At 36.4% G+C, this 112,737-nt stretch overlaps 2 protein-coding genes across 4 annotated transcripts; one reads left to right on the top strand and one right to left on the bottom strand.

The window, feature by feature from the left end:
- The first annotated feature begins 36,043 nt into the window (after positions 1-36,043).
- On the top strand, positions 36,044-52,331 carry EIF3M (eukaryotic translation initiation factor 3 subunit M). 3 transcript variants are annotated; one of them, XM_086748563.1, is made up of 11 exons: positions 36,044-36,173; positions 37,676-37,808; positions 39,181-39,319; positions 39,686-39,809; positions 40,360-40,454; positions 45,669-45,752; positions 47,109-47,208; positions 47,633-47,714; positions 50,866-51,009; positions 51,568-51,628; positions 52,055-52,331. In XM_086748563.1, the coding sequence occupies exons 1-11, from the start codon at positions 36,132-36,134 to the stop codon at positions 52,173-52,175; spliced, it is 1,125 nt and encodes a 374-aa protein (XP_086604689.1). In that variant the 5' UTR covers positions 36,044-36,131; the 3' UTR covers positions 52,176-52,331. The 3 variants fall into 3 exon arrangements, with proteins under 3 accessions (XP_086604689.1, XP_086604690.1, XP_086604691.1); XM_086748564.1 differs by lacking the exon at positions 45,669-45,752; XM_086748565.1 differs by lacking the exon at positions 50,866-51,009.
- A 114-nt stretch (positions 52,332-52,445) lies between these two features.
- On the bottom strand, positions 52,446-111,553 carry CCDC73 (coiled-coil domain containing 73). Its single transcript, XM_086748562.1, has 18 exons — positions 111,422-111,553; positions 99,146-99,217; positions 95,554-95,625; positions 94,730-94,765; positions 92,889-92,963; positions 90,781-90,819; positions 83,730-83,865; positions 80,837-80,916; positions 75,597-75,725; positions 75,180-75,239; positions 72,481-72,585; positions 67,936-68,046; positions 66,107-66,238; positions 63,722-63,757; positions 61,995-62,163; positions 59,334-60,818; positions 56,528-56,661; positions 52,446-53,328 (listed from the first exon to the last, which is right to left on the bottom strand). Exons 1-18 carry the CDS (start codon positions 111,551-111,553, stop codon positions 53,119-53,121), a joined length of 3,213 nt encoding a protein of 1,070 aa, XP_086604688.1. The 3' UTR covers positions 52,446-53,118.
- Between the last annotated feature and the right edge of the window lie 1,184 nt (positions 111,554-112,737).

Here is a 112,737-nt window from a genome sequence, read left to right as displayed (position 1 = left end):
TTGCTCAGTTAGAGAACCAAGCCTGCGAGCTCCCTCAAGCACCACTTCCCTCAGCACTTGTGAATGGGGAAGGCAGGCCGCCCAGGCCTTTGGATCAGCTGCTTTACGTGGAGGAAGACAAAAGAACTTTCAACTCCGAGTACCAAATTCTGCATTAACAGGAGCTGGCATGGAGCATATGAATAAAAAAAAGTCAGAGTGTGTGCTTTGCACGTGGATTAAGAGCTGAAAGACCTGCTTCCTCACAGTGTGGTCCCAGTAAGATTTAAAGCAGCATGGAAGGAGTTAAAGCTAACCTTCTCTTTGCTAATCCTCTTCAGGGCATCGAAAGCCGCCTCTATGCTTTGTAAAGAATGCCTAAGCCAAGTGCTGTTGAGCAAATATTATTGCAAATTCCCATAAAATTCATTCTTCACTCAGAAGCAGAGGAATCACTATCTATATTCTATTTAGCATATGTACCAAAGATGATGAAGTCTTTTTTTTAAGTATGAAAGTTCATTTTTATGTAAATAAAGCAGGTGTTCACCTACAAAGCATTTTTTCAGTAGAAACTGGACGATGAAAGTGACCATAAAAAAACTGCTGTTATAAGGATTTTTGAGGAGCCAAGAGAATGCAGGGGGAAAAAAGGAACATTTAAAGCTGCAGAGAATGAAAAAAGTGTGGTCACATTTTTCACCACCTAGCACTTTACAGCACTGTGTTCCGTGTGGTGGGACATCTTTCATGAAGCCTTCCACCATCCCTCTCTGTTCCAGTGACTGTTAGTCTTGTTTTTCAAACATTTATATGTTTGTCTATATATAACATCATCATCACCAAACAGCAGAATTATAAATAACAGTAAAAGCACGCACCGGGGCATAAGTTCACTGTTCACTTGTCCACTTCCTAACCTGCCAGTCTCACATCTCCTTATCAAAAGCCCAAGTGAAGAGTCTGGTTCTGGCATGCCTCTGTCAGAAACGTTGGGAACAGTCTGAGAACTCACTGCAGCTAAGGCAAAGCTCAGGTTTCTGAATTGAGAAGCCACACCTATGGTACTGAGTCTTAGAACAATGCCTTAATAAGACACTTTAAACAAATGGGTTTAGGGGATCCAAATGATCTCCAAAATCATTGTCATATGAGGAACAGGCCATTAGCAAGTTCTTGGCAACACTAATTTTGATTCTGTTTTGTTTTTTTTTTTGAGTGGGAATAATACAGTTCTCTTTGTAAGCAGAAAAAAAAATCATTTAGGTGCTGTACAGTTAAATATAGATATTTCCAAGACAGTTTGGAGCTGAAGACTGTGTCTGCATTAATAATAATCTGCCAAAAGTCTTAATCTTGCAAGATTTTTGTACATTCCAAATTAATTTGTAGCAATTACAGAAGAGGCCAGTCATTGATTAATTTATATTTAAATATAAGAGTGAGCCTTTATAAGAACGGATTGTATTTTGGCAACGAAATCTTACCTCTCACAATCTGAAGTATTATCTTAAATGATAAATCATCAGAATGAAAGTATTGGCAAAGTAAGTATTTGGGGGGCTTGTAGTTTGCTTGCAGTTTTATTTTTAAATGTTTTTGGGAGTGAACTTCATTTTTAAAATTCCATTACATTTACGCCAAAAAACATTTGCCTTTCATATGGTGTAAATGTTTTATAATAATTAAAAAAAAAGAGCACCAAGTGGGACAAAAGAAGCATTGGTATGAACATGTAAAATTACCAGAATGGGGGAAAGTAAAAATTGTTGCATGCCACTGCATGTACCATTTCTTAAACCCAGTAAATACGCCTTTTTGAAGTGCCCATCTGATATACTGAGATGTGCTGTTTCACTTTGATATGAGGATTGATAATGACAACTGTATATAATAAAACTACTTTTAAAGAAGCTTAACATTATTTAAGAATTAGTAGTGTAATCCTCCGCAGCAGTTCTGCAGGCTGAGCCACAAAGCCTCTTGTAGGGACATTCAGCCCTATGGTCCCACCGCTGTCACGTAACTAGAATTTTGGTTTTACTTCCCATTCGCTCCATCTCCTCTCCAGCTCCATGACCTTCTCCAATGGCAAACTATGTCACGTAACTGTACACGGGCCAGTGGTGGTGGCAGCCATACTTTGGTCATGCAATAGGTGTTGAGGAAAGAGGGCAACAAGAGTAGTTGTCCAGCACTAGAACAATCCATGCATTTGGCAGTCTCATCCACGTCCCAGGCACGCAGAGCACAGGGAACAAACAACATCAGTTATTTTTATAGATCATTTCCAGAGTGAAAAAGCTTGAGAATCAGCAACCTCCTCTTGTATCTTTGCAAAGAACTTAGTACACACCTTCTTATGATACATTGCACACTTCAATTTGAATATAGACCTAATTTCGGTGGGGACGGGAGTGTTGGTTTTGTTTTTTTTTTTTGGCGGGGGGGGGTAAATATTTTAACAAACAGGCAACCTATAGATAGGAAAGAGCTTTTCTTTTACTTCTGAGTTTTGTTCCTTATGGCTTTGCTTTTTTTTTTTGCCTAAAATTCAAGCTTCTTTACATTAAGAGTAAATGGCTGAAGGGACTTAAAATGATGAGGATAGATTTACTCTTTTCTGTTTTGGTTTCAAGAACTCCTGAGGAAAAAAACCCTACACAGTGGGGATGAAGTGACCTGGCTTTTGTGGCAGGATGCTCCCTCTCACAAACCATGCGAGGACAGAACTGCTTTGTACCTGTACGTGCTCTTTTCCGTACACCTGCCCCACCAGCTCTTTGTCAAACTCCTGACTTTTAGGAAACAGAGAAATGCAGTCTCGCTGTGTATGGGAATCATTGCATAAAGTAATCCAGCCTCTCAAAATTTACAGTGGAGCTACAGTCAGCAACATGCTGGACATCCACTGGCTGTAGAAAGTCTGGGTTTTGACCCAAGAAGCTCATCATAGACAGCAATTTAAAATACACAACTGCCAATGCAACATGGTGTCTTTTTTTTTGGCAGAGAAGATAAAAATAGCAAAGAAACAACAGCTCTGTTCTTTTTACGAAAGCCTGGCAGTTTTCCAGTAGAGACTTAAGTACTTTTTGTACTTTGGGGGGAAAAAATGACGGGATGTGGTCCAAGACTGGTCATACGAACCTGAGAAATATGGAATGAGAGGCTGGGCTGAAGCAGCCAAAGTGGTACCACCAGCTGCAGCCCCATTCATTAACTCTCTGCGGTATGTAGCTGTAAGAATGACCCTGATACTTGCTGAATACAAGCAGATAACTTTTACAGAGCAGCTATGCTTTTCTTACTGAGGTGTATTTATCCAAGAAGTACCTTGCACATTTCCCCCCATCTCACAGGGCAGTAAATTAGTTCTAATTGCAAAAGCATGTAGTAAAAGCTGTGCTCAGCCTTCTGCAGCATTTGAAGATTTAGTTTACAGTTTTAGGTTTTCTCTGGATGTCTGAAGCTGGGGGGAGAGGAACATGAGAGAAAATTCAGGCTTTATAGATCTATAAAATTACCTTACTTCAGATAAATAAGTGTTTCTTTGCAACTCAAATGATATAACTGAAAACTACAGTTCTGTGGCTGACAGCGCAGCGCACTAGAATACAGATTTCTTTCTTTGTTTGCAATTCTTCTTTTAATTTGGAAAGAATGACAATTTTATCTGCTTAAAGGGGAAAATATGACAGCTCCAATAAACTATTTTAACATGCCCTAACTCTAGTTTTATGAAGCATTTCAAAAGAAGTACTTAAAGCAGATACAGAGCAAAATTCTACCACTCCTTTGACAACACCGACTTGTGCACACAGTAGCAACCGCCTGAACACGAGCTGGGAAAGCCACTCAGTGCAATCCTAAAGCAGAAAAAGGCCCAGGATTTTGGGTCCTTATTCTGTGCCAGGTATCATCAGCTGGATGTAGCCTTTAGTGATCATGTGGCATTCAGTCATGCTCTAAATCCTCTTTCAAATTATTAAGTTTCTTCATCCCTTTGATCTCCCATACCTTGCTGATCCCCTGCCCCTGCTACAAGTGAGCCTCCACACTAACATCAGTCAGGGAACATCAGCAGCCCACATCAGCTACTCACTCCTTTCAGAGCCAGATTTTTCTGCTAGTTGAAAACTTGACAAACAGCCTGAGGATTTAATCTTGAATCAAAGCGATTGTGCTGGTCCAGTAAAACAATGTTTATATCAGACTCCGCAGAATACAGCTTGCATGCCCTGTGCAGATGGTGGACACTTAACACAGATTTCGTTTAGCAATGAGCTGCCTGTTTCTGTTGAGGGATCTTACATACAGAGGAAATACTGTTTCCTCGTTTCTCAGTAAGTGCCAGAAAGGAACCATTTCCTCTGACTAAAATCCAGCACACACACACATAACAACAGATATGTAGTCTTGCAAATGAAACAAACAAATAAACAAAAAGTAGTCACCTAACTCAAGGCCAAACAAAAGAAGACAAGACAGGAGAAGGGTTTGGACTGTCTGGTTCTTCCGGGAATGCAGCTGTGCATTCCAGCAGGCAGCAAGAATGTGGGTTTTTCCATTTACGCTGATCACAAGCTTTGCTACATCCTGGGCAAAAACATTCACCCTCCATGTACATGGCTCAACTAGATACCGTTTCACAAAATAACACCACTTTGTACGAAAGAATGGACATTAAACAAAGAGTCTTTAAAAGTCTTCTAATGACAGCCAGCACCATAGGACAGAAAAATTAAACAGGTCGCTGTTTGCTTTTCTGGCTGTGCAAGCCTGAATATACTGGGCATAGCTGACAGGCAACTTGATCCTGTCTCAGGACCTCTTCAACTCCTACCACAGCCAGGTGCAACAGAATCCGTTAATTTTGTCAAATGATAGAAATTATCACATGCAGTTGTGTTTCTTGTAGTTCTTTATACCTATTTAATATGATCAGCAATGACCAAACAAAAAGCCTCCTCGAGTCCTTATGTTACTGTATGTTTTCCTGTCTCTCCAAAGAGTCACAAAGAGTTGGCTTTTCTCATGCTCCCACCTTTGGCCAAAACCCGCTTGTGCTGACGCCAGTGTGAACAAAGGGATGCCAGGGAACTTCTGAGGAAAACTCCCCCTCAGCTGCTACCCACTGTGATTGCTAGAGATACAACTAATCCTATAGCTAATAACTAAACAAGTCCAAAAGATTCTTGAAACTCATTCTGACTGCCAAAAAGCACAAAGCTTAAAAAGCACCTCTATCTTCCTCAAGTATGCTGCACTAAAAACAGATCCTCCCATTACCGCCTGAGACAGCATTGTAGAAAAAGAAGCCAAAAACCAAAAAAAGAACTTTTGTAGTAGCCAGCTTGTAACAACATGACAAAAATGACCAGTGAGATAAGAAGATACACAAGGCGACGCGCTGTCATCCCTTCCTCTATCTGACCTTCAAAATGTGTGGTTTGCGGATTTCAAAAGTAAGTCGACCGTTATGAAAACGCCCAATCCATTACCTATCTCCAATGGCATTCAGCACAACTCTGGCCAGCTTCATGTCTTTGCCATATTTTCTAAGAACGTTCTCATGTGGAAACAGGCAGAAATTGTGACAAATGTGGTGACGGGACTGTCACTTATGGATATTTGCTGAAAGCTCTACCTGCACTCGGAGCAAGCACTGAGCTGCCGCACCAGCAGACGGCTCCGAGCTCCCTTCAGCAGGACACATTTTCAAGTCAGAGCTCTGTCACCTCTCGAAGGAAAGGGTGTTTCATCTTTTCTGATGTCTACAAAAGTCTCTCAGGACTTGGTCTGGCTCCCATTAATTTCAAGGGGAGTTGGAAAAAAGCACTAGAAGAGCTTCAAAAAATAACAAACAATGAGAAAGAATAGGATATAAAAATAAAATTTATTGCCTCCAAATCTGCCCCATTCTCTTTTTTACCTTTCAATAATGGCTACATGTGTCTTCTGCACATTTAAGTATCAGAAAAACATATAAACCATTTTTATTGCATGCAGCAAAAATTTATCTATGCATTTCAGCTTAGATCTGCAAGAATCCACTTAAATTTTAGAGCTGGAGCGAGAAAACAAAGACAGTCAGTTTTATTCAGCAATTACTCCAGCTGTCAGCACAAGTCACTTTTACTGCTAAAGAAAAAGTGTGAAGCATCAAATGGATCTCACAAAAACAATACAAATTTATGTGAAAAGACCACACCTTCTGTTCTGTAGTCCCTCGGCACTGTTAGGCACATGTAATAGCAAATTATCAAGCAGAATTAAAGGGAACAGAAATGCTACCCATTCAATGGAGAAATCTAATTATTTCCTTAGCATTGAGGAGAACAAAATTTAGTACTGAGTTTCAAAAACATTTACAGATCTTGTGCAACTCTCCCATGCTTTGCTGTACAGAGTGAAATCCTACTGTTAGTGTCATCAACAGTAGTTTTGGTGTCAGCTTCAGTGAAAGCCAGAACCGTACCCTCATTTTATTACCTAAGCCCACAAGCCCAAAATTTATCCCTTTGTGATTTGTTATCGACAATAAAGAGGGGTGTTCAGCACTTGCTGTAAGGCAGGGAGTTTTCCACCTAACTACTGGTAATGCTAAATACTAGTCAAACTGTGATCTCTCTCAGTCATGAAGGTATGCATATTTCTGGAAATGCCACACTTCATATAACCCATCAGTATGAAGATGGTAACACTAACTTAATCCTGGCAACCCTAAAAGTCTCATTTTCTTGAAAATAAAACACAAAGATAAAATCTAAAGTCAAAGCCTAAAGTGGATGGCAAAAGGTTTTACTAAAAACTCTCCTCTGGATTCTGCTGCAGGTTACACCGATGTAAACACTGTGTATTTCTACGGCTGGTCTCGGCTTCCTCAGCATTGACACCTGAGATGGAACAAATCCTAGAACTATAATATGAAATTTATCTACAAAAATGCAGATTATGTGTATCATGTATAAAAGTGGCAAATTATAGAACAAACAAAAAAAAAAAAAGCAAACCTCTAACTAAATTATGTGTCATCCAAAGCCAGGATGAATACTTACAACTCATCTCCCATAGAAGCCATTGTACGTGAAATGGGGTAACGTATAAACAAAGTGCTTTATCTGGGGTATGACTGGAAGCTCCAAGATTGTAACGTCCTTTAAGATAACATTCCAAACCCATCCTTTTAAGTTTTCAGCCAAGAATTTGTTTTTACAATTTCTTTGGTCTTGGCAAAAGGAAACTATACTTCAGGCTAAGTTCTCCCTCTCATTCAATGCCGCTACCACTCCCCCATTTTTTGCCAAAAAAACCGACACGAGTGTTTGAAAACCAAAACTACAGGGAACTGGCTATAGCTGCTTGTTGTCACTGTTTCTTTCTTTATCATATTTACCATGAGGTATCTTAAGAAAGCTCATTAAAAACACGAATACTGGTACTGTTTTACCTACCACTGGTTCTCACCCCGCAGCTCTCGCTCGGGTCTCCCAGACACCACCAGCTGATCTGAGAGAAGCTAACACTTGTGCAGAAAAGGCCTGGTTCCCACCCTAGGGTGATGGACACAGCTGGGACCCCCTCTGCACAGACAAGCAGGCTCAGGATTTAGGACTGGTATAACTCCACTGCTGAAGCACTTCTTGAAAACACAGCACTGACTTGCCCACATGCGTAACAGATTTAACTTACTTTTCTACTCCTGGACTGTTCTGTCACGCAGAGCAGTGCTTGACACAATTTTAGGAATCCTAAGGGCTTAAATCACTACCATCTCCCCAAACTGTCTATAGGCCACTAGGAACACCTCCAGTTCCCAGTGAATCCCCTCACTTCCAACATGCACTATGTGATGAGGTCATTTATTGAGCATGACCATTAATAAAACCACAGAAGGGAGATTTTAGGGAGTGTCCGCTCCCTTCTCTACCAGCTGCAGGGATTTTCTAATCGCGTTATACTGCCACAGCACTACACCGAGAGTCAGCTGCGTCTCTCAGGGGAAGGAAAAGCTGCTGCAGGGTAAATATAAAGCTAACGTTGAGGAGCTTTGAAAAGTCTCAGTCTAAAATAATTACAGATAAAATGACTCTTAATCGCACTTTGTAAAAGGAAAAAGATGTTGCAACAATATTGCCTTTTCTTTTTTTTCCCCGATAGCCACACCTACATATGACAGTAAACTAAATACTGTATATCACCACAGAGGCTAAGTCCTCATTTCACTTTGTTGAGCAATACCCGAGTAAAGCTACCTCACTGTAAAAAAACATCTTCTTGGTTAGTTTTGCATGATTTAATCACTCACAGTTCACAAAACTGGATCTCTTTTACAGAAGCACTGCAAGCTGTACAGAAATGATGTCTAAAAAAGCCAGCAGATAACTGAATGATACAAAAGTTTTGCAGCAAAGTTTTGGTGCGGGAGATAAGCACAGAGTGTGCGTGCAAGTGTGTGTGATTGTTTGTGTAAGCCTCATGCTGTAGCTCGTAGTCCCCTGATTGATGAAGTCTAGTTCGTGCTCTGCTGAGAGTCGGCATTTATTTTTTCAGAAAGAATTGCTGTATTTTGTCTCCTGTCTTTGGGATACTCAGGGGGAAAACCCTTCAGTGCAGTATGAACAATTACTTTTTCATCTTCACCCCTGAAAACCATCCGGAGTCTTAACAGAGGAACAAAGGCCTTCCTTAAATAAAAAATCCCCCTCAAATAAGGAAAAGGAAAGGAACCTGCTATCCACCTGAGACTGAGAGTTAAATAGAATTTTACCTTTATTCCCTCAACAAATGAAAACCCAGACAAAGGGAGAGCTTGTCACAGAGTACTTACTCTAAGAGACTGGGGTAGCAAGGAGAAACAGAGACAGGTTCATGACTGACTGGGTTCCTCCTCTGCTGCTGTTAATTCAGAGAAGTGTTCAAATCTGTAGCCTTTGCTGAGTTTTCCACCACCAGATTTACAGCTTATGCAGATGCTGGTTTAGAGGCTGGGCTCTAAACTGTTCATGTTGCCATCCCAGTGTAGGTACGTTTTAAATGTTCCCTTCCCCTGTCAAAATACTGAATTCTGGTCTCTTACTCAGTCTCCGAATCCAAAGGCCTTGCTCTGGGCTTAACTAATTTCACCTGGTATCAGCAGTGATAGCGCAAACTCAGGAATTTAAGCACTTGCAATTCAAAAACTTTAATCTCTTTTAAAACAGTGAACTAAATGATGATGTGCCTGTTAAATTTTACACACCATAATAATAATAATAAATCCCTGCCTTACAAGAGCCATCCAGTCTAAGCTGAAATTTCCATGGCAAAAATCATGCAAGGCTTTTCATGAGGATGTGGAAATTTAATGCTTACAAACAATGATTATTGATGGTATCTGCACAATGTTTAATCCTGTTAGACATTTTGGATTTGAAAATACTAAGGAAAAACAACTATACTGTAGGTATATACCAACGATTGAACAAAGACTGAAGTGTGGAAATAAAAATAATCTCCAAGGTGAAGGGCTAGAATCAAAGAATGAAATGTTTTTCTTCTGGAACTACTAATTAGCACAGCCAAGGTCAGACAATTTCCTGAAAATAAATACACAAGGTTTTTTCTGCTCTTTTCCTCTTTTGTTTTTTGACCGGTATTTGCTAAAAACTCATAGTACTCAGCACGCAAGTGTTTGGTCTACAGCTCAGCGCTAAAGTGGCAAAGACACAGCATTCTGTGACATTCACAGGACACCCTGGGCCAATGACTTTTTTATGGTTTACAGTCATTTATAAATGGATTTTTAAAAACAAACCTGTTTCTTTATTTTGGAAAGCTGAACTAATGGCCTGGCTTCAGGTAAGCTTCGACTACACGATCAGCTATAAAATAACAGTACAGGCTTATTGGGCAGGTGAATACAATAGTAAAAAAATCACCAAATTAATCTGAGAAAATGTCTACTGAGTGGTTGTTTTTATTTACAGAACATTTCAACTCATATCCCAGTAATATTCTGGTCTTCACAGAATCGCAGGGTGGCAGAGGTTGGAAGGGACCTCTGGAAGTCATCTAGTCCACCCCCCTGCTCACGCAGGTTGACCTAGAGCTGGTTACTCAGGACTGATCATCTTCCCAAACCCAGGCTGACACACCTTTAAAGCAATCACAGTCCCCTGAGAGAGATTTTTGTGGGGTTGTTTTTTTTTTCATTCCCAGACACGTGGGAATTATAGAAGGATGGTCTCTATGCTGATTTCTTTGTATCTGCTTTGCACAGCTCTTCGGAAGTACTGAGTAGATGTATCAGCAGAGCTTTCATTTTTATCAGTGATCTCTGACAGATATTCCTTCTGGATTATATCAGATTTCGGGCTATTTATTTGCCACCAAATACTATTTCACACTGGTAGCACACAGGGAGAGAAAAGAAACAATGGATGTAGACAGACCTGAAGGGATTTCTAACTTGTCTTCAAAGCCGTATATTTTAACAACTTCTTACTCCAACCTGCTACTTAAAAATCTTTGAAATTCAGAGCACACATCCCCATTGGCTAAAGGTTTAAAATATTTTGTAAACATTAAAAAATCAACATGTTTGTGCAAAACGTTTCTATTGACTGTAATTCTATCTCCTAACATCTGTTATTCAATAAATGTATGTTAGAACAACTCCTTTACTACCTCCTCAACATTTATACAGGAGAATATAAAGCTTTTTAAGCAAGGTATACAGAGTCAATTTAATCTTGCAAATAATCTTTGCTGTGTACAAGAGATTCTCCAGCATCTTTATCTCTTGAACTTAAAAGAGTTATCAAAGTTAAAAGGCAGGATTACAGTTATCAGACCAGAGGAGAAGAGGAGGCTCCAGGGAGACCTTATAGCTGTCTTCCAGTACCTCAAGGGGGCCTACAAGAAAGATGGGGAGAGGCTGTTCAGTAGGGCCTGTTGTGATAGGAGTAACGGTTTTAAAATAGAGGGGGCTAGATTTAGATTAGATATTAGGAAAAAATTTTTTACAATGCAAGCTGTAGAACACTGGAACAGGTTGCCCAGAGTGGTGGTGGAAGCCCCATCCCTGGAAACGTTCAAGGCCAGGTTGGATGAGGCTCTGAGCAGCCTGATCTGGTTGGAGATGTCCCTGCTCCTTGCAGGGGGGTTGGACTAGATGACCTTTGAAGGTCCCTTCCAACTCTAACCATTCTATGATTCTATGATTCTATTATTCTATTTCAGTTTTAAGAGACGGACTATTGATCAACACAGAGAGAAAGCTGACCTGAGTAAGTATCACGTGAAAGATTTCCAGTCCAACCAGTAATAAACCAAAGTGTTATTTCAGTGAAGAGGTTCTTTTGAACATTTAATCACACTGCCCATTACACAGAAATTATATAAAAGCTATATGCAGAAAGTTGATTTTTGAGAAACGTGTACAACTTTCTCTTCATATCACAGGAAGCGATCAGAATTTATTTTAGCTACCATGACAAAACATTAACAAACTAGCCATCTCAAATACACTATTCAGGGCTTGGAAAAGGGAGTTTGAAACAAAACTAAACAGAAAGATTCAGACAGGAATATATTAGTAAAGGGTTTACAGTATTTTCACTTGGATCCAAGTCAAAGTAATCTGTAAGCGATAAATCATTTGTATATGCGTGTAATTCTTTTATATGGAAGTTAGTGCTGCTTCTGATATTTCATTTGTTTGCTGTTTTACTTGTTCTAAGCTTACCTGATTATTTTGACTGCTAAATGGTTTTACCCTTCAAGCTTAGCATAACTGTTTGTATGCAATCAGACATAGTGTAAGAACGTGCATCCTGATGCCATTGCCTATGGTAATATCAACCAATTCGCACTCGTACTTGATGCTAATCAATTTTAGGCTTTCAAAACGCAGGGAAGAGGCGCAATCCTCTGACCTGTCACAGATGCCCTGCCAGCCCAAAACCTGGCCTACATACAGCTCTCCAACACTGTTCATTTCTCACCAAGAGCATCACCTATCCTGTATTTTCTTACAGCTGTCCCTGGAAGGATGTGTGAAGAGGGGAAAAGGAGCAGAGCAAGTTGGCAAAGGAAACACGGGCACAGAGAAGCAATTTAAACTGAAGCAACACTTTTACCCACTGTGGCAGGCACAAATGCCTCTACCGTGCAGCTCAGAAGATGTAAGCCCACAAATGCACTTAGGTTAGCAGTTGCTTCTTGGGAGTTTTGAAAGCTCTGAGCAGTGGGTCTATCATCTCCTTGGTGGAATCACAGGTTTTATGCATCACCAACAAGCACCTTCTAGCAAAACTGCAATACTCCCTCCTGGTCCGAAAAAAAACCCCAATTAGTTAAAAAAAATTCACTCTATGGTTAATAGGTATCAGTAACCTGGGCTGCTCCTTTTCCTTTTCATCCTATGTACAGAATTTTCACCTTGGTAGGAGGAATATTCTGATCTCCTGAGGCTCAGAGGAGATCATAACTACACCTCCTGTGGAAACTATATGGGTTCTCATTTTGTTAGTGTGTTCTAAAGTAAAAGCTGTTTTGACAGAACATATCTGCAATTAATAGATCGAAAGCAACCAGAGGAAGTGCCAATTATAAGAAACTGTAATAGGGTACCTAACAAAAAAAAAAAGCATTTTCAAATCAGTCTGATCATGTTCTGAAGTCACTTGAAGAGTGAGTATTGTAAAGAAAGGACTTTGTATCATCACAGCAAGGGCTGACTGCATTTATGACAATTTTGAAAATCTCTCCACGGATAAACAGCTCCACTTGTTTTTAAAGTTGTGTTCACTCACGTCTTTGTGGAACTGGCCCAACATTTCCTAAGTATATTTTAAGTTATTTTTGTTATTTATATTTCACAGGAGTTTTCTTTCAGGGTACATCTTTTTTTTTTCCACAGAAACCGCACTAATTGCTTGTGTAGTCCTAGCATTTTCTAGGGAGAATAAAGGGAACTGTTATCTGCCGTGCCATGTTCCTGTGCCTCTGCTGGGGGTACTGCACACGGTGTGCTGCAGGCCAAATAACTTACTAAATTAAGCCCCTAATCTCTCTGTTTTAAGTAGTATTGTTTAGTAAATATTAACATGATAACTCATCTGCAGTGATCATGTATGGCTTCTTCTGCTGTACTCCACTGTTTGTAAATAAAATCTGAAAGGCCGTCTAAACAGTTTATAGTCTGGAGCTGTGCAAATGTTGAGAAAAACACTTCAAAATGTGCTTTAAGAGAATCTACACCCTTTATTTTTTAGCCCAAATACACTGAGGGAGGGGTGTGTGTGTGCAATATGTTGCATTCCCAAATATCTAATTTGAGCCATAATCACACACTCATTTGAATAACACATACAGAAGCTGATCCTTTGAAGCTAACCAAGGTAAGTCCTGGACAGATAAAGATAATCTGTCGAAGAATAACTTGGATTTTAAAAGATGTTGAAGTCATATGTATGAATGGCTTCCTGGTTTTCAATTAGAAGACAACTTTTCAAGTTGTTTGAGGAGCTTTCTAAGGGAATAGGCCAAATCCTTACACATAATGTAGTAACTGCTACTGTGATCAATTCAGAAACACCACAGACATCATCTTGTGAACTCAGGAGTTGTCACAAGAGATAAAAATACTGCATCTAAAAGCCAATTCTGTGTAATGTATAACTCTGCACCCTAAAGTCTCAAACACTTTTCTTTAGATATTGTTTTATGTCTTTGTCACCAACACCACATATGAAGATATGGCTTACATTTGCATTTTCTAATTTAACGTGAATTATTCTTAAATGTGAGTAGTCTTATTGACTTCCATATTAAGACAAATCATAAGAAAAAGTCCCTTTAAGATAAAACCATGACTCTGAACGTAGCACTACCAACCTAACTTCATGGCCAAAGTAATCTTTGCCGTTTGTAGATCAGCCACTACAGATTAAAATAACCTTTCTGAAAATAATTCATTAAAGGTCTAACTTACATAGACTGTACTTTTCCTTTACACACAAAGCATGCTCATTTTTAATCTAACCAAATTCATAGGGAGGGATAAAAATTTTACTTCTTTTTTACTTCTTTTTTTTAATCTGTAGTAAACCAAACACAGATGTCTCCAAAAGCATGAGGTTCTTGATGAGAAATCACAGTTTTCGTATTTGGAGAAATCTAAATATAAGTAGAGGCATCCCTTTCTGAACGTGCTCGCAGATTTACAGCTTTAAAATCATGTACTTTGACTTGGGTTTCCCTCTCTCCCACCCTGCACCCTGACAAATCATCCTTGCCTTCTGTGACTGATAATCCCAGTTGGCTGCAATGACACCTACTGGATGTCAGAACTGATGAACCGCAGACCCCGCTGCTGCTGAGTTTAGCTCGCATCACTGCCAATGTAATGTTCAATACCACAGTCCTCTCTCAGGCAGAACTCCCGCCCACTGCATCTCTCTTCCTGACTATTTGGATCTCAGTTACCCCTATGAAGCAATTTCCTGCCTCTTTCAGGCTCATTTCTCAACTCCCAGGTAACAAATTTTCAACCTGATTACAGCTGAGCTAGTTTAGTTGAGACTCTTTTAAAGCACTTGCATAATCTCAGCTGCTCCGCTGCAGCTGTTGTTGTACAAAAGTTATTTATAAACTGTAGACAAAATCCTTAGATATTTACAAAAGCTACTACGCAAAATAGCAAGATATACTGCATCATGCTATGGTGATTGTTTTCACTAGGACCTTTCTGTTTGTTCAGTCCTCACTGTGAGAAACTCACAGCTGCATTTTGGATTTGACTGGGAAAAAATTTAAAACTTTGAAGTTCTGATCACAAATTCAACATCGCTAAGTTAATGTCATCATTAATTTAATTAATAAATACTGTATCTCCTTAAATGGAAACTGACTACATGACTAGCAACATTAGGAATTTTTAAAATAGGCTTAGGGGAAAGGCTTGCATTACAGTTGTGTACAATCAACCACCTTTGCTTGCCCATTTGGCATCATGCAAACAGGAAAAGGAGGACACAGAAAGTGTCCAGAATACAGTATTTGCAAGACTATTAGCCAGCCTTCTCCACTGTGGCAAGCAGACACAGCCAAATTAGGTGGAATTAAATTGGCAATGGGATCAAGATTAGATTAATCTTTGCTCAGATTACATTTGTTTTCACAGATATTGCACTAGGGAAAAAGGTGGGGCCCAGTGTGATATCATCGAGGACCAGTGGAGGCCTAATGGAATTTGAGGCTCTAGAATGGAATTTTTTTTGAATTACCTGAAGTCACTAGGTTTGGAAAGACTCTTGAGCCATATGTGGCGGTCAGGGACTCCTCGGCTGAGGAAATCTTAGAAGAAAACACTGACATGAACCTGAGCCTCTCTTGTGAATTCTTGCTTTCAATGGTAAAATAAATGAACATGGATCCAAATTAGAAATACATTACCTAAGTTTATTAGGAGCTTAATCGTCTGGTAAAAGACAGAGAATCTTGGATGAACTTCTCTGCAACTCCAGTTCTAGCATTCAGCGGAGGAAATAAAAACATAACACACTAATGAAACACTAAGTTAGAATCACCCACCCACCAGCTGAGTAAAATACCCATTTTTAAAGTTCTTGAACAAAGAAACACAGAAAAAGAAATGTACCCTGGTTAGAAAAGGTGTGCTCTGACCATGAATATAAACTGTGAAGTCTGCCTAGAATCAAGTGAGATTCTTAACATTTAAAAGAAGAGGAATTCAGCAGCTGGAATTATCTATATAAATAACAGATATTTATTATAGGCCACCCGAGCATGATGTCCTGTCACAACTGAGAAAAACAGAAAAAAAATTTCTCAGACAAGAAAAGAAGCTAGAACTACATCCATTTACAGTCTGTGAAAGAAAACCATACAGAACACTGTCAACTGATATTTTCAAAAAGGTTAAGACATAAATAAATATAGAGATATATACACTACAAACATCCTTATCAGGAACACGTTACAGAGATATTTCAACTATCTCCATATTCCATCAAGCGTAATAAAACAATGACATTGAGGAACCTGACTCACATACTATATAGACTCTACTGGGGGAGAACAAACTCTAGACTCAACACTACCTGTGACCTTTAATGTCAAATTTTTTTCAAAACCACCTGCCATCCAGGATATTTGAAAATATTTGTAGAGTTCCTCTCACATCGCTTATCAAAGAGTTTTCAACATCTAAACTCCAGAAAAGTAGCCCCAGCCCATGATCTGACCTGAAAATGCAAAAGCATATTGCAAAATAAACAAACCACAACCAGAACAAGAGAAGGTATGCATGAGAGGAAGACTAGTTTTCTAACTTCATTCCTTGGCATTTTAATCAAATCAGCAACGTCAAGCTGACACCTCTGTAAACAAGCTCTTGGAAGAGCATTAGAGACATATCAACAAGTAATGATTAATCAACTTTTTTTTTTGTTTGGTCTGAAATCAACACAGAACAACTAACACACTCGAGTGCTTGGAATGACAGAATGAGAAGCTCCAGCCTGCGCCAGCCTCCTCCTTCCTCTGCGTTTGTGAAAGTCTTACGTGCAAAGCAGTGATTTGGACTGATTACCTGCAAAAAGCCAACCCCATGGACAGTACCTGAACCGCCCCAGCGGTATGGCAGCTTGCAGCACAATACAGTTGGTGGCTTACCTCTGCATTCATGCTCAGAGGCAGTTCTTCACAGTAGTAGACAAGGTTTAGCCTTAAGTTCAATCTTTCAGACACTAAAGGACCAAATTTGTTATTCTCTCTCTTAACGACCCCATGAGGAACTGCCAATTTGTTTACAGCGTTTGCATCCACCATGTCCTTTGAGCGATCTAGTCTGAGACCTCTCTTCAGCTTGACAAACAGCCTGAACCCAGACCTAGTTTAAGAGATCAAAGTTGGACTGAGTTCCCCACTTACCTCCTTTTGCTCTAAGGCTTTCCATCCCTGGCTCATAACTAGTCCCCTGGCTGTAAACTTCTCGCTGATCAGAGAGGAGAAAGGAAGCTGTTTCAACCATCCGTGCTGGTCCTAAGAGACAAGACCCTTCTGGAAGTGGAAGGAAACAGTTTCATTTCTCACCGGATGCAAAACTCCTTGTCTCTTTCAAGAAATTCTTCTTTCTATCTTTCTTGGCCTCAATCGATCCCCTTAGAGCCGGCCAGTGCTTAACACAGCACTTAATACGTATGTGATGTACCAAAAGTCCTGGAGGCATTGGGCAGTAAAAGTAGTACTCAAGCAGTTGAAATTATCTCCATAAATACACTAGAAGCCAAGCAAGGGGATCCATTGCAAACAGTATTTACTATAAACTCAGCAAAGCTGACACAAGTCAAGTGAAAACAGAAAATGAGATATGGTGACAATAGTCTCTAAGTTTTGTTTATATCAACCTATTAATTCAGAAAAGTCTTAAGAGGCTTCTCAGACAAATGCAGACTGGAATGCTACAGCCAGTCACACCACAATAAAAGAATGATCCTGATGTGGAAATCACAAAGTGGCAATGCCTCGATTCAGAGTCACCAATCATCACACAATCTTTCTGGTTAAAAAACGTACCGGGGCATGGATTCGAAGTAGTCATTGTCATTACCTAATCTGAACTCCCCCATAGAACAGATCATTAAATTACACCAACCTATTCCTGAACTAGTCTCAAATATTCCGGACATCAAGCACAAAAAAAAAAAGTGTTAGCATGCAGTAACTGTCTACAGTGGATTCCCATTTTTGGTGAACAATAGCAAGACTCAACAGCACAGTTCTCAGCCCAAGGAAAACTCATGGCAATTAACAAATATTCGAGAAAGCTTTATCATCTCTCTAGCATTTTATAGATATGGAAACTAAAACTCAAAGGCATCAAAGTTAGTTAGGCACAGAGAAATTAATCTGTAACTAAAAGCAAGCATTTCTGTATACACAGAAACAAAAGTCTGCAAAGTAGTGTTTAAATGAGATCTGAGTGCTACGCAGGCTTGCTGCCTGGGCCTTCATTTTATCCAAGTCACTATAGAGTCAACACAAAATAAAGAATTTCTGAGTCCCAGCACCCTTATTTCTTTTACAGAAGGAAGCTGCTACTTATTTTTATTTACATTAATTTGGCTTGTATTCTTGCAGGGGGTCAGCACAGCAGTGGGAAAGCAAATGGTATACTTTTTTCAGAGAAGAAACTAACAAAGTTACAGAAAGCAAATGTTCTGTTCCATAGAAGGCTCCATATGCCTGTCTAACCCAGCCATATTTCTGAGGTTAAATGATGCAAAGATAAAAAGCTGACTTTGTGAAACAAAGGTAAATAGCAACCCAGATGCTCTCATTCATATTCTGAAGTTATTGCCATCAGCTCTGTGACCAACACATTTCACAGCTTGTGAGTTTGCAACAATCATAAATTAAGGCAGTAAGAGAGGACCAAGTATAGTTCTATAAACCTCTGAAAGTGTTTGCTTTATTTATATTTCAGTTGGGGACCCTACCAGTGCTCTAAAGTTTATAAAGTATTGGAATCTAGTAGAATCCAGTTCTCAAATAATTCATTTTACATTCTGATTATAATTATGTATTTGTGCTGCTTCACAAGTTCACACACAACGTAAAGAACTACGATTTATTCTTTACCCTTCTTCCAAACAGAACTATGGCCACCAGGTGCAAAAAACTGTGCAAGCTTAACATAAAATAAGATCATGTCTCCAAGGAAGTGGAATAACCCCTCCTTTTCAGAGACTTTGTTTAGCTCTCTTGGCCATCATGACAGCAAAGTAATAAAAAACAAATCTGGAAAAAAAAATTCCTAAAGTCACTGAATTTCGTTCTGAAGGCATAACCAACTATATGTAATACCAAAGCACCAAATTCATAAACAGATTCCTTTCTAAAGGACCTTGTTCTTCTAGGTGAGGCATACTGATGAGACATGGGACGGAGAACTTTGTACTGTTGCTCCATAAACATTATTCCCTAACACCTATTTTGTGTACTAAGTAATATGCTACACCCTTGACTTTCCAGAATCCAGCATTTGCACTTATCCTATGTTCACTTCATAGAACTTTTCTTCTAGGAAAGGTTATATTTAATGATGTTAAACTACGTTGAAAATATTTGTGACATCTGTCAAATTCATTAAAAAAAAATTCATTAGGGTCAGTGTAACTGCAATAAATACAAAATTAATAGCAAGGGGTTTCTTTTAGGGTTACATTAAAATAACATTTGGGATCTGTCTGAATCTGACAAAATCCAGGGAACTGGCTACAGCCACAATTTGTCCTTAATTTCGTTGTGCCTAGATGAGAAAGGCGCTAAACAATCCATATTTTTTATTCACAGTGCTTCATGTGCTGGAGTAGAGGAAGTGGTCTCTGAATTAAACTTCGGATTCTCAGTCAGGCAGTTCAGCTTCGTTTGGCTTACAGTTCTCCTTGGACAAGTTTCTAACTATTTTGATCCCTTTTTGTAAATTCTGGAAAACTACATTTACTTCTTCCCACAGCTGTTGTGAGGCAGAGTTGTCATCCATTAATGCTGTAAAATTCTCTGAACCTCCTGCACGGAAGGTGATACAGCATGGCAAAATGCTGTTGTTCCCTGTACCGCCAGCAGTGCCTACTGCTGAACAGCATGCTGAAACAAAGCTTTAAGTTTAAACCCCACTTTCCTGAGTTCCTGCCTTCTTTCCCTTTCTGCATTCCCTATTTTCCCTTTATGACACTATGGCTTAGAAGTACACCTTCTCTTGGTTCAGAGGAGAGGACACAGCAAAATTTAGACCTCTGTGCTGCAACAGTTAAGATCACTGGAGAAGGACATTTTCCCTTCAATGGATTTCTGTATGTTCTGTTCAAAATATAAAAAGCCAGAGATAAATAAAATTACATTAAATCTGGGATAGTTTTGAAATTTGCCAAGTCAATTACTTAATCTAAAAAAGGTCTAATGCACAGTTTTAATTTGGAATGTATGTGTCAAGTCCTGAGCATAGCTCAGTATTTTGAAAACAATGTACCAGTGACTTCCAGGACATATGACTGAATCCTATGTCTTTTAATTAAACTGATACCAGACAGACAGGTAAAATCCTTTTTTTCCAAATTTGCATCTGAATCTTTTACCAGTCATACAGAAGAAGGCACTCTCACAAGGCTTTTAAGTACATCTTAACATTGCATTTCTGCTACTTAGATCCAAGTGACAAGAAAGATGAATCATGCCTCAGAATTTATTCAGCATTGCTAATTAAACTCATTCCTCGAGGCCTGGGAAGCACTAAACCACTGGAGTATAACAGTGAAAATTAGTGATTTGAATAGAAGAATCATGAACTTTGGAAAAGAAAACATTACCCATCGGTGGAGCTCACAAAATAGCCCCTTACAGAAACTAAATAAGATTAATGAAGGTGAAGTAAAGAAAAACAAGAGCTTTTAAAAGTCCTCATGTCTTATTTTCTAAAGAGCACAATATAAAATAGACTCAGTGTCACTAAAAACCATTAACATGCACATATACATAAAAAAAAAAACAGGGAAGCAAATTTTATAGACCTCACCTTACTATATTGTACAGAAAAAAAAAGATTTATCCACCAAAAATGATTTAAAATATTTCAAAGGAAATAAACCTTCAAGCATTTCCAAGTATTTGGGTCTACATTCTGTCCCTTCAAATTTTGTCATATTTTGCTTAAAACTGTTAACCTAGATGTTTCAGTGCTATCAGTAATGTTTATGTTCAGTGAAAGAACCACATATTCTTCCCAAGTTCCTGCTGAAGAGCCTGGAGACTGGCACATCCAGAACACAGCCTTTGAGGGCTCTGCTCCTCCAGTTTTTAACAAATGAAGCACAGATAGAACAATAAAAATAGCATCACCTGTCAGGATCATGTGGAGGCATGAGTGGCTATTGCATCTGGAAATCCACGCTAAAGACAGCAAAGAGGAAGCCTTCAAAATCAGAAGTCATTGCTGAAATGTTGGATTTAATTCAATTTATTCTCCTGGTAGGAATATCACAGGGGTGACAAGATGCCGCCTGATGCCATCAGGTGTATCTCACCTACACACAAGACCAGGACTCTTGATAACAGCAGCTAAGCTTGGACCTTGGTAGGACCAAGGAAGTGCAAAGCAACGGCTGCCACAGATGCCTCTCTCAGATTGCCATGAATCCCAGTCTGCTGTGTGCCATTCAAAATCTGGCATGTGCCTCTGGCACTTGTGGCCTGACTTTCCAGGGCAACGACCTTCTAGGGCAACATCAGAATTCCAAAATACTCAACTCCTCCTGTAAGCTGGCCATGGGAGACTGTGATTACTTAGTGCAGTGCCGTGCCGTGACTCCTGGTGTCACTCCCAAATCATGCCAGCACATTCACGCAAATGTAAATCCCACAGATGTTAGAAGATAGCTGTGAGGAAATCTGAAACATCACTGCTGAGTATGGAATGGAACCACTAGAATTGTAACAGTGGGCTTAGAGGTGCCCTCTGCTTCACCAAACAATGAATACATAAATGCATACATAAATGACTGCAGCACATATATATCTAATATAAACCACATTCCAGTACTTTATAACTCGCCTGTAAACATCTGCTTCAATGAAGATGGGATAAAAAAACCCAGTCTTCTATTGTGCTCTTTTTCAAAAAAGAGAGCGAAAAGAACTACGTGATTTTTTAGAGTAATAAACAAACATCCTAGGCGACTTCATCCAGTTGGCTGGATTATTCTAGTTTTTATAGTGCTACATTGGGGCTACAGTGGTTTGAGACACAGTCCTAGCAAGCACTTGCAGCTTGCCTAGCAGTTCCAAGGGCAGAGGCACAAGAGCAAGCACAGCGTTCGTAACCTGCCCCCAGAGCAAAATGCAACTTTGACAGCAGCAGGAGCAATCTGCTGTTGGCCAAGGGTTGTAGCTGGTTGTAAGTGTCACTCTCTCGGACAATCTCATCTAATTTGTGATTCAGCCATGCTCTGATAAATTTTATGATGCATCTCACAGGAGTTTCTCAGATCTGGAGTCCTCAGTAACAGCAGAGCCTCCCTCCAGTTGCCAGTGTTGGACTCCAGCTGTTCTGCATATATGGGCATCTAGTCTTTTCACTAAAGCATATAAGAATCTATACACTCAGGAGCCTATTCCTTAGAAACAACTTGTCTCTAAGAACAGAAGAAAAGTCTCTTTAAAAAAAAGAACAAACAAGCTATCTAGCTTACCAATAGGGCTCAGCTTTTAGACATAAAACCACACTGATACATGAAACCACAATACAAACCCCATCACCTTAATGACAAGAATATTGCAGCAATAAAAGTGCATCAGCTCTTGAAATCCTGCATTGTTTGGTGATCTGCTCCAGTGAGGTTCTGCAGAGATCCATTACCTCTAGAGGCTATGGTCTGGACCTAGCAGCAAAACACAGAAATGTGATCTCTGTCAGGCTTCACACGACACTTACAAAACTAACACACACTCCAACATAATTGACTACTTTTGGTCAAAACCATCAGATGACTGAACATGCACAGCTGTATAATTACTCTTTAAGCAGATAGTTTTCTTGGCGACTTGGAGAAGTGGGAGAATCAAATGTAAAACTCCATTAATACACACCAGGCAACTGACAGAAAATCCAGCCAAATGCTAACAGGAGTTAAAACAATAAAACCCAGCTATTTCCATGAAATCCCTCTTTGAGTGCAGAATTCTTAGTTGGTAAGAACATGCCTCCCTATGGTACTTACACTCAAAGCTACTGTCTAACACAAATTACCTCTGACCAGTGGTTTTCCAGTGAAAAGTGCTCACTTTAGCACTAGGTTAATAACATGAAAGGAAAAAATCAACTGGAACTAAGCTTCTGAAACTGTCCAGTAGCACTCCTCAGTATCTAGCCTTGCTACAAACAATATCAAGCTCAGCTGCAGTAACAAGTAAGTGAAGCTCTTCTTGAAGATGAAGGGTCAAAGCCACAGATAATTATTCTAGTATTGCTTACTTCTCAGCAGAGTGAGAAATTTCTATTTCCTCACTTTGTGACATTGCATTTGTTGTACACTGGACAACTGACTGAAGAGGCATCTATACTATTTATGCTCACTAAAGATGCCAGAACTTTAATTTAAAGGCCAACTTGGGCTTCTTTTTAAATATGGGTATTTAACATTCAAATGTCAGATCTGAAACTTCTGTTAAGCAACACATGTATAAAACTTGCCACATGGCAAAATGCTAGTGCTATTTCTTCCTATTTTTCTGCACTGCATCCTGTCCCATCGTAATTTTTCAGATGAAAAGTGGTTTTATAATATGTTAATTTTCAGTATTGCATACAATAATCAGCAAACAAATCTGCTTAAATCAGAGAAACATAACATTCACAAATAGTGTGAGACATGATTTTAGGAATGCTTGTGAGACTGTGTCAGTATTGTATCACCCAGCACTAATAACCAACCTGCACATTTTTTGTGGCACGCTGAATGTTAGTCAACCTGCCCCTTCACTCAGCCGAAGGTAAGGCAGACATTCTTAGGTGGACAATTAACACAAGTGAAATGCGTTGACCTTAGCATCAATTTCTCTTCATCAACTATGTTTCTATGACTGGATCACATGCAGACATCTATACTAAACAGACAAGATTAATCTTATCCTTAGTATATGAACACAAAGTGTTTCTTTCTCTAGGATTCAAGTTCATACTTCCATTCATTGAGATTCATTGTGTAGCCTTTTAAAAGCTTGGCTAAAAGGCTATTATAGTCCTTAATTATATTAGCTGTAGGATGTGCTTTTTAGAAGTGTTTTACAAAAATAGAGCTAGTTTCTTTATTTTGAGGTTTCCGGGAGCTTTGTTATTTGGAATTCTTCACAGGTGATTCCCAAAATGAAATACTGTAAAATCCAGCAGAGCTGTAAAACCTTACAGGGTTGTAATTTCTGATGAGTTCCCACTCTTGCAAACATGCAGCAGGAAGGAGTACTGAGAAGGGATTACAGAGACTTTAATTAAAAAAAATAATAATATAAAATATTGTCTGATTAGAGGCAACACATTCAAATAGTTATCTAAAACTACCGCTTTTTCAGTAAGTATAGACCTTGCTGTGATAACGTTTGGAGACAGAAGCTTGCACTCACCAGTAAAAGTGAAAGAACAAATTTTTTGACAATGTCGAGGCCATGTGGTTCCCTGAAAAGAAAGGACAACTAGATATTTAAACTTAAAACCAACAAAAGAATAACATACCTATGCCTAAGTTATGGAAGAAAGACATAGCTCTTAAAAAAATGAGATTTACCACAAAAGTTGACTCTACAGAAAAGAAAGAAAAAAGTTATAATTATATATTATTTATTTGAAATACATAGCTCATATATAATTACATACTGTAATATTTTTTTTTAAAAAGTGAAATTACAAAAGATAGCAGTGGATTTAAATGGTTAAGAAGTTTTTGAACTGCTCTCTTTCCTAAGAAAAGATGTTCTCAGGTTGCAGCTACCCTGAAGAAACAGCTTTCCAGCATTTGAGTACTTTTAAATACAGCATTTCTAACCCAGCAGCACATTAGCATGTCCTTGAGGACAGGGCAAGACAAATACGTATCATGTATCACTGTGCTCTTAGAACTAAATAGCAAAGGAGAATAACAGTGGCAGTGTAACTCCTAGTGAGAAGGATTCTTCAGAAATGGAAAGGTGCGCTGTTTTGGACATACCGCTGCTCTCCGCTGAGTTTTACGCTATAGTAGCATGCTGCACTTCTGGTACCTTAGAGAGGGATATATCCTTCAAAACTTTTCTTCAAGACAATTTACGGGACCTTTTTGCACAAAGAGGGTCAGAGCTACAGACAAATTATTAGATGTATGAAAAGATTTCTTGATGAGGAGAGACAGTCACGATGAGGACCATACAGCTTAGAGAATTATTGAGTAAGAGGGTACTCAGCAGATGCATATTAAAGAAAGAAAGATACAGAGAAAACAGGCACACTGTATTTAGTCTGTATTATAACTGACTTCCAATGAAACTAAAGTGTAACAGCACATAATTAACTAGTGGAACTCCTGGCTTTACTAAGGTTGGAAAAGAAATTTAAAACATTGTAGAGCCAAGCTTCCCACTCATTTTGGAACAGATATTTCTCAATAGTCCTCACAGAACGTCTTTCACTCTTTAATAAAATTATAATTGAAAGCACTATGAAAATGGTGTGATTCCATGGATCAGCTACAGATCTCTTACCATTATGATTTGGTAAGCAATGACAGATTATAAAAACATTCAATGTTTTATTAGAGAAGGAAATTATGTCCACATTTCATGGCATGTCAAACAGTGGCTGAGAAAAGACAAGGAAGAACCTTTCCACTCCTTTTCCCCTGCCCTCCCTGGACAACTTGTTCTGACAGCCTGTCCTGGAGTTCCATCCATCACCCTCCAAATCATCCCCCAACAGCCACGTTCAGATGCAGCATACCAAACTACATGACACATTATGACACACTCCTATGTGACCACACTAATGCACTTGCAAAACTGCATGCATTTACAGAACATATTAATAAAGTTTTCTTTAGAGATTTCCCCTTCAAATTTAAGATTACACACACTGTTTATAGTGTAGATGGTCACCAGAATGGAATTTAGCTATCTTAGCCATTTGAAAAATATTGCCATATCTTGGACATTTAACAAGGTTTCCACAGATTTTATATGGGTCAAAGGGAGGGAAAGTGCTTCTAAGATACTTTTAAGATAACGCTTCTATTCCACTTAGAATGGAAACTGCCTTTTTGACACCTAAAGCCATCGAGTTCTTGATCTGCTTTTCTTCAGGTAGAGAATCCATTAAGTGATGAACAACTTCTCAAACAGGGTTATGCGCTCTTTACACTTTATGCACACAGCCTCAGATTCTTCCAGTTACTTTGAACGTTTTTGATGTGTGGATCAGTGATGGGCCCTTGACTGCAAGAACCACAAAGCGTAGAGTGCTGAAAGGTAAAGGCAAAGCACGTTCAACTCTCATGACTCAGTTTGTGGGTTTGGGGGCATTATTCTGGCACTTGAGGGAGCTGTCACAGAATGCTATGGATTTTTTTTCAGGATGCTTTGAGAAGCACATGGAACAAAAGCCCTCAAATTTCATGTAAGTACTGTTCTTCTGAGATTCATTAAAAAAATTAAAATCCAGAACTTCCTATCTTGCCTGCTTGAATGGCAACACTTTCTCTAAGGTCATCACCAGATGAATAGAAAGTTTTGTTTACCTTTCAGTCTACTCAGACAAGATAGATTTTGTTTTGGGAAGATGTTTGGGTTGTAATGTAAAGTGCCCATTGAAAGATGTTTATGTTTGCTCTGTATGTAAGGTTTTCCAGAGTCTTTGGTGGTGTCATAAGGTGTATTTCATAGCATGCTCATACAAGAGTAGGCTGTTTAAATTACTATGCAAGACCCCGTAAAAAGCAATGCTAGCCATCGTGCAGCAAGGCTTGAGTTCTGACAACGCTAACTCCACATTAAACACCAACTCTGTGTGAGACTTGGCAAATGGTTCTCCCCAAAAATTACAACTAAAGTCCATTATTTTCATGCCTTTTTTTTTTCCCTAAAAGGGAAAAGAGACGCTTGATAGAAATAAATACATATAGCATATATTTCTTTAACTAGAAGTCTAACTTCTCAGTTACAAAGGAAGAATGGAACAATTTTAACTTTGTATTTTCATCATTGAATCAAAGATAGCTAAAGATAATTCCTAAATAAACTGAAAAAAAGAGTTAATTTCCTAAAAAACAGCGTAGAAGTATTTTGTCAAAATGAACCCCATAGTAAAAGGAGCAAAAAGTTCCTCTTGAAAGGCCAGGTATCAAGATTTTACTCAGAAGTTCAGATTTACTTCCCCATACATTCTTCATCTTATGAGACTGATCCTGAATAAACCGTATGAATTTGTCTGTGCCTCTTTTCACTGGAGATCTAGAAAGGCCAAGCTCATTTGCTTTGTGTAGGCACAAAGGGAGACCACACCATTTACCAGAACAGAAATCACTTTTCCTCATTACAGTGCAACATGCTGGTTGTTGTATTGGTTGCCATTACTAGATGAGAAATAAAGTAATTTCTTGTATTATTCCTGCTCCAAACCACTGTACTGTAGTTATACAATACCTGAAGCACGAATATACAGTATTATTTTTAAGTATCTAGGTGGCTCAGTTGGTTGAAGAGCTTGGTGACTCCTGAAGGAAGTGTTGCAATGGTAAGGAAAGACCAGAAGGATAACAAAAAAATCTGTAGTTAAGATGATGTTTTGTAGAGTGTGTGAAAAATCACATAAAAGTAATTTAAAAAAAAACATTTAAAAACTTTGAAATATAACCAAATAATTCAGATGCAGTTTTAGTTTAAATGTGAACTTGCACATGATACATGTGATTTTACTTTTTTATATTTACATAAACCCCAGCAAATCTGTAGATAATGTACAGAAATGATAACTATCACTGGATAAAAACCACTATAGATTAATAAAAATATCTGAAAAAATCCTGAACTACCCAAGAAAGGGTACAGAGTTCTGACAGATCCCTTAGTACAGATGGTGGGAGTAAAACATATCCAAATGATAATCACATCCTTACCAAAATTGAAAACGTATGTGAAAGTCATGGTGGTCTTGCAAAAATATAAACTCATAAACGATTTCTTGATTTGGTGTCATCATTCATTTCTTTCATTTGAGAAATCAGTTTTAGTAGGACATACAAAGATTGATGGCTTTTTCATAAAAGGATATTTTATGAAATAGTGAAATGTAGCATATTTCTACCTGATAAATGCAGAGACCTGTAAACTTTGAACCCACATTGGCCTTTGTTGCTCATGACCCTGTTTAAGTGATTTATTTTCTTTTAACAACTGCAGTCTGCAGGATGTAGAATATACTGTGTAGATCTTTAATTTTGTTGAAAATTGAACAGTTTAAACAGAATGGCTGACATCAGAAGACCTATTACTGAAAAGGCATGTTATTTTCATTTCATTATCCCTTTTAGGAGCAATATTTATGGTTGGAGAAAATACGTAATTTATAAAAGCAGCCTGGTAGAGCAATGGAGGAGCTGGCACCCTTGGCCCTGCATCGGGGTGTCCAATGGTCTGCATCAAAGCTAGAGACTCTAGAAATCTGGCATCTGTGAAGGCATAAAATCAGGAAACCTGTCTGTTGTCTAGAAGAACACCTTAAGGGAACTGAACACTCCTCACACTTGTGAAACATTTGAATTTCAAAGATTTAGCAAATTCCAAGGAAATAATACTCTTCTGGGACTTTTCTGTTGGGCTCTCAATACAATGGTAGCTTTACCTTTGACTTAAATTAATTCAGTTTCTTTTTTGCCCTCCCTTCATGGCTTTTTATTTATATTTTGTCAATGTGCAGCAAAGTCAAATAGCATCATAAGCACACTTCCTACTCACTGGTATGAATTTCACCATGGAAAATAAGCAGGTTGGTCCTCTTCCACGTGTAGGGAGAAACCATCTTAAATTCAAAGCATTTTCCATACAGAGAGTCCAACTTAGTTTCACAATGGTGGAGACTCATGTCAGGTAACTTCCCCAGTAGCACGCCATGCTACTGCTCTAATAATCTTCATTAGATGACTGGCCTACAAAATCTCTAGCAGGCTTTAATATGTATCACTGCATTATCATATAGTGTCCAAGGCTCCATCTTATAAAATTAAATGGATATGATTAGAGAAATGAATAACGCTTCTTTCATTCTGTTTTGAAGTAAGTTGCTCATTTATGAAATGAGCTTCTTAGGCTAAGCAAATTCCACATTTGTGAAATATCTCATGAATATATGGTGCTGGAATAAAAATAATAAATGTTTAAAGCTCCTCTACTTTTCTTTACTCTTCATTATTAGAAATAAATCTTATGAAGCAGATAAAGTATTACAATTAATCCCTCCTGAATGGAGACAGTATGTACTACTCTTTTCAATACAAGAGAAACTGGCTTTGACTAGAGTGGCAACAACTGGCAAACTGATTTTATAGTTTTGATTTATTGAATATTGGGAAATAGACTTTTTTAATAACAACTCCATTTAAGTATTCATTAAAATGGAATTAGTACAAGCAGGGCCAGATTCTGATATCCATATTCTTGTCAGGGAGCATTTTATTACACAAAAGTCTCACTGACATCAGTGGGATTACTTGTAAAAGACCGTTCAGCATGAGTGAGAACACAGAGCTAGATCCTAACAGGGCACAGAGGACTACAGAGGTTTAGGTACTCCCGCCCAACCCCAAAAGTGCCCCACATCCCCTTCAGCAATGTCTGGAGCGGTATGCAGAGGCACCTCATCTACACTGGTGTGCATCAACTCCTGGATCTCAGCAACACAAATATGCGACTCACCTTGTCCCTAACCCAGGTATATGGGACGTGAAATATCTATCTTCATCCTCACAGAGGAAATAATTCCCAGAGGTTGATTACTTTGCTTTAGACCTTATGCTAAAGATATTTATCTTCATAGTTTAGTTCTTTCAGTTCGAGCAAGTTTGACCCGAAGAATGCACAGCACATGTTGCCGTAAAAGAGCACTACAAAGATGGATTTTGATTTATACCAAAAACCACTCAGAAGGAAAAAAAGTAGGGGGATATAGTAATGGACCTTATTAAAGGATCAAGGCTGCATACTCTATTTCTCTAAATTACACAGCAGAAGAGAAGACCATCTTTCAGTTTTGTTTTGTACACTCCCGGTTTAAATATACATAAAAACAAATCCCAGTAAACTCTTGTGATTGTGCAGGGTAAAGAGAACTGGCTTAGTTATAAATACTGTTGAGAGTTAGAAAAAGCATATTGATTTTTCCATACATAATAAAAAATGTCTCAAACTCTGAATTCTAGCACCTGCAGTATCTTTCTTTATTCAGTAATCTCTATAACGAGCAGGGGAGGAGACTGAGAAATTTGACCTTTACATATCAAGCAATGATGTATGAGCAAATGGTGAATATCTTAATTTATCTTTCATTCAAAACTGTTTGGCAACTGATTTTGGAAAATCATCTTTAGTATATAAGCTGTACTTTTATATTTTCATTACATACACAGGTCATATGTGGAACGTACTTCTGCCTCTTGATCGGGTGAACACAGTTAGAATCCAGCCCTGAGAGCAAATACTTCACAGTCTATTCAGTGTACATGCAGCCCTTCTTCCTCTAAAAGGCTGCTGTGTCTGCAGCATTTCTTAGCAGAAAACTCATTTGCCAACAGCAAAGCAAACGTGGTCAAAGCCAATTTGTTTAACGCCTCTTTAAAATCTCAATAAAAGGTCTACTTTCATTTGTAAGTATAATTAGTAAACAGACTACTTACTATTGTTCAACTTTGGTTTAAAAACTAGTCCACACTAAAGGTTTCTACTGTATAGTTCTCAAAGGTCAGACTTGAAAGCTTAAACTTCAGGTTCTACTGAGATAAAGGCACTGTGCTTTGCAAAGTTATGCTATTATCCCTGGTTATAATCTTCACTGACTTCAGAAATAATTGCTTTCCTTAAACAAAAAGGAAGTCTGATTCTAATTTGCTATCTAGATCTACATTCTTATATTCTTTTTATAGATTTTTGAACAAGTTATCACTGGAATCTTCCTTCACTCAAACATAAGTGAAAGTTTTATCTTACTTCAGATATCGCAAAAATAATTTATGACTAAGGAAACAAAACCTTTTGTCTCACAGTATATTTCTTTGCGACAGCTGTGGTATTTCACTGAAAGCACAAAAGCTGTGATGGTCTGGACTGCAATCAACCATTTTTAATAGGAAATTTTTACAGACTTTTAATAAGATCTCCTACCATAATTTATGGGGAGAGGTTTTGAAGTGAAGAGGCATTGTTTGGCAAAGTGTTCTTCCTCTAATCTCAGGAAATTTAAATAATCGAGTGCTCATTTCCTCTAAACTTAGGATTTCTCCTAAAAAAATGGTTAAGGAAAACACCTGCTACAATAGCAGGAAAATAAGTGTATCTAGAGTCCAAACAAAATATATTTCTAAAGGCTTTCCAAAGGCAAAATGCTCCACGTCAGAACCCAATATTACTATTAATAATGCAATATTGAATTTTGCTTCTTAAACTCAAAATATTTAAAAAATATTGCAAATGAAGACAGCATGCTGATCAGGATAACTGCAGGTATTTTTTTTTAAAACCGATACAGTTGAGGGAATTGAAATAAGTGGGCAAATGGGGAGAACTTACAGCTTATAAGAAAACCAGATAAGCACCCTGAAGTTACTATATCTACTGAAGTTATCCAGAGTTCCTCTCACTACAGAACTTGGCTGGAAGAACATGGACAACAGGCTTCCCCCTGACATCTCTGATATGTCTTGCAAGAAAAGGCTCTAAGGGTATTTTAGCACTTTCCCTTTAGTCTCAGCCAGAACTAGGGAAAAAACAGAAACATAAGCAGGAAGCACATTTCTATATATCAAAGCTCCAGAATACAAAGCAGATTTTGTTTGGCTCATTAGTATTTTTAATTAAGTTCTGAATTATTTTTCACCCTTTCCAAGTAACTAATTGTCCATAATTCTGACTTAAAGTAATAGCTGACCTAACCGTGTTCGCCCAGTCTAGGTTGGTTAGAATATCTCTCTCAAAGGAGAAAAAAACAAAGAGAGGAAAAACCTTTAAAGGAAAGACTCGCGAACAGCTCAGGTACAGTCCCCCTACCCGGGACTCGTCCAGGTCACTGTGTGCCAAAGACCTCAAGAGGGCACTCAGCACAAAAAGTACTGCATGACAGGAATGAAAAGGGTCTACAACTGTCATCAGCCAGTTTTCACAGAACGCAGTTATCCTTTCCAGAAACTTAGCTCAGCTTTCATCTCATCAATACCGATACAGAACTGTAAAAAAAAAAAGAAGAAAAATAAATTCTGAAGAGGGAAAAATATGCCATCGTAGAGTGGACTTTTTTTTCTGTATTGAAGAAGGTCCTTTTCATCAATGTTCTTAACAAAAGAGGATCAGTTTCTAGAGTCAATGATAACCTTTTTATTTTCAAAAGCCATCTGTTGATTTCAAAGAGCTACTGCCTCCATAAAGACTGCTTTTCAAGATGTGTCACCTGAAGAACTTTGGTTTTTTCAGCCACTATGCTCAAAGCATGCAGGGTAGGATATAACTTCTTTAGACTCCATCTCTCTCCCTTTCTCTCTGGTTTGCCTATAGAAACAAAACAAAACAGTTCATAGTGGGTGCCAGCCAAAATTAATCTTTTCCCTTCAGTAGCCAAGACTTACTTGGATGTTTCTCCATGTGTATACATGTACGCAGGCAGAGGCAGACATACGCGCAGTAGCCAGCTCTGAAACTGTAATGACCTCCTTTGGGTTCCTGCTCCCACCCAACTCTGCAGACCTGCCTGCTCCTGGCTGAGGCTCCCCAGCCCTGGGGCACCAATCCTGGTGGCCTCCTCAGGGACCCCTGGGTCGCTAGGCAGAGCTTTAACCCCATCCATGCCCCGTTTCTGAACCGGCTTCACAAACTGCAGGCAGGACTATAAACAATTGCCTCGTTTCCACAGAGATGTCATTATTCCAGTAAAACTGAAACTCTTTCTTCCACTGCACCCTCTTTACATGGGTAGTTTCACAAAACATATCCTGCCCACTTTATATTCAAAGTGGACTTCCTGATGCACAAGTTCAAATCCCAGCTATCATCTATATCTTAATTCTCCTGGGAGAAGTATCATGCAAAATACCATATGTGGCTATTTCAGCAGAGCTCTTCAGAGTCATGTCCTGTCTACCCACTGTGATTAAGAGTTATTTTATTTTTGTGTATTTAGACTAATAGATGGTAAACCCCCACCTGGGTGCACTACCTAAAGAACAGACACTGAGGCTGGGAGTCAATTCCCTATGTGACTTGGGCCATTTCTGTACCCTGGAGTATGTGAGACATCCACAGAGGAATCTCAGACACAGCATGGGATCTATAGGAGACCCATGGCAGCTTGTAGCCATGCCCGATATCCCAGAACACAAATCGGCACTAGGCACATGCTTCAGCACCATAAATGTCTCCTAAAGATCTGTGCAAATCAAATGTATGATGTATCTCTATGCCCTCAGTGTGCTAGATGCCAAGTTACCTTTATTCTCACAGGACTGTACTATGCAGGTACTACATGAAAGTCATCTGCACTTTAAAAATGCTTTAAAAATCAGATCCCATTCCAGATTAGGCACACAAAGGAGAGACCTGTCTCTATACCTATCTGTAACTTCCAGGATGCTGACCTATGAAATACTAAATACTTGTAAGACTATCAATCGTACCCTATTAAAAAAAAAAAAAAAACAACAAAAAACCCCCAACTTTTAGTAAAGATAAGCCATCAGTTAAAGTAGGGATATGATTTCAAAAACACTGCCCAAACTAGAACAAATGAATGAGCCAGGATTTGGATGACAGAAAAATTAAGAGTTGAACCGTTATTCAAAAGTAATACAAGCATGTAGGTGCTCAAAACTAATTTGAGTCATGAACTTCATTAAAGGCAGTGTGGGCCTGCAGCAGGTTCCTTGTGCTCAGTGCTGTGGAAACTCAGAAGCAGGTACTACCCCTGCTCTGGCTATTAGACTCAGTAACTAAGTCTAGTTATTATTTGGTCAGGTTTGTGGGTGAAATAAAATAAAAAAAAAAAAAAGAAAGAAATGGGGTTTGTGTATAGCAGTCTTACTAACTTAGGGAATTAGGTAAGTTTTTAAAAGACACATCTCTGCAAACAATGGAGGGTATAATGATAATAAGGTGATGTTATGAATAATCCAACCTTTATTGATAAAAGGTTGAAACTGCTAGTGCTTTCAGTATCTTCTACATATTCTATACAAAGTCAATATTACAAACATCTCCCAAAATGTTTGATGATCCAAACCAAGACCAGGTTGTGGACAGAATCACACTCTGTGTGCTGGTTGCGATACAAATGTGTAAGGCTCAGAGTACAGAGCCAAGTGATGCAAAGGCTGTCCTGCAAGCTGTGTATTTCCCCCAAACCTCAGACTGTGACTTTGATTTCTGCAAATTGCCCAGTAATTCCACAGCAGAATTAATTTTTTTTTCAGCTTTTGCAGAAGGAGAGGAACTCCCACTTCCCAGCCAGTGAAGCTGAATTTATCAAGATTCGTTTTACTGAGGAATGAAAAATTTTCATAGGGAATTTCCAGGACAAGAAAAAGAACATCTGATATTTTTTTAAGCACTGAAACTGTCTAGAGTGGTATCCTTTAGTTTATACATCCCTTGATTTCATTATCAATTGCCAGTTTTCCTAGTCACCTTCCAACATATTGGCAAACCTCTTTGAAAACTCCGTGAGTCTCCACAGTTTGTGTAAACTATTTCTAAATACAAACCACTGCGAAAATAAAATACCGCTGTCAAGGCCACTTTTAATTTGTGTTTTCGTATTTATTGCTAAAATCTCATTTGTAAAATTGGGGCTAAATGAGTGTTTCACTGAAGCAGAGCAATGGCTCTTTTTGCTAAACAGTGTCAACACTAGGCAGGCACTCAGTGGTATGATCAATAAATCAATACAGCTTTTCTCATACTGCAGATTATTTATTTAAACTCTTGAAGCATGAAACACTACCTCCAGACCTGGTGAACAATATCTCATTTAGTTATTTTACATCAGGGACAAGACTTTACAAAACACTGCACCATCAAGATGATTCACACGTTTTAACGTAAACAACACAAACCACGGCGCCGAAGTATCAGCCTCAACTTTCTCATTAGCAGAGTGATCATCTCAGCTCTCTTTTCCTGGCACTACAAAACTTCATTACTGGTTGTCAGACTATATTCTCCAAAGGAGTATTTCTCTTGAATTACCAAATGACTTTTAGAGTAATAAAAAGCTGTTAATTACTTTCTAGCCAGGACTGTTACATAGCAATAAGAGGTCATCCACAAAGCCTGCTCTCAAAACTCTCAAGCTCTTTTATTAATAAGTCTTTAAAAAATATTTAACTCAAATAATTGTGAACCTGTCTAAGCGTTTTCTAAGTTTCTATACCCAGTGAACACTTATCATAAGCCACAGGAAAATAAAAGTTTGCTTGTGGTTTTCTTTTTCCCTCTGATTCTTTTCCTTGGCTTTCATTTTAGCCTTTGAAACACCAGAAAAGCCAAGCTATGTTCCTGTTGGTGTGCCAGAGCTGTTGAATTTGAAATTTCTTACTCTTCAGCTGAAAAAACGTGCAATACATTGGTAACACCAAGTCATTGTTTACTTTCAACCGCAGTATGAGCTAAGGTGGTATTAAAACAAACAAAGCAGCAGGTTACTAGCACCTGGTTAGGAACTTCCGTCTTTCCCCTGACCAGGTTTCACTTCCAAATACCTAAACTAAGCGTATTATTTAAATCCTTAGAGGAAAAAAGGCTAGGTAAGAGCTTACACTCGGCGGGGGGGGGGGGGGGAGTAGGAAATACTCCTTTTAGGCTGAGAAAGAGCAAAATCTCCTTCTTTCCACACGTAACAGTCCTGACAGACAGCTGTCACACACAGACAGCGCACCCGACTGCCAGCTACTCCCACCTCCCTGGCCCAGCCGAGCGCTGAGGCGACCGGGCCGGGCCGGCCTCCTGCCGCCCGCCCGACTGTGAGGCGGAATCCGGCTCCGGGCCGCCGCCGAGCCGCCCTGCCTCGCAGCACAACTCGGCCGGCGACGCCCCGGGGGAAGCCCCTCGGGGAGCGGGGCGACAGCAGGCCTGGGGCCGGCTGAGGTGCGGTTCGCGCCCTCCCGAGGGGCCGCAGACGCTGCCGGCCGCGCCCCCCAGCGCCAACCGCCGCAACCGGCACCGCCCAGCCGCGCGTGCGGCGGGACCTCGCGCTCCGCCCCGCCCCGCCCCTCTCCAGCGGTAGGGAAGCGGAAGCGGGCGGCGCGCGGCACCGGAAGCTGCTCTGCCTTTCCGGTGCGGGTGGCGTGCTCGGTGCGGCCGCCGTAGCCTGCGCCGCCATGAGCGTCCCGGCGTTTATCGACATCACGGAGGAGGATCAGGTCAGCGGCCGGGGCTCGGCGGGGAGCGGGTCGCGCGGGTGTCGGCGGCAGAGCGACGGGGCTGGGCCAGGGCCGGGGAAGCAGAGCCGGGCTGCGCGGGGGGGCGGCGGGGCTGGCGGGGACAGCCCGTCCCTGTCCCCCGTCCCTGTCCCCCGTCCCTGTCCCCCGTCCCTGTCCCCCGTCCCTGTCCCCCGTCCCTGTCCCCCGTCCCTGTCCCCCGTCCCTGTCCCCCGTCCCTGTCCCCCGTCCCTGTCCCCCCCACCTTGGCGGGGCCGCGCGTACCTGTCGTGCTGAGGGCTGCCCTGCTCGCTGCGGTGGCTCCCGTAAACCCCTCGGGGCTGTTTCCTAGGGAGATTTAACAGGAGAATTAAATAAACTGTAAATTGAAAGGTAAGCCTGTGTTTGCAGTTTCCTCTACAAAGATCTTCACCTCCTTAGTGCTTTGGTTTTGTCTCTCATAAGTACTTTTTTTTTTTTATGAGAGGAAAACTCGTTCAGATACAGGCTGGCGCATTACTTATGCATCTTGGTTTCACAGAATTTTCTATACGACAGGCACAGGAACTGTGAATTTTGTCTTTGAGCTACTTCTTTGTTTTGTCTGTGGATTTTGCCATTTGCTGTTGCCAGTGTGGTTTTAAGTGGTGTATATACACACAGAACTCTACAAGAAATATGTACACCACTGCCAGCCTTCAGTCCACTTTTCACGTGCCATAACGTCTAGTAAATCCCCATCAAGTAGTGGGTCTGAAACATCTTCATTACAGTAAAGAGTCCTAGAGCATTTACCTGTGGTACCGTAATGTTTGACACTGAACTTGGTGTAAATCACACCTGGTGTCACTGTAGCATCCCAGTCAGAGCTCCCCTGTGCCCAAAGCTGTGTGCCTTGTCCGAGTTGTTTCTGAAGAGTTGTGGTTCTGGTGCTGAAACTGTGGGTTGCAATGTTAATGCATAGGCCTCTCTTCTTAGCGTACGTTTGAATCCTAATCAGGTAAGGCAGGTCGTAGCATTATGGGAGCTCTCTTTAACTTGTGTGAAGACTCTAGGCTCTACCTTCTCTAAAGTGGTTTCGTTTATACCCTTTTCTGGTAAAGAAGCAACTAAATGGTTTTATTGTTTTGCCGGAAATTTGCAGAGAGAGTAAAAAGTAATAAAAACTTATAAGAAGAAAGCATCTTACTAGGCCTGCTGTCCTCTAACCAGTTAAAAGTTACATGCTCTTACTGCAAGAAAGCTCAACATTTGTGTGATCTGTTCAGTTACTGGCAAACCAGCCACAGCACATCCAGTATCTTATGGTATTCAGGTTGTACATTAAAGTGGAAGAGATGGAGTGTTGTAGGATACAGGCTGGTAGGAAAAGTGAGAGGAAGTGTGAGCGAGTGGTGGAGGCAGAGGAGTGATTGCAGAACAAAAATCTGTAAGACATTCAATTACTTTGACTTTGCTGTTCACAAAACAACTCTCTTGTTTTGTGTGTGTTTTCTTTTTTTAAGGCTGCAGAACTTCGAGCTTACCTGAAATCCAAGGGAGCAGAAATCTCTGAAGAAAATGCTGAAGGTGGACTTCATGTGGACTTGGCACAGATTATTGAAGTTTGTGATGTTTGTCTGAAAGAAGATGACAAAGGTTTGCATCTTGAAGTCTTGTTGGTTTTGCTAAACGTATCGCCATCAATGCTCTCGAACAGTTGGCAGAATTTAGTGGTATGTTGCATGACTTGCATGTCAACATGTGTGTCTTTATAAAACTGGAAGTGCTTATTTCCATCGTTGCCATGTGAAATTTGCATGTACTCTACCCCTCCCTTCTCCAAACATCCAGTGCCCTTTGAAGAAATCAGAAATCGAGCTAGACTCTGCTTCTTAGAAGGCAGTAATGATTTGTATGTAAAATAGATTTTCTCCCTGAAAAAAAAAAAAAAAAAGACTTACTGTCAATGGCTGTGATGGTACAGATCAAGAAAAATGAAGACTCGACATTTGTAAGTAAAAATCTTAAGGCTTAAACGTTAATTGACTATTATTGTCTGAAAATACTAGGGTTCTCAGTAGTCAGTAACTTTTTGAGTTAGGGCTGTAGATTCTTGGAAGTTGCGCTGATATATTTTAGTGACATTGATAATGCGGCAGTAGCCTTAAGCTATCTCTCTGTGCCTGCTGTGCTCTGTACCAGTATACAAATTCCATTTAGAACTTCTGTGTGTAAAAAATCAATTGCTGATATGAATAATATGTGTTGTTCGAAAGAATGCCTGGTTCATCTAGGAAGGAGTATTTAAGATTATTTTTCATGTTGCCTTTTACTGTAGGCAAATTAGTATGAAATACTGGAGAAGCTTATTGCTCTGCTGTTTAGATGTCATTTCGGGGAATAAATAATATTTTCCATATGTAATGAATTTTGTTCTTACCCTTTGTGTAACTGATATTTGGGCTCACTGTGAAAAGAAAACACAAAACCTGTCTGGTCCTGTTTGGGAAGGATGGAACACCATGCTTAAAACAGGAGCTGAGGCGGCTTTTGAATGTACTTTGTTCTTGCAGGCATTTTCCCTCTGATCTGTCTATCCCTTGTGCTCCTGGTGAAATGTTTTATTGTACTTGAGCACTAGGTGTTGGTATTCTTACTTTAGAACCATGGGGCAATTTTCTGGATGTGCAGGAGGAAGCCACTGTATTTTTAAGTCCAAAATCTCTGACTCCTCTTATGTATGAAGAGAGAGTTCAGAGGAAGTGTGATATCAAATACCAAATTCTGTTTTGACCTTAGAGTGTTAATTCTTGCGTTCCATGGAGATGTGTTGGTGAAAGACCACATGAGCCAAATCTCCGGTACATTCTGAAGAATTGCCAGATCAGTTATCTTGGCATTTTCTCTCTTCCACAGTTCTTGCTGGTGCAAAATAATTGTTCATAGTAGAAGTAACTCTCTGGCACTAAATAGCTACTGATGATTGCTGCTTGCATATTTTAACAGCTGCATGTTTTGTTTTGTGCAGATGTTGAGAGTGTGATGAACAGTGTAGTCTCTTTGCTTCTTATCCTGGAACCTGACAAACAAGAAGCACTGATTGAAAGCCTGTGTGAGAAGTTAGTAAAATTTCGGGAAGGAGAGCGCCCATCTCTTAGATTGCAGCTGTAAGTATTGTACAGAGGAAGGTGAGACAATCGTATTTTGCAGTTGTGTGTCTTTAAATCAAAGTGTGGGGTGTCTGTCAAGATATGTCTCTCTGTTGTAGGAGGTACTCTTTTTTTACCTTCATTTTACCTATCATAAGATAGAAGTACCAATATACTTTCTTTGCTTGGGTATTACAAAAGTAAAATGCATAGTTTTCAGCTTCTTTGCTGGAAACGGTTACAAAACTGGAAGCCATTACAGTTAATTGTGGATGCAAGGTGCCACATGTGTACTAGGACGCATCTTAATAGAAACATTTATGTGCACTCCAGTAATGTTTTTTGAAACCTCTTTAACTCAGTTGTTTGTTGTTTGTGGTTTAGGCTGAGCAATCTCTTCCATGGTATGGATAAGAACACTCCTGTGAGGTACACAGTGTACTGCAGCCTTCTTAAGGTGGCCTCTTCATGTGGTGCCATCCAGTACATTCCAACCGAACTAGATCAGGTAATTAATGTGGTGCTTCAAGTTACGGCCTTTGTATTAACTATGTTGCATCTCACTAAGTACTAGTCAGAGTTGATAAAGACTGTCTCTCTTATAAATTGCCAGAGCCTAGTGAAATAAGAAGCACAGAGTAAGGAATTTCTTATCTTTTAAAGGTCTGCGTACAGAATCTAAGTCAAGTTGCCGTTTATTTTCCATTTCTGATGCTGAACGTAGTTAGATGTGTCTGATTCCTCTGATAGTAATGAAAGTGAGCAGCTTTGATAAGGAGTTGAGGTATCAAGTTCTTGTCCCTTGCTCTGGAATCAGAGTGTATTAGAATCAATCACTCGTCCTTATTCGGGAAGTAATATGGAGAGCACAGACTTTTGGCTTCTCATGGGAAGACTTCCGGGTTCTGCATGGGGAGCCTGAGAGTCAGAGGACCCAAAGGAGAAATCTCTGTGCAAGATCTTTTCAATCTTTTTCTGCTTGAGAGAAAATGAGAAATATTTTCAATTTTATTTTAGTCTTTTCCCCAGTGCTTCTTTTTCACTTACGTTCTACATAGGTCCGAAAATGGATTTCTGACTGGAATCTTGGCACAGAGAAAAAGCATACTCTTCTGAGACTGCTGTATGATGTCCTAGTAGACTGCAAAAAAAGGTACAAAAGACAAGTAATAGATACTAAATAACTGTATTTTAAGTTGATGTATTTTAAGTGATCTGTAGGGAAAGTATTTCTCACAGCACTTTTAAAATTAATCTGTACTGATAATTCAATCCAAATATACCCAAGGTTTTTTTCTTTTTATGTTTTTAAGCACTCTTACATTAAACCAGTGTTTCCAGGAATATTAAAGTTAGTAGTGAATTAGCTGCAAACCAGACTCACTAAATAACACTGTTCCTTTCTATAAATATTAATCTTTGAGCATTGTAGCATTATGCCAAGTTTATTATTTAATTGCACTTTTGACATTTTAGTGCATGGTAGTGCTATCTCTTACTTAATGATGTTGGGAGGCTTATCAATCACAGCTAACAGAATCAGTCTTTTTATGTAAACATAAATTTTAGGACAGAGCTTTCTACTAGTCATGGAAATTAATGTCCACAGAATACCTGCTTGGCCATTTTAAATTATTATCCTGGATCGTAAGAAGCATCTTTGATGTAACAAACTTGGCAGACCAGTGTCTTCTGGCATGTAAAGTAATCCTGTGTGTATCGTGCCTGTAAATTAATATAAGTCTAAACTGAGAGCTGTCATCAGTTTATCTTACAGATGTGATACGGTGTATTGACTGCGTTGGCCGGGGCTGTAGAGGTGGGCGGGTATCCAGAAGTAGTTTTAGCATGTAGCTCCACAACAGTTTTGGCCTGTCTAAACTGTCCCTGCTGTAGTTTGGGGGGTGTGTATGGGTTGTTTGCCCCTGCCCTTCCCTCTCAGTCTGTTTTCTAAGTGTTTTTTAAATTTTAATCGTGAGGCAGCATCAGGACCTCTACAGTGCTGACTTACACTGGCAGCAAAACTGCACTTGCATTTTCTATATTTGCATAACCTCGTATTTCTGCAGAAGGAAGCAATTCTGTCCTGTACCCCCTATTCCTGTTCTGTCCCCTCCAGCTACCAGCACCTGTGTGTGTTTGTGCTGGTGTAGGCATTTGTGCAACTGCATGGTGGATTGGACTGGGGAGGTGCCCTTGCCAGGCCATAAAAAAAAAAAAAAAGGCAGGTATGGAGCTTTCATAGAAGAACGAGAGTTTCTTCTGGCAGGAGAGTTACCTTATTCTGGCCTGGTGAAATTGTAGACTGGAAATGCTGCATCAGCATATGAGGATTGTTTTTAACTAACCTCAGTTTAGGGATGATTAATCCTCATGGACTAGTTACACTGTGAGCTACAACATGATCGGGAATTCCTACTTCTGTTACTAACATTAAAATGCTTTTTTGTTGATAGTACTGTATAACAGATTTCAGATGGTCAAAATTATTTTAGAAATGTTAACTGGAGATCTTATACATGGCTCAGTGTTTACTTTGTTTCAGAAATATTACACTGATCTTCTGTAATGCTCTTATTCTTTTAAACACTTCTCAACCTATTGATTTATTGAGACATTTTAACTAGCTTAATTCCCATACTTAATAGCTAACTTTTTTAGCTAGTCTTCGTGTCAAATCTGTGTATTAAGCTTCTAATTTTTGTTTCCAGTGCTACCAGTAACCTTGCTACCAAATGGTTTTTGCTTACTAATAATAGGTTATATCTTTAAGTTAGGCATTAAAAACTTTCACAAACCCTGTAATATATTACTCCTGCACTCAGTGTCCTTACCATCTACTGCAGCAAGCTTTGCACTGAACGGAGCAATTTTTCAGAGCACTTACACTTCTCTCCAGAAAAGAAAACAAGAAGTGACCCTAGCACCTTTGACCTGGTTCACTCTCCTGGATCAGTGGGCAGTATTTGCAATGGTATGGGAAACTCACAGCAGCATTCCAGCTTCAGCACTCAGGAATGTTGCTCTGTCTAGCAGTATGGAAAGATAAGTGGGAACTGAAAAATAAGTAATAAAAATTACACTTCATTTGAATTATAATCAAGGGAAAAGAATACCTTTTTGAAAACAATTGAGATTTTTTTTTTGTTGTTTTTCATTTCATGTTTTAACTTCATTGCATGTGGCAGAAGAGGTGGTTTTCCATAGCTAATAGACCTTTTCCCAATGAATAGCTGTTGAACAGATTGGTAGCTTGTGAAAAGTGTATCCTGCAGATGTTCTGTGTGGTGTTCTTTTTCCTGCAGTGATAAGTGAAAGCTTGTTTTACCAAATCTTTTCCAGTCACTTTCTGGTTGGAGTTTCCTCTTTCTGGTGATCAAAATCATCTTGATCTCCTTAAAGAAGGAAATTGTTATCTTTCCCATGATCAACCGAAAAAAATTGGTGGTGGTGGCTGGAAAACAGATGGCTGATGTGGCTTGTGTCTGAGGTCTGTGGTAGCTGAGCTTTGCAGGAGATAGTTACTTTCTCTGCTAATTATGCTCCTTGCCATAAAGGCTCTGCAATAGAATTTTGTGCCTCAGCTGCTTTAGTTTTCAGCTTTTTCCTAGCTGTGTTGGTATGAAACTGTAAGGTAACACAACCTTTTTTTATTTTCCAGTTACAGATGGAGTTTTACAGGCATGCATACAGCCAGAGAGCTGAGCTCTGCTGTGAGGCCCTGAATATCATGCCAGGCGCCAGCTCACAGCTGGTCTTTGCCATTGACCTGGCAGGATTCAGAGTGGGATTAGTCTTGCCCAAGTTTACATTCAAACAAGTCTGGTTATTAATACCTGTAGCAGAAAGCTCAGTGTGTCAGGCAGCTGCAAAATAATTGTTTCGTTTAATTTGAATTCCATTTAATATCATGTAATGTAGAGGGACTTGATTCCAACGTCTTACTAAGTCTCTGAATACTCTGTATTTTTTTTCTTCCTTTTATCTACTGTCACTCTTCAGTTCTCACTGGCTTTTTGTCAAGTTATGCATCTAGACTGGCAAGTGGAGCCAAGAGTACTTGTGCAAGCTGTCTTGCTAGACAAAATGTTCACATTTGCATCTTAGGTGAGATATACATATTTAGCAATGCACTCTGGTGAAATAGTGATCTGTTTTAAACATCCTAATTTACGGTAGTAATGTGACACTGAATAGAATGAATAAGATTAAAAGGCCTGATGTCTTTGCTGAGGCTCACAAGAATTTAGCACAGAAAGTTTGAGAGTAATTGTCTTGTAGCGTTCTGATGTTTCCTAGAAACACGAGTAAAAGATGATTGCAAATACAATTTGATATTAGTTAAAGGCATAATTTTCAAATTTTGCCCTAAGGGAAGGAGGAGGAGAGGAAAAGTTCCAGAAATCTGAAACACAGTTCTGAAGTGTGTAAGAACAACTTCTGAAAGCTTGTATTAAATAAGGAATCTTATATTGTTAGGCTGAATAGCACACGAGCTGAACCTCCTTGTCTGAATGTCTAGATAGTATCAGTCCTGTATTGAACTGTTTCTTTGTCTTCACTAGAGCATCTAGTGTTGATAAGATTTCACCAGTGCAAAAATCATTGTCTGTCATAGACTGATTTACATGCAAATGTTTCTCTCATATATAAAGCTGTCTGATTTTATTTCACTGATACAGAGCTATCCGTTCCTCTGCACACCACTACCAGTTGCCACAACAAAACTTAAGCTGACCTCTTTAATGCTGGAGTCTTAAAACAAGCATTTCATTCAAGTTTACATCCCTGAACATAGTTCTGGAATAATGGCTGGGACCTATAGAAATTCCTCTGCCTTGGGCACAAACTGACTGCACTTGGTGTACATCCAGATTATATATGATGTTGCTTGCTTCCCATTATGTCTTAATATTTGTACTGCACATCTGTGAGATCCAGTAAATTCTCTAGGAGCACAAAAGCTCTGAGAAGTTGTCAAATAGTAGTATTGTGAGATTTAAAATAAATACCCATGTAAAGATAGTGTCGTCGTACTATAAAAACCATTCTGACCTGTGCTGCTATATGGGTTAAACTGGTGTCACAGCACAGTATGTACTGGGAGTGTTGTGTTGTTCCTTCCCTTTAAAGCAAATTGAAACTTTATTCTTGCGTAGTTTTTTTCTTTTAAGTAGAATTTTGTAGGCTTGTTAGACCACACAGGGAAATTTATTGTATCCGGAAATGAGCTACTTTGAAGGAAGAGCTTAACTTTACACTATAACTCGCTGTACTCTGGAGAGTAATATCCAACCTTCCTCCTGTCCAGTGAGAAAGTACCGCTCAGTAAAGTAGTTGCCAATCTGTGTATGTGCATGGGAGACTTCTGCAAAGCACATGCTCCCATTACTGCGTTTTGGTTGTATCTGCAGCTACACCCTATCTTATTCAAAGGAGGTAGTACGATGGCATCAGCAAAATCTGTTCTCTTTACAAAAGAACTGTCACAGCTTTCTATTTTAATAGTTAACAAGAATTGCATGAGAAATAGGAAATAGCTTTTTGTGTGTATACACAGAGCATATTAAATATATTTCTTTTTTGCTGAAAATTTTGTAAAAAGCATCAGCAGTTGCTGGCCTCACTAGTGGTAAAAACTTACGTGAAAATAAATCAAAATCTGTTAAAATGAGACAGTAATGGTCTCAGAGCTGGTTTGCAGTAACGCTGATCAGCTGTTGTTTACAAAATATTCTGGGTCGACAAGGCTGTAGGTTTACTCAGTTTTCTTAGAATGAATTGTTTTTCTAAAAGCTATCAGTCAAAGCAATGTTGGAAGCTGCTTGCTTCACAGCAGCCTAAGCCAATCTACTTGCTGGCTGCTTAACTTCATCAGTAAAAGGAGCAGATCTCTTTCTGAATACTTGAAGAGAGAATCCATGAAAGAAGAAAAGGCAGCTTTTATACAGTAATTTTCCTGACCATAAATATTCTTTAAGATATGCCATTTTACATTTGAAATAAACTTTGCAGCGCTACTTATTCTGCAATGATTAAATCCAGATGTGCATAAGAGGAGCATTCTAGTGAACCATATAAAGCTGTTCCTAGCTCAGAAAGCTTTTTCCATAACCAGCAGGTAATTTATCAGTTTAAGAGAATGAAATGAAGGGTGAAGATAAACATTTTGTAGAACAAGAATTGAAAGAATACATCTAGTTAATTTGTTCTCTCCACTAGAATTAAAAAGAATCATCTACAACTTTTTCAAGTGTAATTTAATTTGACCTATAACATAATAATGGAATTATTTAAATATTTTGAGTGTTTTGTTTTTGAACTATTTTTTCAGCAGTCCTGAGGTAACTTTATTTTTCTTCTGTAGTGACACTGCAGCAAAAGTAATGGTAGAACTACTGGGAAGTTACACAGAGGACAATGCTTCCCAGGCTAGAGTTGATGCTCACAGGTAATACTTCCTGATTTTCTTAAAAGTAGCTTTTTCTTCATTGTTAAATTATGTTGATTGCCTTACTTTTAAGAGTATTGAATGGCCTAGCAGGCAAGGGCCCTGCTGCAGTCTTTTTTTTGTAGCATCACTGACTTGATCAAGAGTTTATCTGTGTAGTCTACAGTAGGTTTGGTTGTTTCTAGGCAGTCACATTCACTCCACTGTGCAAGTGCAGAGGTGTGTTTCTGGTCACTGCTGAGAGACAGAGATCAGCCTTGGATAAGGACCTTGTTTACATCAATTTGAGTTGGCATCCTTTATTTCAGATTTTTTACGTACTGATTGTTTGATTCTGTAATCTTAAGTGTTCTTTTCAAATAGCACTTCCTGTTGAGAAGAAATTATTGCTCTTTTCTGTGAGCAAGTACGAAGGATGTGAACTGCACAGAAATAAACCTACTTGTTGGGCAAGCTGGGAGTAAATTGATTCTTAACAGTGTATTTTCCCCACTGGCTAAAATGAGTAAAAGCTTGTATTCTGACATTCTAAATATCATGACTCTTCTTAGCAATTAGATTTGTAATAGGTAGTGTAGTTCAGCTGGGTGTGTACAACCAAGAGTTCTCAAGGGAGCTGTGCAGGAAAATCTTGAGCGTGCAGGAAAATCAGGATGACTAATTTTGAAAATTAAAGCGTCTATGCATAAATGAAAACTTCATTGACTACCCTGGAGCAGTCTGAGGCCTTTTAGTTCCGAAAGAACATGTTTACTTAGGGTTTATCATATTGCTGCCCCTGTGCAGACCTCAGGTTCTTCTGGGTGTATGCTATGTGGCAGGGTCACGGTCTAGGCCATCAGAGCGAGTGTAGCTCTACGTCTTCTAATGTGCCGCTGAACAAAAGCTTTCATCTAGAGTTCTAGAAACACTTCAGGTCTGTTTATAGTCTGAAGCTGTAACTGATAAATCATAGGCTTTGCAGTGTTTGGTATTGGGATTTTCTCTGTTTTGTGTCACGTATTCAAGTATAATTAATCTTCCTAAACAACTTACTTCTATGAAATTTTAGGACGACAGTGAAAATACCTCCAGAAATGAAGGCTGGGCTGGAAATAAATGCATAGTTGGAAACAGTAGGGTGATCTGTAGTCTTACTACCTGGCAAATTTCATTTGTGATACTGGGCAAATAATGCTTTCTGTTCCTTGTTTTTTCCATCTGTAAAATGAAGATTAAAATTGGAATGTGACATGTCTTACATAAGAATAGTTGAAAACCCCTGGGTGTTTCCTAGAAAGCAAAGAACCACAAAATGAGTTATGCTTATAAAAATGTGTATTGCTGTCAAAATAAGCATTTTCCTTTTCTAATTAGATGTATTGTACGAGCGTTGAAGGATCCAAATACCTTTCTCTTTGATCATCTTCTTGCCTTAAAACCAGTCAAATTTTTGGAAGGAGAACTTATTCATGACGTAAGTAACTTTGTTTTTAGCAAGACGGTTTGATATCTGTAGAGAGCCTTGCTTCATAGTGTCTTTTGAAATGCATTACAATAGTTATCTATGTCAGTAATACTGAGCTGCAGCGTACTATTTCTTTTAATGTTTTTAGCATTAAAAAATTATTATGTGTGAAATGTTTCACTTTAGAAGTTCCAGAAACTCAGAGTTACAAATTCTGCCCTCACATGAGTTCTGTAGCCAAAGCTGCCTTTCGAGTCTGAGAAAAGGCAGTAAGCTCAGCACAGACTGATTGCCCTCAGCTATGACAGAGACAGAATTTTAGTTCTTAACAGTTTCTTTACCAATAGTTTAAATATATGTATCTGTCCAGTCTGGAGGAAGGGAAACATACATAATATTAAAACTGTTCTTATATTTGTTTTCTGTCTTTCAGCTTTTGACAATTTTTGTAAGTGCTAAACTAGTATCCTATGTCAAGTTTTATCAGAACAACAAAGACTTCATTGACTCCCTTGGTAAGTTTTCAGATCATTACGCTTCTGACTATTTGCGTGGCTTAAGATACGGAAGCCGCAAAGTGCTTTAGTTTGAACCCATATATTGAAACCATTGAAATTTGATAGGAATTTTTAAAAATGGATTGAGTTTGTAGACTCTAACCTCTACTAAATCGTAAATTGACCATCTAACCGTGGTTTGTTCTACTAGGACAAGCTGTTTTATGGGTTTGGAAGAGAACTGTGTTTTTCCTCCGCTTCTTTTCTCTTAAACCTTTTGAGAGGGGAGTTTTAATGCATTGATACTCTAGGCTAGGCCAGAGATCACAACTTCATTGAATTAGGCAGCAGCTTGTATAAATACCTTACCTTTTTTTTTTTTTTTTTACGATTAATAACTTTAGAACAGCAAAGACTTCTGAACAGCAAGAAAAAACATGCAGATTGTGCGTGTGTGTCTGCGTGTGCTGATGCATTAGACCTAGCAAGCCACAGTCTGTCCCAGTTAATTTGTTTCATCACATGAAGCAATGTGATGGAATGTTAATGTCAGCACCCTCTTTATTTACACACTCTGGAAAAAAGGAGTAGTAATTAACACTTTGACACTCCCCCGTTGATGTGTAATTGACTGTTTCAAAGGAGCACTGGTTCATAAGCTATTGCATGCATTAAAATTACGTTTTTTATATTCCAGCTTTTTAGGACAGGGGTCAGTGACAATGCAGAAATTGCTCAATGATGCAGATTTTTTTTATTACTGCATTAAGGTTCTGACATATTGGTAATGAATAAATGTTTCCATAAAAATCAGACTTTATTTTTTTTTTTTATAACTTTGATTTTGAAATGACACTTGAACATGGGCTGAATGCATTTGAGGAAAGGCATAGTTTTGCTAAAATAGAGTTTAGTGCAGCCTTTTAACACATGCATTATTTTGTTTAATGGAGTGTGGTATAATTCTGAGAATAATTACCCTCAGAGCTTTAAAATGCTGGTACTTTGGGTATTAAAATGATGGAGATATCAATGCGATTTTTTGTGGATAAAATTAGCAGCAAGTTTTTGGTAGTTTGTAAATGTATATATAGGATAAGCATACCTTTTGTCATACATATTTGAACATTAGTTTTACAGACATCTTACACTTTTCTTTCTTAGGGGAAGTAGGTTTTGTATTGTAATTATGTATTGAAATGGCTTATCTGTTAGTTATTTGTCCACAGAAGTATTTGCTGAAAATGCTTTTATGCTAACAGTTGAGTCAATTTATTGAAGATTAATTACACAAACCCAAATTTTGTATTAGTTTTATAATACACAACAGCAATGATTTCTTTTGCTTTGCCTCCCTGTATCTGTGTTTACTTCTGTGAATACGCAGTGTGTGCATTTTCAGTATATCTAGGATTCACATAATCTTAGTAAAACCCTTCAGTATCTGTGTAACTGTTTTGAAAGACAGCCTTACTTCCAGTTATCTTGACTTCTCACCTGCTTTATGGAGTACTCAGAAGATTCTGAATGTCTTTGAGCAGTGGCCAGGGTAGAGATTCTGAGGCAGTGCAGATGGGAATGCTAGGAACTTGCTCTAAGTGTTTCAGCTATGCCTTTGGAAAACAAGGGCAGTTTGGTATAGAAAACAATATAGTTATTAGAAGAGGCATTCAAAAATTCTTCAGAACACCTATGATCTGTTCCCCAAAATAAATAGATTTTTAAACCATGCTTTAAAGAATATATATTTTTTAAAATAACCTGCGAAGATATTGGGCTTTAAAATAAAGGATATTAATAATAGGATTTCAGTGACAGTACAGTAAAATAAAGGATATTGATAATAGGATTTCAGTGACAGTACAGCACCAGCTTTAGTTCTAACCTTTCCTGGATCAGGACCAATTCAAACTAGTCTATGGAAGCTGTGCAGTGAAGGCTCCTACAGGTGGCATCAGTTTGTTACAATTTGTTGTTTTATTAATGCTGACAACTTAGGCCAACAGTAGCATTATGTGTGTCAACTGAATCGCCCTAACATGTCCACATTTAATCTGATATTATCAGCAGTCTTTTTTTCGGAAAGTTAATGAGCATCTCATTTGCATTTGTTAATTAGGGTTAATGTGTGCTAATTGATTTTTTGATGCTTGTAGAGTTCCATTAAATCCAGTTAGGTATAGTTCCTGGTGCTCCTCATTCGTATGAATTATGGTGATCACATTTTTGTTGAATCGGTGCCAAACAGGGAACCTGCATCATAATTATAGCTAATTAACACAACATGATGTCTTGCACTAATGTGCTTTCCTATGTGTATGGATGTTATAAATTCCAAACTTAAATATTTACTGAAGCAATGTGAATGTTTATAATGTCATTCCAAAAGAAAATGATTGACATTCGTTTTAAAGAAACTTCCACTGATAGTGGAAGATGATTAGTTCATACCTCACAGAACTTGGATTAAGAAATGCTTTGGTTCATCTGAATGTCTTAACTTTGTTGACCTAGACTTTCAGGAAAGCGGTCTCTGATTTAGGTGTGCAAGCCCTTGGCTCAATTCCTCATGTTGCCATTCATAGAATCTTGTAAAAGAGCTAACCTAACTTTTAATCTGTTCCTCTGTTCTTGAAGAACACATTTTTTTTGCCATAGCATACATGTGACTCATGATGCTTTTTTGCTGTGGTCTAAACAATTAATTTGATGCCAAAACACATTCTTCTGGCACAAAAATGTTATAAAGCATTACCGAGAGAGGTTTATTTTCAAGCAACGACATGAGAAAGAGCGGTGAGGCTGTAAGAAGGTTTTGACATTACCATTCATGTATTTTCCATCTGTTGTTGCCTTTCTATTTTTCCAGATGATGTCACTGAAAAATTCACTTGCACCCTTACCACCTAAAATTCTGTTAAGGTGATGTTTTTAGTGTTTCAAAAAATCTCTGTGCTTCTCTTTTGTAGATATTTATTACCTTTTACTGACAACAATTGAGTCTTGATGAATTCACAACTAAAGTAGCTATTTTAGCAAAACACAAAGAAAATGCAGGAATTAAATTTTAAATTATTGGAAGCATATATAGTAAAAATAACATTTAAACCAAATGAATGAATTACTGAATTATAATTCATATCTACAAACAATCAACACTTTTACACAGGCTTGTTGCACGAACACAATATGGCAAAAATGAGGCTACTTACTTTCATGGGAATGGCTGTAGAGAATAAAGAAATATCATTTGACACAATGCAACAAGAACTTCAGATTGGAGCTGATGATGTGGAAGCATTTGTTATTGATGGTAAGAACTGTGGTACCATATTTGACACAATGCTAATGAACAATACCTTTTATAGTCTTCGAAGCTAATGTCAAATATTCAGAGAAATACTCTCTTACTTTCCGCATTTACTGCAAGATACAGCTGCAAAACTTCATGCTTAAAGACATGCCTAACCGTTGTCTTTTAAATGGTGTTTTTCTTTTCAGTGACAGGAATTGTATTTCATGTAATTCTTTATAGAAGTAATAAATTGTTTGCAAGTTTAATTTGTCATCTGGTTTTGTTTGCTGTCATTAAAACAGGATGTGTTTGTAGGGGAGAGGAGTTCATAAAAACTGTACAGGATATTACTTTAATAGATTGGCATCAAACAACAGGATTCATGCATGACCTTCATCTTGTTACGTCATTTTGCTTTTCTGCCTACTAGACTGTTAGAACCAACAGCAAAACAATATTAAGTGAACTGATGTGTTTTTATGTTTGCATTCATCTAATTTTGAACAGTCTTTATGCAATTTAATACCTTTGCCCTATCTTGAAAATATTGCTCAAACCAGCATTGCTTTTTTGCAGCTGTAAAGACAAAGATGGTGTACTGCAAAATAGATCAGACACAGAGGAAAGTAGTTGTCAGGTAAGACTTAATTCTTCATAGCATTTTGCAGAACTTAGTGTGTTCTAATTATTTCACTTACATTTGTAGAATATTTTAACTAGAAGCAAGGTATTGTTCCTATCAGTTGCTGGTAGTTAAATAGTTGCTATTTATCATAATTTTATTAAAGCTCACACTGAATGTGATTAGCTTATTTAATGAAAGAGTCCTATTTTCCAGCACATTTCATTTAATGACCTAATAGTGACAAGAATACTAATGACTGCTGTTGCTTTAAATATTTGGGAAGGCTACAGAATTCTCTAACTGGTTAACTGCAGCACTTTATATAGAGAAAATAAAAAATTTCCTATTCACTTATGAGAGTAAAGTAATGCTACAGAAGAATTATCAGGTGAGCATGACATCTAGTAATCATCTCCCAATTTTGTTTTACTTCTCTAGTCACAGCACACATCGGACTTTTGGAAAGCAGCAATGGCAGCAATTGTATGACACTCTAAACACCTGGAAACAAAATTTGAATCAAGTGAAAAACAGCCTCCTCAGTCTCTCAGACACCTAAAAAAATTCACCTAGTAATGTCGCTATATATGAAATTTATTCTGAACTTTGACAATTTGTGAATGTTTCCAAAATGTATGCAATTGGTTTAAAGAAGCTAAATATTCTAAATTGCAACACACAAAAAAAAAAGCAATAAAACTAACTTGGGAAAATATCTTCTGTTTATTTTCTTACATAATTAGCAACAACAAACAGTAGCAATGTGGGTTATGCTTCTTTTGTTCTTATTTAAGTTTACAGTATGAGTATCTTTCTTTGCAAGAGGTGTGGGGGGGAAGGGAGGGAGGGAGGTGAGAAAAAGTAATTGTAAAGTAAGATAAAATTTCCCTTATACCCTAAGGGAGGAAAAATGTGAACCAGTTAGAAGTGAAGCTTTATGAAGCAAGATTTGCTGCCTTATTTCTGCAAATCATATCTGATGCTTTAGTGTTGAAAGAGACCTTATTGATAGAGGATCAACTATAGCAGATACATTTAAATAATTTGGCAGTAAAGGTAAGCAGAAGATTTTCCTGTTCTCCTGCCACTTAGAACTGCTGTAAGTTGTTGTAAATGTTAGTAGAAACCATTGTACTTTGAAACAGTTGGAGCTGATTTTGCTTGAAAATGAGTAAGCAGTCTGACAGAGAAAGCAAATTGAAGTACTTCAGCCAAAACTTCTAAGGAGAAGGGTACTCTTAATGGATATTAAAATATTAACTTGTGAACTTTTTAACTTCAGGCAAAACCCATAATAACTTGAATTTGATTGCAGAAACAGAGAACTAATATTATTAGTAGGGATTGTATCATTTTTTTAACATTAAAAAGGTCTATACACTGTATTAAACATATATGCACTGTGCTTTCATACCATATATGAGGAATACCTCTACGAATCTGGTTTACATAAGTGATTGATCTATGACTAAAAGATGAGTTTTATCTCCTAACACTGATCTTCATTGGTAATCTTCATATTTTCTTTTTCTTGCTGAATGCAGTCTTTCCAAATTCAGGAATTTCTCAATTTCTTCTATTTGGTTTTGTATAACGGAATTATGAATAGAACAGCGATCCTCGTCTTTGAGTGCACTTTCATTTCTTGCTGGAGGTACGGTCATGTGAGAAGACTTCTGCTCGTGCTGTAAGGTAGTAAATCCTTCTTTCACCTGACAGAATACAGACTTAGCAGTTAGTAATCCTGTGAAGTTCAGGTACAAAGGTTCAAATTGTTGGATTTTGCTGGGTATTAAACATGCAAGGAAATGTGAACGGAAATATAAGTCAATTGGAAAAAATACGTTTAATTTGAAGTGCTTGCTTCAGCTTTAATTTAGAAAACCTGAGAGTGACACATATACTTTTATAAACTAAACCTTAACGTAAGACTTAATCCAGGAGAGTATGATTAAAAAAAAAGACAACCTTGTACTAGAATGCAGATTAGCAAAATAAATAGTTTAATTAAATAGCTTAATGTTGCAATTGACATTTCTATTGCTATGCAACCATTTGATTAACAAAACCCAAAATCATGAGGTTTATAGTGTTAACTCCCTCTCTGCTTTGCTGGATAGATTAGAAAGCAAACATCATTAACTAATGCAAGGTCTATAATAGGGTTTTTTTTTTATGTTAGAGATCTTTTTGTTCTTTGAATAGTTTTAATTACTCTTTGATAGATACTTCATATCTGTCCAAATCAAATGCATATGGCTGCACAGTAGGGAAACAGTTTTTTTGCTCAATTTATGAGTTGTCCACTCGTAATCCAACGTTGTGTGGCTCTCAGGGAGGCCAGCATGGAGCACCAGCTGCCTGCTTGACCACAGGTGCACAACAAAGTCATGTTACACTGAGCCAGTGTTGTAGTGGTTCCTGGGGATCTGTAATGTGACATCTAGTACTTTGGTTGCATGCTAGGGTATTCTCTTACAGGGATTGCAAGATGAGGCCTTCCCCCTCTGCTCAATTATTTTTCAGTATTAGGCAACTGTAAACTACAAAGTCTTTATCAGACCTGCCTTTATTTTAGCACACAAATTCCCTTGCCCAGTGCACAAGCATTTATTGAAGTTTGTAATATGAACAAACTTCATGCAAATCCTTCACTTAGCCTATTGCATCTGTAACAACATTTCTGTCATGCAGCAGAATGTACTAATTGTTCAGGTCAGTAATGACTGTAGTCTCCACTTCAATGAGGAAATAACTGCTTCATTTGAAATTTTTCAACCTGTTAATTCTAGTATAGGTACACTCTCCCATGCTCTTTCCCAAGGCCTTAGAAAGAAACAGATCATACTTCATTGCAAGCCACTAGTCAAAATCTTTATGAAACAGCACATGGGGCTGCATCTGCCCTGCACTAATAATCCAAGAGAAAAACTTCCATTTAGGTCTCCCACATGTGGAAGTGCACTTTTGCCATGAAATAAAGCCATGTCATGTTACTTGGATTTTACTGAAGACAACAAGCGTTTAGACCTCTTTGGAGAAGTAATTGTGGTTAGGTAATATATGTAGCATTTTAATACAGTTCTTTGACAGTAGGTTTAGAATCAAGCTTTAAAAAAAAAAATCAGCTGTCAAACTAAAAGACCTCAACATTTTCACAATAAAATACAAATAAAAACTGTGTCTTACTGCCAGCACTGAGTAATATGACAACCTATGGGATGTGTGTGTAAAAAACTTTAATTGCTGAATACTATGACTACATGATTAGGGATTCATGTATAAACTGAGCTGAGCATGCTTATTCATCCTTACCTTGGTACTCAGGTATGTACAGATGACTGTTTAAAACAGTCCTTCATATTTTTACTAGCATTTTAAGTGCACCTGTAGCATTTCCTCTTAATTTTTACCACTTTAAAAATTAGAGTACTGTAGTTTGGTTGAATGAGATGACCCAGATTGTATAAGGCATAAGTCTGCTCTAGTTATAATCATACATGTCAGTCAAAACAAACTGAGCAGCAAAAAAGACTGCTGAGCCTAATCTCCCCACAGCTTTTTCATATCAGTCATAAAAATGACAATTTTGACGACAGATGGTATTAGAATGACACCAACGCAGAAGGGAGGGAGTGGTCTGCAATATCCCTGGTTGCAATTTCATAGATTAAGTATTTGGAAAATAATCTAAGGTCAAACTAGCGAGGCACTCTGTTCTTGTCCATCTGACCTTTACTTAGCCAGCACATACAGAGTTTTAATTTGAAGGTGACAAAGTAGGTATAACCACAATCAGATAATGAAATACAGCTTTGTATTAGCTGTAGATTTGGTATTTTAGTTTGCTTATTTCCAAAAGTTCTCAGCTGAGTAAGAGGTAGAGTGAGAAAAGTGCTCTAAGTGATCAATTCCTGGCTCCACCTCAGAAAAAAAGCAAGAGAGACACAGTAAATACCACCACTATATTTGGTATTTGGTAGATTTCTACCTCACTGTCATTACCAAGTAGAGTCATGTTAGGAAAGTTGAGAAATTTAAAACATCAGTCTTCTGAATTTCAGAGAATATGAATGCTAATAGCGTTGAGAGATGATTAAGTCTGCTGAAGTCAGCCAACTTTGTCACTTGAAAACACTATGCACCCTGATCTCAGACTTCATCCAAAGACAGCCAGCCATAACTACCTGAGAAATATCTTTCGAACCTCTTCTAAAAAGGAAGGTCAGCTGCAGTTGTAATTCTTGTATCACTTTTGAGTAATATGATGAGCATTAGGTCAAATCCTAATACAGCAGTTATAGCTGTTCAAGCTCCACAGTCTAATGTAGATCTAAAAATGCAGTATAAGCCATTGCTAGTGCCATCCTGAATGAAGTTGTCTTACAGGAAAACAGTAATTCTCTGCTTTTACACATTTGTGTAACGTTATCCTGCTTAATTAATAATATAACTCTAAATATGGCATCACATAACTGCAGCATAGAATAAACGGATAGGCTCTAATTCATAAATATGCTGAATTTTTAGTCTTTCACAGATTCTTTTAAGTAACATGTTCCTATCAAGTAATAAAGGAAATAATGTTTTTATACTTTTAGATACTTGTTTTTCCTTTTTTTTTTTCACTCTTACTTTTATTGTAGGTGATGATTTTTATTAGGATACACAGTGAACTACCCTCTTCCTCCCCTCCCAAACAGACTGGTTAGCATCTGTTTGATTCATATGCTGTGACTTTTTCCTGCTGCTTTCTATCAACCTTAATTGTGAAAAATGGTGCCTTGTTGCCCTTTTGATATTATTTTGGAGATTGACTCAGTCTTAAAGTATCCAGATGCGTACAGTTGTACAAATATCTGTGGAATTAGCTCACTGAGGTCTGGTCCGCAATATTTTTAATTGACTTACATGTTCTGTGGGAAAAGAAGAATCATAAAAAGTCTTTGCTATAGCATTCCATTCTTCACTAGGGTCTCCCTGGGGGTCTCGGTGGATACTAGAGGTATTCAAAGTGTCGGCAGCTCTGTTAAAACTGGTAGAACCTGATTGACAAAAAGGAAATGGTAACAACTGCAATTTAGTCTCTAGGCACTAATTGTAAAGTAACTAAACTTCTGGTTTACCTCTGATCTTAAAAAATCAAATATTTTTGTTTTACATCACTGAATCTCTGTTGTAGGCTTTTCCCTCTTCGTTTTTTTCTGTCACAAACTTCTGCATCTATTGTGTCTCTAAAGATGAGGTATGTTTTTAGTCTAATTAAAAATGTTTTTTATCATTTTCATATATTAAGTTAGTGACAAATTTAAATTGTGATTGATAGAAAATGTATGTATCCTGACTATTCTAACTGAATATATTTTTTCAAACAGTATTACTCTTAAGACTTACCTTCTGATAATGATAATAAAATACATAACTACTGCCATCCTGACATTATATTCCAAGGTGACTTGTAATAAAAACAACATTCTAAATATAAAGGTTTTTAGACAAAGCACATTTTAAATAAGGAGTCTTTTGGTAAATGGCTATACCTAATATTTCAGGAAATCAGACTCAGCTGTCTACTAAAGGTAGGAAGGGCAAGTAAGTAGATCAATCATAGCAGAGTATAGAGCTCCAATCCTACAGTGGCTTTATGCCAGACTGCAGTAAAACCAGTATCAAGTTCCTTGCAAGATCAAAAAAAGCATATTTTCACAATTACTCATAATGCAAACAGTAGCTCTTTTGTCACTACACAGATGCCTGTCGATCACTGCTACAATAGTAAAACCTTTGTTTTGCTATGAAAATACATGTTACCTCATGGTTTTGTAACAGTTTATTAAGAATACCGTCAACTTCTTTTGGGAGGAAGAAGAGAACAGTTATAAATTTGTATTTGTTTTCTTTTTTAAGAGTTTGCCAGGAAGATCTTGCCAAATCCCAGTTCATTCCTCCATTTACTGATGTAGAGTGGCTGCACTCTGGGAACCAAAGTTGTATAAATAGTAAATTGCATTGTAGTTAGGCAGTAAAAGGAGTTCCCTCCGATAGGCTTACTAAACTCTTTCACAAATGCTCTTCACCTCTAGGTCTCCCATATAGCCAAATTGTTTGTGCTTCAGTAAGTTAAAAAAAAAAAAAATTTGGGACACCAAAAAGTGGGATTCCACTCGAAGTTTGCCATTTGGGATAAATTCTGAAAACAAAAAAAAACCAACCACAATAAATCTTGGAAGCTGCAGTGCTGAGTACCACAACGGCTTACTATTGAGTGCCCTGACAGTAAGGTTCTCTAGTCCCTGAAAGAGGTGCAGGATTCAGAGAGGTCAGCAAGCTGAAGTAGGGACCTGTATAAATTAAGCAGTAGGATGAGAGTGGGACCCAGACCAAGATCCTCACTGTGAAGTTCTGCTAGAATTCAAGAGGTCTGGTGTCTGTACTGGTAACTAGGCAACTCATTTGGCTAATTAGAGTTATGCTAAAATCGCTACCAACTCCTTTTAATCAATCAGACTGCTCGTTTTCTGTCTCGCTGCCACTGGCCACAAAATGAAGGGATGGGAGTCCATTCTTCTCTTTGGACTTTAAAGGGGCAAAGCTTGAAACAGTACATCAACAAAATCTCAGAAGTGGATTAGCTTTTTGAAAAACATCTAAGCACCCAAAGCTCCATTTTTCTACAAAAGCAGAGGCTTCCATTTCTTCCAGAGACTAACAGATCATCTGCTTTTTCAAGCTTAGAGCATGCATTAAGAATAGAATCCACATGCAAGCTTTATTTTTAGAAAGGAAGGCACCCCTTAGACTGGCTTTTACTCTGTCCAGTTATATAAGTAGAGGAACATCTGTAATCTTATTGAAGTCAGTTTACTTTGGAAATAGAGATGATGCTTTTATTACTTGGGTAAAAGACTGAATTTAGAAATTGCACTTTTAGTAAATAAATATAGGGGTAACCTAGCAGCTATTCTTATTGCAAAACAAATCTAAAATATAGTTTTTTCACATTTCAGTAATGATTTAGAAACACATGGAATAAAGTCCATATTTACTGGTTTGCATGTGCAAAATTTGCTGAACAGTTTGAGCAAATAGTCACCAAGTGCAAGCAGCAGGAGATTAAAAAGCTCCTTGAGCACTCTTAACAGCTAGAGGTATTTTCCAAGTCTTCAAAGAATATCAACCTCTGCTTTCACACATTCAACACATTCAGGTGGTTTTAAGTGTCCATCTGAATTAAGGATGTACAACAAAATAAAAAAGTAAACTTTTTCTAAGCTCAATTCAAAGAAGCATCTACTGGTTCAAAAACTACTTCTTTCTTCTGCAAAACGAAGGCACTGAATGATTTCCAAAAGCTGCTCAGTGCTTTTCAGATATATGCAGAACTCTGACAGAGCATGTCCTACATTAGGATTAGAAATGCCTATAAAAATTCAGTTTGTCACTGCACTGCTTTTCTTTCACAAAGGGAAATATGAAAAATGAGAAAAAGTTTATTTAATCAGATAATTGAGCAAACAAAAGCTGTTTAATTGCATTTATACTATAAATTAATGGAGAAATCTAATCTTTCAATTTTTTTCCCCGTAAAACTAAAGTGTCAGAAGGTTTATATTTTTCTAATGCTACACTAAACTTAGGTGCAGAAATTGCACATTGTAACAATTTTTCTAAGTATATTCAGTACATGCTTCAAAACATAAATGCTTATTTTTCTTACCTGGTCCTGTTTCTCTTCTGTCAACATTTTCACTGAGATTTTGACACTGTGTTTTTGAAATAACCTTTGTGTTTTCCACTGAGCATGCTAGTTGCTCTTTCAAAAGGGAAGGTTCCTTGGAAGCTGAAGTCCATGCAGCTTGACCTCTCATTTGATTTACTCTTGAACAAGAACTGAGGTCTAAAAAATTTAAGTATACTGGAGTTTTCTCAGCTTTTTTATCTGAGGTTGAAAGATCAAAGGATGACCTTCCAATGATGTTTACTAAATTTCCAGATGTTCTCATGGGTAAAGAGCATGATTCTTTCAGGTGACCCTCAGCAAACTTCCTTCCTGGAACTGTACTATTCAGTGAGTCTTTTTTCTGTTTTAACAATGTGTTATTTGTTGAATTATTAATCTCCAGGGAATGTCCATTTTTGATGGAGTGTATCTGAATATCATCATTAACTTTTTTACATGGAATTTGTTTACCTGTACCAATTCTATCTGTTGGGTTTTTTTTATGAGCAATTATTTCAAGACCATCAGCCTTTACTGGAGATACAGCTTCAGCGTTCAAAGTACATGGATTTGTTTCATTCCCTGTTTGGTCAGTACTGTCTTGTTCATGTTGCTTGCTGCACATGCCATCCACATTTATTCCTTTTTCTGCTTTGGGGGGGCATAAACTGGAAGTACCTGAGAGAGACATATTATCACTGTGTTCTTTTGTGGCATCAGCACTGCTTTCATCCTCACAATAAGCAGTTGGTAGATTTTGAGGATCAGTTGCTGTAACACCAGTAGTCCTCAGTGCACCATTTCTGTTTATGGAACCACTCAGATTCAACATTTTGTTTTCTGTTTTATGTAATCCATTACCTACATAATTGTTACTGTCCAGCAAGCTACATTTTTCAGACTTTGCTTGAGAATTTTCTTTAGCATATGACAGGATGCCAAAACTTAATTCCTTTGCGTGATTATTATCTGTACTTCTCTCACACATCCCGTTCTTCTCCATGCAAAGAACTGCTTCAGACGTGGTTTTGGGGGCTTCAGGTGTAATGACACTTTTGTTGTGTTGTATTGTATTTAATTTTTTATCTGCCTGAGTACAAATCAATTCATCTGTAGTACTGCACAATTCTTGCTTGCTAGAGTCAGTCTTCTGACTTGCATTATTCTGGTAGACAGCCACACTGTCAGTACTGTCTAAAAAGACCTTTCTTGTTTGTGTGTGGCATGCTGACAATGGCTCAGTGCTGTCCTGTAGCTTTTGTTCTAAATTTGCATCGTTTTTCTCCTGTAATATTCTATGTGTAGCTCCTAGATTTTCTGCTTCTTTGCACTCAGTGACATGTGTTTTTGAGGTCTGTCCTTGGGTAATTAAATCAGTATCTGTGCAGAGGGTATTCCTGAGAGAAGCCTCCCTTTGCTTTTCTTCATAAGGGCTAGCAACATTAATTTCATCCTTAAAACTGTTTTCAAGAACTTGTAAATCTGTTAGAGTAAATGTATTCTCTAGTTAGTGATAGATAACCCACAGGTTAAGTAATGCTCCATTTTTACAGTTTAAAATTTCCAAAGAGATAGACTCAAGATTAGTGTTGATAGTGATTTTTCTTATCTTACATTACATACACACGTCTACCAAAAAGTTACTGAAGATAAATATCGTATTATGGAAACTTGCAAAATATTTATAAACTGTTCAAACAGAAAGTATATTAACGTTCTCTAGATTTTAGATATGGCTTATATTTGAAATATTTCCCAACTGATATTTGTCAGCCTCATTATTGAAAGGCATCTTCATTATGAAATTATAACGCATACTTAATCAACCATCATGTGTCTACAAAAGGTTTAAGCCAGTGGTTACTACTGCAGCTGAATTTGTCTTTATTTTTGAAAGTGGCATTTTTAGCTAAATGGAAAACAAAACCAAACAAAACTGTTTAAGGGACTATGTTCATACCAAAAGAAATACACTATGACTTGATGGTAGTGGGCCAGTGAGGAATAACAAGCATTTCAGTATCATTAAGGTGTTTTCTGAAATATACACTCGAAGGCTGTGAGAATTGATCCTTTAAAGCAGTCATTTTGTAGTTAATAAGCTTTTAAATTTCCACTTATCTTTGCTACATTTTAAAGACTGAACACTAGAGACTAAGTAAATTTCCTTTAGGTGGCTTCAAAAAATTATTTATTGGGGCTACAATGTGTTTTGTATAGAAAAGTACTACCATTATCCACATGAACAGACCTTCATTACCCTGTGCAGTGCAATCACTCCCTGCCTTTTTTCATTGTTCTATGGGAAAGGAAAAGTCCTTGGTTTTGCTTCCAAATACTTCTATACACATTATAGTTCTTCCTAGGCCCTATTCACTTCTTGAACTGCCATGCAGAAAGTATTGCAACAGTTTGAAGGGTTACAGCACGTGGATCTTACTTAGTAGCCCAGGGCAGCCACTAGAAGTACTGCGCTTTCATTCAGAGCTTTGTGAATTTATGATAGATTAGGCGCTACTGACACCAAGAATGTTACTGTTGTTAGTACAAAAACATTTAATTCAGGATTCAAGCACTCCCTTGTCATACACTGTATCTGTAAACATTTGTCCTTTTTTCAACAATACTACTTATCTGTTATCCATGTAATGTTATTACTTTGTTCTATCTGCAATTCCTCTGTGCTTAAAGAGTAGTCCATTGTGGTTTTTACTTCAGTTTCTTCTTCATGTCCAAAATTACTGTCTTTTTTAATTATAGATTGCATACACTCATTTTCTTTCTGAATAGCCTGTATTTCACTGTCTTTTGAGTGTTCTTGATCACTCTAGCATAAGAAGAAACAAAAGATTATACATATTTGAATAATTTATGACAGTCACTGAGAAGATTTAAAGTTCAGGACTTTATTTTAAAATTATTTTTACAATTCTGTTGGAAAACAAAGACCATTCACCTGAAGTATACAAAGTTAATGCAAATAGAGAAAAAAAGCAGACCAATACCCTAGAGGAGCAGGAAAGAAATTAGATCCTGCTATATTATAGTCCACAGAGAAAAGTTATACAGATCGACAGAATTTCTCAGAGGAAGGAAAATGTGTTGTACATGTGCTGACTGGATCACTCCCTCTGTCTGCTGGCTAAATCAGTGACCTGCTCAGTAATTACATGCAGAAAAAACCCTATATGATTGCTGTTTACACTCAAACACATGTGTGCGTGGACACACACATAAACACAATTTTTTTCCTAACAACCCACCTGGGATTTTTAACTTCATTTCATAGGCAAATAAGGCTTATGAATTTGCAAATCCTGTCAGTCAGTTTCTTATTTCCTCACAGATGGCTTTTTAACGTGAATTTGAGTAAAATTCAACAGGAGTAGAAGCCTGAAAGATGTGTCCATTTAAACTAGAAGTTACTGGTCTACTACTGCAACTGTATTTGTCATTATTTTTGAAAGTTGCATTCAAAGGTCTGTCAAAACTAGGAGCTGAATAGTGAAGAAACACCCTAATAAAAAAAAAAAAAAAAACACCAAAAAAAAAAAAGGAAAAGAAGATGCATCCTTTATCATCATCAGCTGTTTGGCAGCTGAAGGCAGGAGCACATTCTAGCTCTTGCCGTAAAGATAGGATATAGAAGAGGGTAGGTGTGTGTGTGGGTATGGCTTAGTCCATAAAAGATATGAGAAAAAGCTGAAGATGCTGGAGTGACTGGAGGTGTTGCAAAAGGAAGACTGGGATGTGGGAGGGAGTTAACAAGTGCTGTACTTGAGCACTGGATGTGTGGGGAGGACACAGTATATTGCAAAATGGAGTGAGGCATGTAGACAACACTGGTAAAAAAAATGGGATTATTGCAATGGTGGCATAGTAGATGATGTAGAATACAAATCTGGAGGAAACAATTATCTACAGGTCACAGAAACATCCTGATGCTCCCAGATTTTCTGATGTGGGGGAAGGAGGAGTCATGGTGAATGGAGGAGGGTCCTAAAAAGAATTTTCCTCTGCCAAATACTCCACCTTCTGAATCTGAAGTTTCAGTTGAAATTTCTTTCTCTTTTCCTCATGTTTTATTATCATCTTCCCTGTCATTCTGATATCGAAATTGTAAATATTATCTTTTTTGTTTTCTAAGTTTTTAATTAGTTAATTTTGTTTCTTGGCTGAAGAAAACCTTGGCATCACATTTTCAAGCTTTTTTTTTCAATTACAAATACTAGAATTTTCCTTTTTCTTTCATGAAAGCTGTAATTCTTTTACAATGTCTTGCTTCTAGGAGCTGTTTCTTTAGACAGAAACACCAAACAACACAATATAACTGTCCATGTTACTCTTTTGTACAAGTATAAAACAGCTACTGCAGTGGAACTTACCACATTTGTTGGTATGAGCTGAACTGCTGAAGGCATCTGAAACAAACATGATAAAGTGTTCTTAGGAAGGGAGAAAGGTAACATGATTCCTTTCCAGATTTTCAGATGGGTTGAAGAAACCTAGTTTCCATTAATTTCAAATGGCTGTTCAGCCCTTCAAAAATACGTCAAAGACGCATAAATTAAAATGCCTACATATCAAAACTATTAGACCTGGCTTTTAATTTTTTTCCTTGTGATTTAGTAAAACCTAACTAAGCAACATACATATAACCAAGATGACCTTTCCGTCAACAGAATATTTCATACTATGAAATTCAAAACCTTCTCAAAACCAGATCTCCCTGTACATAAACGTACAAAAGCATTACAATAACCCATTGCTAGGTGTAGCCGTATTCTCTAATGATACACATCTGTATTACAAATTATATGAAACTGAATGAGAAGCATGGTAAAGTTAAACTAAATCGCAGTTTGAATCTGTAATGAGGCCTAACATTGTATCTTTCTTTTGAAAAAGGCCTTTTATTTAATTACTATTCCACAGTTGATCAGTATGAAGAAGTTAACATAAATTCTAAATTTCATGCCCCACAAATAATCACAGGGATTTCAGATTGCACTAGGTGTAAAGATAAATACATGCATATTTCCTTGCAACACTTGGAGCCATAGTCAAGATCTAAATCATAGATCTTACCCTTTTATGTTTTACTAGACACTGACTCATTACTGATACAAGGTGAAATTCCACAAATTGGAATAATCAATATGATCTGCTGCAGCTCCTGTAATTTCTTGGCAGTGTTCCACTGAATATTTGACTCAGCCTAACCTGCCTAGCTTTTGGAATCCTATCATCATGCAACACAAAATGGTATGGCAATTTGCCATAAGATAGTGTAAGATATATATTTAGAAGACATCTCAGACTTTTTTGCATTTATGAGCTTTAAGCTTATCTACTTTCAAACATATAGGGTTATCTTAGTAAGCACAAATACTGTTTATTAGGAATGACTGATTGTGTGCATTGATTCTGCATCCTAAACATAATTTCATATTTCATTTTCATTAAAAAAAAAACAATGATTTTTGAAAGTTACACAATTTGCATTATACCTTGTAGAATTCATACAGTTTTGGCATGATAAGTACCCATTTCAAGTCTAACTTCCACTGCATTACTTAGTGCATACCAGCAGATACGTATACATATATATTCATATATGTATGTGTATGTATGTGACCTATAAACATGCATACATGTATGGTTAATAAATTGATTTTAAGTTCTTCCAAATTCTAAAATATTATTACAGTTTGTCATTTTACTGACAATTCATAGACTAGTTCTAAAAAAATAATCTCTTTACAGTCCTAATGTCTTCCTATTTTCCTACACTGAAAGCAAAATCATACATGTGCAAAATTAGTTTTCTGTTTTTTGAAGGATAATTCATTATTTGGATGTAAAAACTAATGGAAGAAATTATATAAGCAATACTCAACTGAACAACAGCATACACTCAATGGGCAGGGAAAATTTTCCTTATGGCTTATGATTGATCCCATTTTTTCAGTCTTATAAAAGACTGGAAAATAAATTTGCAATCTAGTTTAAGTAAGGGATAACACATAGCTGCAGGGCTACATTCTCTTCCTTTTGCTCCAAAAGACCATCTTCATGTGCTTAACCACTTGTTGACTTCTTATATGTGCTCTGAATATAGCGCTGAACGTGGAATTGGTTCACCCAGCAATTCAAGCTCAATTCTAGTTGAATTGCAACCTGTGCTGGCATAAACCAGTCTCTTACTGCCTTCATTACTTGTTGAGCCTGTAGTGCCTTTGATGATTCTTAAAGACACTAAGTAGAATAAAGGTTGGGGTTTTTTAAACTAAAACTGAAGAACTTAGATAATCTATATGTTGATAAAATGAATCTTCTGATCTGTCCCATGTTACAGAGGGGCTGAAATTAGTTCCTCTGTGTAGAAGTTGACTTACTTCCACACTTCCAGAGAATGTATGAAGTCAATGGGTCTGCCACAGTATTTGAGAAACACCCATGCAAAATACGTTTGTGAAATAGAATTTAGTAAAGATACATTATTGAAGATAACTGCTATCTATTATGTATAATTTATTAATGAAGTATTATCTCAAGTTTCTATGATATAAGTGCCCCTCGTGATGAAAGGCATACAGTAAAGGTACAGTAAGTTTTAATGGGATCTTGGATCACTGATTACATCAGATAAATGTTTAGGTTTAGCAATGGCAAAGGAAAAGCAGTGGACGTGACAACAGTGAGATTAGAAAAATTCTCTAACATTTCTACAAGAAGTGGAAAGTACTACAGCTATTAGAGACACTTACCTGCAGATTTTCCACTTGCTCAGAATGCTGATTTCCCTGAGGAGGATGATAATCTTCAAGATGTCTGTGAACTCCTTTAAGGGAATTCAACTCATTTTTAATAGTGTCTATTTCTCTTCTCATGTTTTCCTCCTGTAATAATGGAGGGTACATAGAGTACACAAACACAGATCTTTACTGCATGTTCAAATACGTAAATGGTATTTTATAGGGGTATCAACAGCTTAGTAAATTAAAGTAAATCCTTAAAAGAAAGTATAGGTGCTAAGAAACTTCTACAAAGTAAGATAATTTTGAGATCTTTAATTCAAACCAACATTTTAACCACATTTCCATTACAGACCTTTTATTAATTGTGTTTTTTCACCATTCACTTCAAGTAGCAATGCTCAAAAGAGTGAGATTTGTATTTGTAGCTTTCTTCCTTTTTTTGGCTCCAAGATAAACATGCTAGTCAACATTAATTCTCTATCTACATTGTCAAGAAACTACAACAGCAAATAATTTGCTTGCCACTTTACTTCTGTAAATACCCTCAAGTATCCAATGCTTCTTCAGTGAGTATCTAACAATTAAATTTTGAATTTAGAACAAAAAGGATGGCCAAAAAATACAAGTTGTAAAAAGAACAGAAGGGCAATTTTACAGAAATACCTTCATTTAATTACAAATATTTCGAGAGCAGTGTGTAATGCTAACATTATCCACGATGATGCTATACTTTAAGATAGTAAGAGACTGAATTTCTAGTTAGCCATCGGAGAAATATGGAGAGGAAAAAATAAAAAAGAAATCTTCTAAAGAATAGTTGCAAGCATTCCTGAGAAATAAGCAGGGCCAGTTCCCATGTCTCTGCAGGAAACTATGGTATAAGACTCTTCTAGATATCAGGGAGATCAAATCTTCTCAGGGCTGCTTAGAGTCCAGTTTCCACACACTAAACAGGTCTTGTCATACTGAAGAAGTATTAATCTTTCTTACTCGCAAACATGCACTTATTATTGCACAGATACAATATTTTGCTAATTATTTTGGATTAAATAATTACTGAAGTATTCTTCTTTAAAAATAATGAAGTAGTATAAAGAATGGCAAATATTGAAGACAAATTATTGTTTAGGTGTATGCAGAGGTGAATTCCCTGAGAGAACATACAAGCTTTACCTTTTCTTATCCTCTTCCACCCCACAGTCCACACTGAATAATTTCTGTCAAATCAGGACCTCTGCTTTAATGCAAGCCTCCAGTATCTCCAATTCAGTTTGATGTTGCTTTTTGTTCTTCCTGAGCATATGGCCTTAAGAAGTAACTTCAGTCTGTGTCACTTCAGTCTATGTAGATTTTCATTCATTTTTTACTGTATGACAGTTTACTGATAGCTTTTTCAGAGTACAAGAGTGCAGTCTAGAAATGCTAGTATTCTCTGAATAAGTTGTGTAAAAAAATGCAAATTTTCTAAAGATTTATATAACATTCAATGTAAATTAAAACCTGTATCAGCTTCTATGTCTAGGTAATGGCAAGTGTATCAGTCAGGAATATTTTTAAAGTGCTAAATTCAAGGTAAAACCTAAGACTCTGGCTCTTGCTTCATACAACTGCAGGAAGTGCACTGACCTTTTCAAGCACAGAAGTCAACATTTCTCCTAAATCTACCTTTTAAAAATATTCATTTCTAGAAGAGTCTACATTACTGGGAAAAAAAAAAATTGGTTGTTTTTATTGTATTATTTCTGCAATATTTTCTTGGTTTTTAGGAATTACCTGAAATGCTTGATGACTATTTCAAAAACCTTTTAATACTCTAACATTTAATTTAATAAACCTACATCTTTTTTCCAAGTTCTTAGTGCTTGCTCATGCTCATTCTGAAGATTAAGGAACTTTTCTTCATTTTCCTTTGCCTTCTCCCTTTGCAGCTCATTATCTCTTTCAAGGGTCTGCAATAAAATTAATTATCCAAAAAATAATCAATACTGCATTAATGAATTTTGATGTGTTTTATGTTGCTTGGACCTTTGCTTCTAACATGCTGAAAGTGCCATACAGATCAGTGATAATGTGCTATCTCAACAATAATTTTCATAAATTAACAGAAAGGTGCTTATAGTTTAGCTAACAGGAAACAGGGGGAGGTTATGAAAAAAGAAATGGCTATAAAAGGGTATAAAAACACTTGCCATTATTCAGTTTCACTGCATAAGTTTTAATGTGCTGAAAAAGTAATATAAAGTCCAGAGATGAGAAATATGAAATGTAGCACAATCTAGACCCATTGTACTTAAAGAAAAAACTACTGTAATATTTTTATTTTTCTGATGAGTTTTTTTGTCCTAAATTGATTAGCCTCTCTTATAAATTGTATAAACTTTAAATTCTAAAACTTATCTACTGGACATGAAGTATAAATCTGATTATCCTTTAATTTATTTTTATTAGAACACTGAAATAGAATAGGAGTGCATCAAAATAACAGCAATATTAAGTTTTATACTATCATAATTGTACTTGCAACATTTTGGGGTTAACTCAGCTTTACTGTGCTAAATTAAAGTAGTCTTGTGTAAATCAACAGTAGCTTCACATGTACCTTAGGTACTGCTGGAATTTTTGTCCTATCACATTTTTACAGCAAACAATATGGAAGATAAAGGACTTACTGCATCCATTATCTACTATATAGATGACAGAAATATATTTGATAATGTAAACATAACTAATACATGTGGCTATATGATCGGCTACATATTTATGACTCTCCTGAGCTTCTCTGAAAGTCCACTTGAAAAATGTTAAGATATGGGGGCAATGCTCCAAAGCAATTCCTTTTTCTTAATCTTTTAACTAAAAATTAGTCTACTTCTTGATTCACTTACCATCAATTTTTAAATGCCTATGTTAATTTTTCTACACTATTAATACAAATATATTTTACAGGTATTAACACTAGGAAAATTCAGACTACCTTGCATTTTTATACACATGGAAAAAGTTGTGCATAAGAATATAATGGATCTTCTCTGACAGGTTATATAATTAAAAAGATGAGACAATTCAACAATACATTGTCTGAATAATCGCACTCTGATGTAGCATCTTTCATCCAGTTCTATAAACTAGGAGTCCAAGACCTCCTCTCTTCGATAAATCTGCTCATACTCCAAGGATTCTTTTACTTGTGTCTCAAATGCAACCTCCCCTGAGATGGAATATAATAGTTATTCACAGCATAGCTCTTAGGGCAAAATACCAGGAGCAGCAGAGTAATAGAACTGATCATATGTTAAAGCCAATTGTACAGAGAGGGGAATGCCTGAATTCCTTGCATTCTCAAGTATTCTGGCATCCATTAAAGAATTATAACTTGTTTTTCTGAACTCCTAAGGACATTAGTATCCTAGCACTACATACGCATAGACAGAATGAGAGAGGACAGTATGATCCTTCTTGAATGTTACCTTGCAAGTTTAAGTTTTCTGTCATCTCAAGCCCAAAAATAAGCAGTAGTTTTTTGTGAGTATAAGAATAAAAATATTTCCATGGGACTGTACAATCACTCCTTCCATTTTATGTTATTCAGAAGAAACTCTTTTTCTTGATGAGCAAGGTCCACCAATTCAACAGGGATGTAGGACAGAGCATAAGAATAACAGATAACCTTCAGACCCCATTTGATGAATGGTTCTAGAATCAATGTTGTAGAATCAATGTTGTGGTTCTAGAATCAATAAAGACAAAAGCAATAGCTCTCAAATTGGCAGGAAAGTGGGTAGACCCTTCAAGTTATATATTCAGTTCCCTATTTTCTAAGTTCCATTTGTTGCTTTAAAAAAATGACACTGCAAAATAAGCAGTTAATATTGTCTGATTCTCTGGAATATCCTGGTAATGGTATCAAACTCAGCCAAACAAGTAGCTACCAAAAGCAACAAAATTTTATTACTACTGTTTAAACAGAGGCAGACGTTTCTGACAAATCAAAATACCCTCATTGAGTTCATGGGGAAAGAAGAAAAACCTATGACTTTCACTTTTAATATAGCATTGTCTTTACATCATGCTATTTAAAGGAATCACTGCATTATATGCATGTATTTATCAGATTTACAAAAAAATACATGTTAAAATACCTAGCCACTTCTATGTTTCCAGGTGTGATCTCTTGAAAGCTTATCACTCATATGTACTCATATAAATGTTATGAACCCTTTCATTCTCATTCTCAAGTGAGAACATCTTAGTTTTGAGAATACACAGAATGCTCTCACAAAACTCAACTGAGATAAAATCTTAGCTGATCTTAAGTGCCACAGTGAAGACTAAGAAGGAATATTTACATCAAACTAAGTATTGAGGAGTCCTCGTATAGTCAATTGAGCTTTCAAAAGTTGAATCAAGAGCCTCTTATTTGTTATTTATATCTTGCAACAATTACATCTAAAGTACTTATGCCTACAAGAAATTACCTTGGAAGACTACACTGAAGCTTTGATGACTAGAAAGAGTTTGTCTTGCAGTTAGAAAAATAGAAAATATTAATACCTTCCCAATGTGTAATATAAACAGGATCCAAATCAAAGCAGGCTTTCTAATTAGGATTAGTACAATTGCAATCAGAAATCCACTGTTGGCCTGTACAGGCTGCAAAACAGAGACTTGCACTCAATTCATACCTTAACAACAAGAAAACAAGCTATGATTTTCTTACACTTGTAGATACTTATGTGGAGTCTTCAAAGGTAAGATTCACAGATACCATTCACAGTTTTAGTTTTTAGGAGCTTTAAGGCATACTATAAACTTTATCTGAGATGGGAAACAACAGCTCAGAAATACTATCAGAAAAAAAAAGCACTTTTTGCATAAACCTGCTATTCAATAATCCTGATACAAAGATCCTAAAGGGCTCCCTGTATTATGAAAGTCATCATCAGTAAGGTTATATACCAATTAAATTATCTTGAGCTTCTGGTTTAATTTACAAAGTAATTTCAATCACCTTAAAAAATAAAATGCATGTTACCCTCTTACTTTAACAAAACACAGTATTGTATGACTAGCAAGTAATCCAGCTGTTTCACTGGACCCAACGTATAAATAACAGAGGTTACAGAAAATCATGCTAATTTAGGCAATTCTATAGCCAAGGGAGTGTTAAATTAATCTTTGTAAAAAGTTTCAAACATATTAAGAAAAAGACGAACCTTTTCCCATTAAATTGTGCTTTATAATTTTAATTTTTTTTTTTAAGAGCTAATATATGAAAGAGGAACTGGAGAACTCTGAAGATTCATAATGAACTAGTGGGACTGTTCTCCAGGTTGAGAAGCATCTCTTCTTGGTTCTAGAGCACTCTGGGATCAAAGAATTTTAAGTCATGAAAATCCAACATTCATTTGCACTACAAAGCAGGTACTTTAGCTAGCTTCTGATGGAGAACTTAACTCATCTTTAACCTTCCTTGTTTCATCAAAACACAGAAGTCATATATTTATACTGTGGCAGAAGGCAGACTGTCTACATCTATAACAAGACAAAGTAAAGGCTTACATGAAGTGAACCTAATTTCAATTTAACATAGAGGCATTTACTTAGAAACAAAACTATACATGCATACAGGAAGTTTAATTTGAAATTAACTGAGATCCTAGTTAAAAACTTTGGCCTCACAAGCCAAGCAAACAATGGAATAATTGTGGTAATGTATGGACAAATAATAGATAATAATTATTGATAGTCTGATCAATGGTTGTACCTGAACTCTGCATGGCACATCTGACTGGGACAGATATGACCTTAATCCTTAGTACACTTTGGGCCAATCTGACTGCTACTGTGATTTAGAATCTAAACTGTTCTGAGCCACTTTTACATGCTCAAAGAGGAACTGAGGAATGCTGCAACTCCACACTCTCCTGTGTGACTATTTACACTTCTAGCATAAATATGACACCAGACAACACAGCAAGAAACTAAGGATATGCTCTTTCTTAGGCTCTCTGCTTTAATGAAACTGGGGGACAAGTTCTGGCTATGAAAATCTGAAATTTGAAGTATTTTGCAGAAAATAAATTTATACCTACATGAAAATTATAAGAAACAAAAGTAATAAAATAATTTGATTTCAAAATACTTCAAAGCAACCCCCAATATGTTTTAGTTTTACTCTCCAGAAATGGCTGATCAGAATGGCAACCATGATTTACTTTAGGAGGGAAGCATAGACTGCACTTCAAGGTTCATGCTGACAGTTAGGGAGCTGAGGGAGCAATGGAAGTGAGGTCAAAAGTTCTGAAAAGCATACAGATGTCTTTAACAGCCCTGGACTTAAAAAATACATAACAGATAGTTTGTCTAATCAAGAAAAATCTGACCTGATATTCTTCTTTCAGTGCATTCAATTCACTTTCCATTCTAACATTCGTTTGGGTTATTCGCTGAAGGAGCTCCTGTACACATTGTAGAGAGCTGAGAATTTCCTTATTAATACAAACCAATTAGGATATATTGAGTAAGATTTTGTTTCTGCAGTTTAAATATCAGATATTTTATGTCTTTTACATTAATATATTTAATATTTATTCTGCCAGTGTTTACAAAATCATGTATATAAAAACGTATTCCAACATCAACACTGGGAAAGGGCTTGTAGGAAGAAATCAGAACAACTCCAATCAGAATAACTCCAGTTATTATAACTTACTATAACTTTTTATTACTCAGAATTTTCTTATAATTAAAATGAACAATCTATTGATACTTTAAACATACTTCAGTGCAAATTTGAGTAAAATATATCAAATCCAACTCCACTGTGAGTTCAGTTAATCTAACAGAACAATTTTACGGTACCATATTAGTGTTCTGGAAAATATGAAAGATCCCAGAGAAATTACATTACAGGCAAGTAATCACTTCCATTAATAGATCATCCTTATGTGACATTATTCTGTATCTCCTGAATTAAATCCTAATAGATGTGAACTAACACACATTAGGTTTACATCATATGCTGCAAGTAGAACAGATTTTGTTGTCACTATCTTGACTTTTTGTGGTACCTATCAAGACTATATTGTTACTTCAAGATGAGTAAGTTCTAAAAAAAAAAAAAAGCCAATGAAAACGAGTTTATTAAGATTATATAGATCTACAAACCCATGGGTGCTGCCATCAAGCTTGTTCAATTAGCTAAAAACATGGATGGCATGAATACAGAGAGTCATTTTATATTAAACACTACAAAACACAGTTCCAAAGAATCAAAGACAGAGGGAATGATCTAGCCAAGCCAATCTCTACTCCCTGAAGACTAGAACAGCAGTTACTAAAAGAAGACCTGCACAGGAAAAAAAAACCTGAGTTTCGGGCAGAAGACAGTCTTAAATGTGCTCAGTTGCTTCAAAATATATTGACAGGAACGTATTATTAAAATAAAGTCTTTTCATATACTTGCAAAGAGCTTTCAAATTTATCTATTTTTGGTTCTAGTGTATACATAGATAGAGCTATCTACTAAAATCATTATTTTGGGTGTACTGTCATTCTTTTTCATGCATGTGTACTCTCATGCAGAGATAAATAATATGTTTGCACTGAAGCTGAATTTATATTTAGTTCAATTTTACATCCAGAAAACTGAACCACGGAGATGTGGAATGGCTTGCCCAGTGTCATCTGACAGGTTGGCAGCAGAGTTGGCCATGTCTTTTAAATTTAGTACAGTGTTCACTCAACTAGACAAGATTGCTTTTCTGCATACAGTTCAGCATAAATCAGCTATAATTTAGATAGCATATTCAGCCTCCGTCCAAGAACCACTGAAACCAACATCTTCAATTAATCCAGACAGTGAATGTGTAGCACTCTATAAATACAGAAATCCAGGTTTTCTAACCCAAATTCTTGGAGAAAACATGAAGTTCATGTCTATATAAGAGCCCTCCCCAGATTTATACCAAAAACTTCCATATATTAAAAACCAACCAACCGAACCCTAGCAATTCACACAAACCAAAAGAAAAAAACAAAATACAGTCCTTCTCTTACATAACAGATATCAAATATGCATATGAATTATGCTACAAGCATCTCCATATAAATGCTTTTAGTGCATTCAGGGCTGTACAAGCATCTCCATATAAATGTTTTTAATGCATTCAGAGCTGTGGGAGTAATGAGGCCTGAGTGTATCACTCATTTTTCCCTGGGTTATTGGCAAATATTTTTAAAAAGCAAACTCAAAATGCAGACTTTTACAGATTGGAAGAGCACTGCTGGATTAGCCTTTAACAAGCACTCAGTGGGTATACAAGCAAGCTACTGCTTTTGTCCCTCCTTGAGAACAAGAATGATACACTTCTTTGATATATTTAGCTTAATGAACTGCAGAATGAAAATTCTGCAGCTATTTAAGAAAAAATCCATCCAGCCTTTTTACACTTAATATTCTGCAAAGCAGCATATTATGCTGTTATTATAGGGAATATAATTTTTTTTGCTATGTTTATACGATGTATTTTGGTTTGAATATCAGGATTTGTTCTGGAACATACCAGATTTGGCAATAGAAGACAGTTTTAACTCTGTTTAGCTATGTATAGGTGTAGCTTAATATTCTAAGTGTATATGTTCTGTATGGATGGAACACCCTTTCCTTTGTATATGACTGACACATTATTCCAATTTTACCAGGTATCAGTACCAGCAGTATTATAGTAAGCTTTGGCAACCAGAAAGCAGAACAGCAAGCATGTTATGCAAACCTGATTGATTGCTTATTTGTACTGAACTGATACGTAAACAACTGATATCAAATTTTTCCCATCTGAATTCAAAGACAAAAATTAAGATTTGGAATAAAGTGTCAAACAATGGACTTTGTTCTGGAATATGCTTTCTAAAAACTGAGGAGTAAGATCCCATTTATGTTAGTATTAAAATATTTCTGAAGAGAAAACAAGTTAATTTAGTTTTAATAGCTTAGTATAATAATTTAAGAAACTAAAATTTTAAATATAGCACATATATTCTTGAGTGATTTTTAAATAGCAAAGTTGTGTTAACAACTCACCAGTTTTTCTTCTTTAATGTGAATGTTTTCTTCTTGAACTTTTTTACTAACTGCTGTCTCCTTAAGAAAAGACCATGAAGAACAGTAAAAGGCATTTAAAATTACTGTCTATTTTCTTTAGTAACATTGTATTAATGTGATATTGTGAATCATCATGTGACTATTTAAAGAAACTGAATTATTTTGAAATGTCTTCTTATCCACATTTTTTTTTTACTATGAAATTATACTTACATTCATAGCATATTTACTTTCCTAGAAAAGGTTGTTCTGGACATAGTTATCTTATATTGCATATGCCGTTAGTAGAAAGGAATCACTAATCTGTATACATCAGAGAGATCATTGCCATGATGTTTGCTGAACAAAGAATAGAAAATATTCACCAAAATTTAATTTGTTTAAATTCCAAAATACCATTCTGATTTTTTGTTGCAGTTCTTGAAACTGTTTTTCCTTTGCTGCAAGATTGATGTTTTCTTCTCCCACCCTGTACTGAGATGTGACCTTGGACCTTATCAAGTCTGCAGTTACTTTCTTCAGTTCCTTAACACAGGAAACACGTATAAATAGTTCATCCAGTATAGGCATTGCAATTCAAAACAAAGACAAATCTTTTAAACTATCCTCAGTCATGCCCTACTTTTAAATAATGTATAGAAACAACAGAATAAATTAGAGGAAGCGAAATTCGTAAGACTAACTTGCTAAACTTTAAACTTGTCACACGTGGTTAAAAGTTTCTTTTCAGAGGTAAAATGTTATTGTCCTAATTTTACTTTGAAGTATTTATGATACTTAAGCATTTTGTTATTTTCTCTTCCATAAGCATACTGGAAGTGGATATTGAGTTGGCATTGGTAAAACCTCCTACACCAAGATATACAATAGGAATACAGTACCTGTTATAACTACTGTGTATGTTCCAGGGAATAAGGAGGAAAAAAAGGGAAAACGGTAACTATCTGGTAAAAACAGGAACTGGCTATAAATTTGGAGGATCTTTGCTTTTCCTGAAACATTAATTACTTAATCTCAGGAGAATGCTAAATTAATTTTATATTAGAGGCTTCTACAACATGATTTTCCATCTAAAATATGCCTTTGATTTTATAGTCTTTATAATCTTTTAAATATCCTGCACTTTTCTTAGTATCTGTTTTCTAACCAGTTTATTCTAAGCTGCTAGTGCAGCAAATAAACAGCAAATGCTTTGATCTCATTAAATTACAACTTATAGTTCCTGGAGTCATAAATATTGTGCCCTGTTCTCCCCCACCCCTCCCATTCTGGTACAAGGTAGTCTGTTTAATATCGCTCTCTCCTTGAGCACTCTGACGTTTACTCAGACAAATAGCAGAGGTTATGAATGCTGTTCACAGATAGTATCAAGAATTCTTCATGATGGCATAGTGGTGAACCAAGCATTCAGAATGGTAATAGTTTTATCTAACAACTAAGTTTGGTCTGTTTAACTTTTCTTCACAAAACTGGAATTCCATCTTATCACAGACCAGTGGTTTAACTGTTCTGGACAAAATCATACAACAGTACAAAAGAAAAAGGGAAGATTACGTTGTAGCTGAAATTCACAAATACAAAGTTTTATGGAAAATGCAAGTATAGGTACTACTTTTAAATAAATCATTTTTTTTTCTGCTAGAGGCTTTATTTCTCATGTATTTTAGCCATAAATAAATCTAAAATTATCTGGTAAGTACTAAGTGTAATTGAAGAATCAATTATAGAACCCAAAGACAGTAATATTTTAGAATTGTGATATTCTGTAACCTAGTAAGTCTTTTTCCATCTTTGGCAATAAAAACATATATTAGTATGTACTATTTTTATTAGAAGGCTCTGTAATGAAATATGCAGGGAGAGTCTCTACATTTAAGTGGCAGAAGGTGCAAGCATTTTAACTTTGTAAAAGTGAAAACATGCACTGTGCCAGTCTTTACAGAGAACTAGATTAATGGCACACAGAACACAGTTAACAGGTTCTGTGCTACACATGCAGGTGCAAAAGCCTGCTATGGATCTGATGCCATATATTTTCCAAAACTCAGAGTTTGTGTGCAGAAAAATCTTACTACTTATTTTGTCATCAGTAAAGAATAAATCATACCAAGTAAATCATGTCCTTGAGGTAGAAAAGATGACTACATTTTCTTCTTTGTATATAGCAGATGGATGTGTATAATCCATCTAGAACCAAACCCAGATCTGCTAACAAAGCTGTAGACAGGAAAACAGAAAACCAACAACCAACTAAAAAACAACACAAACCTGAAAAGAACCAACACAAACCAGATTACCAAAAATAATAGGAAAGTTTTCCATGGTGAGTGAAAGCACAAGCTATGTAGCTGTGAAAAGAATATAAAATAATTTTATACATACATACGTATATTTTCTTGTACTCTGAAATTTAAAATATTTCACCCCTAGAGTTTTTGCTTCTTTTTTTTTTAGTAGCTTTCTGTCACTAATAAGATCAATAGTAGTATTCAGAACCCTATAAATTAAATCAAATCTGGAAAATAATTTTATCAGCTTTGGGGAATGCTAAGAAAGAATGATAAGGCTTTAAATCCATTCCTTTGATGCGCTGCTAGCAGCCAACGCTTAGAGACATCGTTTCAGAAACACTTCAAGCCAGCATAAGTCAAGAGTGTCACAAAAGAAACAATCCTGCTCCTTAAATGTATTTTCCTTTTGCCAGTTGATCTAAGCTAAAACTTACTTCCTTTTTTTTTTTTTTTAAATTGTAGTTTTGATCAATACAATGTTTTCATTCTACTTTCCCTAAAGGCCACATAAATATTTGTGCCAGCACAAAGAGGTGGTATGGGACTGGAAAAGCAGCCAGCACAGGCAGATGTAATCACTTCCCAAGACAGTGCTGATACCTTACACAAACTTTAAGTGTATCCAACATTACAACTGCATTTTTCTGGTCTCTTCCTCGATTGGTGCAACTCTCTTGTAATCTTTCAGGCCTTGAGCAGCATAGCTGTTTTTTAAGTAGCAGAATGAAACAAACCTTTTTTCTTGGCCAGATTTCAGTGGAAGCATTTTCACAGTGGTTGAAAAGAATCCTACCACATTGAAAAACTAAATGTTCAAATCCTAAAATAAATGTTACTGAAAAGGAAATTATGCTACAGTCTGTTAAGCCAAGATTTAAGAACTGAACTTGTAAGCAGGCAATGTCAAGAGGAAACTACAGCCTTTCTAAATAATATTCCTTTCCACAAATCCCAGAAGATTAAACCTGTGCAAAATGAACCTCAATTTAACCCAGGTTTTGCTGTTGTGTGTATTTAACAATCCCATCACATACTTGCAATTTCATTAAAATTGGAGATTAGTTTATCTCTATCCAGAACTGTTGAATAGCCTTCACTAACTTCATATTCCCATTAAGAACAAATGTGTGAGAACATCCTGGTCTGAGTTAAAGTAATGGCTGTGATAAGAGCTGACAGCCAAATTAAGATTTTAGTACTAAAAGTAGTCATTCCCATTCCGGCACTGAGGCTACAGAGGAAAGAAGTTTGAACCCACAAGTTGTCAGAGCTGTAAGAGGTCAGTCAAGCCTTCATGGCAGATAAAATCAGCTTTATAAGTTGTCCCAACTTGTGCTGCAAATTTCATGACCTCTTTCAGCTATGTAGCAAGCGACAACAGCCAGGTAATCCCTCTAAATATCAAAATTTTCTCATTGCTTGAAGGGACCTCTTGTAGGTCCCTTCAGCTCTACTACAGATACATTCCCCAACAAGGGAAAACACCTGACTGTTTTAGGATCACTTTTGCAATGATTATGCTATGTACAATGTCACCACAATGAAATGAAGCTAACTCAGGGCTCTTCTTATTGGGTCCAAGAATTTATTTTCTTTTCATTTACAGAGTGACCCAAAAGATGAGCCCACAGGTCTTCACAAATAGTTGTGCTGAACTGACAAGTGCCATTACAGATACAGTTCAGAAATGCATTGTCTCACTACATAACTTTCCAGAAATAAGCAAATTGCTGAAACAAGCATTATTGAAAAACAGCCTGTATTCTTTTATTATATTGTTATTATATTGTTTTAACTCTGTTTTCACAGAAATTCTGCATTTTTGAGTAAAAAGGCATGTCTTTCTATTATATACAACTTCATAAAACTACAATTACAAATAAACAACTCCCCACTTTTGCAGAATAAGGCATTGCTGCAGCGTTTTTTCCAGTGTTCTGCTTTACTGTTTCTCACTCTGCTTTTATGATGGTAGGAGTTCTGAAATCTTTGAGATCAAACAGTCACATCAGAACTTGATCTTTTTGACACTGAGGTTTGTCATGTTATATTCTAGTTTGTAAATAAACACATCCCGATTGAGTTCCTGATTATTCTTTATTGTGACTAGAATATCTTCACATAATAAATACAAGAAATAAGTAAAGCACTAGAGAAGGTAAGAACGAAACAAATTTTTTTAATCCTAAAACTCTCTATTTCAAGATAAAATTTAGTTTTAAGTCAGGCTTCTAGAGGCATCATACTCAAAAGAACCTTAACAATAAGAGCCTGTGTGCTCTTAAGAACAGAAAACAACACTATATTTGGAGAGAGTTTCCAAGTACTTCCATACCTTCAAATCTTATTTTTCAGGCAAGCAAAGGTCATGGCAGGTAAACATCCAATTTTTTTTTTTAATCAATTTAACCCAAATACAACAGGGTCATAGTCCCTTCTCCCCATTTGCAAATCATCTTCCCCAACCCATTTTTGTTTTGCAAGAAATTCACAAACTTTGCAAAAATTCCATGGTAGTCCAAAGCATTCATTTGGATGTTGGGGATTAACATTAAGCAAAGAAGCCAAGAACAAACATGCATTTGTTCTCCACCTAAAATCCTCAGAGAATCAAAGGGAGAAAAAAAAAAAGAAGTGCAATAGAAAGATAAGGAGATATGAAGAAGATGAGGTATGGAAAGATACTGAGTTTACAGGACAATTCTTATTCCAGAGGGTCCCTCTGCTCTTCTGTCAGCACTTAAGAAACAGCTCAAAGGGGAAAAGAGAACTTTACGCTTTCCACTATTACATATGTTTAAGAGTGCAACTCAAAAATGTACCTGGAAAATAGTAGTTTCTGAATAGGTGAGGGCAGAAAAGAGCTTAATGGCTAGACAACTTCATTGTCCATAGTATCACTATTATCTAATGTCTCAGTTGTCCCGTGACAAATCTCTCCCATTTTTGATGGAGATTCAGTTACATTTTTATCCCACGTTCAAGCTACCAGCTTGCTTCTACAGCAACTACTCTTCATGTTCTATCTCTCTCTAAGCTGAAAACACCACTTCTACCTTTCCATATCAGATAGAAGAAGCAATGACAACACAGCACAGGAAGAAGAGGTTGCTAATAATTAACAAGAAACAAGTAGGATGCAAGTTATGGAAATTATTCAGAGCTGCTCAAGTTTTAATTGGCATTCATCTGAAGTATTTGTGCCTAACCAGGGAGCACTAGACTAATTTAGCCATTAGTCATAGAACGAAGAATAGTTCTGCTGCTTGTCCACTACTTCTATAGCAGATTGTAGAACTCCCAAAGAATCCCACTTCTAAATTCAGAAATGCATACTCTACTTACTTCTTTCAAATTACTTATTTCGGTCTCTTGTCTTTTATTCACTGATGTTAGTTTCTTATTGAGCTGTATTGCTTCCTGTACTTTAAACAAAAGTTAAAAAATGTTAATATGTACTTTCATATTTGAATGACTGCTTTATTTATAACTACAATGTATGTGTACATAATTTATAAAATAATTAAACATCTTAGTGGAAAGGAGTCTAAGACTAAAAATACGACTCAATAACTTTTTCTCTATATTGTGGAGGATTACACCAGGTGGTACCACTTGTTCTATACCTCAAACCATGAATTAAGACGTTTCTGTATGTTGGTTTGCTTTTTGAAAAAAAAAATTGTAATTTAAATTTAGTGTCATTTGATGTCACTCTATTAGGATCACTTTTCTATTAACTTTTAATCTTAGTTTTGTTTTTCAACTAAGGCTTTGCTTGTAATTTTCTGATGAGTTTTTCAGAGGAACTTAGAACATAATGAACCACAGAACATTTGAAGAATTGAGTTAACAGATATACAGAGTTTTATGCATATAGGACATGGAAGACAGCAAACAGCAGAGGATAATGCAGAGGAAAACTCTAAGAAAAACTTCTGTCCCTTTTGAAAGGGAAGGGAATTTTCTCTTAGACTTCATACAGGCCAAGATATCACTAGGAAATTGCTTGACATTTCACAATGAAAAGCTGAAGATATTCACTGGTCCCTGCACATTTTCAGCCACCTCTATTCAATCTCAGTATTTTGATCCTCTGAGGTCTCTCTTCAGCCTTTTCTATTTCCTGATTCTTCTTCATTCATTCCTAATCTTTTTTCTCTATTTTCTCAAAAAGCTTCTGGCACAACAGTTGAATACAAGAACTCTAGACACTCCATCACACCCAGACAGTTCTTTCCTTTTCTGTTAAAGACAACAGCCCTACAATACAACAAGCAATTCTGCAGTTTTAAAAGAGAATATGTACTTAACAAATGAAAATACTCAAGAACGTAATAAATATCTTCTGATACAACTTAGAAAAAAACCCACAAAAACAAGCAGGCAACATCAGTAAAACTGTCCTGTCTTTCAACAAGAGTCAGGTGTTCACTCTCTAGCTTTAAAATAGTAACAGTAGGACATTGATTAGGCAATAAAATTTTAGATTTATTATAAATGGTAGTATTTCCCCTGTACAGTAGTATAACACATCAATTTTCACTTTCTTGTTTACCTACATAATGCTTTAATACAGCAGATAAAGAACAACAGTTTTTACATTTAAACCATTTGCCTTAAAAATGGCTTGTATACTTTCTGCCTGACTTTTTCACTGACTGCAGTTACTTACTCAGAATTTACAAGTTACCCACATGCCTATTGCAGGTCTTACATACTGCAATGCAAATTGTATTCTCTCTGCAGTGAAAGACACATTAAACTGGTGAACAGACTGGCTTCTTGAACAGAAGCAGCTAGTAACATTTAATTTTTTTTCTAGAGGTTCATTTTGCAATTACTGATAAATGTAAGTAGAAACATGGCAAAACACATTCATATGTGGTTCAAATAGTGTAAATACTGAGAGTAAGTAGTATTCTTCCATGAAATTTCAAAAAGACTTTTCTGTATCTGACATAATAGAAAAGCCCTGTCCAATGTGAATAAAAGGAAAACATACCAATGTTTTATCTTAATTTGTTTTTAATATTAAATATTAATCTATTTTTAGAATTGGAATACAAAAAGCAATTTGAAGTACTGAAATATTGCAAATACACATAGAACATGTTGCCATTTATTCAAACTAGATCTGAAAAAACTATTTGGTTTCAGGCAGAAAAACCCATAAGCTTTGGTATTTGAGAAGTTTACTGGTGTTGGGGGCGGGGGATTTCTTTGTGTTTTTGTTATGTTTAGTTATACAACTATTCCCTTTCCTTAAAAAATACTTATTTTTATTTAAGTCCTGTATATATGTTTACATGGATGAAAACTGCACACACACACAAAAATACACAAGTCCATAGTCTACAGATACATTGTGATGTTTGCATAGAAATTTACCACTTTGTTATAAGAAACAAGGATTTCTCTCTCAAATTAATAGGTTTAAAACTTCATTTAAATGAGGTATTTTTATTACTTGAGGTTATCAGCTTTATCATTTACAGAAAGAAATTATGTATTTGTATAAAAGTATGTGGAATAATATTTTTGTGTTAGATTCACAAATAATTTTGTTATGTTTCAACACACAAACAGGGATCAGGTACTGATTTATAAAGCTTGAATAGCCACATAGTCAGAATCTACATAACAATATAACAGCATAAAATTATTTATACCACTCTATTTGTTTACTGAACTGGTTTTAAGATTTTATATTTCTGTACAAAAAAAGCCATTTTTTATTATTTCATTAATGTTTTCTGACCATTTCCCAACATTAAACCTACTCTAGATAGCATTCATTTTCCCCTGTTTGCTAATTCCTTTGCTTTCACCGCCTCACTTGAGCTGGTATAACTGTTTATGTTGATTATGCTGAATGGCAACAGGAAGTTGATCCAAATTAAGAAATTTTTTTTCTTTTTTTTTTTTTTTTGGAAGGAGTGGGTCTACTGCTGAACTATTTTGAATGCAAATCAGTTCCTCAGTGTAATTTACCATGTGGTCACACACACAACTGTAGTAGCAAAGAGCAGAACAGGTATGAGGCCTGTGCTGCTTAACTTGGCACTGTCACAGCAAGAAACATGAAGAAGCTACTGAGATACAGTAATTGTCAGGTGGTGTATTCGACACTTGGCAGATGGTAGCTGCTGTTTTTCTGAATTGTCAGGTGTCTTTACCTCAGTATTGTCAAAACACAGCAAAAACAAATGTTGGGGGACCTTTAAGACATACATACCACTGTGCTCCAGTTTTCCATGAACACCTTTTACAATTCCAAACTGACATGCAATAGTAGCATAACACCTCTCAACTTCATTCAGTTTCTTATGATGCTCCTCTTTTGCTGTTAAGTGCATCTGTAATTTTTGATCCTGTTAGAAATACAAATGAAGCACCTACTTAATGATAGTAACTAGCATGCATAAATCAACTGTCCAAGTGCCTTTTATCATAATAGCGTAAATGCAAAATCATTCCCAGAGTATTTCACTTGTCTATTTCATACCTCATGATCAGTTCACATTTCCAGATAGCACCTCATTCCAAAGATTTCACCTCTGTGTTAGATTATCAAAAAGCACTTCGACATGTTTTCACATGCTGTACCTTATATTTAAGATAACTTTCATGTAAATGTCTGCAGAACTGTATTAACTGTTTTCAAATCCTGATTGGAAGTTTTCCTTTGTTACATGGCTTAAATATGTTATTTAATCTGCCACTGTATTGTGACCATAGCCTAACATGCTAATGCTACGTGTGGTTTCTACTTGTCCTCCTGCACTACCACTCCGTACAGCATTGCATTCTCACATTCCTTTGATGTAGGATGTCCAAGCAGATTAATGCAACACCCACCCCACACCAGCTATGTCATCAGTACCTGCCATGTCTTCAGCTGCAGATTCAAAACAACACAGTGGCTTCAGCAGCTATGTTTGCACCTCATTGCCCCAGCTGCTGCTTTGTGCCTACTGCACTATTAAGCGAAGAATATCATACTTTCAGAATATCATACTACTTGTGTGCAGTAACACAAGAAAATACAGGAGCCATTTAAAAATTCTAGACAGCTTAAAACCAGAGCCCCCACCACTTGTTGTCCCAGCGCCTTCATAAAGGAGCACAGGGCAGAAGTGAGTAAGTGACAGGTAAGAACTCCTGAAACTTTGGCAACAGTGTCTCCGTATGAATCGTGAAAATAAGGCCTATAGACATTTATTGTCTTCTGTTACGAAACAGAAGCAATCTATTATGCAAACAGTGTCCAGTCTTCATTGTAAAAACCACTAGTAGAAGTACTGTCTTACTTTTAGAATTTTAAACACTTTCCAGCATAACATGGTTTTAATCAACAAGGAAGACTTTTAAAGCTCTATTGCAATACAAACAAAAACAAAAATGTTGTGATTTTTTTTTCTTTTGTCCAATACAACATTGTTCAAAGTACAGGGCTGATACGATAATGAAGGGATCTGAGCATCTGACATGTGAGGAGAGGCTGAGGGAACTGGGACTGTTCGGCCTGGAGAAGAGGTGACTCAGAGGGGATCTTATCAAGGTGTATAAACACCAGGTGGGGAGGGAGGAAATAAAGAAGAAACAGCCAGAAGAGGCAATGGGCACAAAGTGAAATGCAGGAAATTTCACTTAAACTTGAGGGAAAAAAATTACTGTATGGGCGGTCAAACATTGGAATAGGATGCATAGACAGGCTAGGGAGTCTCCATCTGGACGTGGCCCTGTGCAACCAGCTCTAACTGACTCTGCTTAGAGCAGGGCAGGGTTAGACTAAGCCATCTCCAGAGATGCCAGGCAGCCTCAACCATTCCAATTCTGGGATTGTTAAAAATGACATATTGCAAGAACAACTAGGTATTTATGTATTTGACACACCTAAGTAAAAGAATTTCAACGTATTTGCTAAAAAAACCCAGAAGTGCATCAACTACATCTAAAGAGTAGTGGTGACTTTGATTTAGATTAGTGAAATTAATGCAGATTAATACCCTATGCTTCCCAGAAAAAAAGTAAGTAATATTTAATAAATAATTGTTAATGCCTTAGTATCAATTAGCAGTTGTAGTGTCTTGACATACGATGAATTCACTTCTATTTCAGATTATGTATCTGTAGAAGGGCTTTCTAACTACTTTTGTAAGCATCTAACACTTTATTTTTACTTTTATTAACATATTGGCCTACGTACTATCTTGTTGCAATTAATCCCACAAGATAATTAAGTAAAATGTATTTAAGTTTCATGAATTTTACCAATCCTTCTCTCGTCTTGTGAAGGGATGATTGAAAAAACATATTCACAGCAATCTGTATTCAGTGACACATGCCACTGATTTTTTAAAAGTTATTTGTTATCCTTTCTTTCATACACACGGTTTTTTGTGTTCCTCTTTATACTGTATTTTTTGTTAATAGCTTTGTAGGTACTATTTAGTCAATTTTTAAACTAATTTTCTCTGAAGAGAGTGGGTTAAATTAATTCCTCAGAAAATATATCAATTTATTTAGGCATCTAATCTATTTCTAATCTACAGTAGAGCAACACAGCAATTAAAATTAATTGGGCCAAATTCATTCCTGTGTGTAAATTCAGGTTACACAAGGATGAATCTGGCCCAGACACAGTCTGGCTTCTGTAAGGGTCCATTTCCATAGAGTAACAAATGCAATACATGTTTGAGCATCAGAGGATAATAAAAGCTGTTAGTAATCAAAAGAAATGACCAACATAAGGCTAGCAAAACAGGATATACAATACAAATTTCTCATGTTTTATAAGGTATGAAATTAAACACACTACAGCAAATGGAAAGTCATAATGGAAGCACTGGTAAAGAAACCACTAACAGAATCACTGCAAAGGATGCAGGTTGTGAATGTTCATATACTTTCTCTTTTTCCTAATCATAGCTAAACTGTTGAAGAACTGTGCTTAACTAATGCTAGGATATGGATTTTATAACAACAAAATAAAAAGGAAAAATAATATTGCTTTTTCCTGATAGTCACTCAGGTGTATTTATTCTTAGAGACTGATGAACAGGGAGGCATCACTAATTCGGGACTTGAATAGCTTGTGGCAAGATCGGAGGTTTTTTGGACTTTCTTTTATATGGATTTTTCTTAGTGTTCTCCTGATTTCTTTCTTAAGTCAGCAAGATAGTCTTAGACCCTCCTCCTCACTAGAAGAGTAGAAATATGCTTTGTTATTTCCCAGGGCTCTTTCCATTGAGAAAAGGAATTGGCCTGCTATATCCTCAAGAGTTTTATTAAGAGCTTACCACTTCCCTAAATATGATTTTGGATGGCAAGCTGCTCTCCAGGCCCAGTGCACAGTTAAATAAAAGGGAGTATATGATTCTTCTGCTCCAGTGAAAAGGTCTTAAAACATTTTTCCATAGAAGACAATCAAGATACACCAGGAGACACTGCACCATAGGGAGGGTATGACCCTGGTGTTGGAGTAAGACCCAGAGAATCTTGGTTCTTCTTCCTAACGTCTGATACAGCAAGAATAGGAATTATTGCCCTGCCCTCCACCAGTAATAAAGATAAGCTGGGATGGGGAGTAGAACTGATTGTGGCCATATGGCTTGTTGAGGCACAATGATTTCTTGGTGAAACCAGACCAGAGAAATAGCTCAGGGTCAGGTAGGTGACTGGAGGAAGACAAAGAGGGAATTGCTCATATCTCAAAGATATTCTGGAAATTGAGTCACTAGTCAGAGTTACTCAGTGAAGCAGAAGGTGGTAATTGGGAGGTGAAAGTGTCAGAGAAATAAAGGAGTTGTAATGGCATAGAGACCTAAGGCAGGATCATGTGAAAATTATGCAAACGGTTTCCAATTGTAAATCTTCAAAATAGGATTTTTTTTCACAACAGTCCTTTAGTTTCCACAGTTTTTCTACTTTAAAATAATTATTTCTAATTTATACTGTATCACTGCCTTCTCACTGTATTTTTAAACAACACAGTATAATTACAGGCAAATTCCAGCAAAAATGTGAAAAGGAAATAAAAGTAACATTCCTATCTTGGATTAGTAAGAACAAACCAACATTTAAAATTACATGTATTTAACATTTAACAGAAGTTAATTTTTCATTAATTTGGCAACTACATAGAATCATGAAATAGTTTAGGTTTGAAAGGACCTTCAAAGGTCATTTAGTCCAACCCCCCTGCAAGGAGCAGGGACATCTCCAACCAGATCAGGTTGCTCAGAGCCCCATCCAACCTGGCCTTGAACGTTTCCAGGGATGGGGCCTCCACCACCTTTCTGGACAACCTGTTCCAGTGTCTCACCACCCTCACTGTAAAAAATTTCTTCCTTATATCTAGTCTAAATCTATCTCCTTCTATTTTAAAACCATTATCAAGCTCTCAGGAAATGCCTATACTGTTGTTAAAATACCCTAACACATTTTGGCCTATGCCAAGTAGCACGCATGTAAGCAGTTCCTGGGCACAGCTCAGGAGACTGCTGGGAACATGGTGGGTTATTTGGATGCAGTTTCCCCTCTTTTTTTTGAAGAGCAGTAGAGTTTAATGAACCTAGACCATTTCATATCACTTGACTGTAGCTTCACTAAATGGTGTCACAAACATATAGTTTACCAATATAAACCCAGTCAGCAAGTGAAACTAGAATAATTCCCAGTCATTCACAGAGGTAGTCATCCATCTACTTGACTCATTAATGTGTGTACCTACTTCGTAGACAATGATGTCTCCCCATTGCCTACATAGAGATCTTGCATTCCAAATTTGCTCCTCTGAACTGGATGCAAGATTTGGTCTCTAAACTAGCCAACACTAGCTTTAATCTCATTATTGTTTTTTTTTATATTTTAGCACCATGATATATATTTAAGATTTAGGTACTGCACAAGACAAATAACTCTAAATGCTCACTCTCCTAAATGTGCCCAGGATCAGACAATGCAAGTTCACAAGGCAACACATGAACAGATGAAAAATTTACTTCAGAGTTTTTTTTTTTCTACTCTACACAAGCTTTTATTTTACACTCTGAGAGTTCTAGCATTCTACATTGTATCACCTGCCAGGAAATTAATGAAAGAGGAAACTAAGACCTGACCAAGGCCATTTTCCTCCAGCTATTTCTTTATTTCAGCAGCAAGAAAAAGAATACAATACACAACCCACACTCAAGCTTATTCTATCAGACAACTAGCTTTGTAGTAATCATCCTGTAGCCTCCTGATTGCATGAGTGCTACTATTCATATGCAGTGTGCTGCAAAGTGACTATGCTGCACACAATAATCAACACTTATTGTGGAAACAAAGGAAAGATGGAAGAAAAATAAATCTTTTATTTCTTTGTCTCTATACAGTCTTTCAATACGAAACAGAAACTTCAACTATTTCAAAATTCCAGCAGATATCACAAGAATTATATCAGCACTACAATTTTCACATAAACATAACTGGATAGCATGCTAAAATATGGTGTATATGCAATATATTAACATTGCATATACTAGACTAAAAGAACAGAATTAAAGGAACAAATCAATAAGGCATGCTCAATCCTTAGCACATACAAAAGCTACTTTACTGACTGGCAAGGTTTCTAAGGTGCTAGACATAAACTAAACAGCACATCTGCTTACTTTCAAAACACCAGCCAGCGCATGATCTAATCTGTCTTTAACAAACTTAAAATTTAAATAGAAATGGGTCTCAGCTAAATAAATAGTTTGGAATTTCATCTGCTTAAAAGTAAAACATTTTATTGTTTGTGATAACTAAGAGTCTACATGGGCTACTACTACTTTGATCCCTAGAACGTACCATTTATTTCAGTGCAACAACTCGAGAAGTGAAGTTGGTAGAATTTGACCCAGTTTAAAACTGTATTAGTCTGCTACTGCATAAGGCTGTAGGAAAGAATTAATTTCTGTTTACTTTGTGGTTTTTTGTTTTCATCATTTCATATCAGAGCATCTTCTGTAAATACAGCCAAGCCATACATGTTATGTTTAGTGCTACATGCAAAAGAGGATTTCTAATATCTTGTCCCTCCACTCAATAGCATTTAATAACGACACTGTGTATTAAAGTCACAATACCCCAGTGTTTTCAAAATACTTGAATAATCAATTATTGAAAAAGTTTATAAACATAAGAAGACATTTGTTTAAGCAGCATAGATGTATTTCCAGCTTATAGAAAAGGTGTTGTGATTTAAATATTCTCATTCATATGGAAGACTGAGCTTCCAAGTTATGAAAGAAAGGTAATATGTGAAATGATCTAAATGTAAGTTCAATAATTTTGTGTATTTTAAACACATTGTTAGATTAGATGTATTTTAAGAATAAATACAAGTTAAAAGTGAAGTAAGACAAAACACACTTTATGTTGCCTTTGATCTTTAACTTGTAGCCTTATCTCCCAGGTCAGAGGGCACATTATTCAATTTCACCATATTTTGTGTAAAACCAGTGTAGCGTTGAAGATGACTTTCAGTACAAATGTCATGGTACTTAAAGCTAAACTGGACTCTAGTTTTTTGAGCTTCTTAATTAAAATCACAGTTTGTAATGGTCTGACAATATTATCTTTATTCTTTCCACTTGAGCAGCAGCAGAATTTTCACAGCATTTATTCAATCAAGCTTAGCAATGTCTCTGCGGCTCACTCTTTCACTTCCTAAAAAAGACAACAGGGTTCAGAACGACTATGCTGTCACACTATATAAATTTATTCTCTGTGTCAAAGGGAGTAAGCTGGACTGGATGAAATCTAAACTGTTCAGGGGAACTAATATTAAGAAGTAATTCTGAGAAGAGGAGTGAAAAAGAGTGAGAGGAAAAACATTAACAGTTTTTCTTAAAAACAAAACCAAGAACTGTTTGGAATTCTCTATTACTTCTTTGAGAGGAATATGCTAGATCCTATATGTATAAGGATAATATAATTTCATTATTCAAATCACAGGTTATTAAAAAATCATCACTCTAATCTATAAAGAACAAACATACCAGTTATACTTTAATTCAGGAAGAAAAAATTCCACATCATAAACAGCAGTTATCAAACTACAAAGTACTAAAATAATTGCATTTGAAAGTTTTTCAGGTTCAAAGCTGATATCACCTCTTTTGGTTATTTGTAATAATTATCACACATCATTTAAGTATTAGAGTTGTTTAGTATTTGTATTATACTCTAAGCAGACATTCTCTTTTCATAAAAGCTGTTCCTTATTTTATTTACTTTTATTAATTTCTTACCATTTCATTCAGTTTCTTCTGTAAAGCGTATTTTGAAATCTGCAAAACAAAAAAAAAAACCTATTAATTAAATTGTAGTTACATTTTTTCCAATTACAACCTGCATATTTAAGTATTCTCATACCTAAGATTTAATTCCATTTATTGCCAATCCAATACAGTAATACTAATTTTGACTTAATTATTATACTATTTCTTTTATTACTGGATCACTTTACATAATTTCATGTCAATGTTTAAATTATGTAAAAATGCCTTACACTGATTTGTTACTAGAAGAATATTGAAAACGCATAAATCCTTGTGTTTTCTGACATCTATCATAAAAATAATGTGTAAATGGACTACAGTCTGTAAACCAGACCCTTAGAAACAAACAGAGAAGAAAACAAAGAGAGAAATTAAAGTATTCCCTCAAGTCCTAGAGGAATATAAATGTGTTCCCTGTTGGAAAAAAAAAAAAAAATTCTAAGTAGATACTCTTAATGTTGGCATATAAAGACACATTGTAGCAATCTTGCATGCTTTAATAACTTAAGACTGACATTTGAAGTCATTAACACTTTTTCATACACCATTGACATCGGAGAATTTTGACTTGCATAATACTTAAGATCATAAGAGCTTTAGTCTCTACATCTCTTAGAATGTTTGAAGAAACACTGACAATGCCTAGAAAAAAAAATGTCAGGGAACCCAGTGTGTGCAAATCTTATACAGAAAATATTATTTCCAGAAGAACTTAGCCTAGAGAACAAACATTTTAAAGTAGAATCCTGACTCTCTGGATAGAGAGTCCTATAGAAAAGAATTAGAAAGTCCTCACTCTTACTTTAGGCTGATTTCCCAATCTGCAAATAATTTTTCTGGATCCACAGATTCATTGTGACCTCCTGCTTCCTCACGTCACAGCAGAATTCCCTAGATCTGAACTATACTGTTACAGAAATGCTTGATCTATGAACATTAAACATTTAATATTAAGATTTTTTACAAAATTCTGGTTTATCTTACAAAAGAAAGGCCAATGGAATCTTTCATTACTCTTGCTGTCCGCATATTATGTTAAGCAGACCATGGAGGGATATTCTACATCATCTGTGCTATGCCAAGATTTGAACAAGGCAACAAAATCCTTACAGCTATTGCACAGAAGGCCAGCCACAGGAATAAATTTCTTTTGCTCCTAAAATACCTTCAGTGTTATCTAAATGATTAAATAAACAGTCTGATCCCAAGTAAATGCATCCAATTATAAGAGAATGTTCCTAAGAACCAAACATTGCAAAATCATGGGTAATAATCCATTATAACCATTTTGTTTTCAATAGAATTAATTATTAGCCCATTCAGTTTTGGGTAGAAAAATAATTCATTCCTGGCAATGCATTACAATGCTAATTGTCTTCTGCGATGGACAAAAATATTCAGTGTTTACTCTTTTAATCCATTTTCAACCTATCTGCCTTGGTTTTTTAAAAAAAACCCAAATACTAGCAATGTCCCTATGTTTTCCTTTATTTCAAGTAACTGCGAATCACAGTGACAACTGCTCCAACACAATGTAACAATATAAAATACAATACAGAAATAACACCAAGCAGCACCACAGTAAACTGTGCTTTTATCTGAAAATTTTACTTTTACCGACAAACAGGCATTGGAAACCCATGGATTAGGTGGTAAATACAGAAACCTCCTAGTGAAACAAAGGAAAATAATAAAAAACCACAGGTAGCACTGTGAGCTGAAGGCTCAGTGTGAATACTTGTTTTTGTTTAGGAGTCCAAAACCAGAGTTTACAGACAGATGAGAAGACGACAAGAATAGAAAGAAAGAGGAAGAGTATGGAAATGAAAAGAAGGCACATTTCACATGCTATTTGGCCTTTTATTGAGTCTGCAGTCCTTCTGGAGGAAAAGAACCTTAGCTGGAAGGCTAACTAAAAGTAGTGTTGACACTGAGGGCCAGAACAGAAATTGTGTCATAAAGTGAGATGTACATGTACCGGAATAATTAAATGAGAAGGCCTTAAAGACCCTCAAAAAAAGCTAAAACCAAAACACTTGCATACCAAGGAAAGTTATTTAACAAAAATAATAGCTTACCTGTAATGCTTTTAATGCTTCTTTCAGTCCATCAATTTCTTTTTCTTTTGTTTCTACAGCAAGTTGATATTTACCCTTTCAACAAAAGCTGTACTTCAGGATTTGGGCAAAATAAATGCATATACTACACAAATTCAGCAACAAGAGTGTTACAAAAATAAGGCACTGCTCTGCTATAAAAAATCATTGGAGAAAACTTGTGAAAATTTAGCTAAATAATTTAAAAACATACATATATACTGCTATAAAAAGAAAAGTGAAAACACGATAGTATATTTTCACCACTTATGACTAGTCAGTAAGTTTTAAAAGTTTCTGGTTTGGGAGAGACAAGCCTGACAAAGACAGAATTAATGAGTTACTGTAGTTTAGAACAAAGATACTAAATAACAAAGAGAGTATCAGGTAAATCCATTTTCTTATCTACTCTAGCTGAGTCTTCACAGAAACAACTTTCTCAGCTTTTCCAATCCACAAAGAGTGAACTATAAATCTGCTATCACTAGAATCACTAAATATGTGCAAGCACATTTTATGTGTATATATATATATAAAAATATGTGTGTGTGTCTATACATACACACATATATTCATACATGTGAGTAAAGTCAAAGGAATTCAGTGGATTTAAATCCGGTAAGATTTTTGGGCAGCAATCAATACAATGGAGAGCAGAATCTAGATATAAGAGAGTATGCCAGGGAAAACAAACACATTCATTCAGCCACCTCTGTGTGTTCCACTCATTTCTAACACAGTGCTGGCTGTGCAATCTCCTGAAACCACATTGATAATTAAAAATACATACAATGTATGTTGGAGCAAAAATCAGTATTTGTATTGAAACTCTGTCCTGAAACATTACAGCTTAATTTATTCTTTCATTTACTTCAGTATAAAGTACTGAAAGCAGTATTCACGCCAACAGAAGTATTCAGAAATAAATAAAAAAACCCCAACAAAACAAAAAACAACCCAGAAGAGCACACAATTTAATTCTGCAACAGTAGCTGTCATTGAAAATAGAAATCAGGGACTACTATATATGTATGTGTCAACAAAAAGGATGTCTTAAGAAGAAAAAACTCCAAATACAAGCAAGAAAATAATTCAATCAGATAATATAAATGCAGCAAAAATGTTTAGTTCAATACACTTTCAATCCAGTTTCACTTGTTTTTAAGTTTCTGTTCTTATGAAACATACGGCATAGTCATCCATTCCTAATCATTGGGAAGTTTAAGTGAAATAAGGGTCCACATGCAGACATTCATTGGCTTCCCTGTTGCAAACAGGCTCCTAAGTATACCAAATGCAAATCCTTTATTCAGAAGAGGAAGCAGGCACTCAGTTTGGTATAAAATAAATGTAGTTAATAAAAATCCCAGAAATTCAGGCTTAAGTATATCTTACTTCAGTTTAGTTCAAGTTCCTTAGAAAATCAGCTCAGGTTTTACTAAACCAGTTAGAATTGCTATTTTTCACTAGTATGTGGAAAAATCTTATGATAATGTGTCCCAGACCCCCCCAAATAAAGTAAATTATGTATATTTTCAATATAGAACTACCAAAGAACACTTATTTCCCAATTGGCTTTCAGCATAAGCAGATTTTCAAGTGATGTTTCACAAGTAATGAAAGTTCTATAGGCTATAAACAAAAAAACAAAAGTAACAAAGGTTATAAAGAAATTTATTTTGTGAAGGCAATAGCAGAAAAAATAATTGAATTGTAATATACTTAGTTTATACTTAGAACATATTTGGTAAGTTATATAGCACTATCACTTGCTTATGTGCTTCACTGCATGACAAATAACAAATAATTGTAATATAGAGTACCTTTTCTTCTTCCATGGCAAACATCCTTGCCTGTAACTTGATTGTCAGTGGCAAAAAAACCCAAACCAAAACAAAACAAAAACCAAACAAATCAATAGAGCACATGAGATTAATTTTATTCACACAAATTGACAAGAAAATATAGTTATATTATCCTACATAGTGTACTTCCTGTTTTATTTTTTAACTATAGTAACTGTAGAGTCACAAGCAGCAAGCTTGTGAATCACTAATTATTTTTTCAAGAAAGAAAAACATAACTGCTTGTCAATTTTTGTTTTGTGTGTCATGACTGTGATGCAACATTAGTGATAAATTCTTCATCACCATGTGCAACAGTTTCAGTTCCTATGACCATTCTCTGCAAGTTCTTTCAGCGCTCATGTTTGTTGATTATATATTACAGAGAAAAAACACAACCTTGATGTGAAAGACTGAAACAAACTTTCAAATGTTGAACAGAATAGGTTATGCGGCAGATCTATACTATGGTTTATAAATCTAGCCTTGGAGAGGACATGCCATCTTAGCAGGGGAGGTGGGAACCCCCAAAAAAACCAGACTAAAAGCAGCATGATCTTCTCCAGGAATTTTTAGAAAAATAAAAATGAAAAATCCTAGGAAGAGTGGCTTACTGGGAAGAACTGTCAAAATACAGACATTTAACCGTGTCTGAAAGAAAGAAAAAGACTGATTTCTTTGAGCTGTATATTCTAACATTTTATATGCAACAGAAAAACATTTTAATACCAACTGATAACTTGCTATTATGCTATCATACTTTAAAACTTTATTGTCAAAGCTAGAAGACCTTATTTTGCTACCTGTTTTTTAAAAGCTGCCATAGCTTCTTCGTTTTGTTGGTGCAATGTGTCCATCTGATGCTGCAGAGTTTCCTGTTCGTGCAAAATAATAATAGTGCATTTCAAATATTATCTTAACGCAAACCATACATAGAGTATTTCAGGAAAAAACCCAATTCCTTGTTAAATATTTTCAGAATCACAGAATCAGAGAATGGTTAGGGTTGGAAGGGACCTAGGTCATCTAGTCCAACCCCCCTAAAGGAGCAGGGACATCCCCAACTAGATCAGGTTGCTCAGAGCCTCATCCAACCTGGCCTTGACATGATTGATTAAAAACAAAACCTGAAGACTAAAAAGATATATTTGTTAACTGGTAATCATCCTTTCGGTAGCTGCTTCTCTTTAATTCATAACACGTAACAATTCTCACCTCTGGAATTCTGATTTGTTGTTGCTAGGACTTCTAAAAGCGACTCTTACCCATCCTATCAACCTGCAGAAGCAATCCAACACCCATTGTGATCCTAAGATAGCATCTTGACACAGTTCCAGGTGGTTATAACAGAATTTTCATTTTAATCACCATTTTAAAAATAGAATCCCATTAAAAATAACAATATGTTTCTCTGTTTCTTGTTAAAATGTAGTCATGTAACAAACTACATGAAAGAGCTGAAGGAGGGCAGGAAAGACTAAGTGTAAGGTGACAGTGTAAGATTTTTATCTTCCTATTGCCTGGCGTTACTCTCTTCCATAAAATCAAGAAAATTAGTTAAGATGTACTATTATTCTTATTTTTGCTATTGTTTCATAACATAATCTCATAGACTAGTAACTACACACTGCAAGTTAGAAATCTTTAACATCTTTAACCGTCATGTTCCTATACAAGTTAGAAAAAAAAACCCCAGGACTGAGGTGAAGCAATATGGAAGATATGTTTGTAAGATCAGTGTTTTTAAGTTAAGACACTAAAAATATTAGGCAAAGGTAGTCAGTAGGCTCTGTCCTTGAACAGCTATTTCAAAATACAGATGAGTGTTTAGCTAAGAAATATTAGGGTTAAGTAGGAAATTATTAAGTAATGACTGCATAAAAATAAATATAAATTGAGATTATTAAAAAGAATGACTGAGAGAAAACAAATTGATCATTTCTTCCACATATGAGAAGTCTAATTTCTTCTCCTGCTTTAACTGAGAAATTAAAAGATTTTCAGACATAAAGCTTGTTCCAAAAGTGCTACTTTCTCCAGCAAATTGGTGTTTCTTTCAAGTTCCACAAGTGAGAGCTGTTGCCCTTTGCTACAAGCCAGAAAAGGATCCATGAAGGTAAGGTGTTTCATATTCATGTACATACTCTTTAATTCATTGTAAGATAGGTAGATAAAGTTTTGACTTGCATCTAACAAACAATACATACTACATGAACGAATATTCAAATGTGAAAACAAAAGTCTTGACACTTAGAACTGTGTTCAAAGACACAGGTTCTCTAGTGGGTAAAGGGAACACCAAGTATGCTGGAGAGCCAGAAATGGTACTGCAGTGACAACAAATCAAATATTCTCAGTATTCACAGTACTGTCAAATTAAGACGACACTTCTTTAGATTATAGGAATTCAAGCCAATATTACATAATAATTTATGTAAATACAAGTTTGATTTCACAGAACAGTCATCCTTTATAAAACGTTGTAATTGATGTAATTGATAACTGGAAATAAATATTACTGAGCTCTTCATAATATACCACAGTCTTCCTTGTACTGTATATTCAAGGGATGTATTTTACTCTAAAAAAGAGACTAGGAAGTTTCTACAAATATTCATTTCCTAACAGGCCTCACAGCTGAGACTATGAAATAAAATTATTATACAGAACTTCATCAGAAATTTAGTTTTGGAAGAAGTTTTCCATACATGCCATGTATGTGTGGTGCGGGAAGAGTGAAGAACAAAGCTACTTTTTAAAAATATAAGAAAAATCACCTTTGATAGTGTGATGTCATAGTAAGCATAATGAGTATACTCATTAGATTTAAAGGAATATTTTCTCCAGTAATTCTGTTTTCCCTAGTCTAGCATATTTTTTTCAAGAGCAGCAACAGTATTCATAAAACATAGACAAAGAATTGCTTTAAAATTTTAATATTAAACCAGAAAACTAGCTCAAGTCATGTCTTTATTGTAAACCAGTTTGCTAAATTTAAGGTAAAATAAAATACATGCTGCATCACAAAAATGTTGTCTGAAAGGGATATCTCTGAAGCAAAAAATATAACAGAACCTTTGATAAGCCAAGGGAAGTGACCTACTTACTGAACTACTATTGAGGTCAATATGATTCTGCATTCAGAAATCATCAGGTCACAAACTCAATTTAAATGTCAAACTTAGCATTTTCATCTTCCTGGAATCTCCAGAACTGGAAACTCATATTAGCTTGTTCCTTTGAAGTTCCAGAGCTCTACATACGTGTTCACGTGAAATTCCTGACATCTACAACTCATTGTTTACATTAAGTTTGCCATGTGCCAATGTTAAACGCAAAGTGTAGGGAAACAAAAAAAAAGAGTTCACTTAACTGCCTGTAAGTCTCATCTTTTTATTAAAGATTAAATTGTTGCTAAGGTCTCAGAATGAATGGAAATAATGCTTTTTGAACCCAAATTATTAAGAACTGCAGTGCTAGGTTAAGAAAAGAAAAGAAGGGTTACAAATTGAAAGCCCTGTTGCTTTTACAAATATAAAATGTTTCCTGTTTCTGTGTGCACATATATATCTTTCAGGAAAAAAAAAAAAGCACAGAGTTAGTATTATTAATTTAAGATGGTTAGGATGAACTCCAAGATGAAATAGTCTTCCTTTACTATTAAGATGTTAAATATCCCAAGATCAAGGATAAAGCTGAAATTATGTTTTTTTTTCTGTGATCGTAAAATATACAGAGTGAAGCCTTTTATCTTGTGACCTAGTGGCAGGGGTCATAGGTTTGATTGTATTAGAGAAGGGAATGGATTTCCTATGAAAGCATAACCTCAGAAGCCCTAACCCTAAGAAGAATGTTAGACTTATTTTACTGAAAACTTCATTCTGAGCATTTAAAAGCTGACAAACCACTTTTGAGTATGTCTAACATAGAAGTTTCTGTTTAAAATAATTTTTTTGAAAAATTGTCACCTCCCAAACATTGCAAGTGAAGTTGTTTGTACAACTGCACTGATACTTGCACTTGTCAGAGACAAGCATAATACAGAGAAGCTGCTGCGCATCTTACCCAACACTAGTGTGTCAACATGCCTCATGTTAAGCTACATGTCTTATTACTTCAATACTTACATCCCTTTTGACTGAAGATTTCTAGTCATACCAAATATTATGGTACTCTTTTTTTTTTTAAGCAGATTTCTAGGTTGGGTGCAATCCAAATCAATACAAAAGGTACAGAAGTTCATGGCTAGACAATAAACTATTGGCTACCACATTCTACTATTAGAAATGACACTAGCCTTAAAAAGGGGAATTGTACCAAATCACAAACCATATTAATATTACATTAAAATTAAATCCCAGCAGTTAAAATATTAAAAACATATAGGAAAGTTACCTTCTGCCATTCAAGTTCCTGTTTCTCTACAACAATTTTACTTATTTGATCTTCATAATTAATCTCTGTTTCCTAGTTAAAAAACAAACAAACAAATTTACGTAAGATAGTACCTGCAAATCAAACACCAACATAACTTGTATATTCATACTCCTCTTCCTTTAGAGTCCAGTACACAGAACAGTATGCACCTACACACTGCCCAGTAAAAACAAAAACAAAAGCTTTCTGGATGTGGTAAAATATCAGATGAGTTCAGTAGTTTTGGTCAGAAAATTTGCAGGATAAACAACTTAGATTGAAATGCATGCAGAAGATTAGGAGCTAGGATTATAGCTCTCTTAATTAGCAGGAACAGTTCCCTCTTCATACATTTTCTTTTCTGCATCTTACAACAAATCAAATTCAAAGGCAGTAAGCCAGACTTGACTTCACCGTTGAAAAATGGTGAACCAAGTCAAAATATTGAGATGAACAGAAATTCAGCAAGCTGCAGTAAGTACTTCAAGAATCAACTGTTAGTCAATGATACAGATAATCATGGTAAATGAGTCAGAATCTTTGGGACATCTTAATCATCCAACTCAAAGCATTTGAATCTTTACTCTTTTTGACATCTCCTAGGACAATTGAAAAGTTTGTGCCAGCATTTACGCCTCTTATTATGGAAAAAGTGAAATATTTATAATAACCTTCTGTGCCAAGAAGATTCCTGACGTATCAGATGAAAGTAAGAAGTTATACAGATGTAATGGATAATCAATACATATTTTTTATAAGATGAGCTACCTAAAAATCTGAGAACATTACTGAAGTCTAAAGTTTCCTTCACAATCCAGAAGATGGACTAGTAACAGGAAGGTGAGTTACATCTCCTGTTCTTGCAAAAGCACTTTATCAAGAATCAAACTATTACTGGGATAATAAATGAGACTTATCTGCTGATAATCAGTTGCTAAAAATGTATGGGAATTTTTGCATAACATTCTGGTATTAAAGTCAAATTTTTCTAACTGGAATCACCTTCCCTTTTGAGTCAAATTTTTATGAGCACTGGCCTTCCTTTACAAATACAACACTCAAAGGAAGAATAACAGGTTCTCCTATGAAACAGTCATGACTCCTTGCAAGAAGAGTATTTAGGCTTTTGATGTATATCATAAGCAATTCACTGCTGTCCTGTTATTGCATACATTCAAACTAATAAATATCCTTTAAAGACCTAGACAGCTGCACTAATATGTTGTTCTGAGCTTCAAAAGGCTAATTTCCTGCCTTTTCTCTGCACACTGATGATCACCTTGAAAAAGTGACCACATTAAGGTAAGATTGACTTCTCTCTGATGAATTGGTGGACTAGTAACATTTATTGAGGTCTTGTGTTGGACACACTTCAACAAAGGCCAAAATGACTGTGTGAGGGTAAAAGAGTACTCCCAATACTTGAACCGTGTTTTCTGAATGACTGTATTTTGACATATTATGTTCGTCTTTATTATAGAATCATAGAATGGTTAGAGTTGGAAGGGACCTTCAAAGGTCATCTAGTCCAACCTCCCTGCAAGGAGCAGGGACATCTCCAACCACATCAGGTTGCTCAGAGCCTCATCCAGCCTGGCCTTGAACGTTTCCAGGGATGGGGCCTCCACCACCTTTCTGGGCAACCTGTTCCAGTGTTCTATAACTTGCATTGTGAAAAATTTTTTCCTAATTTCCAATCTAAATCTACCCCCTACTATTTTAAAACCATTACTCCTTGTCTTATTGCAACAGGCCCTACTAAACAGCCTTTCCCCATCTTTCTTGTAGGCCCCCTTGAGGTACTGGAAGACCGCTATCAGATCTTCCCGGAGCCTCCTCTTCTCCAGGCTGAACAGCCCCAACTCTCTCAGCCTGTCCTCATAAAAGAGGTGCTCCAGCTCTCTTATCATCTTCATGGCCCTCCTCTGGACCTTCTCCAACTGGTCCATGCCCTTCTTGTGTTGGGGGCTCCAGAACTGGACACAGTACTCCAGGTGGGGTCTCACCAGGGCAGAGTAGAGGGGGAGAATCACCTCCCTCGACCTGCTGGCCATGTTTTTTTGGAGTTCAACTTCCCCACTCCAGTTTAAAACCTGCGTTCTAAACTGATGAAAAAATAAGTAGTCTTGAAATTACTCACAGCTCAGTAGCCTAGATTACTGCAAAAGAAGTGGCTGTAATCCTCAGGGAAACAGTGCCAATTAAAAAAAAAAAAAGCCATTTATGGATCTCTCTAGTAAAAAATTAAAAGTATGCCTAAAAAATTTATTCTCTTGATATAGAGCTTTAATTAAAATTCTACTGAATTGCAATACCATGAATGACTATTACTTACCATAAGGAAAAAAAAAAATTAAAAATCACCTCTGGATGAAGTCATATCTTTTCTGAAACAATGAAAGACCAAACTGAGGTTCTTTCTCCTTCCACAGCGAAGCAGATAATACAAATGTTTGGCTACAAAGAGTAAAGTATGCTGCATCTTTAAAAAATGCAATTCTTTCCTAAACCCAGTACAAATGGAGAGTTCCAAGTTTTTAATTCAAGGATATTTACAACGCTTCAACAATTTGTCCATGACTGTTTTAAAGAAGATTTTGCAACCCTTTCTCACTTAGTATAACATTTGATCCATAGTTCCACCGTACTACCAATAGAAATAAAATTACAAAATATGTCCTAAGGTGATTTAAAATAGGTTTTTGACATTGACAACTTTTATAGGTTTTAGGGTCAAAACTGACTTCCTTGATTAACCGGCAGTTTACAGGCACATGTGTGGACAGAAGTAACGCAAACTTCTCTCCACAGGAGGTTACCCCATAGCATTTCAAGACTTACTTGTGGGATCTAAATATATGCCTCAACACTCATGTGAATTTTACATATTAAACATTGAACATACATTTAAAATTCAAATTTGGCTCACAGAGAACTAGAGAAAAGTTCTTTAGCATTTGGCATACCAGGAGAATATAGAGACCTAAACATTTCATATATCTTATTGTAAAAAAAAAAAAAAAATAAAAAATTAAGATAATTGAAAAGATGATTAATGCTTCTCAGTTCTGCCCTAACAAGTAGTACTTGGGAGTCACAAAGAATTTGTTTTCTGATACTAATCTATAAATATTGAAAGAAAATACATCCCCCTACGTTCCTCAGACTGATAAAAACAAATTAGGTTGACTTACAGCTTCTTATAGAAGTGTGATCCTAAGCAATTTATACCATTAAGCAACAAGTGCTGTTAAAATGATATATTATTAGCAAAAGCCTTGTTTAAAATAGTACAAAGTAAGGTTTATAAAATCTGACCCTTAAATACGGGATGTAAATTATTCCTAAACTAATCAAAATGTACTAGAGTAGTATTCTTCCCTAAACTCCGGACTACATATTTCTACCACTCCCCTGTGCAGGCAATAGCATATGTAAGGGTATTTCAGAAACAAAACCAGAACTTTGATTCAGTGCACAACTAAACAGGGAGAAGGAGGTGGCCAGTTAGCCTATGGTTCAGATCTAGTCTCAGGGAACCCAACAATCTGTACCTGTGCAACAGAAGAAACAGTAACAAGTTGCTGCAGGAGATGCAGTGTGGGCTTAGGTCAACACAATGTATAGTAAAACTGTCCCCGCCATACCTGAAGTGCCTGCACAATTAAGTCCCAATATGCTTTTTCATAACATGCTAGCTATTTTTTCAGGTATATATTTTGAAAGCATGCGAACTAATCAGAGTGACTGTTGTATTTTTTCAGCTTCTATGCATGTAACCGTCTCTCCTTTTATTTGTAACCTCAGCTAGTTTGGCGTATTTCTTATAAACCAAAAGCTCAAGCTTAGAGCATTTACAAAACGAAGTACAAATTGCAACTAGCTCAGAAAATAAATATATCTATGAAGATAAAGTGGTAACAGAGATAAAAAGAGCTTAACATACGTGCTGTGATTCTGACCTCACTAAAATTTATGGCAAATATATAACTAATTTCAATGGTTGTTGGAGATCAACAAGTATCTATCCATATTAAACCTACCATGAAATAAAGTGAAGAGGATGTAATATTTTAAAGGGGAGCAATGTAGCAAATAATAGTTTTACAAATTCTTGACAAAGAAAAACAGTTAAAATATACTGGGCTTACTGAAACGCAACAGTTACCTAAATGAAACCAAGCCTTTGACACATACAAAAAAGAAGTAATTTAACTACAAACCAACAAAAATATTTATAAACAATGGAACTGGCAGACTATTTGTAATCAAGCACATACACATTTTAAAATCAAAATGGTGTAAGTATTTTAAATCCTAATGAGGACATTGAAAAGAAAATACTCATAGAAATATATTTTTGAGCAGATGCTTGGTTTAAAATTTTACAATTGTTCTAAGACACAGCATGTTAAAATATAGACAATTATAATTGTTTACTCCCACATCCATACTGCACACTTTACATGTAACTAAATAAATACAATAATACAAGTTTGAAAGCAGCATTAAATTCCATTTTAAGTGAGTCATTTGCTTTGAATACTAAAGAGGATAAGAACTGAAGTTCTAAGTGAACAACACTCCTCCAACTTACTTCCAAATTATAAAGGAAAATCTGGAAGCTATCAAAAATGTGTACATATGTAACTACTGTTGAAAAAAACCCGCATCATAAATACTTAAACTGAGAATGACAATTACATGATAAAAAAGTTCTCATGTGAAACTGCTAACGATTATAAGCCTTATCTATCATTTTTATTTTTTCAAAGGACATTTACAGTTTACCCATTCTGAAATGAAAGCTTTTAAAACTTGTGAGAAGCAGTTTTTCTTTTTTTTTTTTTTTTTTTTCAGAAGTTCCACCAGCTGTTTAATAAGACAAAAAACATTTTTGTTATACTTAGGAGAATAATATTGTATATAACTTTGATGAGGTATCAAAAAACCACAAAACCTTAAAAGTGTTCATTTTTTATTAGATGCCTTAGGACTACAAGGATTTAAGTGTTTTTATAAAAAAAGACTACCATAACAATAAAAGAGGAGTAATTTGATGGTTTGTTTACTCGTTATAACCTTTAGAAAGTGTCAAGCCTTCTTTAAAGTGTTTGCTCCAGGCTGTAGTTTTACAAGATGGGCTGTGGATTGGTCAAGCCCCCTCGATTCCTGACCCTGAACAGATTTAGGAACAGAATACAGCTGGCTCATGTCCAAGCAGCCAAAACTGCTGCTAGGTACTTTTTTTTCAAACTCATAACCTACCTCCTACAAAATTGCACATCCAATTTCTCATGCAGGTCAATCAAACAGTATTCATAGAAACTACAGTTTCTGATTGCTTCATACTATAATTAGAATACCCTTCATGAACTAAACCATCCAGTACAACTTTTAGCAGACTGTACGGATATCCTTCTTAAGTTTTGTTCCCAGGACAAAAGTTAAAAGGAGAGAAAATATTTATAGAACAGCTTTATTCTAACCTTAGTTCCTGATACTACATTTTAATATCTTAACAGCTACAATAGTTAATCAAAACCTCTAGTAACTGTATTTTTGAGAACAAATTCCAAACACTTTCATTTTCCAGAAGCAGAGAAATAGAAATGTATACCAACCACCTATTTGTCTTTGTAAATCTTTCATTGCTCTGTCCTTGATTCTACTGCATAGGCTGAAATTGCTCTATATTTAAATAAATCTCATCTATCTAAATGCTTGCATTGATACTTAGACTGCTCTTTGCTCCAACTTCAAGTAACTAGTTCCTAATCAAAAGCCATACTATTTGCCAGCACAGAAGTTACAAGCTAACACATTGCTTACTGACTTAAATAATGTTGTGTATGTCACAGTCATGAGATCCATGAACTTCAGCACTGCTTGTTCTTTTATATTTACATACTTACTTTTTTCCTCCCTTTTTAAAAATATTCAGCTTTCCATGTTTCTATCATTTTGCTAAAAAGTATCCTAATTTACACTTAGGCAGAAAATCCTGTTATAACAACCTATGGATTTTTTGTTCTGTTCTCGTGCAGCCTGTGTTAGTGGTGTGCTGTTTGTTTGTTACAAAAAAAAAGCCACACACATTTCTATTCTGTGTTATTTTATTGTTCGTCCCACTGTCCTTAATTTCCTCTTTTCACTCTATCCTTTAAGAAAACCAAATCAAGCTCTTCACCATTCTTATTGTTTCTTAGCAGTTAGAATTGTTCCTTGCAACAACCTTCACCAAAATATTTCATTTCCCTAGCATTCTCTTTATTTCTAGAAAAGGTTTCTGCCTTACTTTCTAAAATAGTAATCATCCTTCTCATTAATCGAAACTTCAAAATATAGTATTAAAACATTTTTTTCTTTCATGATTCTTATCCTATGCAACAGCCTGAAAATAACTTAAAACCAAGTTCTTTTTCATTAAAGGAATTAAAATCTTTATTTCTGCATCAGTTTCATTCAATCTCACATTTTTTATCACTATATTGGTTCCACAGAGCTGCCTATATAGCTACAGCAGGTGCCTCTGGTGCCCTTTAGAACTTTTCTGCTACTCCACACATCTGAAGGTTGTGGTTCCCCTGCAGAACACACCTCCAATATGGTTTAGCTTTGGGTACACTGGAATTTTTCTGGTTTTTTTAGATCTAGACATAGCACAACCGATATGACTGTTATGATCACAACTGGCATATCCACCAATATTGTAATATTACCAATAACGCAAATTTAGTCCTTCGGCTTTGCTCCTTTGGGTAAGTAAGTTTACGGTTTCATCAACTTTTGTCACTTAATATGTCAAAAAAAAATTTGCCTTTTGGGCCCTAGTGACATTTCAAATACTAACCTTATACTGCTACTTTCAATTTTCGTCTCAATACTGAACTCCACTTGCCCATTTTATCTGTGAAACACTGTGAAATAGATGGGTTAGCTCCGCACAATTATGTACACCTCTTCCATTCTGAAACAGACTAGCTCAGGTATCCTGAGCTACAATGTGCTATACGGTGCTACGCTGTGCAGTGCAAACCCTTTCATAGTTTCCAGAAAGCAGAAGTACATTGTAGGAATGGGAGAGAGTAATTAAGGGTGAGCAAAGCGCTTTCATGTCCTCCCTCTATAAAACCTAGAAATAGGCAACTGTGCCGAAGAACTTGGATGAGAACAGCTGAAGCCGTAGCAAAAGTAGAGTAAGAGGAACTGAGATAAACTTGCTCAAATCTATGTGCCAGGAAGATCACATACAGTTCTGCAGAACTAGGATGAGCTACAGCTTCCGAGAACAGCAACCAGAAAAAACTCAAGGTGAGGTGTTGTGAAAGCCATGTCTGTGTCGTGACAACAGACGTGATTCAGGTTTCGTCTCTTAGCAAACAGTACGTAAACATCCTTGTATTTTCTTTCTCAGTGACTGCTCACTGGCCATCAGCATTAAAGTGGGTAAGCACAAAATGGAGGTCTAATTTATATCAAGACAGAAAAAGACAGAACAGAAGACAGAAAGGGACAGGAACTAGGAAAAACAGAGAAAAGAAAGAGTGAAAAAGAGCATTTGGGGCAGGAAAGGAGACTAGAGTCAATAGCAGCAAAATGATAGGACCAACTAGCCTTTAAAGAATATTCCTGTCCACAACACAGAGCTGATTCAAGAAGTCCCAAGACCTCGCATTCCTGTGCTGTGAGCACAGATATGAATTTTCCTGGCAAATCAGACATGACATGCCCACTTCCAGTGGCTGATTGTAATACCACCTGCTATGTCAACATACTCCTTTGGCTCAGGCAAGGGAGATGTTCTATATAGTGCTTGACAGTAAATAGTAGGATGGTAACCACCAATAACAAGTCAATATGGCTTCAATTTACAAAACTCAGGAGTGGGTTTCAGGATTTTAAAAGAAAATGTTTAAAGAATCTTACATTAAAATATCTATTTGAACATGGAAAATGTTTTTACAGGTAAATTCAACACCCTCTGCAACTCTAATGTTCTTTAATAAAACATAATTTTCTTTTATGGTAAAGAAAAATTACCTTGTGAGAAATGTGAGAAAACCTGGGAGCTGGAAGAAACGTTTCCTAAAAAAATATCTCAGTTAAAAGATAAGCACTACCAAATTATATCTATGTCATAACTGCCCAAAGAGAAAAGAGCAAAATTTATTCTTTGTAATTTTTACTAAACAGAAAAATATAAAATCTAACAGACTCAAGGCACAAATGACAGAATCCATAGAATTAGCCAGACTTTGTGATGTCCCAGTTAACATCAGAAAGAGCCTCAACAACTGCTTGTTTTCAGGTACGGAATCAGATCACTGAAACCTGTCCTTCGCACCAAAGAAAAAAGTTAGTAAAATTTTAAAAATCAACACTAAAACGTATCTTTCTTGTGTTCAGCTAATCAATGCTTCCATTGCTTCAACTGCTACCAAAAATGCCCATATCCCTAGGGTATTAGAATACATTTATATGGAAGTAAGGAAGAATTTCCTTGATTTCTTATGTTTACAAGCTTTTCTGGCTAAGGATGTATTCTGTATCTAGTACAAGAAAGAAAATAATTCAATACACAACATAAGTGCTTTCTTGTGCTTGTAAACATTCTCTTTAAACCTAATGTGAGTCGTCCTACATGCATTGTACTTCAGGAACCAGTAAAGATTTCCAACTTGACTGCAACTTTATACTGTCAAAATCAATTATATTTATCCCTTCAGAAAAGGGTTGTCTCATATTACTCAACAAAATGAACTCAGCTGATTGTAGAACAAGGCTGACAGACTTTGGAACAAAGGGAATGGGATGTCCACCACAAAAGAATCACTGGCTAATTGGGGCTTTATGAGTGGGAAAGCTAAACTGGCAAAAAACTAGAAGGACATTCAAACTATTGGAGTGTGAAGTAATCCCTGGGGTCAAAGGGAAAGAGTAATATCATTTTTTTGGTAGCTTCTAATTACATACCTATTAATATTAAGTCAGTTCATATATGTTTTAGAAATTGAGGGTCATATCTTAGCTATGGAATTGGCTCTTAGCATTATCAGCAATTTTGAAAGTAAAATCACTTTTAAGCCAAAAAAAAAGTCCTCATCCTCCTGAGGCAACCTTTTTTAAAGTCTCTATGAACAGCTAAAGGAGTACAGTGAAGCTGTATCAAGTATAATAATTTAAGCAATGTATTGTCCAGAATAAACATGCACAGTTAATAGTAATTAACTGGGATTTCATCTGTAAAATAGCAGAACAGTGACTTAAAGGAAAAAAAAAATTAAATTATGAGCAACTCCTCTAAGGTATTTTTATACAGCTATATGTTTAACTAAGAAAAGTGAAAAAAAAGATAGATACTTTGAAGTAACTCAATGCATTTATTTAAATAAGCATATTCAGAGAAAGGATATTTCTACTTTTAAATAGTATGAATTGTATAAAGTCTCTCAAAATATTTTAATACTTAATTGTTTTGAGTTTAGTTTTTATCTGTCCAACATTGCACAGATAATTTAATCTGGAAATTTATTTTTATTAATTTGAAATTATACTGCAGTACAACCAACCATTCATGGCAGTTTATTAAACTCAAAATACATGATAGTTCCTGTCCTGAAGAGATTCCTTTCTAAGTGACAAGCAAGACCAACAATGGGAAGAGAAACAGAAGCAAACAGAGGTAAAATATCTCATCTAAGGTCAAGCCACAGGTCAAAGACAAAATTGAGAGTGAAATCCACTATACTTGGCTACACTGCCTCCATCAGGCTATCAGTCTACCTGGGAGCCTCACAAGCAACTTGGAAAGGAAGTGGTAAGTAGTAAGAAACCAGCAGAGCTTTAACTCTGACTTGACTTTCCTATTTAGCAGATAATACGGTTTAAATTAGTGTGTTTCATTCTTGTCCATGGAGAAACTACCATGGTACAAGACAAGCACTGTAATTCTCTGAGTTAGTGCTGTATTTTGGTCTATGCACTACTTTTTTTTTCTCAGGGCTGATGATAAATTTACAGAATAATACTGTGGTGGCTGGATGTGTAAGAGATTCATAGCTAAAATCAGGAGAGGATTTCGTAGCATCATTTTTTAAGCAAAAACATCCATACAGAGCTCTACTTAAAAAAATAAAAGGGTGACACTACGCATGGCCATATTATTTATAACCCTTGCTTGTTCAAAATATTAATGTTTTATATTCCAATTTCAAACACACTAAGCAAGCAGTCTTAATTTGATGGATAAAGCAAAGCAAATAAAAAAAATGCATGCAGAGATGCTTTAAGCTTCCAAATTGACTGTTTCTAAAATCCTTAACTTTTTTTTTTTAATTTAAATTTGTAACTACAAATAGGTTTTGGGGGAGGTTTTTAGGATGAAGGAAGGCACAAATGTTTTAGAAATTCAGGGTCATATCTTAACTATGGAATTGGCTCTTAGCACCAATTTTGAAAGTAAAATCACCTTTAAGCCAAAAAAATTCTCATCCTCTTGAGGCAGCCTGTAACAAAGTCACAGCCAATTACTCTTGTAGTACGCTATTGTCGTAGTTCAGCCCCAACGGGGACCAGACTACGCAGTCTCTCTCTCACTCCCCCCACTCTCCGAGAGAATAGGAGGAGATTTGACAAACAAAAGAAAACCAGGAAAAAAAAACCAAACACGCGGGTTGGGATTGAACAAAAAGTAAATTTAACAGTAATGACAGAAGAAAACAAGAAAGTGATGGAACACAAATACAGTACAATAGCTCACAACAGATCTCCACATCCAGTCTCTTCCAACTAGCAGGGCCTCCCTTCACCACCCTCCTCACTTATATACTGAGCATGATGTCAGATGGGATGGAATAGCCCTTTGGCTAATTTGGGTAAATTAACCCCAGCTGTTAGCTAATTAGTTAACTATCCCAGCCATAGGGGCTACCAGCTTCAGTTCTCCACCCAGCTCAGGTAAATATTAACTCTATCCTGGCCAGAACCAGGACAGCTATACACAAAAGAGACAAAACAAAAAAATCGGAAAATATAGCACTCTAATTTAAACATTTTGGTCTCTGATCAAGTGCATTAAAATGCAAAGTTAAGTTAACAATGTAAATGAAATTTAGCTAACAGATCTTATGAGGAAAAGTACACTCCAATAATTATTATAAAAGTTAAATTTGTCAGACTTTACTTTTTAATATAAAAATGGTTAGACTAGACTAAACACTACCATTGTAACAAAAGTTACAATGTGAATTTCAGCCACACTGCACCAAGAAAGAAGAATCATGCTGCTTTTTCCTTTTTTTTTTTTTTTTATGGCACTCATTCTTTTGCTTATGGTTTTTAAAGAGAGGATTAGAGCATTCAGCTTAGATCAAAATAAACATCAATCAAACATGTCATCAATACTAATATTTTTAAAGTAATAATACACATCTTTTGAACAGGTCAAATTCATCAAATGTAGGAAGATATACTTTAGGTCTTTGAAAAATACAACAGTTAGGAAACACTAAAGGGAGAAATAGAAACAAATGTTTACATACATACAACTGAAAAAGTAATCACAGAAAAATATAACTGAAAAATTAACCACAGCAAAATACAGCTACCTGCAACAATGCAGAAATAATTTTACCTTAGTACTACAAGACTATTCAACTCATATTCCAAAAACAAAACACATCCCACACCCCCAATATGCTATTATCGTAGGGCTCTAGCTCAATAGTTTAGCAATCTAAAAATGGTGAAACAAAGTGGATGTGCTTATCATAGTAGCTACTTGCACTCTCAGGTAATTCTGAAAAGCAAAAGTAAACACAAAAATAAGTCAAACATTTCTGGCAAATGGTAAATCAATCTATTAAATGAGAAAGACTTCTGGACTTGGCAATGATTTCAATTATTTCTTTCCTTTCCTTATCAAAGGCCACTCTTAAAGAGATGAAATACAAAAACGTAATGTAGATAATTTTTGTCAATAGCCTGGTGGTTGACTCTAGCAACTTTGTACATTATTATAGGAAAGCCAAACTCATTCCCATACAACCCAGTTGTCTTTGTGCTATCTACAGAGAAATTGCTAATACAGACACTACCTAAATCTATGATATTAAAAAAAAAAAATAATCCTGGACGATGAATTACTTAAAATACAGCATGAAGTTTACCCACACTTATGCAGCATTTTCTGTGATTATGTACAAGGAGACAGTGTTTAGTAGAAACACTAAAAAACAATATAAACACATTTACCCTTCTTATACGCAGCTCTTCTATTGCCTCCAATAAACCCGTTTTAAAGTCTAACAGTCGAATAGAAAGTAATGTCTCTGATGGACTTTGAAGAGTAGAGTCAAGAGCCTGTGTTTTAAAGTCTTCATCCATTCTTGGAACTTGTTTCTGCAAAATAAAAATGCATATTTCCTCTTCAGTTTATCTTTAAGAGAATATCCAGACTTCACAACTTGCAAATGTGGAAGCAAATTCTTTTTGCAAAGAGTAAAACTACTAAGTATAGCCACTAGGCAATTAGCAATATTTTAATTTCAAATTAGTGTGCAATATTGTAAAAGAAAACAAACAGCTTTATCAATAATTCATCACATTCATTTGTTTCTCCTCTTTATTTTTGGTTTGGTTTTCATTTTAAACAAAGACTGTGATGAGCACGAAAAAGGAACCAGTACAGTTGGGTTTTTTACCAGAGCTACTGCCCTGCACTGGCACGAAGGTACTGCAACTAACACAGCAGGCCACGGAGGAATGTAACACTACCTACCTCAAGATTTCAAAAATCACAAGACAGGCTCAATTTTAAAGACCTTCAGACTGGCTTGAAATTATGAACTGAAGGTAATACCTATAGTTTCTGCCTCTGAATTTTAACAGGAAAACCTTTTGGTCCTGTTCCCACGAGATCAAGTATCAAAATGTTGTACTGTAAGCTAGCTACATCAACTGTGGTCAAGCAAGGACTTACGTTAACATAAGATCCACGTGTCTCTGTAGGGACAAAGCATGTTTGTTAGTAACATCAGAGATTATTACAATATTTAGCATTTGATTTACAAAAAGATAACAACTGTACATATTCCAGCTATACTTTCCAGATTATATTCTTTTATACTTGAGACTGAATTTCCACCGGTCCACTAGAATACATAATGCTACTCCTTCCCCGAGACACCCCATGTGTGTTTCTGTACTAAGAATTAAAGAGGTAGGGGTAGAGCACAGGAGTTACGACTGACCTGGTCACTGCTGCAGAACCCTCAGGAAGGAATTCCTGCAGGAAGAACAGAGACCTGGTCTGTATCATGGGGCCATAACAACCACAAATCAGGGCTCACCACTTTTTCTGCTGTTGTCTAAATAAAACCCTAGCATAGATCAAATTTAAGCTGCTTGGTCATGGATAATAGATTGTTTCCCTGTCTAGTTGCCCCACCACAAAAGTTGTTCTAAGTTACTGAAGTAATGGTTTTGCTAAAAACAGGAAAATCAGACTCATTTTTGCCTTCTGTCTTAAAACATATGACTGATACTGAATTGGTCAATATCAAATAGTT

Source organism: Chlamydotis macqueenii, chromosome 5 (assembly GCF_036417535.1).
Source record: "Chlamydotis macqueenii isolate bChlMac1 chromosome 5, bChlMac1.mat, whole genome shotgun sequence".
In the NCBI taxonomy this organism is placed as follows: domain Eukaryota; kingdom Metazoa; phylum Chordata; class Aves; order Otidiformes; family Otididae; genus Chlamydotis; species Chlamydotis macqueenii.
This window is presented reverse-complemented; position numbering and strand designations above follow the sequence as displayed.

Bases quoted from the DNA above. Each gene is read 5' to 3' on its own strand.
- EIF3M (XM_086748563.1), top strand. From the start codon at position 36,132: ATGAGCGTCCCGGCGTTTATCGACATCACGGAGGAGGATCAG. The intron at 36,174-37,675 runs GTCAGCGGCCGG...TCTTTTTTTAAG, and splicing joins ACATCACGGAGGAGGATCAG to GCTGCAGAACTTCGAGCTTA. The intron at 45,753-47,108 runs GTAATACTTCCT...TTTTCTAATTAG, and splicing joins GCTAGAGTTGATGCTCACAG to ATGTATTGTACGAGCGTTGA.
- CCDC73 (XM_086748562.1), bottom strand. From the start codon at position 111,553: ATGGATGAAGACTTTAAAACACAGGCTCTTGACTCTACTCTTCAAAGT. The intron at 99,218-111,421 runs GTAAATGTGTTT...TTTTTTAACTAG, and splicing joins AAGAGCTGCGTATAAGAAGG to GAAACAGAGATTAATTATGA. The intron at 95,626-99,145 runs GTAACTTTCCTA...TTGCACGAACAG, and splicing joins AGGAACTTGAATGGCAGAAG to GAAACTCTGCAGCATCAGAT.